This window comes from Rana temporaria, chromosome 1, assembly GCF_905171775.1.
Source record: "Rana temporaria chromosome 1, aRanTem1.1, whole genome shotgun sequence".
Lineage (NCBI taxonomy): Eukaryota > Metazoa > Chordata > Amphibia > Anura > Ranidae > Rana > Rana temporaria.
In genome coordinates this window covers 412,010,661-412,154,839 of record NC_053489.1, presented here as the reverse complement: position 1 = coordinate 412,154,839, position 144,179 = coordinate 412,010,661, and positions in this window count along the sequence as shown.

Below are 144,179 nucleotides of genomic sequence, written 5' to 3'. Positions count from 1 at the left end.
ATTTTTAAGTACTGAAGTTTGACGCAATTCCATGAGTGTGACATGTTAGGTATCTATTTACTTGGCGTAACATCATCTTTCACATTATACAAAAATATCGGGTTATCTTTAGTGTTTTTTTTTATAGTAATAAAACATTTTCTTTCCAAAAAACCCGTTTGAAAAACCGCTAGCGGCCGAATCCCGTGGCAAATCCGACGGTATAGCACACACCCTGCTGATCATCCACAAAATCTGGATACAGGGTTGGAGATCCCGCCCCACCCCAAACACTGTGGAATCTCCAAACTACAGAGCAAATGTGCATACCCTGTTTCCAGCAAACTGTCCATTTTACCTTGACAGTAGCTCCTCACACTACATATAGATCTAGATATAGATATAGAAATATATCCATTAATATCAATAAACCCTATATAATACAATATTGTAAGCTCTAACGGGCAAGGCCCTCTGATTCCTACTGTATTAAAGGGTATTGTAATTGTACTATCAACCCTCAAGTTGAAAAGTGCTGCGTAAACTGTCGGCGCTTTATAATAATCCTGTATAATAATAATAATCATAATAATAAAACAAATTAAAACAGCTGTGGTATCTCCAGCAAAACAATCTCTTAGCCCAGGTTCACACTGGGTACGATTTGCTTCGATTTGAGATGTGATTTCACTTGTGAAATCGCATCTCAAATCGGCGGCATTTGCCGGCAATTGTCGGCAATGACACTGTCCTAATCGGTGCGACGCCGCATCTGCGGCGCTGCACCGATTTCAAAAAGTAGTTCCTGTACTACTTTTTGCGATTTAGGGCCGCGATTTACATAGATATCTGTGCAGAAACCTGCACAGATGTCTCTTAAATCGCGGCCGAAATCGGGACTGCCAGCGGGAGTGAAATTGTGCGAGTTCAGCTGAACTCGCACGGCTTCACTCCTGCAGCCCAGTGTGAACCAGGGCTGAAAGGAGATACTGCAGCTGCCCCTTATGGCTCAAAGCCTGAGAACCGAGTGATCACATGACCACCAGAGCGATGACAGGCATCTGGGTGGATTCTGACAATGTTGTTAGGATCCTTCAAAAGCCTGGAGCAACTCTGTGCCATCAGCCAACAGCAGATTTTAGCTCACTGTCTGCTGAAGTTGGGTCACAGGAGAGCACAAGTGCACCCCTGTGACTCACAGGAGAAGTATGGCCAAAAAAGCTAAGTAGTAGTAGCAGTAGTAGATGACTGTGGTAGATCAATGTAGAGGGGTGATTCACTCTTCTTCCACCACAGAAAAGTTTTCACATAGTGTGCATTATTTCTTCTTTTTTTATCATCAAAGGTTTATTAAAGCCAAATATTGCATTACAAATTTCGTATTGAACATATTATTCATTAGCGTAAATAATGTAAATGAAATGAAAATACAGTATTCAATCTAGTTGGCATAAGAGCATTAACTTGTTCAAGGTCTCAACATAAGACGTTGTGGGTGTACACAGTCCTGTATCCGCGGCGGCACTGAGCAGCCACCTGGACTAGGGCGGATTCAGATTTGTATACCAATAGTTCTATGATTTAATAAAGCATTGCATGAAACAGATTATTCTTAAATTAGTGAGTGATATGAGAGGAGGAAGAGGGGTAGGAAAGAAATATAGGTCAGGTAAGGAGAGGTGGGGATTTTCACACCGACTGCAGGTTGTTACGGTTACTCAGAAGATTCGACTGAAAGGAGTTATCTCAGTAAGCCATGTTTGTCTATGTATTGTAGTGAACCAGAAGAATATCAGGCTGATCCAGCTAATATCTCACAGCGCTAAGGCTAGGTTGTATTCTGAGGAGGTCTTGAAAACAAACCACGGAGACCATGTTTCCCTATACTTTTCCGCATTGTCGGAATTCTGGGCTGAAGTGTCCTCCATGTGGCATGTGTCATCTACTTTTTTAAGCCATTCACGGATGGAGGGTGGCTTAGTGCTTTTCCAGAGGACAGGAATCAAGGATTTAGCAGCGTTCAAGAGGTGCTTGGTGAGCGAATTTTTGTAACGTTTCATCGAGAAGCTTGTAATGTGGAGTAAGCAGCAGGCCGCATCCAACCTAAGGCTGGTCTCCGTGATCTGTCTCACAACCCCTCTTACTTTGGTCCAGTATTCGGAAATGCCCGGGCAGTCCCACCAAATGTGTTTGAGGGTACCCGTTTCAATCCCACACCTCCAGCACTTGTCCGAGGTCTGTGGGAACCATCTGTGTAGTTTATCTGGTGTGGCATACCAGTGAGTCATTAATTTGTAAGACATCTCCTGTAATTTAGTGCTTATAGAGCATTTATGTGATAGGATACAGGCCTGTGTCCATTGCTTTTCAGTGATGTTTGTGTTTAGTTCATTGGACCACAGTCGTCTAAACCTGTCGTCCGACGAGGTAAGCGATGTTTGTATCCATGCATAGCTGGTGGAGGTCGCTCCAAAAAACTGTGAGCCATCTACACAAGCCTGTTCGAGGTTGGTTAGTTCCCGTGAGAAAAAACGTTTCCCCTCTCCCGAAGTCGCGTAGTCCCTAATCTGAAAAAAAGACAACCAGGATAGTGCCCGTAGTCCATTGTCGTGTTTAAGTGCTGTGAGGTTTTTGAACTTTCCGTTACGGAAACAGTCTGCTAGTAGGAGCGAGCTATTGGTCTTGGGTGAAAGCATGGAATCATTCCCCACTCCCGGGGGGAAGTCCGGGTTGTCCCTTAGTGGGGTGAGTGGGCTCAGTACGTCTGTCAGGTCAGTTTTGGAAGCTATCTTGTGGAACAGGCGTAGGGTGGTGCCAGTCAGTGGGTTTCTCTTGACGAAATCAGGTTGACACCGCCACGGGATCCAGGGTGAGAACGTCAGGGGGGTCCCAAACAGTGAGTTTTCCAGCCTAACCCAGTCCTTGGACCCGCCGTGGCAATGCCAGTCTATCACCCTTGTAAGGTGAGATGCCAGGTAGTAATTGTAGAAGTTTGGGAGCCCCATGCCGCCCCTGTCTTTCGGTCTTGTGAGTAGAGAAAACTTTATTCTAGGTTTTTTATGTTGCATTATTTCTTCTTTATGAAGAATGTTTTTCAACCAAGACAAATGAATGTCTCCACCAGCAATTGAAACTGAATTCACTCTCTCCATCGCCTCTCTCTATAAAAACAAGCAATAGAGCTAGACATACCCTCTCTACTTCACTTTTCCCAAGTGTTCCATCGGGATATGAATACATACAATATGCTTCTTATAAACACTCCTCCAACCTCATATAGTAAAAAGAAATGACAAGAAAGCAAAAAGATTTACACACAGTATAAACAACTCTTCAACTTATAATAAATATAATAAAAAAATACACTGCTGGCTGGCCAGGTGTTAGCATTGAGCTTGGAAGAAAGCAGAGACATGGGCTCGGTGCAGTGCATGGAAGTAGACAGTACCTCTCTATTCAGGCTGGTTTATATGTGCTAATGTGTACTAATACCATGTGAGAGTATTTTTCATTATAATTATTAAAAGTTGCTGGATTGATGCTGGTACATACCAAAAACTGCCACAATTGTTTACGTATTATATTTAAAAAAATGTAGCAGAGTTAACTACCACTTTAGGCAGGGGTCAAGTCCTGGGGAAAAAAGTGTGGGAACTCCCACCCAAAGATCCACTTCCCCACCAAAAAAAAAAATGATGCGCTCATATGCATAATTACTAAAGCGCCTGTTTTTTCTTAAGCAAGTTCTTTCTAAATCCCGCGATAACTCGCGGCAGACCTCCGCAATGTCTCCTGGGAACAATGACAAAAACTCCCAGGAGACATTGCGGCATCGAGGAAGTGACGGAATACCCGCACACTACCCGATGAATCCATATACAGGAAGCACCCAGTAACATAAAAGATTACTAAGGTTCGCCTGCCCCTGACAGTGAGTCAAGCTGGGCATCGCCGCTTAGTGAAGGATTGGCTCGGACGGCTCGGCTGCTCTAGTCCTGCAAAGGGAACTGCGTTCCTTCTGTAAAAAAAGTTCAGGAACTCCGTTCCCACGCGTTTCCACAGGACTTGAGCCCTGACTTTAGGCTGCAGTGGATTGTCTATAATAAATCTGGCTTTTGGCCCTCTGATAGCAATCAAAGATTCCTTGACTGATGGGGGCGTTGAATTCTGGAGAATTTAGTTCTTTCCTCTCACAAAAAGCATTAAAAAAAACTAGTGTAACTGGATGGTTACTGGGACCATAGACCCCCTAAAATTCCACTAGAAATCCACCAGAGAACTCCTCTTGTCCTGGAGTTCAGACAACTGGCCCAAATTAAAAGTCCCATTGACATATTTGGAAAACATTATAATAGCTGTAGTTACCACTGACTTACCATATGCTTACAGAACCTTTCTTATGACTGATCAGTCTGTAATCTACATCCTGCTGTGTGAATTTTTAAATAAAGACTTTACAGAAACAAAAGGTTGAAGAATTCCTTTTATGGAATTGCATGTAATTTTATCCTGAAGGGAAAAAAACAATACCCCTAGAAAAAACCCAGAAACATTAAAATGTGTTTATGATGCATAGATATAATTGATTTTGTGATTATTCAATCCAGTAATGGAAATAACTATGTAAGAATTGGTTGCTGGATACAAATAGGTTTCCCTAGTGGGTTGTACTTCCTGACAGAATGACCCGAATTGTCACAACATTTTTCACAGTAGTTTAGATCCTTGATACTGGATTTCTCTCTCATGTATTTAGTGGAAAAGCTTCCTGTCCATTAAAACCTCTAGAGAATATTGACATGAATATCTGGAGAGATGGCTGTTTTTAAATTGTGAGAACAGGACATAAAGACCAGATTAAATTTCAGCTGACTTTGGTAAATTAGAATGCAACAGAAATACTCTCTTGGTTTCCCTCTTCCCTTTCTTTCAAAATTGCTATTGGTGATTAGGAGGACAGTTAAAGCAATAAAAAGCTGACAGGTTTCCAACCACTCTTTTCAAAACTAAAAGTAAAGTGTTGGCTTACACTTTAAACCCTAACCAAACTTTCAATTCGAATTAGTTAAGTTTATTAGTTTGTTTCCTTTAGAAAGCAGCCAACATGCTGCAGGGTAGAGTCCTTGTTCTATTTGATAAAGTAGTGGTCTCTTTGCTGAGGTAAAATATTCTGCTTACTGAGTAAGGCCTACAGCTTTACAATCAGTGAATCTCAAGCTCCATGCTGACTGGAGAGCTCTGTCTCTTGCTCAGCAAGGGGTCTGCTTCCGTGCAAAGAGAAAGGATTCTACACTGCAGTATGCCCAAAGGGACCAGGCTTTTCTATTCAGGCTGTGGCTGCTTTTCAAAGAAACTTTACTGTAATGCCTCGTACACACGATCGGTTTTCCCGGCGGACTTTTGAAAACCGAGGGGAAAACCGAGAACCTGCTCGGTTGCTTTTCCCCGTGTACACGTGGCCGGTTTTCCCGACAGGAAAACTGCCATGAGAGCTTTGGTCGGGAAAACAGGCCATGTGCATGCTCCAAAGGAAAACTGCAGAGCAAAAAAACGCAGAGAATCACGGCGGGAAAAAAGAGAACAAGTTCTATTTTTTTTGCTTACAGTTTTCCTGTTGGGAAACTGCTATGGAGCATACACACGGCCGGTTTTCCTGACCAAAAGCAAACATGGCAGTTTGTGTGTACGAGGCATAAGTGATTGAACACTTCTTGTTTCCATGAACCAGGAATATATTTAAATGATCTTAATTAAAAGTAAGGTTGGGCTTCAAAATAATAAGGCCCACCTATACCAAAATAAAACTCTACAAAGTGAGGTCAATAGCTTGTCAACTAAACTAACATCTCTGGTTCTAATACACAGATCTAAAAAATCAGAATGCTATTCCTTATTTGCACCTTGATCCATTGATCTCTCTCACTGTTAAGAATTTTGTAGCAAACTTTTTTTTTTTTAATCAGATCCTTTTTTATTTTTATATGCAAACAACATTAAGACAATACAGGCAAATTATACAAACAAAATCACATTAAGTGAAACACAAAAAAAACAAGACTCTATGAAGGATAAAGATCTTTGTCAGTCTGTATGATAGAGAAAGAGACACCCGGGGCGAGGACCGAACAATATCATCCAAGACCTCCTCGGGGATAGAACCGATATCTTTTTCCCAGCCAGCCCTAGAGCGAATGGGAAAGTTCAGTAAAAACCTATCTAACAATACCCTGTATGTAGCAGAGGTAAGACCCTTTGTTGACCCTGCCTGTACTATCTTATCAAGAACAAGGATAGGGGGGAAAAATATCCTAGCAGAAGAGAATTGGGCATGTTTTAGTTGGAGGAATTGAAAGAACCAATTAGATTGTAAAGAGAACTCTCTCCTTAGATCTTCAAAGGATTTAAATATAACGTTTTCATATAACTGAGTTGTTATTTCTAATTTCCATCGTCTCTAAAAGCGTCTAAGGGCCAAAATTTGAGGAAGTCTATAATTTTCCCATATGGGGGTGTATCTAGTAGGATAAGAGACACTCAGTATTTTTTAACTGTATCCCATATTTTACATATTAACCTGCAGGTAGGCATATCGGCCAGCGAGACATTCCCTCTTGCACCATCTAGGACTTAGAGTGGTAACCGAACCTTAAATGCATAAGAAAATAATAATTGAGCAGGAAAGAAGTGTCTGCTTAGACTCCCATCCAGGAAAGTGCTGTAGTTGGAATGCAAAAAAGTATAACCTTGGATTAGGAACTGCAAGACCACCCACATTTTTGGGGTGTTGTAGAATCTCCAATTTAATGCGAGGGGTTTTGATCCGCCATATTAATCGCTTAAATATGGTATTGATCTTAATAAAGATCTGTATGGGTATCCAAATCGTGGCATTGTGTAAAAAAATAAAAAAGCTGAGGCATCCATATCATCTTAATTAGATTAATACGGTCTATTAACGATAGGGGGAGCTTATTCCAGGTTTTACTTTGATTTTGGAATCTAGAAAGTAATGGAAGTATATTATTCACAATATATGACTGTGGGGAGTGAGACATAGTTACACCCAAATATTTTATGGAAGAAACAACCTTAAGATGAGAAAGTGTAGATGGCAATAAATCTGAAAGGGGATCCAGAGGCATTAGCATGGATTTCTCCCAGTGTATGCCTAACCCGAAAAACCTGCCAAACTCCTTAATATATTTCATTACCGTCGGCAGGGATGAGCAGGTATTGGTCAAAAAAAGAAGAAGATCATCTGCATATAATGATATCTTTTCTTCCATACCTCCCTTATAACATCGGAAGAGGCCTGCATGAGACATGCCAAGGGCTCTATAGCCAGGGCAAAAAGCAGGGGGGACTGTGGACACCCCTGCCTAGTGCCCCGGAAGAGTCTAAAACTGGGAGATTGAAGGCCATTGACCCGAACCGATGCCACTGGAGCAGAGTATAACAACCGCACCCACTGGCAGAAGCCAGAGCCAAGCCCAAATGTTTCGAGAATGACCCATAGGTATGGCCATTTGAGACTATCTTAGGCCTTGATTGCGCCTAACGCCAAAAAGGCACGATTTGAGCGGCCCGGAGCCAGAACCTGCATATTTAAATATACGCATCTGATATTGAATGCAGTTGACTTATTGGGCATGAATCCTACCTGATCTGAATGGATAATATGTTTAATAACCTTATATAGTCTAGTAGAAAGTATCTTAGCAAGAATTTCAACATCTGTGGATAGTAGAGAGATTGGTCTGTAAGATTCAGGCTGTAGCAAGTTTTTATCCTTGTTAGATATGACTACAATTACAGATTGACCCATAGTGTCTGGAAGCTGGCCCAGATGAAAAGACTAATTTAATGTACTAAGGAGGGCAGGAAGCATCTCTTTATTATATGTTTTATAGATCTCTATAGGGAGACCATCAATCCCTGGGGCTTTGGAATTAGGGAAGCTAGCCACCGCACTTTCCACTTCCAGTAAGGTGAGTGGAGCATTAGGAATTTCTCTCTCTTCTTGTGGGAAAGCCAGAATATTAATACAGGCTAAATAACTAGATAGCTCTGCTGGGTTATAGTCACCCGTAGAAGTATACAAATCCTGATAATAGATATAATAGGGCTAGTCTGATTAAAAACCTCCCCCTCTAGCAAACTTCTACTAACAGAATTATGGGGAAATTCTAGAGCTAGTAGAATGCCAAGGGCATGGTGTATTAAGCTAGACATCTGCAGATTTAAGGCACAAACATGTATCTAGATATGAGTGTAACTACTCCCTGCTAAGTATGAGCAAAATTGTGAGTTTTTACTTCAAAGAAAATTTGGAGGATCAGACAAAATTTTGCGGTTTTGGCTAAATGCTTTGGAGTCAATGTAAAAAGTGAAGTTAAGTTGCTTTTGTAAGGTGTAGATAGATTTTATATGGCTGATAAATACATAAATGTTTGCTAGCACACCTTGGATTATGAATTGCAGTCCAAAACCTTTATTGCAGAAAGATCACATCATAACAGGATAAGTGCAACATTTCGGAGACACGCAGGACTCTTCCTGAGGCATGTGAAGATTTTATATGACTTCTGAAGGTGACAGAATCTGTGTTCAAATAACCTGGACTTGTGTGGAGAAATAGAATCTAGTTGTTAGCCTAATTATTTAAAAAAATAATTTAACAGAGCCAAAAAAAGGGGAAAAAAAATACAGTTATCATAAACGAAAGAACGTAACCTATTCTAACCTCCCCACTCGCAGAAAAAATACACTCTAAATAAAAAATTGTTCAGTCTAATTCTTCCTAAGCAGTCCCACACTCTACTCCACAATAAATACTTTGAGACATACCCTTATAAGATAGCAGTTAGATTTTTTATATTTATGTAAGGGCATTTTTGTTTTGTACAAACATTATCAATTTCTGAGAAGTAACTAAATGGATATCAGATGACACTTTGGTGAACCATAACATTGGACAATTAGCCAGCAGAAGACAGGGCATAATTCCAAAGATGAAGTATAAACCAAAACATGTTTTCAGTGTGTATTCAGGATCATAGGGCTCCCTGGGCACAGAATAAAAAATGAAGAATATAAAAATGGGTTAGAGCCTGGCTAACTACTGGCAGCCAGGGTGGCATTTATTCCAGCTACTTGATCCATATTTTGGTAATTTATTATACCATTAGAATAATGGCTGCATGGATCAGTCCTCTGTCCTGTTGCTGTCACTTTACAGAGAAGAAGAGGTTTTAGGCTATGAAAACACAAAGCTGAGCTCATGTATTTTTATTAGAACATAGCTACATTTCAACCTAGAAATATTGGTAGCTCTAAATGAATTATACCTTTTGGCATCACACATTTCACACTGCACATACCCATCTGTATCATGGCTTCTTGTGCAAGTATTGGCGCCTACACACATCACCTCTGGACATTTCCCTCCTGTAGTGGTTCCTTTTATGCTCCTGCTCCACTCCTTGGTTCCCAGTACATCAGCTCCTGTGACAGACGCCTTGAGCGGCACTTTTGTTGCAATCTCACCACTTCATATTTCACTTATATATATTTAATGCATTTGCCCCTGAAGAGTGGAATAAATCTACGAAACGCGTAGGGCTTATTGGATGCCTCTCATCTTCATTGGATTATTTAGACCAGTTTTATATATATAGATTTTGGCCACGATTCAGATACATTGTCGTATCTTTGAGCGGGCGTAGCGCATCTCATATGCGCTACGCAGACGTAACATTGAGAGGCAAGTACTGTATTCAGAAAGCACTTGCTCCCAAAGTTACGTTGGCGTAGCATAAATGGGCTGGCGTAAGCCCTCGTAATTCAAAGTAGCAAGGCAGTGGGCGTGTTGTATTGTAATGAAGCGTGACCCCATGTAAATGCATGGCCGATCGAATGGCGCATTCGCGCGCATGCTCAGAATCAAGTCGCAAATACTCCCTAAGATACGTCGGCTCAATGCTTTCGACGTGAACGTAACTTAAGCCCAGCCCCATTCACGTACGACTTACGCAAACGACGCAAAATACGACGCTGTTCCGACGTCCATACCTTAACATGACTTACCCCTGCTTTATGAGGGGTAAACTTACGCCGGACGTAAGCCTTGCGTAAACGGCTTGGCTAAATCCGACAGGCGCAAGTACGTTCGTGAATCAGCGTATCTAGGTCATTTGCATATTCGACGCGGAAATCTACAGAAGCGCCCCTTGTGGCCAGCGTAAATATGCACCCAAGATACGACGGCGTAAGGAGACTTACGTCGGTTGTATCTTGCAAAATTCAGGCGTATCTCAGTTCCTGAATAAGCGCATAGATACGACGGCGCACATTTGGACTTACGACGGCGTATCTGGAGATACGACGTCGTAAGTCCTTTCTGAATCCGGGCCTTTATCTTTATACTGTCTCTGAGTTGGTCGGTGTCAGCTAAGGCCCCATACACACGAGAGGATTTATCCGCGGATACGGTCCAGCGGACCGTTTCCACGGATAAATCCTCTCAAAGATTTCCGCAGATTTCGATGTGATGGAGTGTACACACCATCGCATTGAAATCCGCGCGGAAATCCTCTGGCGATGACGTGTCGCGCCGTCGCCGCGATTATGACGCGGCGACGGCGCGACGCTGTCATATAAGGAATTCCACGCATGCGTCAAATCATTACGACGCGTGCGGGGAATCCCTTTGGACGGATGGATCCGGTAAGTCTGTACAGACGAGCGGATCCATCCGTTGGAATGGATTCCAGCAGATGGATTTGTTGTGCATGTCAGCAAATATCCGATCTGCTGGAATCCATCCCAAAGGAGATTTCTCCGCGGAAACAGATCCGCTGGCGTGTACACACCATAGAATCTATCCGCAGAAACCCATTTGCTGGGATTTATCTGCGGATGGATTCTATCGTGTGTATGGGGCCTTAGATGGCTGTTATATATTATTTACCCTACAATGTATTATCTTGATGCAGCGGTCATATGTTTATTGTACAATTTATCATTTATTGTTGTTGCCAATTTTCTACATACTATGTTTGTAACATGTTGTCATTATGGACACAAACCTATGAATGAATTTTCTTACATGTTATGCAATTATTATGTAGCAAACATGGGGGCAGATCCACAGAGCGAGTACGCCGGTGTATCTACTGATACGCCGGCGTACTTTCAAATTACTCGTGTTGTATCTTTAGTTTGAATCCTCAAACCAAGATACGACGGCATCTGGGTTAGATCCGACAGGCGTACGGCTTCATACGCCTTCGGATCGTAGATGCAATACTTTGGCGTCCGCTGGGTGGAGTTTGCGTCGTTTTCCACGTCGGGTATGCAAATTAGCTATTTCCGACGATTCACAAACGTACGCGCGGCCGTCACATTCTATTACGTCGTCTCTAGTCGGCTTTTTCCAGCGTATAGTTAAAGCTGGTGTTTTGCGGCGTATAGTTAGATTTGCCATGTTAAGTATGGCTGTCGTTCCCGCGTTTAATTTGATTTTTTTTTTTTTTGCGTAAGTCGTCCGTGAATCGGAATGGACGTAATTCACGTCTATGTTAAAAAAAATGACGTCCTAGCGACGTCATTTAGCGCAATGCACGGCGGGAAACTTCGGGACGGCGCATGCGCAGTTCATTCGGCGCGGGGACACGCTTCATTTAAATGAAACACGCCCCCTAATCGCCCATTTGAATTCCACCGCCAGAGATAGACTACGCCGCCGTAACTTACGGCGCAAAATCTTTAAGGATTCGACTTAAAGCCAGGTAAGGTACGGCGGTGTAGCGTATCTCTGATACGCTGCGCGGGTGCAGATCTCTGTGGATCTGCCCCTTTGTGTTTTTCTTTTTATATTAACTGTGTTTCTGTTGCTGCACATACCTCATAAAAAATCCCACCTTAGTTCTCCTTTGTTTCTACTGAATCAAGAATGAAGATGTATTAACATGCGTTTCATATAAAGTCCCACCAAGCTACCTTCCCCCCTTTTTTCTCTCCTCAATTACTTATATTTGCAGTTTAAATATGCTTTATTGCAAATTTTAAGATTTTTAGATGCGTGTTTTAATGTGATTAGCTTAATATGTATAATAATCTACTCACTTTCATTACAAATCACTTACTTTTATTACGAATCACAATCAATTGTGTCACATCCATGGTGTCTGCAGTTTAGCCAACATCTTAAATAGTGCCTGCAATGTAAAAGCTGTGCCCAAAACACGCAAGGCGAGGGTAAGCTGATAATTTTTCCACTGATCACATGCCATGGCTTGTTCCATACTATGGGCTAGATTCACATACCTTTAGGCGGGCGTAGCGTATCTCCTATACGCTACGCCGCCGTAACTTTGAGAGGCGAGTATGGTATTCTCAAAGATTTTGCGCTCGAAGTTACGGCGGCGTAGCGTATTAGGGCCGGCGTAAGCCCGCCTAATTTAAATGTTGAAGCTGTGGGCGTGTTTTATGTATATTAAGTGTGACCCCACGTAAATGACGTTTCGATCGAACGGCGCATGCGCTGTCCATGGACGTATCCCAGTGCGCATGCTCCAAATGACGTCGGCAAATCGCCAATGCTTTCGACGTGAACGTAACTTACGGCCAGCCCCATTCACAGACGAGTTATGCAAACGAAAAAAACTTGAAAAATTCGATGCGGTTCCGACGTCCATACTTAACATTGGCTGCGCCATCTTTTTGGTGGTTTATCTTTACGCCTGAAATGGCGTGAAATGGCCTGAAATGGCCTGAAAATGGCCTGAAATGGCCTATCTTTACTGCGACAACCGGGTGTACATTCGTTAATAGGCGTATCTAGCTGATTTACATATTCTAGGCGTAAATCAGCGTACACACCCCTAGCAGCCAGCGTAAATATGCAGTTAAGATACGACGGCGTAGGAGACTTACGCCGGTCGTATCTTAGCAATATTTAAGCGTATCTCAGTTTGCAGTTTGAGAATACGCTTAAATATACGACGGCAGGGATTCGGACTTACGACGGCGTATCTACTGATACGCCCATCGTAAGTCTACCTGAATCTGGCCCTATGTCTTTATGCAGAGGAAATCATCTTAGTAAAAAGCTTTGGTTCTTGATGTCAGACCTACCTACTGATGACTGGTAATTTGATGGTCAAGTGTAATGATCAATAAGCAATTGGAAAGGTGGAGGAAGCACATATATTCACATAGTGAATGAAGCAGAAACAGGCAGATCCTTGAATTGCAAGTCCTCAGGTACAGCTTTCTCTCCCCAGGCTTTCTCAATGAGCAGAACGATAGCGACATTACTAAAAAGAGTGACCAGAGCCCAGAGTGGGTTGGATATGCAAAAAATGACCCTCCACTGTATATCAATGACTATGAGGCTACAAGAACAGGCGTATCTATGCAATTCAAATTCTGAGAAGTACGCTGCAATTTTATTTAATTTTTTAAGAATTTAAGGCTAAAAGGTACATTTTTCAGGGTGCTGCTTGAAAACAATTTATATTCCTAAATGTTCTCAAAAAGATAATACATTTTCACTTGTTTGAGTTTAGGTCCACTTTAGGAGGGTTTGGACTTACTAGCAGTAAAGCTATTGAGCTGCAAATCAGGTTGCTTTACAGGATCTCCATTGTGGGAAGAGTGTGTGATGCAGACACACATGGGAACCAAAATGTTGTAAGTCATTGATTACTAACATAAATGGTATGCATGGTACACAGTAGAACGATATTTTCCCATGTGCTGGGTCATGTGAGTGCCACATGAATCAGCAAAGGGCACAGAAGGTGAAGCATTTTTCCTATTGACCCTAGCCATCAGCACACATACAATCTCTGTTTGTGAAGCCCTGCTGGAAAAGGGAGCTATCAATCATTCACTCTGCACATGTAGGCTTCAGCGAGTGTTATGTGACACTCTTTGAGGCAGTGTGTAAGGTGCAGTCTCTGGAGGTCTTCTAGCAGTGTGTATGGTAGAGTGTCTGGCAGTCTCTATGGCGCTCTTTTTGGCCAACTCTCTAGAAGTATGTGTGTGTGCCACAGTCTTTGGCACTCTGTTTGGCAGTTTCTCTGGTAGCATGTTTGGCACAGACTTTTCCATTTTCTCTAACCCTCTCTGGTAGTATGAAAATATCTCAAGCAAATCCCCTGGCAGTCTGTATGACTGGCAATCTGGAAAGATGGTCACTCTAAGGCCAGTTGTAGATGGTGCAAATGTATTTCCTGCAGCCATGGGTTGCAGGAAACAAATTCACACATTTCCCCCCATAAACACAGATGGTGTTGACAGGGGAATTTCCCCTGTCGAGCAATTATTTTCTCCCGGCGGAGGGAGAAGACAGTTATTATCACTAGCAACTATTGCAGCCTCTTGTGATAATGGAAAGCGCATCGGCCGGCTGGTTGTACCAAAGTTGATTGATCAACTTGGTACATTCAGCCTGCCCATTAATGATTCAAATCTTATTGTTCTGTCAAAATAGCCAATTCATCAAGATCTTCAATTACGTCACTTCCAATCACTGTAAATTGGAGATTGGAGTAAGTAGAGATTTTGATGACTTGCTGTTTTGACACAACATCGGCAACCGTATACTCTCCAGTACACAGTATTATGAGCAGAAATTGTTAGTTCTGATACTAACCAACAACTTTTTACTCCTTGTTTCAACACCCCAAAGTCCATGTGTACCAGAGTGTACACACTTGACTGTGTTCTGTCAAAACGACAAGTCATTAAAATCTCCAATGTATTATGGTTACAGTAACCGGAAGTGATGTAATTGGAGATCTTAATGAATTGTCTATTTTGACACAACACTGTCCTAAGTCCTTTTTTTACTTTAGCAGTCTAATAATGGTAGCCCTTTATTAAAAAGGCAGTGGTAAATGTGGGTTTTGGGTAGGGTTGTAGTTACTGGGTTGATAGGTCTGAATAACTTGTTGGTGATTTAGTTTCAAACGTGGATCGCAAGTTTAATCGTGGGTGCTAAGTTAATGGGAAGGGCAGGCGCATTAGTGAGAAACAAAGGCTAAATGCAACTGGAAGCAATTACTAAATTTCTTCAAAAGATCAATAGTATGTTTTAGCTTCACACGTGAGAGGGTTATGTGGTTAAACAAGTGTGCGTACATCTATGTTTCTTTTTGTCTATGTACATCTGTTGTTTAGTCAGTGGATGTATACCAGGGAAGGAAGAGTTACTCAGCATTCAGGAAGTTATTCCTGTTTACAGCAGGTGCTATTTGGAAGGATAGATGAAATACCATACTTTCCAACCACACATAGCAACAAACTGGAACACATTAAGCCAATCTGATCCTATTTGAACATGTCATGTCTACTTTAGTCAAGATTGTACATGATTCAATTATTACAAAAGTCACAAAATAGAATGGGCTACAGGCATGATATTTATGTAATGATGATTTTAAGCTATGCTCATTTAAGATTATTTTGATTTCTAGCCTAAACGTTGCAGATCCAAATTCATTCTAACATAGTAGTGTTACTACAATCAGAGAACAAAGGTGATTATAACAGTTTAATCATGTCATGCCAGTAGAATGCAAAGAATATTTACTTGCCATAGTTTATAATTATAAAGATGCATATAATCTTGATATTTGTGGAACATCTTTAAAGTATAAGTTCACCTTTGGTTAAAAAATAAATAAAATAAAGGCACATATTTTTGCAGGTAACAACGTGTAAGCAAAACATAATAGAAGTGCACCTAATTCCTCTCACACACTGCCAGATTTTCCAAGAAGAAAAGTCCAATGGTTTTTTTTTCTACGAAAGTCCAGCCATGTGTAGCCTCCTTCTGAATTTTTTTTTTTTTCGGAAGTCCGACGGACCTTAGATAGATAACATGTTCTCTTTCTTTCCTTTGGACTTTCAAAAGTCTGACCGTTTGTACAAGGCATCAAAGTCCCCTGTCTTCCCAGCATCAACACTATGAAATGTAAAAGTGAAAAAAATGTTAATTTTTCATTTATTGTTTCACTCGAGCCTGCAGAGCATTGCACCCGTGATCAGTGGATTGTGGGTGCATTGTCAGGCTCCTGCAGACACTGCCCACTAGACATGTGCACACTGAAATATTTTGTTTCGGAATTTTGTTTTCGCCTGAAAAATACATTTATTTAGTTACTCCCGAAATTCGTTCTTATTTATTTTGTTTTTCGTAAAAAAAATGCATTCGTCTGAAGATCCTAATTAATTAAGGTCGAATCTGTCATTGAAGGCTTATGGTATCTGTCGAATGTTCTAAGAAGATTTGACGGAATCTTTAAAAAAAAAATAAGATTTGACGGAATCTTAAAAAAAAAGAAGAAGAAGATTCGACAGAATCTTAAAAAAAAAAAAGATTTGACGGAGCAATGTAATTTCTGAAGGAAGTCATTTAAAATTCACTTGTGGCTATAATGAATTGTCGGCTCCCGGCAATTCAGAGAGAATTCATTCATAAAAACAAAAACAAAAGTGTGGGGGTCCCCCCAAATTGAATTACCAGGCCCTTCAGGTCTGGTATGGATAATAAGGGGAACCCCGCCATTAATTTAAAAAAACGGCCTGGAGTTCCCCCAAGAATCCACACCAGACCCCTTATCCGAGCATGCAACCTGGCCGGCCGCAGAAAAGAGGGGGGACGAGAGAGCGCCCCCCCTCCTGAACCGTACCAGGCTACATGCCCTCAACATGGGGAGGATGTCCCCATGTTGATGGGGACAAGGGCCTCATCCCCACAACCCTTGCCCGGTGGTTGTGGGGGTCTGCGGGCGGGGGCTTATCAGAATCTGGAAGACCCCCAGATCCTGCCCCCCCATGTGAATTGGTAATGGGGTACATTGTACCCCTACCATTTCACTAAGGAAGTGTAAAGAATTGTAAAAAAACACACACACCATGGAAAAAAGTTATTAACAACGAAAACAAAAAAAATCCAGCGGTGGTAATCCACTCCCGCTCCCCGCTCCAATGCTGTCAGTATCCAGCGACAGGTGATCTCCTCTCTGCCGGGGTGCAGCGATGAGAAGATCATCCTGGTCTGGGATCCAGAGCGCAGCATCACCGGCCGCCTGTCTCCACAGGAGACAGCCGGCGAATGACGTGGCTGGTGCTAGTGACCCCGCCCCAGGTGGAGACACCCTCCCCATGTTGACGGCATGTGGCCTGGTACGGTTCAGGAGGGGGGCGCTCTCTCGTCCCCCCCTCTTTTCTGCGGCCGGCCAGGTTGTGTGCTCGGATAAGGGGTCTGGGGTGGATTTTTGGGGGAACTCCATGCCTTTTTTTTTTTAATTTGTGGTGGAGATCCCCTTTAAATTGACACCAGACCTCAAGGATATTTAGGGGGAACCCCATGTAATTTTTTAAAAAAAATTGACGGCGGGGTTCCCCTTAATATCCATACGAGACCTGAAGGGCCTGGTAATTGAATTTGGGGGGACCCCCAATCTATGACTGTCACCTGGGCAGGGCAAATGTGTGGCAGTAATTTAAAGGGTGTGTATGTATTGATTACTTAACAGTACAGCAAGGCAATTGGTATGCCAAAGTACACATATGAACGGTAAGGTTCTTGTACAGTTCTGTAGTTCAATTATCCAAAAATTGATCATGTGTCAGTATGCTTGAGAAGTGTTCTTTTAAACAAGTCCCCTGAAGGTCCATACACACGATCGGACTTTACGACAACAACAGTCCCACGGACGTGTTTTATCGGACAATTGTTGTCGGAATTTCCATTGACAAATGTTCGCTGTGCATGCTCTCAAATTTTCCGACAACAAATGTGTTACGTCGGATCATCCCATCGTGTGTACACAAGTCCATTGGACTAAAATCCAAAGAACAAACACGCATACTCAGAACCAATGCTAACCATAAGACAACATTAGCAGAAGTTGCCTAAAGGGTGTAGCCAAAGAGCAGAAAAAACACGTAGAACGTCTATTACGTCACTACATTCGTGTTTGTTGGCTGTGTGTATGCATACCAAGTTCAAGGCCAACGCCCCTTCGGACAAAAATCCACGGAAAAGTCAGATGGAAGTCTGATTGTGTGTACAAGGCTTTAGACTTACTCAGTAGGGCTTTCCAGATAGGGTGCTATGCTGAATTTAGTAGGACACACTGATGAACCAATCCAGGTGTAGGCTGGGCAACCAGTTCTTTCCCCAAACTGCAAGTAGCATTCCAGGGGGATTCTAGTTCATCCCTACTCTGCTCCCCAGGAACCTTTCCCTGCATTATACCTATCTCTTCCTAGCCAGTTTTTACCTGATTCCATGGGGTTGGTTTACTACACAGCTGCACCAGATTTTACACTGTCCAGTTTTTGTAAATCAACCCCTATGTGTACACTTTCTATACTGTAGGATGCTCCAAAATGACCCAGCAGGGCACCTCTAGGTTAGGATGTCTGCTCAAGACTCAGAAGAGTGTTGCATTTACCAGTCAAACACACAGCCCCAAAAGAAGCCCAGAACAGAAGTCAGTCCTCTACAAGATTCCCCCTAGCACCAGAGATAAGCAGCAAATATGTGATCACTCTGTTTGCTTCCGCCACATAACAGGGAAGCGAGTTGATGATCAGCAGATGTTGGTGTGCAACCTCCTATGTTCCACTGAAGCCACTCTAGTGGGTGCCAGTACCAGCTACATGCCAATACCCTCCTACATCCTGAAGCATGTCTCCAGTCTCCAACAACTCCTAAAACATGTCCACCAGTCTCTGATCATCTCTTCTATCACGTTTGCAGTTTCTGACCATCTCCTGTAGCGTGCCTGTAGTTTTTGGCCATCTCCTCTTGCATGTCTGTGGTGTCTGAGGCCTCGTACACACGGACGGACTGTCCGCTGAAAAAGGTCCGCCGGACCGTTTTCAGCGGACAGTCCGCTGCCGGATTTCAGTTTGATGGTTGTACACACCATCAAACAGAAATCCGCGCAGATATGATACGTGGTGACGTGGCCGTGCCGTCACCGTGACAATTACGCGGCGACGTGCGCGGCCCTAGAAGGTCAATGCTTCCACGCATGCGTCGAATCACTTCGACGCATGCGAGGGCTTTCGGCCGAGGGGACATTTATGGTGAGTCTGTACATACGACCGAACATGTCCGACGGACAGGCTTCCAGCGGACATGTTTCTTAGCATGCTAAGAAATTTTTGTCCGCTGGAAAACGATAGGCCGTACACACGACCGAACATGTCCGCTGAAACTGGTCCGTGGACCAGTTTCAGCGGACATGTTCGGTCGTGTGTACGGGGCCTGAAAGGTTTCTATTGCTTTCTACTCATATATTCGTGTGCCACTTATGGATAGTAGCAGCCAATTTAGGCCCCCTATATCAAGAAAGTTAAAAAAAAACACTGCTTTAGATATTAACTGATGAATGTTAGTGAAACAACTGGACCGAACATTTATTATAAAACATTAACCAACTTATATTTTAGGTTGTAAGCTCTAATATGCAGGTTCCTCTGATTCCACAGATATTGAATATTATTGAAAGACTTTGTGTACATGGGACGTTTTTACAATCTCTCCTGAACGATATAACTTGACAGATAGTAACCCATGTTTAAAATGTCAGTTTTGCCACGTTTACATGCCGCGTTATCTGCGTTTTGCCGCGTTTGCATTTAGAAGTGTTTTAAAACTCAGCTTCTGAACCCATTTTTTTGCGTTCCAAAAAAAGCCTCTAAACTCAACTGCCTAGAAAACTGCCAAGAAATGACTTTAAACGACCCTGTGTACATAAACTGATAAAATAACATAGAGGAGAGTTCAGGAGCAGTTGGAAAAAATGCCCAACTGCTCCTAAACGTCTGTTTAGCAGCAGCATTGTACATGAGGCCTAACTCTACTGTCTGCCCCAAGTGCTATGCAAAATGTTGACGCTATATAAATCCTGAATAATAATATTCCCATTACAGACTACAAATAAGTATACCCTATATACGATTCTGGGGGGAAATTTTTTTTTTTTTAACCGCACTAAAAGTTCATTTTTGCGGCCAAATTATCAAAATAATCATACCAGAAGAATCATGACATCATAATACTAATTTTTTTTCTAACCTTTTCCCGTCAATGTTTTTTTTTTTTAATGTAGCAAATAAATGGACTTTGCTTTTAGTGCAAGGTCTGCTTTAAAGTCAATTTAATAACTACTTTCAATAATAGCCAGTTTCAGTGCAGTTACACTTATTTTTACGACGTCCCCCTCCCAGTCTCAAACCAGCCATACATGATTCTATTTTTTTTCTGTTCAACCAGTGGGTTAAATGTTTGGATGGGGAAATCCTTCCCACTGCAGTATTGTATTCTGACAGCAGGGAAACTTCCCCGCTGTCAAAATACAATGATCAGTGTTGCTGACTATAGCTGATGGCTCTGATTGTTTGGCAAAAACCTTTAAAGGGTTGGTTGTCAATAGTTTGACCTGTGTGGAGCCAGCCTGCCCACACATGGATCAAAATTCAGCCAGTCCCTACTGGAACAGTCAAATTTGGATCCATGTATGGCTTTATACTGACCAGTCCTTGATCCAACGAGATCCTGGCTGTGGGGCTCCTTTTCGGAATTGTCTGTGCATAAACATGTGTGCTGAAAAATGGTGGGGAAAAAAAAAGACTCAAAGTTGTAAATAGTGAACAAACTGAAAAGCTTTACTGCTGATCAGTTTAAAGTTAAACTAATGGCCCTAAAATTATTACTTCCCACTTTGGTTTGTGGGGGGGGGGGGGGGGGGGGGGGTGTTACAATATAACTGCCTTTCTGTGTTTTTTTTTTTTTTTTACTTAATTTTAGAACTTTGTAACATTTGCATGGAGTGCTTCTTTAGCTAATATATTTAGGCTGGACATTTTTCATATCCCTTCCATTTGAGTAAGCAGTATTCATTATCAGGTTTCCTTCCCTTCTAAATTTTAAACTGATCTTGGATATTGTATCTTAGCAGCAGAGACACGGAAAACAGAAACTAAGAGCTGCTGATGAAATATTTCAACTATGATAAGCAATGTAACCTTTCTACAATAAAATTGTGTTGTATTTCACTTAAGAAATACACAAAATGTTCTAAAATGCATTTCTAATGATAAATAGTAATTTGAATTATTATTATCAGGCAATAAAAGAACCTGTTAATCAGTTCTTTTAATTATGTAAGCTTTACAGACGGCCCCAGGCACAATTCTGCTCCGCTTGTCTCATGGTGCTGAACAACAGAACACAGTGTCATTTCTTTGGGTTGACTCATGTTGAAAATAAAAGCCCTTTCTTTGCCATCAATGTCAAACAAGACATATAAATCACGTTACGACAATGGGACCTAGTCTGGGGTTTTGTAACAAAAAAAGAAAACAAGATAAATGACTTGTTACTTTGGGAATTAAAGACCTGATTTAGCACTTTCTACATTATTTGTAAGGAGTAATATTCGGATGGTAGAAGAGGATGTTTTGCTCAAGTTTTACTCAAAATTGAATAGAGCCTAAAATTCTCTATGATCACTTGATTTATGGCATGTGCACATGGACAGCTTTCCCACAGATTAAAAAAAATGTTCACAATGTATTAAAGGATTGGTCCACCCAAAAGTGATATTTGATTAAAGTGCTTGTTAAGCCATTTATTTAAGTCTATGCCAGCCCCTCTATTAGAGCCTGGCATAGCACACTGTGTAAGTCTTTTATAAAAATGAGCCTTATAAATACCTGTTAAGAGCTCTCTTCAGGCTGGTTATGTGACTCGCGGTCGCTGTACAGCGCCGATGGATGGCTTCTGCAGGAGTGGCCGAGATCTCCCCCTGATGTCAGCTGTGGAGATCACATGGCCGCTCAGCCCCTCCTGCAGTAGCCCTGGAAACTGGCGAGAGTCATGTAACCGGCCTGAAGATCGCACTAAACAGGTATTTATAAGCCTCCTTTTTAATAAAGACTAAATGTGCTATACCAGGCTCTGGAACTGGCAGTGAGCGTTTATTATTTTTTTATTTTAAATAATAGTGGCGGGGGCAGAGACAGAGACACAGACACAGAGAAGGCAGGAAGGAGGGGGGGAGAGGATAGCAGAGAGCAGGGCTGTGGATGACAGAGGGACGTATGCTGAACACAGTGGTCAGGGCTCAGCAGACCTGATTTTCATGGTGAGGCAGAGAGGGGGACACAGGAAGTGGCAGGTTCAGGGAGGTTTTTTTACAGTTTAGAGAGGGGCAGATTACACAGCACAAGCACTGTGCTGTTTAATCTGCTTTAAGGAAACAGGATCTGTAAAAAGAAAATTGGGTTAACAAACACTTTAACCACTTAAGGACCGCCTCCTGCACATTTACGCCAGCAGAATGGCATGGCTGGGCACATGCATGTACAGGTACGTGCTGTGCTATTGTCCAGCCGTGGGTCGCGGGCGCACGCCCGCGATGCGGTCCGAAGCCCCGGGACCCGCAGACCTGATCCCCGCTGGAGTCCCGCGATCGGTCCCGGAGCTGAAGAACGGGGAGAGCCGTGTGTAAACACGGCTTCCCCGTTCTTCACTGTGGCGGCGTCATCGATCGTGTGATCCCTTTTATAGGGATACACAATAGATGACATCACACCTACAGACACACCCCCCTACAGTTGTAAACACACATGAGGTCACACATAACCCCATCAGCGTCCCCTGTGGTTAACTCCCAAACTGCAACTGTAATTTTCACAGTAAATAATGCATTTTTTTCTGTGAAAATGACAATGGTCCCAATAATGTCTCAAAATTGTCCGAAGTGTCCGCCATAATGTCGCAGTCATGAAAAAAATCGCTGATCGCCGCCATAAGTAGTAAAAAAAAAAATGAATAAAAATGCAAAAAAACTATCCCCTATTTTGTAAACGCTATAGATTTTGCGCAAACCAACCGATAAATGCTTATTGCGATTTTTTTTACCAAAAATAGGTAGAAGAATACGTATCGGCCTAAACTGAGGAAAAAAATGTTTTTTTATATATTTTTGGGGGATATTTATTATAGCAAAAAGTAAAAAATATTGCATTTTTTTCAAAATTGTCGCTCTATTTTTGTTTATAGCGCAAAAAATAAAAACCGCAGATGTGATCAAATACCACCAAAAGAAAGCTCTATTTGTGGGGAAAAAAAGACGCCAATTTTGTTTGGGAGCCACGTCGCACGACCGCGCAATTGTCTGTTAAAGCGACGCAGTGCCGAATCGCAAAACCTGACCGGGTCCTTTAGCTGCATTTTGGTCCGGGTCTTAAGTGGTTAAAGATAGACCCTCCTGGATTGTTACAGTATGTACTGTATATTGGCTTTAATAGTAAGATCTCCTTGCCATAATTCTCAATACTCTTCCGGTCCACCTGAGAGTTTTAAGTGCTCCATATCACCTTCTGTGTTTTCTAGCACTTTGTGCTGCATTCTCCACAATTTAAAAAAATCTACAGAAGAGAGAGTAAAAAACTTCATAAAATCTGCAGAACTGGAAGGCCAGGCATGGATATCTCCCCAGTAAAACCCCCAGAAGAGATATAGAAAATTGTCATGCGGTTTAACACTCTGCCAACTACCAAATGATGCCAGTTTTTAGTGACATGATACTTTCAAGTGCCTTTAGCAGATGGCTTACACTTGTATGGAGAGACATCTCAACATAACCTCTTGACCACTGGGCACTTAAACCCCCATCCTAACCAGATCAATTTTCAGCTTTCGGTGCTCTCACAATTTGAATGACAATTACTCAGTCATACAACATTGTGCCCATCTGAAATGTTTGTCCTTTTTTCCCCACAAATAGAGCTTTCTTTTGGTGGTATTTTTATTTTTTGCGCTATAAAAGAAAAAACACTGAAAATTCTGTAAAAAAATATATATATATCTCGTCTCTGTCATATTAGCAGGTATTGCAGGGTATTGCGGAGTATTGGGGGTATTGCAGAGTATTGGGGGGTTATTGCAGAGTATTGGGGGGTTATTGCAGAGTATGGGGGGGGTTATTGCACAGTATGGGGGGGTTATTGCAGAGTATGGGGGGGTTATTGCAGAGTAAGGGGGGGGTTATTGCAGAGTATGGGGGGTTATTGCAGAGTATGGGGGGGTTATTGCAGAGTATGGGGGGGTTATTGCAGAGTATGGGTGTTATTGCAGAGTATTGCACAGGGATGGATGGATGGCTGAATCTGTGACTGCATTTGTCACAGATCCAGCCACAGCAGCTGCTGCTGCTTCCGTTCTCCCCCCTCTCCTCTCACACTGTACCGATCGGTACAGAGAGGAGAGGGAGGAACCGGCGTCATCACATTACGCCGGTTTGTTTACAAGTGATCGCTCCGTCATTTGACTGAGCGATCACGTGGTAAACGGCCGCTATCAGCTGCAATTTACCGCAATCTGTGATGCGCCGGGTCTTCTAGACCCGGCACTCACAGATGATTCTGGGAGCGCGCCCCAGGGGGCGCGCGAGTGAAGGATTCTGGGAGGACGTCCCAGGGACGTCCTCCCAGAATAACTCCTCCGTGCTGTAGACGTCTTTTGTCTATAGTGTGGTGGGAAAGAGGATAAGGACATTTCTTATTTGTGAATTTTCCACGTGTGTCTCATGGCAAGATCAAGCCCCACACTCCGTAGCCATGTCTTAGGTGCTGGATTGGCTCATTTTAACTGAAGCAATCTTGAAGGAAAACTGTAGCATGCAGAATGTGAAGCTGGACAACATTTGAGCTGTGGGTAGCCCTGCAAGCACTACCTGGCTTGTAAAAAATGTTTTTAAATTATCTGTGGAATTATGACTACATCTTGTCAGATGTTGTCACTGTTCATATATTCAGACAGGCACAGGTGCCGCAGCTGCCTGCATACAATAGCCAGCAGTGGACATTCCTCCGTTCATGATGTTAGTATGGAAGGAGTGGAAGGAGTGGAAGGAGTAATCAAGTGATTTTCTTTCTGATTTAGCCCACTGGCTGAATGAGGGAAAATCAAACAATGTATGGTTACCTTAAGCTTTTCATTACTTAAAGGGTCACTAAAGGAATTTTTTTAGCTAAATAGCTTCCTTTACCTTACTGCAGTCCTGGTTTCATGTCCTTATTGTTCGTTTTTGCTCTGATGTTGCTGTAATTCTGCTCTGTTCTGGACACTTCCTGGTTGTCTGTTTTCTGATGACCACAGTACTGGGAGATTCTAGTTTGTTTTCCAAACCATCACTTCTCTATGGCTCTATACAGCACAGAGGCAGGATAACATGCAAAAACAAAACTGAAACTGCAGGTACATTATATGATTGATTTTTATCTATTTTTAATCGTTTTTAAAAGGAATTAGTTAACCATTATGTCTCTATAAACAGTCATTTGAGCAAAACAAATGTTTTCCTTTACAACTCCTTTAACTAGCCAGCTGAGTGGATCTCTGAAGCGTTTCACACTTAAGGCACAGCACTTTCTTTTATTTGTGCACATTGCAGTATGTAAAGGTGATTCTGGTTTATCCATTCCCTTGGCTAGCATGAACTTTGTGCTCAATCCTTTTCACCACAGCATGGCTGTATGTGAGCTGCTGCTATCTATAGAGGTCATTGAACCATAATTGGGAACATGTCTACTAGAGGTTAATTGACTTGCAACCTCTAAACTCCACAAGCAGCATCAGTGACTGGCACTGTCTACATTGACAATGGATTACAGCCCTGAACCCTGTAAATAAGGTCAACTCAACACTGTTTGCCTTGTGATGAGTGGAACTAAGAGCAAATATGACACACACTAACAACAGAGCTACTTTGCTCAAAGCAGTGAACCTATGCAAACTATGAATAAAGTATAAAAACTGATGAGATAATGCAAGATATGTTTCCCACTTTAGGCAACTAAAGCATTTACCACTTGATATACTTCTTAAGTACTATACCAAACATTACAATTTGGCATTAAGTAAATTTTTACTATTCACTAATCCATTAGTTAAGTTAATTAATTGAGTTAAAGTGACCCTGTCACTACAAGATCACTTATAAAATAAGACCAATCCTCTTTAGATTGTAAGATCCATGGAGCAGGGCCCTCCTATTCCTTCTGTATTGAACTGTATGTAATCACGCTGCATATGATTTATACCTTGGACATTTTTTATCTTGTGGAATTCATGTGGGATTATATATGTAAATGTGTATCATAGATATATGTTGTAAAGGTCTCACGTTTGTATTTTTATAATACTTGGTTGTACAGTATACTTCTTTAGTGCTATAATTCCACATCCCCTTTTATACCTATAGATCTTTCCTTCTCCAAAAATAATACAAGTATTAGCTGTTCCACCTAAATAGAATCAAATTTAATAAATGCCTCCCAAAACTGTATTGTAACTGTACTGTCCCCTTTCTACATTGTAAAGGGCTGTGTAAACTGTTTGTGTTATATAAATCCTGTATAATATTAATAATACTAATAATAAAAGAACACCATCTATAGTCATCTTTCTTGCCGCCTGGGTTCTGTAGTAACACACAAGGATATAAACGCCATAAACTATAACATAAACAAGACTGAATTATAGTTACATAGTAGGTGAGGTTGGAAAAAGACACAAGTCCATGAAGTCCAACCTATGTGTGTGATTATATAAAAAAAAAAATACATGAAGGATCTTTCTGGTACACATTGTACGAAGGGTCTATCTATGGTGTCCGTTTATGAAGCAGTGAAGAGCGGTGATCCCAAGGATCACCACTGATCACAGCCCATAAACAGTTTATGAAACAGAGATAATCGGGGGGAGAAGTGTTTGAACTTGTTCTCCCGCCGATTATCTCTACACACAGGGAAGTCTCATAGACTGACACAGTAACGGCCAGTTTATGAAGCTGTGATCTGAGAGCTTCACTGGCGATCTGTGTCAGAATTCACACTCCCCGATTCACCATCTCAGAGGTGGTGAATTGGGGAGTAAAGAGGCAATCCCGGGGGTTCTGAGGAGGAAGGAGGAAGATTTTTAACTTCCTTCTACCTCGTTCTGACCCCCCAACACTGTAACCATGTCCCCCTGTAATATTTATGTGTATACATATATATACATACATATATATATATATAACGTGTACCTGTATATATATATAATGTGTGTGTATTTACATGTATATACAATGTGTGTGTGTGTATACATGTATATATTATGAAGGGGGACTCGTTTATTTTAATTACATTACCCACGCCGTCTGTCAGTATACTGAGCGGTGATAATTTATCACTGCTCAATAAACTGACATCTCGGTTTTTCAGTGAATTTCTGGTACTGTAATCTCGTAAAGTCTCACGAGATTCCAGTATCACGGCCGTTCTCCAGTGTTTAAAGTGTTGAGAGATCACTTCACTCCTCCAAGGGTGAAGTGATCTTCTCCGCTTCATAAACTGGCACACAGAGGAGAAAAATCTCCACCATGAATGCCGGAGAACGAAGCAGTGAATAGATTTCACTGCGTCATAAACGGACACCTATATCTTTTAGCTCAGGGGTCTCCAAACTCTCCAATCAAAGGGCCAGTTTACTGTCCTTCAGAGTTAAGGGGGGCCAGACTGTGGCCATTGGGAGTAGAAAATATCCTGATGTCAGTGGGAATAAACAATGCTCCATTGATGGTGTCAGTGAAAGGAATTGTGCCCCATCATAGATATCACTGGGCCCCCTTGTTGGTGTAATTAAGAGGAATTATCTGTGGGGGGAATTATGCCCTATTTTTGTTATGGTCGGATGAAACTAGTTCCCCAAGGGCCGGATAAAAGCAAGCAAAGGGCCACATCGGGCCCCCGGGCCACAGTTTGGAGATCACTGCTTTAGCTTGTAAGCTCCATGAGCAAGGCACTCCTATTCCTTCTGTATTAAACTCTATGTAATCGTGCTGCATAAACTGTTTGCACTATATAAATCCTGTATAATAATAGGAAAAATATTCTGTTGAAGAACTGTGAGGCCCCGTACACACGGCCGAGGAACTCGACGTGCCAAACACATCGAGTTCCTCGGCCAGTTCAGTCCTGGAGCCGCCGAGGACCTCGGCGGGCCGAGTTCTCCCATAGAACAACGAGGAAATAGAGAACATGTTCTCTATTTCCTCGCCGAGGTCCTCGTCGGCTTCCTCGGCCGAAAGTGTACACACGGCCGGGTTTCTCGGCAGAATTCAGCCAGAAACTCGGTCGGAAGCTGAATTCTGCCGAGGAAACTGGTCGTGTGTACGGGGCCTTAGACAGTTGGAGCTTAGTGCCTGGCCTGATTGCTATTGCTTCTTTAGTGCTATATTTTAACATCCCCTTTTATACCTATAGATCTTTCCTTCTCCAAAAATAATACATGTATTAGCTGTTCCACCTAAATAGAATCAAATTAAATAAATGACTCCCAAAAATACAAAATAAATATGTAATAATTGCAAAAAGCACTAAACATGCATAGGTGTGAATCCAGCCTTAGGATCTAGAAGTAAAGTACCCACCATGGATGTCAGGTGTTGGAGATGTATGAAGCATACAGGCATGTATTTGAAAAGTCCTTGCATCGTTCTTGAAACACTAATAAGCAACTACTCTATAATTAAAAAGGGCCAATCTTTTGGATCCTCAAAGGCTTTTAAGGTTTTTCTTGGAATCTACTAAATTACAACTCTGATTCAATTACCTCCAGGTGCCTAGTGGAACAAAACTAGAAACAGCCAGTCTCTTCTTTAGTAGAACTATTCTTGCATAAATTTGTCAAACAAATTGAGCACCTGTCAGCCAGAATGCACATCACTAGGGAATTATAGAAAATCTGTGTGTTCTCTCCTAACTTTAGCCCAGGTTCACACTGATGCAGGTTAGAAATCAGACTGCATTGCCGGTTTGAAATAGTGCTAGTTCAGCTGAACTTGCACGATTTCAAACCGGCAATGCAGTCGGACTTCGAGGGCGATTTGACAGACATCTGTGTGGGTTCATGCACAGATGTCTATTCAAATCGCCCCAGAAGTCACCAAAAGTAGTACAGGAACTACTTTTGGGAATTAGTGTGGCGCCACAAAGCCAGTGTCGCAACGATTCGGGCAGTGCCATTGCCAGTAATTTGGAATGCGATTTGACATGTAATAATATAATTGGCCGCGCCACTTTTATTGGTGTAAAATTTAAATAACTTAAATCCATTCAATCATTTTATTAATACATAAAATTCTTACTTGTAAATAATAAATATAAACAGCTCAGTCTTCAGGAATCAAGCAATACCGCATTTCAATAAAACAAGTCCCCCCCTTTAAAGGGTGACCAACCACATAATGTGCCTGCGACAAGGGTGGTGGGGTGGGGAGCTTGTTGCTGACTCTGACAACAGTGATGAGCCCCCTTCCAGAATGTTCCCAACTGGTCATGTGACCCTCTAGAACATTCCACTGTGGTCATGTGACATACACAAATATTCTCCAATATCACATGACCCCACCTGACATTCCATTTGTTTTTCTTAAAGTAACCATGACCTCTTTTTTTTTAAACTTAAACAGCTGGGCGGGGGTGGCCGGGCTCAATTACTTAAAGCGAGATTCCACCCACAATTTTTTTTTTTGTTTAAAGTCAGCAGCTACTAACAGTGTAGCTGCTGACTTTAAATAAGGACACTTACCTGTCCTAGGTGCCCGCGACGATGGGCCCCACGACGGCGATCGCTCGGTCCTGTCGCCTCCATCCTGACTAAGGGAAACAGGCAGTGAAGCCTTCATGCTTCACTGCCCCTTTCATACTGCGCATGCGCCACTCACACGGCGCTTTGTGAATGGGCGGCTGCCTCCTGGGATACACACAGTTCCCAGAAGGCAGCGCGCCCCATTCACCAGAAGACACCGGGACGAGGAAGAAGACGACCGCGGTGGAGGAAGAGGCAAAAGGGCTAGTTCCGCATAGCAACAGCTTTTTCTGGTGAGTAAAATTCTATTTTTTTTTTCTGTTTTTTTTTGGCAAAAATAAATAAATTAAGGTGGAACTCCACTTTAAGCCCTCTCAGTCCATTCTCTCTCTCTCTCTCTCTCTCTCTCTCTCTCTCTCTCTCTCTCTCTCTCTCTCTCTCTCGCAATGTTTACCATTCATCAAGACATTAACATTACACTTCTGATATAAAGCATGGTGTTACTTGCAAATTAAATGATGAATCTACAAGAACAAACACAAATTGTTATAAAGTGAAAGAACTATATATATATTGTCTACAAATAGTAAAAAAAAAAAAGCTGGGAGGGGCTGGAAAATAAGTTTAAAGGACTAATTAGGGTTAACTAGGGGTTAATCAGTGGTTAAATAGGAAATGCCCTGGGCTTCACTTGTATACACTGGTGGTGGGAAAGGCAAGGTGATATAGTCCAAAAGACCAAGCTGTGTGGATTTGAGAGCTTGCTGGGTGACACTGGGCATATGATCTTAAAGAGGAGTTCCACCCAAATTTGGAACTTCCTCTTAACCCACTCCTCTCCCCCTTACATGCCACATTTGGCATGTAATTTTTTTGGGGGGGGAGTGGGGGCTTCAGCACGAGTGGGACTTCCTGTCCCACTTCCTCCTTCCTGTAGGCGACTAAGCTTAGTCGCCTTCAGGAAGTGGCTGCTGTTGGCGATCGCCTAGGACACGTCACAGGTCCTAGGCGATCTCCTGGCCAATTACACGGCGCGGCGCCGGGCCGCGCCGCTCGCGCATGCGCAGTGGGTGCCCGGCCGTGAAGCCGAAAGCTGTCACGGCCGGGTGCCCACACTGAAGATGAAGACGCCGGCCGGGGAGGGGGGGAGAGGAGCGGAGCCCCGGCCGGCGCGTCGCTGGAGCGCTGGAGCAGGTAAGTGCCTGTTTATTAAAAGCCAGCAGCTACACTTTTTGTTGCTGCTGACTTTTAATAAACACACAAATGGCTGGAACTCCCCTTTAAGGTCAAGTCCTTTAAAAAAAAAAGTCCTATAATGCACATCCATCGATTATCACATACGTGCATCACCCACTGACCTACTGAAAGAAAAAACACCTGCCAACAGCCAACACATGTCTGGTCCTGCCACTTCACTCCTGCCATTTCACTATGTTTACACTTTTAAAAAAATGTGAATCTGTAGGGGTACTATAGAATAATGAATCAGATCATCACAGAGTGGGGCTGTGGATATGAGGAAATATTAAAGTGCCACGTCCCGATATCGTGTAAAAAGATTATACAAACAGTATAAATAACACCGCGCTACTTAAAAACATATATATGGCCGCCAACACAACAGAAATAGATCAATTCTGTAAAAACATACAACAAAACCGCAAAGTGTAGCGCTAAATATACGTGCAAAAGGGAATGTAGAAATAAACCCTGTGAGGAATATTCAAAGTGATGATATAATAAAATAAAATCGTGAGTCCATAAAAAAAGAGCTAGAACTTATGAGTGCAGTCTCTAATGTAAAAAAGTCCCAACAGTTGGTGAATCAATCAGCAGTGAAGTGATTTGTCATCATGCACATAAAGTGACAATCCGAAGTGTGTCCACCACCAGGAATGATTGGAGGCTTACCGGATTAAGTGGACCCAAATAGGTTTACACATGTGGGGAACCTGCTGATCCTACTGCTGATAGTTTTTATGCCTGATTATACTACTGAAATGTGAGTGTAATTTCTATATACCTTTACTGTCTAAGTAAACCTTTTAAACAGAATTACACTATGTGCATCTTTGCTTTTTTTATATTCCTTTTCCTTGAGCTGAGATTTTGAACCTCCTATTGGGTCTAAATCAATACACATCATAAGCTGATATTGGGAATATCCTTCTCCTGGTACGTCCACTTTATGGCATCGGATCTCTTTCTCCTGCATACCATTTAAAGACACCTCTGGAAGTTGGATACCATCAATTTTGAGCTTTTATGATCCATTAGGTGTAAACCTATTTGGGTCCACTTAATCCGGTAAGCCTCCAATCATTCCTGGTGGTGGACACACTTCGGATTGTCACTTTATGTGCATGATGACAAATCACTTCACTGCTGATTGATTCACCAACTGTTGGGACTTTTTTACATTAGAGACTGCACTCATAAGTTCTAGCTCTTTTTTTATGGACTCACGATTTTATTTTATTATATCATCACTTTGAATATTCCTCACAGGGTTTATTTCTACATTCCCTTTTGCACGTATATTTAGCGCTACACTTTGCTGTTTTGTTCAACGTCCCGATATGATTGCAAAAAGAAATATATACACATATGTATGAAGAGATATACACATGTGCATAGGGTAGATAATGGACTTTAGAGGCGTAATATAGTTAAAAATATGGATATTTAATATAGAAATAAATTACAAAATTGATAAGAAACAAAGATTAAAAAAGTGCCACGAATACGGCCTGAAATTACAAACACATTGGTGTGACAGACCACCTACTAACTAGAAATACATATACAAAGGATCGACAAAAAGTGGGAGACTCGCAGCCACTGAGTTGTAGAGTTTGAAGACCAGTTGAATTCTCGGGAGGTGGGGTGTCACACAGTGTTTAGCCTGACATGTTGCGCGTTAAGAAAACGCTTCTTCAGGAGCTTACAGTAAATTATTCCAGTTGGGAAAAGCAAAGAAAAACAGTGTGGGCAGAGGTCGTTAGGATGGTCAAAATAGGTATTTCAGCGTATGGAGGGGTGAAGGGATAGGATCCTTTTCAAATGCTCCAGACGGAACCAATAATGTTTATTATGTATAAACCATACCAAAGCTAAGTTCCTTGACAAAGACAGTGCTTAGTGGTTAGTCGTTCTGGCATTCAAAGAGGCAAGTTCAAAACAGCCGCAGTTCACTGGTAGGAACCAATTGACTGATAAGCCCATAAGCCCAAGAGGCACAAACAGGCAATCCCAATGATACTCCAAAATACGCCTCTCCAATCGATAGATCATTAACCTGCTAGAGTTCAGCGCGACCTCTGCCCGTGGTGATAGTCTCCAAATATTTGAGCACTGTACTGTCTCCCACTTTTTGTCGATCCTTTGTATATGTATTTCTAGTTAGTAGGTGGTCTGTCACACCAATGTGTTTGTAATTTCAGGCCGTATTCATGGCACTTTTTTAATCTTTGTTTCTTATCAATTTATATGACAATTTTGTCATTTATTTCTATATTAAATATCCATATTTTTAACTATATTACGCCTCTAAAGTCCATTATCCACCCTATGCACATGTGTGTATCTCTTCATACATATGTGTATATATTTATTTTTGTAGGGGTACTATGTCTCCAATTCTCATTCACATAGGGTGGCCAATATCTGGGTGTCCCCTTATTACTTCAGGGAGATTCCAGATTCTGAAAAGGCCTCCAGAAACACCGGGCCAGGTTTGTGGGGAAGAGACCTTTATCCTCATCAACATGGGTCCCCTGCGGCATTCTAGTCTCCATGATAAAAGCATGTGGACTGGTATGAAATGGTTCAGAGAGGGGGAGGTTACACACCTTCTTCTTTTTTTTGGGGTCCCCCTTATCATTTTTACCAGACCTACAGGACCTGATTTAAAATTAGTTGAGGACCCATTCTGTTTTTGGTGGGGTCCCCCATGAAATTTATACAAGACCCTCATCTAGGATAAGGGTCTGGTATAAATGAAAGGAATCCCCACTTGCAAACAGAACGAAGCGGCCGCAGCTGTCAATTTGGCGACAATTTGAAAACACTTTTTCCTTTGTGAAGTTCTGTTTTGCTGTAGTAGGTTGTATACATCATGCAGATGTTCCACTTCATCCCCCACTATTTAAAGCAATTTTTAATGTTTTCACGTTAAAGTGGTTGGAAAAAATAAAAACAACCTGCTAGACAAAGGCATAATGAGCTAGTATGCATTGCATACTAGCTCATTATGAAACACTTACCCTAGAACAAAGCTGTTGCAGCGGTCCCCTTACACCGCTGTGATGGGCGACATGTCTCCGGAATGTTTGCGGGCCAGATTGGCGATTCTGGTGATTGGCCAGAGTGGCAATGACGTCACTCCCACGCACATGGGAGTTGCCGGTCATGGCACAGCAGCTGAAGAAACGGCACTAACGAGCCGTTTCTTCAGTGCATATGTGCCGATGACGTCAGTACATGCGGATATAGTGAATATCCCCAAACTATGCAAGTTTAGGAGAAATGCACAGTACCTACAGGTAAGCCTTATTATAGGCTTACCTGTAATCAAAAGTGGTTATAAAGGGTTTACAACCACTTTAAGTATTATCCCTGAGTAGCCCTAAGTACAGTATAGATCCTTATTGTACTTAGGGCTACTCAGGGATGCTTATGCATATGCTAACTTTATCCATCTTGGCTATTTATTTATTTACACTATCCAGTCTCTACCTATAAGTTTGGGTCATTGTTTGTCTTGAGACATTGCCGCAAATAATGAACTGTTCTGTTTTATTTTAATTTCACATTATTTTTTGTACAAACATTGTTGTTTTATTTCATTATTGTTTTCTTGTCAGATCCACTTCTTTGGGTGATCTTTTTAATACAAACTGATATTTAGGGTGTTTTTTTTATTGTTTTTGCCAACTGCTCGGTTATTTCTTGTATATAGTATCTACAACGGTCCCCCGGTCACCCTTGCTTTTTCTTTTATTTTTTCATTTTTTTTCTCTCTTTTTCTCTATTCTTCCTTGTCTCTTACTATGTTTTTTGGTCCCCGCAGCTGTTTTTGCTTACTCGCCTGTTGGTGCAGTTTTTATACAGTGTGGGCATTTTTTGTCTGGCGTTTAGTTGTTTACATTTTATACAGTGGGTGCCGCCATTTTGGCGCCTCCTGCGCATGCGCTGCCGTTTTGGCACCTTGTGCGCATGTGCGGGATCTCGCGCTTGACGCAATTGCGTCACTTCAGGCCGTGCTGACAGGCTTCCGGCGGCGGTGCCTTTTTAAGATGGCGAACGCCATGGCTCTGTTGCTGCACATGTCTGTGCGACCTCGGAACCCTATACTCCTCCTGGCTCCCTCTTGGTCCGGACTTTTATGCCTTGCTGGAAATTAAAGGATCACTAAAGGAAAAAAAATGTTTTGCTGAAATGACTGTTTACAGGGTATAGAGACATAATAGTTAACTGATTCCTTTTAAAAACGATTAAAAATAGATAAAAATCAATCAAATAATGTGCCTCTAGATGCAAAAACGAAAGTGAAACTAGTTTAGTCTTTGCAAGTTATTTCATGCCTCTGTGCTGGACAGTGCCATAGAGAGTCATGGCTAGGAAAACTAAACTAAACTCTCCCATGACTTTTTTCATACGGAGCCAGACAACCAGGAATTGTCCATAACAGAGTAGTATTACAGCAACATCAGAGCAAAAACGAGCAATGAGGACATGAAACCAGGACTGCAGTAAGATAAAGGAAGCTATTTAGCTAAAAAAAAAAATTCCTTTAGTGACCTTTAAGGTAACGAACACTTCTGAAATATTACCTCCAGGATCTTTTTTGACCCTTCTTTGTTTCCTGGCTTTTGTGCAGCCCCTACTTTTTCCTACGCTGATATACCACTCGGTGGCCCATATGGCTCCATCCTCCTCCCCCTCTGTTTTTCATTCTAGGGGTTAGGTTGGGTCATTATACATGTTTCCTATTTTTATGCAATTGTTTACATGTGGCCGTTTTCTCTATATTACCCCCTAGCCTACAAGCTATCCAGACTTTTTGTCTACCATTTCCAGGACTCGATACTGGGACCTCATTTGGAGTATACTTTTTTCGCCAGACAATAACCATTTTCTACCTATATATTTTGTGCATTAGCCCAAAGTTTTTACACTCATATAATCTGGTGAGCCATTCCCTTTTCTTCTTGACTCTATCCTCAATTGTTGCCTGTTTTCCTGGCACTTTACTCTGTCCTAATCCCTACTTTTGAGCCCCCCTCCTCCTCTTTTTTTACATCACCAGTTGCAACAGCCTTATGTCATTAGGGAAATCTCTTTCTTTTTATTTTTCAGATGTTTTAAACAACCTGTTACTAGCCTACCCGACTGGCCAGTTAACAACATTGTATATGCCATATAACTATTTTGTTTCACACATTCCTGCGGAGATTGATCTTATTTGTAAGTCTATAAAATGTTTGTTTATTTGCTTTATTATCATTACTCTCTAAAATACATTTCCTTTCTTATTCTCATTTCTCTGGGTGATTTATTTCCCTTTATTGGGAGGTGTTCCTTGGTCTGCTATATACCACCAATAACTCTTTAGCAGTTTCTAATTTTATATATCTGTTTTTTTTGTTTTTCTGATATGTTTAAATTATGTACTAATTGATATTTCTTTGATGTTTTCTTCTTCGTGTCATATTTTGTGTATTATTAGACCGTTATGCTCCTGATGAAGTGTTTTTGAACGCGAAACATGTTGAGTAAAAGCGAGTAAAAGCAACTTACATCACTCCGCATATCCAATCCAGTTCTAAGGATTTAAAAGTTTTTATATAATTTCTGGTGCTGTATGGTTTTGTTTAATTAGCATATATGCACCAGTATAAACTTTTATGCAATATTACCTATGTATGTACTTTGATAAATATGCCGATACTGTATTATTGTGTTCACGAAGTTCTGTATATCATTTCTTTCTTCGTATACTTTCTATTTTTATGAATAAATATACCCAAAGGGCCAGATCCACGAAGCGCGGCGCTTCTATCCGTCCGGAGTAGTGTATCTCTGATACACTACGCCACCGTAACTTACAGCTTTTTTTTTGTATCCTGAAAGAATTTACGCCGTAAGTTACGGCGGCGTAGTGTAACTTTTGCGGCGTAAGGGCGCGCAATTCAAATGTATGTGATGGGGGCGTGTTTTATGGTAATACATCTTGACCCGACTTAAATGACGTTTTTTTTAACTGCGCATGCGCCGTCCGTGGGGGTATCCCAGTGCGCATGCTCGAAATTAACCCGCAACAAGCCGTGACGTTATGACGTGAACGTCATGCTACGCAAAGCCCTATTCGCGAACGATTTATGCGAAAGACTTACGCAAACGATGTAACATTTTCACAATTCGACGTGTGAACGACGGCCATACTTAACATAGGATACGCCTCATATAGCAGGGGTAACTATACGCCGAAAAAATCCTTACAGAAACGATGTAAAAAATGCGCCGGCCGGACGTACGTTCGTGGATCGCCGTATCTAGCTAATTTGCATACTCGACGCGGAATTCGACGAAAACGCCACCTAACGGCCAGCGTAAATATGCACCTACGATCCGACGGCGTACTAAGACGTACGCCAGTCGTATCGAGCCCAGATTCAGTCGTATCTTGTTTTGTGGATACATACAAAGATACGACGGGGCATTTTAAAAATTACACGGCGTATCCATAGATACGCCGGCGTAATTCGTTTGTGGATCTAACCCATAGTTTTTTATTATATCTACCTGTACCGCCTAAAGTCCATTTCATTAGCAATTAGAACTTTCATTTTTACCTACAGAGGGTTACCAACTTAAAAACATACCAATGTGAATGTCAATTGCTTCCTTTCACTTTTGAAAGAGGACAAAGGTATTAAAGTCAAGTGCACACATTGGTCCCTGTGTGGCTAGACATAACAAGTACTTTGGTAAACCCTAGCTGCTGCTGTTTAGAGCTGCCAACAATAATGGAACAAGATCCGATGGTACCAAACACAAAATGCTAATTTACCATCCCTACCCCCACCCCAAGATGAGACAGATGGAGGTTGCACATCATCAATATGCACAGTGGCTGGTCCAGTGCAGAGTAAAGAGATGACAGATGCTGCCCACCAGCCCTAAGTTTTCCACCTTTTAGTTGAAGGACAAGTGAATAAGATGGAGAAAGTGTTACGACATTAATAAGCCAGTGTAATTTAGTCATAATCAGCATTATAAAACAGCATACTGTATAAATATTTTTGTAAATATTTCATTATATCTTTTCATGTGACAAGATATTGAAAGGAAAGTAGTGAGTGTACAGTTTGTATAACAGTGTAAATTTGCTGTCCCCTCAAAATAACTCAACACACAGCCATTGTCTAAACCGCTGGCAACAAAGGTGAGTACACCCCTAAGTGAAAATGTCCAAATTGGGCCCAAAGTGTCAATATTTTTTGTGGCCACCATTATTTTCTGGAACTGCCTTAACCCTCTTGGGCATGGAGTTCACCAGAGCTTCACAGGTTGCCACTGGAGTCCTCTTCCACTCCTCCATGACGACATCACAGAGCTGGTGGATGTTAGAGAATTTGCGCTCCTCCACCTTCTGTTTGAGGATGCCCCACAGGGTTAAAGTCTGGAGACATGCTTGGCCAGTCCATCACCTTTACCCTCAGCTTCTTTAGCAAGACATTTTGCACAATTTCATGCTCCAAGCTTTGTGGGAACAGTTTTGGGATGGTCCATTCCTGTTCCAACATGACTGCGCACTAGTGCACAAATAAGGTCCATAAAGACATGGATGAACGAGTTTGGGGTGTAGAGCTTGACTGGCTTGCACAGAGTCCTGACCTCAACCCAATAGAACACCAAAAAGGTTTTCTTCAGCATTAAAAAATAAAATAAAATCTTCTGGTATACAAAACAAACCTTCAGCTCACCAGTGTAATTTTGTCCCTCAACAGGGTTTAGCATCTCCACCTGCTCCAGGGGTTCAGAAAGGTCACAAGAGCTCAGCAGCATCGCAGCAGAGTCCTTTCACAACTGTGTGCTGTTCCACACAACAACTCATGGACACTTGCTGACTGCTTCCCACCTTTTCAGCCCTCTCTTTCATGTAGGTTAACCCTTCCAGGTCCAAACTATCTGTAATCAGGGTTGAAGGCTCCTTCCCACCCAAGATCTCACTGAGCCTCCAAATTCTGGGTCCCATTAAGGACCTAACAATCCTCAGAAAGCTGCATGTCAGTTTTCCCTCTTTTTGATGGATCACCCCAAAACCCCTTACCCTGCATGGGTGAGAGTGCTATTTATACCTTATCGCCTCCCTTAAAGGGACCACAACCCAAACAGTGATGGTGATATATACAAAAAACATAAATATGTGCAATGCCAAAAACAAATTACAGTGCATAAAAAAACTTCAAGTTTATAAAGTGCAATCATTTGTCACACTCACAGACCATATATATAAAGTGCAATATAATCAAGAAATGTATAATGAAACTGTTTCAGTATCAAAAGACAAAATAAAATGCATAGCAGTCTTTATGTATCAAAGTCCCAGAGAACTCTGGTAAACCATGAATCCTCCATCGATCAAAGCAGCTATCAAGTCCTTCTGTGTATAGATCCAATCACCAAACACCATGACCTTACAAAATGAACACTCACCAGAAGCAAGTGCTACAATGAACGTAGAAAGCGCAGCATATAATTCAGGTAAAGGTCATCTGAGGTCATGTATGTACCAATCTACAGCTGTCTCCTCTCAACAGCACCAGTCCTAGCTGTGGTAAATAAAGATGAACCAGAAACCAATAAATCAGCAGTCCCAAACCTTTTTGGCACCAGGGATGGCTTTTGGCGTAGCCTATTTTTACAGGTACTGGGGAAGGGGAGGCTGTTCAGAGTCTCACAACCCCCCTTTATATCAGTCCCCCTTTACATCACAGTTCCCCCTTTAAAACAGTTCCACAGTCCCAAGGGCACAGAACTGTGACGGAGCACTGTAAAACAAAGGGGACTGCACTGTAATGGTTACAGTGCAGTCTCATTTATATCACAGTGCACCTAGCAATCACAGCTTCCCCCCATCAAAGTGCCCCTTGCAGCCATGGTCCCCCAACCCACACATCACCGTCCTCCTTGCAGTCATAGTCCAACCATCACAGTGCACAGCTTCCCCCCATCAAAGTGCCCCTTGCAGCCATGGTCCCTCAACCCACACATCACCGTCCTCCTTGCAGTCATAGTCCAACCATCACAGTGCCCCTTGCAGCCATGGTCCCCCAACCCACACATCACCGTCCTCCTTGCAGTCATAGTTCAACCATCACAGTGCACAGCTTCCCCCCATCAAAGTGCCCCTTGCAGCCATGGTCCCCCAACCCACACATCACCGTCCTCCTTGCAGTCATATTCCAACCATCACAGTGCCCCTTGCAGTCATGGCCACCCCATCACAACCCCCCTTGCAGTCATGGGCCACCATCACAGTGCCCCTTGTAGTCATGATTCCCCCTCACATCACAGTCCTCCTTGCAGTCATGGTCCCCTCCATCACAGTGCCCCTTGCAGTCATGGCCACCCCATCACATTCCTCCTTGCAATCATGGTCCCTCCCATCACAGTTCTCCTTGCAGTCATGCCCCCCCAAGCCCCATCACAGTGCCCCTTGCAGTCATGGCCACCCTCATTACAGTCCTTCTTGCAGTCATGGTCCACTCCCATCATAGTCCTCCTTGAAGTCATGGCCACGGCCTGGGGGTTGGGGACCCCTCTGATAAATTGCAGCAGAAGTGTAGTATTTATTAAAAATATGGTCACATATGGTCACGGCTGATAAGTACATCTAAATACAAGCGCAACTCACATTAGGAGCAGCTGCCAACTCGGGTTGTGCAATGGCATGAAGTCAGCACAGAATCTAGCCCTGAAAAAGATAAAAAACAAAAATGAAATGTCCCCATCCACACATTTAAGGTGGATGGGGGGAATCCACCCTGCTGAGCTATTATATTCTGACAGCAGGGAGACTTCCCCACCATCAGAATACATCCAAAAAAATTATGAAGAATAATAAGATGACGTTGAAGTAAAAAAAAAAATTGGTTTAACAATTAATACCTTTTTTCATGTTTTACTTCCTCTATCTCGTCTAGGTGAGGATGATGTGTTCACTGAATTTTCTGCTCATATCTCACAAATGCGCTGGCACAACACAGATCTATAGTGCCTGGCACAGCAGCAGGTCACTGCCAGTCTATGGGACCTTGGAAAAAAAAAGTTGTGTGTGTGCAAATGCGCAGGGGAATTTGTTTTGCACAAACTATGATGGGTTAACCACCACAATGAGTGATACCGTAATAGGGGGAAATTAATTATTCAACTATTGCACCATATCTGGTGTAGGTCAGCCAATACTCACAATGTTTATAAAGAAAAGAGGGGGAAAGACTCTAAAGCACAAGAAAGATGCTCAAACACAAGGCCTGCGGGCCGAAAATGGCCCTCCAGGCCATTTCATGTGTCACTCGTACCTCTCCTGCAGCTGCAGGAGAGCTCTAGTCCTCCTCCAGACCCCTACTTTCTGCTTTCAAGCAATGCATCCAGCTTCTTCCCAGCAGCAGCATAAGAAAAGGGGGTGCGCTGTGATGTAAGGGGACTCAACTTCTGATGGTGGGGTGGCTCTTTACATCTAATGTAAGGGGAGGGGATGCGCTGGACATCTAATCTTACAAATACAACCAGCCTTTTTGAGGACAATCGTAATGCTGATGCGGCCCACAATAACATTGAGTTTGACACCCCTGCTCTAAAGAAAGCAGGTACTTAATGCGACGGTAATGTTATAAAAATATTCTTTATTATGGATTTTAAAAAAAGACCTGGCTGAAACCCACGGTGTATTTGCACATGTGTGGTATGTTGGACCAAGATGGCAGCACTGGAGAAGAGTGAGAAAAGGAACTTTGGGCCAGATTCACAAATGAGATACGACGGCGTTTCTCCTGATACGCCGTCGTATCTCTGTTTCTATCTATGCGACTGATTCATAGAATCAGTTACTCATAGATAGCCAGAAGATCCGACAGGTGTAATTGTTTTACACTGTCGCATCTTAAGATGCAATACCGCGGCCGCCGCTGGGGGGAGTTTGCGTCGTAAACCAGTGTCGGGTATGCAAATTAGCAGTTACGGCGATCCACGGCGGTTTTTCGCGTTCGCTATGTCGCCGCTACGCTAGTTTCCCGTCGCTAAGTTACACTTTTTTTTTGGTGCCTTAACTTTAGTCAGCAAGTGTATTGCTGTCTAACGTATGGCCGTCGTTCCCGCGTCAAAATTTAAAAATCAACGTCGTTTGCGTAAGCCTTCCGGGAATACGGAAGTACGCTACGCGTGTCGCCGTTCATAAAAATGACGTCACGGCGCGCAAAGCACGGCGGGAGTTAGGAAACGGAGCATGTGCAGTAGGTCCGGCACGGGAGCGCGCCTAATTTAAATGGCACACGCCCATTTGAATTGGCCCGCCTTGCGCCGGAGGCTTGGTGAATCAGGCACTTGCGATGAAAAATTGCGGCGGTGTAACGTATCTAGGATACGTTACGCCGCCGCGATTCTACGTGAATCTGGCCCTTTGGGCTGGAAGGAGGACAACACTGGACTTTCTGGACTAGTTAGTATTTTTTTATCTACATAGAAACAATTACCATGAAATAGAATTATAATGTAAGTTGAGGTTCCTCTTTAAAGTTATTGTAAGCACAGTGTGGAATTTTTTACACTCTCTTTGTCTATATGTGGCTTTTTACATACAGTTAACACCACTTAGTTACTTTACAACAAAATAATACTCCTTTGTTCTGCTTTACCAATGTCAGCTGAATTGCTGTTGTGAATCACACATCATGTGTCAGGCCAACAACTGTCTGTTCGGGAAACATACACATAAAAACAAGGTGGATTAACTGGCTTTCCAACACAAATAACGTTTAGATGTTCAGAAATACAAAATCATGAAATGGCCAGTGTTACTTGTTTCTACTACTAAGTTTTAGGTTATACATATTTAGAATTTAATTTCTTCAATTTCTATATGATTCAGGTATTATGACATATTTGCTGTCACTGTATCTGTATCATTTCACAAGCATTGCACTGAAGCCTTGCTGAAACATGCACTGCTGAGTCTGAGGCCCCGTACATACGACCAGTTTCCTCAGCAGAATTCAGCTTCCGACCGAGTTTCTGGCTGAATTCTGCCGAGGAAACTGGTCGTGTGTACACTTTCGGCCGAGGAAGCCGACGAGGAGCTCGACGAGGAAATAGAGAACATGTTCTCTATTTCCTCGTTGTTCTATGGGAGCTCTCGGCCCGCCGAGCTCCTCGGCGGCTTCAGGGCTGAACTGGCCGAGGAACTCGATGTGTTTGGCACGTCGAGTTCCTCGGCCGTGTGTACGAGGCCTCACTGTATCTGAAATAATTGTCAGCAAGTTTTTTGAGTGCTTGTATTTGCATCTTTGTATACTTGTCTGTTTCTGTTTTATATACCAAAAGTTCTAAATGAATAGTAAGTAGTGAAGATCTTACTTAACCTATCTTTAATGGATGTTTCCGCCTGAAGCTTTACACTATGCTAGCACAAGACTCAAAGACAGTCATTAAGCTCACTGACAAAGACCATATTCAAGCTAAAGATGCTGCTGCTATTTCTGTTACATGCCAATAGTATCAAATAAAAGCTTTCAATTCTCAGACAGTGCTCTGCTTAACTAAAGGTAGGCATAAAGGGCCAGATTCACAAAAGAGATACGACGGCGTATCTCCTGATACCCCGTCGTATCTCTGAGATCCGCCCGTCGTAACTATGCGCCTGATTCATAGAATCGGGTTACGCATAGATCTCACAAAGATCCGACAGGTGTAATTGACTTACACCGTCGGATCTTAGGCTGCAATTCTAGGCCGGCCGCTAGGTGGCGACTCCATTGCGGTCAGCGTAGAATATGCAAATGACTAGTTACGCCGATTCACCAACGTACGCTTTGCCTGTCGCTCTAAATTTATGTCGTTTCCGTCGAGATACGCGGCGTAAAACTAAGGCTGCCCTCTAGGTGGTCTAGCCAATGTTGAGTATGGCCGTCGTTCCCGCGTCGAAATTTTAAATTTCACGTCGTTTGCGTAAGTCGTCCGTGAATGTCGCTGGACGCCATTTACGTTAACGTCGAAACCAATGACGTCCTTGCGACGTCATTTAGTGCAATGCACGTCGGGTAATTTTAGGGACGGAGCATGCGCAGTACGTTCGGCGCGGGAACACACCTAATTTAAATGGTCCCCGCCCCATTTGAATTAGGCGGGCTTGCGCCGGGCGGATTTATGCTACGCCGCCGCAAGTTTACAGGCAAGTGCTTTGTGAATAAAGCACTTACGCTGTAAACTTGCGGCGGTGTAACGTAAATGGGATACGTTACACCGCCGCAGCGTAGCCGGATTCTATGTGAATCTGGCCCACAAGGCTCAAATTTTGACAATTTAACAGGAATTGGAGCCATGAGTGGCTCTGTACATACGATCGGTTCGTCTGATGAAAACGGACCGATGGACCGTTTTCATCGGACGAACCGATCGTGTGTGGGCCCCATCGTTTTTTATCCATCGGTGAAAAAAAATAGAACATGTTTTCAATTTTTCTTATGGTTAAAAAACCGATAGAGAAAAAGGATCGTCTGTGAGGAAATCCATCGGTCAAAATCCATGCATGCTCAGAATCAAGTGGACGCATGCTCGGAAGCATTGAACTTCATTTTTCTCAGCACGTCGTAGTGTTTTATGTCACCGAGTTGGACACGATCGGATTTTTAACTGATGGTGTGTAGGCAAGACTGATGAAAGTCAGCTTCATCGGATATCCGATGAAAAAATCCATCGGATTCGATTCCATCAGATATTCGATCATGTGTACATGGCTTGAGTTGGGTAAAAAATTAACAGCCACACTTAAGCCTCGTACACACGGTTCGATTGTTGGAATGGGGTTTGTCTGTTGACAGACTGTTGTCCTAAATTCTTACCGTAATTACCCTCCTTTTGACATTTGTTGTCTAATTTTCAGCCAAGAAATGTTGGATGACAGGCCAGTAAATTTTCGACGGACAACGGCTCCACGTCTGATTTTCATTTGGTCAGTACACAAATCCGTCACACAAAAGTCGAAAGTACAAACACGCATGCTTGGAATCAATGCTCACTAAACACAAAATTAGCAGAAGGCGTCCAAAGGGTGGTGCTCAAGAGCTGAAATTCCTCGTAGTACGTCACTACGTTCGTGTTTGTGGGAACGACATTCGTGTACCGTTACAAGAACCTGGCACACACCCTTTTGACAAAAATGAGATGCTCGTTTGACCAACAATCGTACCACGTCTACGAGGCTTTAGAGTGTTTGACTAGCTTAACACCAAGTGGGTACTAACTGTGACCAGACAACAAATAAGGAGTGCCGCTCAAGGCTTCAGCCGGGTCCTCTCCTATAGTACACCACTGAGAGTGCTGGCAAAGAAAGAGTTCATTCCAACTCCAATGATACACCCCTCAACACAGAGAGGTAAAATGGTTATTGCACCTACAGTACATCAAAGCTCATTCTGCTGTGTATTGGCTATAGAGGCGGATATTGTAAAAGGTAAACTAGTACCCACTTGGTACAACAAAAAAGTCCTATGCGCCGCACATCACTACAAGACCCTGCGGATATGTCAAATGACAGCCTCAGCCCGGATTTACAGCCAAGTAACACCCACAACACATTTCACTCCACCCCGGAGCTTAATCATGGGGATCACCATATCCACAGGGTCTTGCAGTGATGTGTTGCACATAGGATCTTTTTTGTCTGTACCACGTGAGTACTAGTTTGAATTTTGCAATATCTGCCTCGACAGCCAATACACAGCAGAATGGCCTTTAATGTGGGTGCATTAACCATTTAACCTCTCTGTATGGAGGGTTTAGAGTAAGCTCAGTGTTGGCAGTATTTCCCCCCTACCCTGCAGCTCCCAGATTACCTCTTAAGCCCTGTACACACGATCAGTTTGTCAGATGAAAACAGACCAATGGACTCTTTTCATCAGTCAAACCGATCGTGTGTGGGCCCCATCGGTTTGTTTTTCATCGGTTAAAAAAATAGAACATGTTTTAAATTTTTCCTATGGATAAAAAACCGATAGAAAAAAAAATGATTGTCTGTGTGGAAGTCCACACATGCTCGGAAGCATTGAACTTCATATTTCTCAGCACATCGTAGTGTTTTACGTCACTGCGTTTGGACATGGTCAGATTTTTGACCGATGGTGGGTAGGCAAGACTGATGAAAGTCAATTTAATCGGATATCCAATGAAAAAATCCATCGGATTAGATTCCATCAGATATCCGATCGTGTGTACAGGGCTTTAGTGTTTACAGTCGTTCATCATCTGCAGCAGCTGGGGAAATGGCTAATCAAGCACTCCTCTGCTGGCAGAATACACTGATTAGTGGATCCTTAGATCGAAATCTGTTAAGCGGGAACCGCCATAGATGGATTGAAATTTGGCCACTGCCACTGCTAAACTGACCGAATTTCATTCTATCTATGGGCAGCTTATCAGCCTGATTGCTTCAATCTATCAATAGGCAGCTTATGAGCCTGATTGCTTCCGAACAATTAGATCCTTCAGGACCCTGTGGCAAGAAACCATGAAAGGGTACTGGAGCCTTTCCCACTGAACCCGGGGCCCTTTACTCCCATCACAGGGCCCTTTATTATGGTCCCACAGTGGGCCCCCTTCCTGTTATCTTGCAGCCCTTCACGGTGGCAGAATGCCAGGGCTTGGTCGAAATTGTGACCTATGCAATCCTGGTAGTTCCACCACTGTCCTTCAGTTTTTGGCAAATTTAGAACTGGAATGTGACCCCACTCTCAATAGAAATAAAGTGTTATTGTGTGTAGCTGTGGTCAGGGATAATCCATGTAAAAATATTCAGTAAAAACTGGGATAAAAAATTCAGCAATAACACAACATGCCATAAACTTTGAGAAAGTTCAAATAAAATAGAGAACAAAGTGAATCCTTCTATCTAAGAAGCTGCATACAGTAAGTGGTAAGAGCAGCTCTAAAAGTGAGGTGCAGCCAGAACTATTAAAGACATTGCATTAAACACTCAAAGAAATTACGCGCCGTATCTCTTGATACGCCGCGTAATTTAAAATGTTGCGCATCGTATCTTTGTTTTGGTATCCACAAAACAAGATACGAAGGCATCTGTGTTAGATCCGACAGGCGTACGTCTTTGTACGCCGTCAGATCTTAGATGCAATTTTTCGGCATCCGCTTGGTGGTGTTCCTGTCGTAATCCGTGTTGAGTATGCACATTAGCTATTTCCGACGATCCACGAACGTACGACCGGCCGTCGCATTTTTTTACGTTGTTTACGTTAGGCTTTTTCTGGCGTAAAGTTAAAGCTGCTATATGGTGGCGTACTCAATGTTAAGTATGGCCGTCATCCCGGGTCTAATTTTGAAAAGTTTAGACCAGAACACTCAATGTTCTCAGTCATTGGCTGCAGTGCACACGAATATCGAACAGTTTCTATTGAACCAGCCGATGCCGTCCAACATTCGGCCTGTGTGTACTAGTCATTGAACACGTATTCTGACAATAACTTCTGATGAAGAGACTATAGCCATTAGACCAACATTATAGAAACACAAATAGCATTTCCGAAGAAGGTCAGCAATGGTTACTCTCAAATTTTTATCATGACAGGTTTACTTTAGGCTGGCCATAGGCATCATAAAAAGATTGGCAATGATAGAACCACCAAACGTCTTGACCGAAAAAAACACATAACACAATACCATTGTTATATATCTGTGTTTAACATTAGGCATACCTCCCTGTACTTAAAATTGTATCCCAGCTAACAGTTTCTTTTTTTTCAGTGTCTTACGAGATTTGCAGGTGCCTATACACATTATTACACAGTTTATATGCAAAAAGTCTCCTTCAGAAGAAATAAGAACTAATGAAGGAGCTATACTAAAGTAATGGTACGGCCTTGGCACAATCACAACACCTAACAGTGTTCCCTCGTAAGAACTAGATTGCTGAGATCTGGTAGGTATGCAAGGCTATTCAGCAATAACTTGACTACAGCATATTCTACCAGTAAGAAGATATAATCCCCCCTGGAGAAAGGAATTTTAGAAAATGCTATATTTTAGTACTAGAGTAGTGTCAATTATAGACAGTATCATGAAACGAGTTCACTTTAATTATGCAAAGCATGACAATAGCCTCTCCCACCACCACTAACCAATAAGAAAGCCCACACATCAGCTCCCCAGCATATTGGAAAACCTTTAAAACAGTGGTAGACCAAATCTGCTTAAGTGCATTTTTTAAATAATGGTAGAACCATCAAATAAACGTATCCTCCTCTGGCATCATCCCTTGTTTCATATAGTACCCGTCTTTCACCACAAACCCAGTCGAGCGGGAATGGCAGAAATAGATGGAATTTTAAATATACCAAACACAATTTAAATAAAAATACTCTTTATTACATGGTAGAACCATCAAATAAACGTATCCTCCTCTGGCACCATCCCTTGTTTCATATAGTACCCGTCTTTCACCACAAACACCGTCAAGCGGGAATGGCAGAAATAGATGGGATTTTAAATGTACCAAACACAATTTAAATAAAAATACTCTTTATTACATCATTAAAATATTGTTAAAATATCAGAATACAACACAAATTTTTAATCACCATATCTATATATAGTGTAATGGACAAATAATTGCGGTTTCCAAAGAGCGTGTTGAATCAATGTGTTTTTGCTTCCTCAGAATCTACACCCTTATGCAAACATATGATATGGCTCAAATCCAAATCCATCATGCAAGCATATGATATGGCTACAATCCACTTCACTCTTTATAGGGATCCAGGAGTAATACACAACATTACAAAGCTTTATACAAGATCACTATAGCTGCTTAGAACAAATGCTAGCCAAATGTAAGAATACACATTTGTGCATATAGACCAGCTGGGCAGCAAGAAAATACTTGTGATTGTGAAACGTAGGGAAAATCAAAACATCTCAAATTATAAAAGCTGTCAGGGTCTAATAGAAGATCAGGTCGAGTCCAAAAGGGATAAGGAAATCAAGCATGAAGAGTTCAACATTACATATAGCAGCTAGGTAAGTAAATAACTAGGTAATAGCAACTAGGTAAGTAAATAACTAGGTAATAGCAACTAGGTAAGTAAATAATTGTAATTAACATATTCTTTCAATATGTGATAGGGAGCGAATTTAATACCAATAAAAGATGACATAGCAAGTTGTACCCAATGTCCTAAACATTTAACCTGACAGGCTTCATGTAGTGGAAAAGTATGGTCAAGATAGTTCGGCGTTCTAGGGTCAACCACAAAAGAAACTTCTGCCAAGATCCTAAAACACATGAAGTCTCATGTTTTTTTTTAATCCACATTCACAAAAATTATAGTAGAATGGTTTGCTAGCTCAGATATGCATACAATACATTCAAGTCTTTATTAACTACTGATCCAGTCCTGAAGCTTTTGGGGTGTGGAGATGATGTAATACTATGCTGATATTTAGGGTTTGACATCAATTTGAATCTGATGTTTGGGTATAGAACCAAACTTTTACTTAACACGCAGTAACATGAGATTAGCAAAAGCAGCCCCAAGGGTTGTGCCAGTGGAATCGAACTTCCCCTGCCGTCGTACGTCTTGAACGTCACCACGTTTGAGAACGACGAAATTTGGTCTTGACAGTGTGTACGCAAAGAAAGCTTGTCAAGATTCTCAAAAAGCCTAACAAGGAACTCGTCGATGAAAACGATGTTTCATTTACGACGAGTTCCTCGGTCGTGTGTATGAGGCCTGACACATGAAACCCTATATGAAAAATGCTAAACTACAGCACATATTATTATTGGATGCTTGAAAGGTCCACTTGCCCTTATTTAATTCATTACTCTTGTGAATTGTACATAGTATTCATAACTGTTAAACAGAATGAATCAAATTTACCGCATCAACAGAGATCAAAGTAAGTTGCCTAAATCCGCAATCCTTTGTGCCTATTATTCTCTACAATGTGACTCTATTATGTAAAACTTAATAAAGGACACTTGGCTCCTTTATTGGAAGCACACTTACTTCCTTTATTGCTTATTGTACTTATCGTTTCTGTCTAAAACATTGTGTTTCACATACTTGTGGTTTAGTTGATGGCGTAAGTCTGGTAATGGACTTCATCACGTATTATGAGTTAATCTAACTGCAAATACAGTGACTGCTTTGAATCAACTGCAATGTGATACATGCTGTTATGTTCATGTACCTTTCATAGCGCGTACACAGTACAGAATATGCTAGCATAGGCTTCCTGAAGCTAACAAAGAAATGACCTGTTTGCTGAGGTTACAATGTTCTGTAAATACCACTATATTTATTTCCACTTGATTTAATTGAACTAGCAGATATGTTATGCTATGTAGTTTGTAACACTGCTTGTTGAATATAGTTTTTGTCAAGTTTAAAGCCCAACTCTAACCAAACTTTTAGTTTTAGTGACACAGACTGCAACAAAAGGCGTTAAGGAAAATTGGGGAGGGTTTGAACATTTATTATTATTAGGTTATTATCCTATGAAGAGATGTCAACCCATGGAGTAGCTTATAGTTGAATCAAGTAAGTCCAAAACCTAGGATTATAGTACAAAAAAATTATAAAAAAATTATTCTAAGTTAGTCAGCCAGTTGGGATTTCTTTATGTATAGTGTTATTCAACTGTGCAGTCATTTTTAAAGTATATGTAAACCCTTAACTTGTGTATATATATACAGTATATATATATATATATATATATATATATATATATATACACGGTATATATATATATATATATATATATACGGTATATATATATATATATATATATATATATATATATATATATATATATATATGCATTTTGGTGCATTTTGGTGCTTCTTTACCATGTATTTTGGCTCATTTTGTTAACCTGCATTTTTGTGTGTGTTCCAGAATGCAAATAGTGTGTCATGTTTGCAGTGCCATTCCCCAAAAAGTGGCTAGCAGATGTGCATTTTGCCAAAATGCGCATAAAAAACACACCAAAAGCACCAAAATACATGTTAATAAAGTGCCAAAACATGCATCACAAACCACACCAAAATGTGTCTTAAAATAACCAGCTCCAAAGTGCACATTAATAAAACTGCCAAAATGCATGTTAAAAAAATGCCAAACATATTTGCCAGATTTAGTGTGTATCTTTCCCCCTTCCTATTTCCCCTCTCCCCTTGGTCCCCCATTAACTTTGTCTTAGTAAAAGGGAGTTGTGGGGCTGGGGGCTGGCTTGGATAGCCGACTCCTATTCTCAGCTGGCTCCTGCTGATCGACCTGAATACAGGTACTTTTAAAGTTCCTGCTTTTACAGTTTTCACATGCTTATCCTGAAAACAATTCTGGATATGTGTGTTATTATCAATACAAATTGTTTATTTGTTATGCCCTCATTAAGAGGTCTCTTTAATTTTCATATTATGAGTATTAGATGGAATTGTTGCCTTTTGACGCACCTCGCTTTGTATTTGTTTTTATCCACCTACGTGTTGTAATGTACTTGGAACCATTTTTGTTGTACTTAATCTGTAATTCTCATTAAAACCTTTGATACAATGTTCATGCAACAAACAAACAAACAAAAAAAAGGGGCCAAAAAAGGCATAGAAAATTCCCAAATCTGCAATAAAAAATGGCCAAAATACATATTTAAAGAATGTGTGTTAAATTGCACGTTACAAATGGTGACAGTGCCTATTATTTTCATGTAATTTCATGTAATTACATGTTCTTTTTAACTTTGGTTTCACTTTTTAAACTAGGCTACACTGTATTCTCACAATATCTCACAAGATTACAGGCAGCCCTCTCTCTTCCACACAAATCTCAGCCGTTCTCAGGGGAAAAACATCTCTGTTCTCCTTCTAAGTGCAAATGTTTTCAGCTTCATAAATAGGGTGTCAGAGTAGATGATTTTTCTCTGACAACAGTTGAGAACTGAAATGAGATACATTTTCTCTGTGTAATAACCATACACCTAAGGATCTTGGAGAGGTGGGGGTGGAGAAGCAGCAGTACACTGATCTTGCTAATGAATGGTCGTGCAGGGTGGGGAGCATGACAGCACAAGCCTGATGATTGGAGGACAAACAGGTGGTTGTCCCAGCCCAGCTGGAAAATGTACCGTGCTGAGATAGATGTGCCCTCATGCCTTGTGTGGTCAGTTTGAAATAGCAAAGCAAGGAGACTGGCAAGAACACCAGGGGTTTCACACAAAGGAAGCAATGCAAAGAGAACTGGACTCTTTTTAACACAAGTGCATGGTACAGCAATCGCATGTGTAGCGGCCTGCTACTTTTTACCCGGCGCTGCTTTAAATTTAGAGGGTAGTCTGAGGCCTCGTACACACGACCGGTTTCCTCGGCAGAATCCATCAAGAAACTTGGTGGGAGAGCTTTTTTGCCGAGGAAACCGGTCGTAAGTACGTTTTTTCATCGAGGAACTCGACGAGCAAAAAAGAGAGCAAGTTCTCTTTTTCCTCGACGGGAGTCTGAATTTGCTCGTCGGGCTGGTTTTCGACGAGAAACTCGAGTGTGCGTATGCTAAGAAACCCGCGCATGCTCAGAATAAAGTATGAGACGGGAGCGCACCTTCTGTAAAAGTAGCGTTTGAAATGGAGATAGCACATTCGTCACGCTGCCAACATTATTGCATCGTTTAAATGCAGCGCATTTAAATCATCTTTAGAATGGGACAAAAATTAACAATAATTCGCTTCTTTTGCTGCTGATATTTACACAGAGTTCTGACTACGTTTTTGAAACCTTTTTCATGCTGATCTCATGAATATTTTGTATTATTTTCTATCGGCCATTTTTTTTTCTTTATTTCCAATACAGATGTTCATTTTAAATTATTATTTAATTATTTTAAAATTTCTAGTCATCTCCATGTTTTTTGGTGTCAAGTTACCACCATTGTAACATTATTGTTTGCTCTTATCTGATCTGTCCCTTTATAATTAGACCTTTTGTATAATTTTTTAAGTTAACCTGCCTACTCACAAGCTACATTTTTGGTTGGAGGAAAAACACATAGACAAGTATGAACTGTAAACCAAAAAAGACCATTTATTTTGGTAAAGAACATAAATAAAATAAATACAAGGCAGCACTGAATAACCTGCTGCCATTTGTGCACTACAGGAAGGAGCCCAATCTGGTCTTGGACTCCCAGAGGTCAGAAACAGCAGCAGGTCAGATAGATGTCCCAAGGTTGTGGTACTACAGCAGACTGCCTTCTGTCAGACCACCTTGAAGCAAGGCCATCACTTCTTGCTCTTCCTGACAGCCTTCCTTGCTGCCTTCACTGCAGCCTGCTCTGCAGCCTTCTCTGCAGCCTTCTCTGCAGCCTTCCTTCTCTGCTTGGCTGAAGGCTGTGCCTCCGGAGGTGTACTTGTGCCAGGAGGAGGAGAATAAGGTGGAGGAGGAGGAGGAGGAGGAGGTGGAGGAGAAGAAGGAGGAGGAGAAGAAGGAGAAGAAGAAGGAGGAGGAGAAGGAGAAGAAGGAGGAGGAGGAGAAGGTGGAGGAGGAGAAGAAGAAGGAGGAGAAGGTGGAGGAGGAGGAGGAAAAGGAGGTTGTGAAGAAGCTGTTGTGGGAGGATGGCCATGGCAACAAAAAACTGTGTCTTCAGTTAGTAGCCCCCTTATTGGCCAAACTCACGAGAAGGGGCTCAAATAAGAGGCGCTGGTCCTCGCTCATTTGGGCCATTTTTGGCCATCACAAAGGTTCCATAGCTCTCTTCAGGGGTGGTAGGCTGCTGGAGGGTGGCCTGTGCCTTTCGAATCAGGGCCAGTGCTGCCACGCTCACCCTCATATCCCTCCTGGCCCTTCTTGTAGGAAGGTGGATGGGAGGCACCAGGCACCTTGTGCTGCTACTTGGCCCTGCCACCTCCTCTGTGCCACTTGGCCCTGCCACCTCCTCTGTGCCACTTGGCCCTGCCACCTCTTCTGTGACACTCACTCCTGCCACCTCCTCTGTGCCACTCACCCTGGCCTCCTCCTGCCTGGCACTTTCCAGACCCTCCTCATGGCTGATGTCCTCCTGTGTATAAAAAAGGGACAGTTTAACTTTTGTGTTCCAAATTCACACACAATTTTCAGCTCATGACTGTTGCAAAATGATTTTCAAGAAATTGAAAAGCCAATCATTCTGACCCCAGCAGTTTGCATTCTTTTCTCACCAACTTTTGTGGCCACTACTGACTAATGCTATGGAAACCACAATTAGCTAAAACATTCTTCTTTTTTAACATATTAACATCTATTTTGCAGCATTTAAACCCCACAAATTTGCACATTTAAACTACTATACCTGGCTCCAGACAGAAAAATCCGTCTGTTCCTCCAGGATGGAAGGCTCCTCTTGCTCCTGAGAGGGCTCACCTTGAGAAGGAGGATCAGGTTGTTGGCTGCAGGGAAGGCTAGAGGCTTGACTGGAGGGAAGGCTGCAGGGAAGGCTGGAGGGAAGGCTGGAGCTTCTTCTTGTGGTGTCAATTCTGCGTTGTCTTGGGGGAAGGCTGGAAATTGAGTCCCTTACTTCAAGGTGGTCATCCAGAAAGGACAGTCTGCTGTAGTACCACAACTTCGGTACATATACCTGCCCTGCTGCTGCTCCAGACCTCATAGAATCCAGTACCATGTTGCGTTCTTTCCTGTATGAGCCTCTCAAGGTCCCAATTCTAGACTCCAGCTGTTCAGCTGTAACATGGGGCCCCACCTGTCTGTGCACAAATGGGAGCAGGCTATTGAGTGCTGCTGTTCTTATCTCTTTATTTTGTGTATTGGGTCTTTTTTGGCCCAAAGAACAGGCAGCTCCCTTCATTTATCTATGAATTCTGCCAGGAATGGCTTTTCATTGAAGCGATTCATCTTTTCTGCCAGACAAAATCAAAGCCAAAAAAAATAATGTCAATCACAGTCTAGAAACTCGAGTAATCTTTATCCCCATATATAGCCCTTAAATGTCTTTGCAGTATAGGCCACTGATGTCCCAAGTTCAAAGCATACCTTCGTCCACACGCTCGTCGTTCAAACGTCTTCCTCCGCACCCCAAACGTATGTAAGACACATGTGTGTTAAAGCTTTATATACACTACGCATGCGTGACACTCCGCAAACGTCGCCTGCCCATGACGTTCTTACTCAATGTTTCCCCGCCCCTTCTCTTTCGGCACGCAAACGACATGGAGGAATTGGCTGACCAGGTGTGTGTTTCTCGGCCTAGATCCTAGATCGGTGTCACAGGAGCAGGTGTCTCCAATTCGGCCTAGTTCATCAAGAAAATACGACGTGGCGGAGTCTGATGAGCAGGTGTTTGTCCTTATAAGTTCATCTAACTAAAACACACCAAGCCCGGAGCCTGATGACGAACCGTTAGAAATGCAGAGCAGCAGATATAAGGCATCTAATATGTCCTACGCGGAAATGGCAGAAATGGTGGACATCTTGCAGAAGTCAGATTACAACGCCAAGCATGGGCCCTATACCCACCCTAATGTAAGGAAGGACAAAATTATGGAGAAGGTACAAACAAGTCTGGATCGGAATTTTGGGGTGAAACGTTCTAAGGAACAGCTCAGAAAGAGGTGGTCAGACCTCAAACTGAGGGAGCCCAAACAATTAAGGAGCATCCAGAGAATGCTTGGAAAAAGTAAGTACTTCTCCTGTGTCCCTATATCATTAATGTTTTTCCTAACGTGCATGTTGCTCCATGTTGTTGCTCTTGCATATAGGACCTTCCAAAATAACGGTCGTTTCAGACACATCCGTTCGTCCACTACCTACAATGTTTTTAGAAGAGACAGGGTAAACAATTTTAATCTAGACTTGATTATATTCCTAACATATCTTTAAATAGATGTCTAGCTGATGTGTTTGTACCTACAATTCATATCCAAATTAGATCAGTCTTATTAAGGAGAGGCCACTCCACAGTCTTTAACACATCTGCACTAGTGTGGGCCACCAGAACAACCTTTTTAGGGTGACCCACACAGGTGCTCCAGTGCATTTTTAGGGGTGTCTACATGTGTGAAACGTGTCCCAAAAGGTGAGTATCCAAGACTAGAGTTTGCCCAAAAACATGTCTTCTGCTTGTAAATGGCCAAACTTGTACCCCACTTCCAAGCAAAGTTTAATATTCAGTTTTTTTACCTCAAATATGTGTGTGTGAAAAATATACTTTTTGTTTCATTCTCATAGGGGACAGAAGACTGGGAGGATACCACTCCTCTGAGCCATAAAAAACAAGACCTCGCAAAGAGCCCTCTCCTCGTCGCCCTCCTCGCAAGGAGGAAACAGCCACCCGCCCTCCTCGCAAGGAGGAAACAGCCACCCGCCCTCCTCGCAAGGAGGCAACAGCCACCCACCCTCCTCGCAAGGAGGCAACAGCCACCTGCCCTCCTCGCAGGGAGCCAACAGACACCCGCCCACCCAGACCTCAGGATGTGGAGGAAGGAGAAGGGTTAGAAATTCCAGGTCAGTATCTGTCACCACAGCTTCAGGTAATACCAGATGTAGGCCTGCAGATGTGTACTTACCCTTTTTTTATTATTATTTTAGGGGATGATTATGTGCCAGAAGGAAGGCCTCGATCCTCCCATGCCAAGACCCAAAATCTCATCCTACAAATAAAGGCCTGCAGGAGGGAGATGTCAGAAATCAGGCAAAGAATGGCCTTTATAGATCAAAGCTTGAAGGACATAATGGAGGACTTGGGGGGTAAATAAAAACAAAAATATTTTGGTTCCCAGTTTTAAACTGAAACTTGATTTTAGTTACTTTCAAGCCAAAATTTGAGGATGCACACAGTGGGTCAACATGTGCTATCTGCCATCTCTGGATATCTATGTCAGTGTTTTGTGGGTTCAACCCCTTCCTCGCTACTCAAGTAGGTGAAAGGAAGAAGGGGTTGCACCCACAAAACACGTCCATTGATCACCCATGATGGCAGATAGCAGATGTTGACCCTAGAAAAACTGTGTGCTTCCTCAAAATTTGGCTTGTCCAGGGGTGCCAACACCCCATCGCACACCACACTGCAGACAGGCAGGCAGGCTCCTACAATCTTTGCTGCATGAATCAACTTGCAGCCCATAGGACCGGCTCCTTCCTTCCCTTCGTGGGCCCCTCTCTTCAGGTAAGCCCCTATCTTTCAGGGCCATCTTTCCACCCCCAGGAATCGCTAGTGACCGTCCTTTTCAGGACAGCCACTCCAGCGATCAAAATTGCGGCTGTTTACCTTCTCTTAGAGCCGCATGCACCCCAATCAGTCACCCACAATCACCCCGGCCACCCGCCGCGCATAGCAGCGTTTTTTTCTGGCGATCTGCGGCTCTTTCCCGCATCCGCGCCAGTCCAGGCCTTATTCGCGGCCGCCGCAATTAGGAAAGACCGCGGCTTCAGCCGCGGCCTAGCGGCACGCCGCAAAAAGGAGCACTGACAGCCTGGAAATTTTCCTTGAATTGTCAGGGATCATCCCCCTATCCCTCCCTCCCCTGGATTAACAACCAGGTTATACCCACCAAGCCAAACAGCCCCCAAACCTGAGGCCTGTGGCCCGGTCGGCGGCCATCTTGGTACTCCTCAGCTACAGTGACACCCTTCTCCTCCCCCTCCCCCATTCCAAACAGTACTTGATCCAGGGTTTCGTCCGATCGCCTTTCAGGGATCAGGAAGGAATTTTTTTCCCTGCGGCAGCACATTGGCTTAGCACTGCCAGGGTTTTTTTGCCTTCCTCTGGACCAAGGCCAAGCGTGAGGATTCAGCGAATCTTCCCTCTATTGCAATTAATCCCCCCCCCCGGTGACTGGCAACAATGGTTAAACTGCGATACTCTGCAGAAACGATTTGGGGTCTGAGACAATTCGCAACAGTATTACCAGCCGTCACCAAAAAGGCCTTAAAAATAGACCAACTTTTGAGATTCGATCGACGATCGACCATCAAAAATTTCAACCATTTAACCCAGCTCAAGCACATATCATGTGCTTTGATCAACACAAGATCGGCAGTAAAACACCGATCAGAAATCCACGATTTCTTACTACAAAACGATCTAGACTGCCTCTTTATCACAGAAAGCTGGCTTTCAGACGACTGCAACACCATTCTTGGAGAATTGGTGCCAGAAAATTATCGCATCATAACGGAAAACAGAATAGGGCAAAGAGGAGGAGGCCTGGCGGTGATCCATAAGTTTCATATTGCAATCACTAAGCCGGTCCTTCAAAATCCTCTTCCATTTATGGAAACCCTTACTCTTCAACTTCAAACTAACCCCCAGGAGACTGTTCACATTCTCCTCTGCTATAGGCCACCTGGGCCAAAATCGCAGCTTCTACCATCATTAACGGAGTTCATATCCACTTATACCCTTAACAGCAAACATCTTTTACTGCTCGGGGACTTCAATCTGTGGGCCAACTCCTCACAGGATCCCATTGCGGATGCCTGCATCGATCACCTGGAAGGATTAGGACTACAGCAACTTATATGCGGGCCAACACATGCTTCAGGTCACACACTCGACCTAATTTTCAGACAAAATCTGAAAATAAACATTTTGGGAAATGAACCTTTGCCATGGACAGACCACCATGCAATTAGTTTCATAATTTCCAAAATTCCACCAGTTATAAAAGCACCCAAGCCGGTGACAATACACTGGGCTAGATCTCAGAAGAAGCTCCTTTCGGAACTCTTCAAATCTACCTTGGGAAACCGAATCGAAACTATTCATCCCAAGTTAGCAGCCTCAGATACACTGGATGCCATAAATGCAGCTCTGCTACAGTCAGCCGACTTAGTAGCACCGAAACGCAAAGTCCGCATCCGGAAAAAAAAGTCCGGCTGGTTCAACAACCAGCTGTCCCTACTGAAGCAAGAGCGCAGAAGGGCGGAAGCCGCCTGGAAAAGAAGCCCTTCAGAAGATCACCTCATCATCTACAAGGCAATAACAACACGATATCATAAAGAAATCTTCAAAGCCAAGAAACATCATTTTTCTATGGCGATTAACAGCGCCATGAACCGCCCCCGAGAACTCTTCAAGATGGTCACCCAGACTGAATCCGGGATGTCTTGAAGTCCCCAATTCAGACACCCAAGAGTTCTGTAATGAACTCGGATTTCTTCATCGACAAAATCGAAAGAATCCGGGTAAGTATTCTGCAAAATAATACCCCCCTCAGCCCCCTCTTCAATCAACTACAAAACACCAACAGAAACCTTCTACAATCAACTAAGTTCACTCTGGAACCCATCTCCATCGATACCACCAAAAATATCATTGGTGCGTTGCGGAACAGCACAGCACCCAATGACATCATTCCCACCAAGCTGCTGAAGGAATGTGCCGACATTCTGGCGCCTCCCATCACACAGCTTATAAATCAGTCATTTAAGGAAGGCATAGTGCCATCCCTGCTGAAAGAGGGAACAATCCAGCCCATCTTGAAAAAACCTAACTTGGATCCCAAGGACCTAACTCGCTGCCGCCCCATAACAGGCCTAAATATTCTCTCCAAGATAATGGAGAAAATAGTGGTACAACAGCTGCAACAGCATCTGGATACCCACAATCTACTCGATCCATTTCAATCAGGTTTCCGTCCCGGACACGGGACAGAAACGGCCTTACTCAAAATATGGGACGATGCCCTTGAGGCCGCAGACGAGGGAGAATCCTGTCTCCTGGTTCTGCTGGACCTAAGCGCAGCCTTTGACACAGTAGACCACAAACTGTTACTGATGCGACTGGCCGAGGTAGCCAGAATCGCAGAAGGTGATTTACCATGGTTTTCCTCCTTTCTTGAAAACCGATCACAAACAGTGAAACTGGGATCTTTCACGTCGGAAAAACGCACGGTGCCATGTGGAGTCCCCCAAGGATCCCCCCTGTCACCGGTGCTGTTCAACATCTATCTTCGCCCTCTCTTTGATATTATCAGTAGCCAAGAACTACTTTATCACTCTTATGCAGACGATACGCAATTGTATTTTCGCATCTGAAACAAAAAGGATCATCATCTCAGTTTAGAGAAATGTCTCTCTTTGATAGAAAACTGGATGACTAAGAGTTATCTTAAACTCAACAGTTCCAAAACAGAACTTCTTATTTTTCACGCCAGCCGAAAGAGTCAACTGGCAACAACCTGGACACCGCCGCCCATTCTGGGCCAAAGCATCACCCCTAGCTCCAAAGTCAAAAGTCTAGGAGTCATTTTTGACACCTTCATGACAATGGACGCACAAATAGGGTCAGTAGTCAGCGGATCGCACCATTTGTTGCGCCTACTAAGCAGACTTATTCCATTTATCCCCAAAGAAGACGTAGCAGTCGTGGTGGGAACAATCGTGAATTCCAGACTGGACTATGCCAACGCCCTCGGGCTCCCAAAGTACCAAATCGCTCGTCTGCAGGTCGTACAGAATACGGCCGCCAGACTGGTGACTGGGAAAAGGACATGGTAATCAATCTCACCTTCGCTGAGAACCCTTCACTGGTTGCCAGTAAAAGACAGAATTGTATTTAAAGCACTCTGCCTGACACATAAGTGCATCCATAGGAAGGCGCCGCAATATCTTTGCGACAAGATAGAACCTCACAATTCTAATCGCGTTCTGCGATCCACTGACCAAAATCTGGTCAAGGTTCCAAAAACCAAATACAAGTCCAAAGGAGAAAGAAGGTTTGCTTTTCAAGGTCCGAGACTATGGAACGCTTTACCAACCAGCGTTCGGTTGGAGGAAAACCACCTGACTTTCAGAAGACGGATTAAAACTCTGCTCTTTTGATGTCATGAGACATGAAACATCATGCGCCCAGAGGCGATTCAGTTCGCATGTGCCGCGCTATATAAGTTTTTCATTCATTCATTCATTCATGGGCAGATAGACAATGTTGTTCTAAGAAAATAAAAGGCTACGTTATGGCCTAGAGGTTACCATTGTTACCTTTTGTGCTATATAAGAATCTGTTTTTAGATTTGTTTAATAAAAAAAATGCCAGTTTATGGCAACAAAAAAAAAAAATGCCAATTTATGGCAAAAAAAAAAAAAAAAAAAAAGTTTATGGCAACTTAAAAAAAAAAAAAAAATGCCAGTTTATGGCAACTAAAAAAAAAAAAAAAAATTGTGTGTGAATATGCATCAAGTAAAATTTGGGTAAAACCAACAAGAAAGTGTGTCTTGTTTTTCTTAAATAACCTAGAACTTTAGATGTGTTTAGTTTTGGTGTTACCTGGGAAATGGTTTTTAGTTGATAATGAAAATACACTTGACACTACATGTAGTACACTATGAAAAATTAGGAGACACCTAAAATAAACACAAGGGAGACATAAAAAAAATTTATAAACAGATTTTTACTTGGTTTGGTACCAAAATTCTTACAAATTGGCTTGCGAGGGAATGGCCCCCCAATCCATGAAGTAGTCCACATATTGATCACTTTGGGGGGGCAAGCCAGTATGGGCAGGTTTGAGGCCCGGCAATGATAGTTTTGCATTCGTCAGTCCAGCCTCGGGCCCAACCGCGGTAATATAGGTCGGAGATTGTGGTCCCGGAGCCAGGAACACATGAACACGCACCCCTGCCAGTCCAGGAGGGCCACTCACGGGGGGTGGTGGGACCACAGACCAGAAATCGACGACCCCGGTCCAATGGCGTCTGTCCCTTAAATACTCCTCCCCAGCATGCACAGCGGGAAGATAAACCCCCACTGATTGGCTGCCGAAGGGGAACACCCAAAACACCTTAACCTGACTGCTGCCACCCTTGGCCTTGGGTGGTAACGACACCCCAGACAACATAAGTGGTCACTCACAGTACAGCCATGGCTGGAACAGAGGCCCAAAATTTGGAAAAAATAATACGGTCTGAGTCAACTAACTCTCAGGCCTCGTACACACGACCGAGTAACTCGTCGGCCTAAACATATCGTTTTCCTCGTCGAGTTCCTTGTTAGGCTTGTCGAGGAACTCGACAGGCTTTGTTTGCGTACACACGTTAAAGACCAAATCTCCTCGTTCTCAAACGCGGTGACATTCACCACGTACGACGGCACTATAAAGGGGAAGTTCGATTCCATTGGCGCCACTCTTGGGGCTCCTTTTGCTAATCTCGTGTTGCCGCGTGTTAGTAAAAGTTTGATGAGTGACGATTCGCGCTTTTCAGTCTTCGTGCTTTCAGATCGATTTCTGCCGTTCAGTTTGTGCTTGTGGGTTCGTATCTTGTTTATCAGGACTTGCGTTCAGGTCGTATTTGTTTTACATTGCGTTTCTGTCCGCTCGTTTTTGATTTTCAGGTCGTTCTTCATAGGACTTGCTGTTCTTCAGTGCGGTCTGTTTAGTGCGTTCTGATTAGACCAATGAGTTCATGGACCAAGAATTGGTTGCTCCGTAGGAACCAATTCTCTCACATGCCTCTGCTGCGGGAGATCCAGGAAAATAATCCTGATGATTACAGGAATTTTCTGAGGATGTCTGACCCCAGATTTCAGCACCTGTTGGCTTTGGTGTCGCCATATATCACCAGGCAGGACACCATTATGCGGGAAGCCATCAGCGCTGAGCAGAGGCTAGTTGCCACCTTACGTTATCTAGCAACTGGGAGAAGCCTTCAGGACTTAAAGTTCACGACGGGCATCTCCCCCCAGGCTCTGGGCCTCATCATTCCTGATACCTGCTCCCAGCCCAGCCTTACTGTCCATGAAAGCAGCCCAGCCTTACTGTCCATTAGGGATGAGCCGAACATACCCGGGTTCGATTCGCATCAGAACGTTCGAACAGACCGCGGGTTCGCGCGAACATTTAGAACCCCATTGAAGTCTATGGGACTCGAACGTTCGAATTCAAAAACGATCATTTTAAAGACCAATATTCAATTTAATGTTGGTAAACGTCTTTCAGAACCCGGGTCTTGCCCCAGGGAACATGTATCAATCGAAAAAAATATTTTAAAAACGGACGTTTTTGCGGAGCAGCGATTTTAATGATGTTTAAAGTGAAAAAAAAAATGAAAAATTCCTTCAAATATCACACCTGCTGTGTGTCTCTAGTAGTTTAGAAATGTCCCTGCACAACATTAAATTATTATAAGAACAAAGTAATTTAATACTGGTTGCGCACGTGCTGTGTGGGAACAATATCTCGATTATTTTAGGGGTGGTGGGGGGGTGGCATTATCTTTTTGGGAAAGCAAAATTGTAGAAAAAAGGGCACCCCTCAAACATACTGTAATTGTAGCGCAACAAAGAGCCACGTGCAAAGTATTGCATCAAAAATTGTTATTAGGCGCCCTTGTTACACAGGGGCATAAAAATGTGTCCGTAGGCGCAACATAACACTGCAACCCCTCCCAATATCTGTAATTGGAGCGCAACAAGGAGCCACGTGCAAAGTATTGCATCAAAAATTGTTATTAGGTGCCCCTGTTACACAGGGGCATAAAAATGTGTCCATAGGCGCAACATAACACTGCAACCCCTCCCAATATCTGTAATTGGAGCGCAACAAGGAGCCACGTGCAAAGTATTGCATCAAAAATTGTTATTAGGCGCCCCTGTTACACAGGGGCACAAAAATTGTGCCTTAGGCCACGTGCAAAGTATTGCATCAAAAATTGTTATTAGACGCCCCTGTTACACAGGGGCACAAAAATTGTGCCTTAGGCCTTAGGCCACATGCAAAGTATTGCATCAAAAATTGTTATTAGACACCCCTGTTACACAGGGGCAGAAAAATTAGGCCTTAGGCCTTAGGCCACGTGCAAAGTATTGCATCCAAAATTGTTATTAGGCGCAACATAACACTGCAACCCCTCCCAATATCTGTAATTGGAGCGCAACAAAGAGCCACGTGCAAAGTATTGCATCAAAAATTGTTATTAGACACCCCTGTTACACAGGGGCAGAAAAATTAGGCCTTAGGCCACGTGCAAAGTATTGCATCCAAAATTGTTATTAGGCGCAACATAACACTGCAACCCCTCCCAATATCTGTAATTGGAGCGCAACAAGGAGCCACGTGCAAAGTATTGCATCAAAAATTGTTATTAGACGCCCCTGTTACACAGGGGCACAAAAATTAGGCCTTAGGCCACGTGCAAAGTATTGCATCAAAAATTGTTATTAGGCGCCCCTGTTACACAGGGGCACAAAAATTAGGCCTTAGGCCACGTGCAAAGTATTGCATCAAAAATTGTTATTAGACGCCCCTGTTACACAGGGGCACAAAAATTAGGCCTTAGGCCACGTGCAAAGTATTGCATCAAAAATTGTTATTAGATGCCCCTGTTACACAGGGGCACAAAAATTAGGCCTTAGGCCACGTGCAAAGTATTGCATCAAAAATTGTTATTAGACGCCCCTGTTACACAGGGGCACAAAAATTAGGCCTTAGGCACTGGTGGCGGAGCACAGAAAAACAACATTTCTTACTAGCTAACAGCATGAAAAGTGAGGAGGAGAAGGATATTCCATCAGCAGCACAACAGGACAGTCACTCAGCATCAGCAGTCTCAAAGGGATCTGATATTTCAACACAAAATTCTTATTCAGTAACATCAGCATCAGGTGCTTGGTAGCCGGTGTTGATCCAAGCCTGATTCATTTTGATGAAGGTCAGTCGATCAACAGAGTCGGTGGAGAGGCGTACCCTGTGATCGGTCACAAAGCCTCCAGCAGCACTGAATGTACGTTCTGAAAGAACACTGGATGCAGGGCAAGCCAGTAGCTCAATTGCGTACTGTGCAAGCTCTGGCCAGTGATCCATCCTCAAGACCCAGTAAGCCAGAGGATTTTCCGTGGGGAAGGTGTCCAAGTCGGATCTTGCCGCTAGGTATTCCCGGACCATGTAAACCAGACGCTGGCGATGGTTGCTGGAACCAGTCAGACCTTGGGGCTGCGGACTAAAAAATTGTCTGAACGCATCGGTCAGACGGCCACCTTCTCCACCGCTCCTTCTCTGACTCACCGAAGCCTCAGCAAGACGTTGTCCAGGGCCAGGTTTTGGTAATCCCCCCGGTTCTGGGAACGCATTGCACAGACCCTTCTGCAAGGCCTCCCGCAGTAGTTTCATCTTCTGCTCCCTCTGCGATGGCAACATAAGATCCGTTACCTTACTCTTGTAACGTGGATCAAGGAGAGTTGCCAGCCAGTAATGATCCCTCTCCTTGATAGCACGTACACGAGGATCCTTACGCAGGCTTTGCAGAATCAGGGAGGCCATGCAGCGTAGGTTTGCAGAGGCATTCGGGGCACAGTCCTCTGGGTCACTGAGGACGACAGGATCCTCAGCCACCTCATCCCAGCCACGTAAAAGTCCATGTGTTCCTTGGGACTGTAAATGATCCCTTGAAGACTGCTGCTGTTGATGCTGAGTGCTAGGCTCCACCTCCATGCTGCTGATACAATCCTCCTCCTCCTCCTCTTCCTCATCCTCCTCCTCCTCTTCCTGTGTTCCAGGTGGGCAAGCAGGAACAGTGTCTGGATAAAGGGGGCCTTGAGAGGTAAGGAAGTCCTCCTCTTCCTCCCTCTGTTCTGCCTCAAGGGCCCTGTCCATTATTCCACGTAGGGTGTGCTCCAACATGTGAATAAGCGGGACAGTCTCACTGATGCATGCACTGTCACTGCTCACCATCCTCGTGGCCTCCTCAAATGGTGACAGGACAGTGCATGCATCCCTGATCAAGGCCCACTGGCGTGGTGAAAAAAACCCAAGCTCCCCTGAGCCAGTTCTGCTGCCATATTGGCACAGGTACTCATTGATGGCCCTCTGCTGCGTGTGCAGCCGCTGCAGCATGGCCAACGTAGAGTTCCATCTGGTGGGCATGTCACAGATTAGGCGGTTCTTGGGCAGGTTGTATTCCCTCTGGAGGTCTGTCAGCCGAGCAGTGGCATTATATGACCTCCGGAAATGCACACAGACTTTCCTGGCCTGCCTCAGGACATCCTGTAAGCCAGGGTACCTGCCCAAGAACCGCTGCACCACCAAATTGAGAACATACGCAAAACAGGGCACATGGGTGAGTTTTCCACGTCGCAGGGCAGAGAGGAGGTTGGTGCCATTATCGCTGACCACCATTCCAGGCTTCAGCTGGCGTGGCGTCAACCACCTCTGAGCCTGCCCCTGCAGAGCTGAAAGAACCTCTTCCCCAGTGTGGCTCCTGTCTCCCAAGCACACCAGCTCTAGGACCGCATGGCATCTCTTGGCCTGCATTCCTGCGTAGCCCGTCGTACGCCTACGGAGCACGGCTGGTTCTGAGCCAACATCACCACAGGAAGAGGCCACAGAGGAAGAAGAAGAGGAGGGGGTGGAGGAGAGAGGTGTGTCACAAGCAGTTGTAGTGTTTTGGAGGCGTGGTGGTGGAACAACCTCCAAAACTACTGTGCCTTGACCTGCGTCCTTCCCAGCTGCCAGCAGAGTCACCCAATGGGCCGTAAAAGACAGGTAACGTCCCTGTCCATGCCTGCTGGACCATGAGTCAGCGGTAAGATGCACCTTACCACTGACCGCCCTGTCCAGCGAGGTATGGACATTGCCTTCCACATGCCGGTAGAGAGCCGGAATCGCCTTCCGTGAAAAAAAGTGGCGTTTGGGTACTTGCCACTGAGGTACTGCACATTCCACAAACTCACGGAAGGGGGCAGAATCTACCAACTGAAAAGGTAGCAGTTGAAGTGCTAGCAATTTTGCTAAGCTAGCATTCAACCGCTGGGCATGTGGATGGCTGGGAGCGTACTTCTTTCGGCGCTGCAGCAGCTGGGGCAGGGAAATTTGTCTGGTAATATCAGTAGATTGGCCGGATGTACTACCACTACTACGTTGTGACACACCTATTTCTACACCTTCGGTGCAGGCTGCAGAGAGGACTAGGGGTCTAGTGGGGTTTGAGGTCACAGAAGGGCAAGGGGAGGACCGCTTTGGTCTTTGGTGTGGGTCTTTCTGGTATGCCTGCCAACGAGCTGCATGGCAGGTCGACATATGTCTGGACAAGCATGTGGTGCCCAAGCGGGTGATGTTTTGGCCACGCGAGATACGCTTGAGACATATGTTGCAAACAGCAAAGGTAGCATCTGATGGACAGGTTTCAAAAAAGGCCCACACCAAAGAACTTTTGCTGTACCGTTGAGACACAGCAGCGCCACGTAATGCAGTTGGTGTACTGCCCTTAAGCTGACCCCTGGAGGGCTTCCTGCCTCTTTGAAGATGTGCCTGTGCCTCGTCCTCTTCCTCCTCCTCCTCTCTCCTACCAGGCACCCAGGTAGAGTCAATGACCTCATCATCCCCTCCCTCCTCATCATCACTGGCGACAACCTGGCAGTATGCTCCAGCTGGGGGAACATCACTCCCAGATTGTTGTCCCTCTCGGCCACCCCCTCTCCCTGGGCTCACATCAATGCCTTCCTCTATCAGTGTTCCGTCATCGGAGTCTTCAAAACGCTGTGCATCTTCAGCTAGCATGTACCCAACACTGTGTTGAAACAGTTCGGGGGACTCCTCAGGAGGACACGGTGGGACTAGGGAAGGATTGTGTGATCCCATTGTGCAGAGGGTAGAGGACGCCTTGGCAGCTGCTTTGCCAGACAAACTATAATCAGTCTGTGTGAGAGAGGATGAGGAGGATGAGGACGGCTTGGTCATCCACTCAACTAATTTCTCAGCATGTTGAGGCTCAACACGGCCAGCTCCCGAAAAGAAGGACGAGCGGCCACGGCCACGTGCTGAAGAGGATGCACCACATCCATCACCAGCGTTACCTCTAGATGCAGAGCCTGCTTGCCCTCGTGACTCTCTGCCTCTCTTTGTCCTTCCAGCCATAGTTATGCGTTCAGGTGTTATGTAACAAAATAGTCGCTGTCACACCGACTGCGTTCAGATGGTATTAAACAGCAACCCCACAGTAAGAGCGACTTGGCTCAAGTGTAAAGTAACAAAATAGTCGCTGTCACACCAACTGCGTTCAGATGGTATTAAACAGCAACCACACAGTAAGAGCGACTTGGCTCAAGTGTAAAGTAACAAAGTAGTCGCTGTCACACCGACTGCGTTCAGATGGTATTAAACAGCAATCACACAGTAAGAGCGACTTGGTTCAAGTGTAAAGTAACAAAATAGTCGCTGTCACACCAACTGCGTTCAGATGGTATTAAACAGCAACCACACAGTAAGAGCGACTTGGCTCAAGTGTAAAGTAACAAAATAGTCGCTGTCACACCGACTGCGTTCAGATGGTATTAAACAGCAACCACACAGTAAGAGCGACTTGGCTCAAGTGTGAAGTAACAAAATAGTCGCTGTCACACCAACTGCGTTCAGATGGTATTAAACAGCAACCACACAGTAAGAGCGACTTGGCTCAAGTGTAAAGTAACAAAATAGTCGCTGTCACACCGACTGCGTTCAGATGGTATTAAACAGCAACCACACAGTAAGAGCGACTTGGCTCAAGTGTAAAGTAACAAAATAGTCGCTGTCACACCAACTGCGTTCAGATGGTATTAAACAGCAACCACACAGTAAGAGCGACTTGGCTCAAGTGTAAAGTAACAAAGTAGTCGCTGTCACACCGACTGCGTTCAGATGGTATTAAACAGCAATCACACAGTAAGAGCGACTTGGTTCAAGTGTAAAGTAACAAAATAGTCGCTGTCACACCAACTGCTTTCAGATGGTATTAAACAGCAATCACACAGTAAGAGCGACTTGGTTCAAGTGTAAAGTAACAAAATAGTCGCTGTCACACCAACTGCGTTCAGATGGTATTAAACAGCAACCACACAGTAAGAGCGACTTGGCTCAAGTGTAAAGTAACAAAATAGTCGCTGTCACACCGACTGCGTTCAGATGGTATTAAACAGCAACCACACAGTAAGAGCGACTTGGCTCAAGTGTGAAGTAACAAAATAGTCGCTGTCACACCAACTGCGTTCAGATGGTATTAAACAGCAACCACACAGTAAGAGCGACTTGGCTCAAGTGTAAAGTAACAAAATAGTCGCTGTCACACCGACTGCGTTCAGATGGTATTAAACAGCAACCACACAGTAAGAGCGACTTGGCTCAAGTGTAAAGTAACAAAATAGTCGCTGTCACACCAACTGCGTTCAGATGGTATTAAACAGCAACCACACAGTAAGAGCGACTTGGCTCAAGTGTAAAGTAACAAAGTAGTCGCTGTCACACCGACTGCGTTCAGATGGTATTAAACAGCAATCACACAGTAAGAGCGACTTGGTTCAAGTGTAAAGTAACAAAATAGTCGCTGTCACACCAACTGCTTTCAGATGGTATTAAACAGCAACCACACAGTAAGAGCGACTTGGCTCAAGTGTAAAGTAACAAAATAGCCGCAGTGACACCAACTGCCTTTAGTTGCTATTAAACAGCACGCACGCAGTAATAGCGACTGCGGTCAAATGCGATTTAACAGCACGCACGCAGTGACACCAACTGCCTTTAGTTGCTATTAAACAGCACGCACGCAGTAATAGCGACTGCGGTCAAATGCGATTTAACAGCACGCAGTGACACCAACTGCCTTTAGTTGCTATTAAACAGCACGCACGCAGTAATAGCGACTGCGGTCAAATGCGATTTAACAGCACGCACGCAGTGACACCAACTGCCTTTAGTTGCTATTAAACAGAACGCACGCAGTAATAGCGACTGCGGTCAAATGCGATTTAACAGCACGCACGCAGTGACACCAACTGCCTTTAGTTGCTATTAAACAGCACGCACGCAGTAATAGCGACTGCGGTCAAATGCGATTTAACAGCACGCACGCAGTGACACCAACTGCCTTTAGTTGCTATTAAACAGCACGCACGCAGTAATAGCGACTGCGGTCAAATGCGATTTAACAGCACGCACGCAGTGACACCAACTGCCTTTAGTTGCTATTAAACAGCACGCACGCAGTAATAGCGACTGCGTTTCTGTGCAATTCAATAGCCCAGTTGCATTAACAGCGACTGCGCTTCTGTGCAAATAAATTGCACACGTGCAGTAACAGGTAATGCGTCTGTGTGTGCAATTAACTAGCACACGTTAAATAACACAGAATAATTATATTTAAAGTAAATCCCTAATGCAGGCAATACAACACGTTAGAGCGCTGCATGTAGAACAATCTCCTGCCTGATAGATAAACTAGCTGAGCTGTACAGTTTATAAATATATTGACAACGCCTAAGGATGTGAATATATTCTCTACAAACTGTACTTTTAACTATACTGACTACACTTCCTACTCTATCTATCTATCTATCTATCTATCTATCTATCTATCTATCTGGTTAAGACACTGTGTCTCTATCTCTCTATCTCTCTCTGTCTGACTGACTGATCTTCTCTAGAACCGCCAACACACTACACTAGGCAGCCGTGCAGGCTGCCTTTTATAGTGGGGGGCGTGTACTAATCCCCCTGAGCCATAATTGGCCAAAGCCACCCTGGCTTTGGCCAATTATGGCTCTTCGTTTTTTGAGCGCTGTGATTGGCCAAGCATGCGGGACATACAGCATGCTTGGCCAATCATCAGCGCTCAACGCCCCAGTGAATTATGGGACGTTTTGCGTCACTCGAATTTGGCGCGAACGACCCGTTTTGTTCGAGTTTCGACGAACGATCGAACGACCGATGTTCGAGTCGAACATACGTTCGAATCGAACGCGGAGCTCATCCCTAGTCTGGGATTGTGATCTACTAAGTAGGCCCGGTAGTCAGACTGGGTCTACGTTTGCAGAGTGGTCCTGTGCTGCCCGTCCCGGAGGGAGGAAGCCACTTAATGAAGAACCTATCTTGGAGAGCACCGAGCACGAAGCTGGTATCTCAGGAGAGGCCTTGAACTTCATCGAAGGACGCACCATTACTGAAAGGCTGAATGATGGTCGCCTGTCAGTTCTAAGTTTACAAGAAGTTAATCGGGAGAGATCCGGGTGCTGAATCCTGTGTTGAGAGGATTTTGGACCGAACATACCTCCATCTGTGGGAGGGTCTGTGGCAGAGACTTTACCAATTTCCGTGTGCCATCCCGGCTGCTAGGCTAGTGAGAGAGGCCTATCCGGGTGCGCAATACCTACTCTGGCTAGAGTGGCGACGAAAGCTGCGTTGCTGGAAGCAGGAGTGTTTCCGGACAGAAGTTGTACACCTGAACCTATTACCTGTTACCCTTCCAACTCTTCAACTACTTATTTTATTCTTTTACCAAGTTCAGCAAATAAATCAAAGAAAAATAAGTCTAAAGTGTGAACTTTTTCTCAACTCTCATCTGAAACCCTAGACGGCGAGGAAATAGAGGTAACATGCCACCCAAAACAAACCAGCAGCTCCTTCGGGGGTAGTTCTACACAGAGAATATGAAATGTTGGGGTAACGTATTCTAAAAGGTAATCCCTTTGTAGCACTACCCCGGAGGAGCTGCTGGTTTGTTTTGGGTGGCACAATTACTTTGTGGCTCTTTAGAATTCCTAGGGGTTAATGGTGCATATAGCAGTAGTAAAGGAATGTCTGCAACAAGTGTCTTTTGCTGTGCTCTTTTTTACCCAGCCGGGTAAAAACAATAAAACTTGTGGTGAGGAAAGTAGAGTTGAAGAAAGAAAGAGGATAGCAAATTCAGGCGTAGCAATAGGGAAACAGTCCTGCTCCCACGTATAACACTCCTCTGCGCCACTCCTGCTTACGTGGGAATAGCGTTCATGGAAAGGCCTCTCTCACCGACCTGGCAGCCAGAGCATCTCTCGAACCTTTGAGGAAAAGTCTATGCCACAGACCCTCCTGTAATGAACTTGGATTTCAGGAAAAGTCTCTGCCACAGATCCTCCTGGAATTAACTTCAGGGAGACACATCTGCCACAGGCCCTCTCTGATTGCAAATGCAGAGCCAATCCTCCTCGAAAGAATTATGCCTGGATCTCCTTCTTAAGGTCGCCCAGGTACCGACTGACAGGTGATCAATCCTTCAATGTCCGGCTACCTTGATCCCCGGTGGATTGTCAAGACCCTATTGGATTGCCAGCCTCTCAATAGCTCTCCTCAGATGGACTCCTGACCGAACAGCTATACCACTTGGGATCTTAAAAAGTAGGAACCCAGTCGATCACTGGGTACCCGCCGCTGCTCAAATGTTCCGGACCAACATGGTCCCGGAACCAGGAACACCACGTAGGCCATAACTCCGGGGCACCGTGATGTGGTCACCCTAAAGGTGGGTGCCACACTGGACGAAGAAGACCCAGAACAAATGGCGTCTGCCCCATAAATACCCTCACCCAGCATGCACAGCGAGGCTCAACCCTCCTGATTGGCTGCTGAGGAAGAGCACCCAAACTCCACTGCTGCCATCTACTGCACTGGGGTGGGATTAGCACCCCAGCACAACAGAATGAGCCCACAGAACAGGCAAGCTGAGACAGAGACCCAATTTTAACATTTAACCAGATCAGAGTTTAACTGCACTCTAAATTTAAATAGCACTTTGAAGTAACCAGGAGCAACTCCTAGATATGAGAAATGGAGCACAAAGCTGCAGGAACAATGAAAACAACATTTCTATAAATTACTTAAAGTTGTTATTAGCGTTATGCAATAATATATATTATTTATTATCCCACTTCAGCGCCATCCAGGGCCATATTTATCCTAAAGTATATATAAAAAAACAAAAACAAAAATGTAATCAGTTGCCAGTCCTTAGATGTGGTGGCTGCATTGGTTTCCTTTTTCCTGGCAAGCTCTTTAGGTATTTCTCTGTGCTTGCAGAAAGTATACTTAACCTCAGAAGAAAAATTGAATGCAGTTACCACATCAAGGGACTAGTAAAAATGGTTGTCTCCAGGAACGGAAATGAACCACATGCCGCCCGCCATATAGCAGAATGACCGCGGCAAAGAGGTTGTGTTATCCTTATCAGACATCATATGATGGGGGTGTGCAGCACGGCGATTGGAGGTGCTGTGTGTCAGTCTGATGCACCACAACTCTGATCGTGGTATGAAGCCTCTGACAGAGGCTTCTTACCTTGTGATCAGCTGTGACCATTTACCAGAAAGTGCTGGTAAACGGCTCTCCTCGGTTCATGCTGACAGGGAGAGCCGATCGAAGGTTTTAAGTTACAGAGGAGGTATTTTGCTAGAATTATTGCTCTTGCTCTAACAATTGCGTCGATACCTCACATGTGTGGTTTGAACCATTACGTATGCGTTCGCTTCTGCGCATGAGCACGGCGGGACAGGGCACGTTAAAAAAAAAATATCTTATTTATTTTACTTTTTTTATTTTTTCATTGTTCCTTTAAAAAAAAATCCCCTTTAAGACTATTGAGTGGAAGTGACGTTTGATGTCGCTTCAGTCATCCAATGGTATGAAGTCGAGTGGGGGCCATCAATCCCTCACTCGACTCCATGCCTCAGAGGGGAAAGGATCCAATTGTCTCCCCTGCTACAAACGGCAACCGGTAAGTGGCAGAGACAACCGTGGCGGGAAGGGGGTGGTCACCTCTACCGCCGTTGTTAAAGTGACCTCACTGCAAATCCACCACAGAGACCACTTTTATCTGAAAGCGGACCGCCCGCCATCTTTAAAAATACCAGGGTTATGGCAGCTATCTGCTGCCATAACAACTGTATTCAACGTCAAAGTACTGACGTATAACGATAGCGGGTGGTCCGGGAGTGGTTAAAGCAGAGCTCCACCCAAAAGGGGATGCCCCACTTGCTCCACTTGTTTAGGGGAGAGCAGGTACCTAGTTGTAACAGTTTGGCCCCCTTCCTTCCTCTGCAGTCTACTGGGACACATCACAGGTCCCAGAAGACTACGGGACCATTCACAAGATGCAGCATGACTCGGGACTCGCAAATACACAGTATGAAACAAGCTATGAAGGCACAAGGCTTTATTTTACTACAGATGCCTACGCCTGCACCCAAAGCCGATTGAAGAATCGGTTTGAGTGAGGACATTGCTGGATCACTGGACAGGTAAGTGTCCTTAAATTAAAAGTCAGCAGGTACAGTATTTGCAGCTGCTGACTTTTCATTTTTTTCTGAAGTAGCCTGTAGGGTCCTCACTTCCACATCACGCAGACACTCAGAAGACATAATTATGAAAACGCCAGCATTATGAAAAGACTAGATTTACATAAATGAACCTTGAGCTTCCAAAGATGATAAACAGGAAACAGCTGGGGTAGGAAGTGGGCCATCAGCGTGACAAGAAGGCTGTTTATTGTTTCACCAAGTGACCTGCAATCACTATATCATCCATTTACACAGCATTGTTCAGTCTAGTTGCTTGTGAAAAAGTCTGCAGTGAACTTGTTTATAAGTAAAGCTTGGTACACACTATTTGTCTTTTTCTGTTCAACCCAGCAGGTTGAACATAAAAAAATTGTTAGCTCCGGTCAGAGCCACTGTACTAACTATGTTAAGTAAGTACTGCAATCTCCCCTACTGTTGTGTTCTGATAGGGGGAGGCCCCTCTCCCAAAACACTCCAATCAGCACTCTCCATCATTGGCTGAGAGCGCTGATCGGGAGTCGGTCGGGTGCCGGTTTTCCGGGGCCAAAAAGTCAAGCTGTTTTTTGTTTTTTTAACCCGACATTCGGCCCGTGTGTACTCAGCTTAACAGGGAATGAATTCAGAAAATGTCAAACAAGATAAAGAATTTAACTGGCAAGAGTTTAACCACTTCAATACCCAACACTTTTACCCCTTCCTGCCCAGGCCAATTTTCAGATTTCGACGCTCTCACGCTTTCCATGGCAATTACACTTTTTTTAACGATATAAATTAAAACTAATATATATTTTTTTTTAAAACACACGTTTCTGTTATAAAATTTTGCAAATAAATAATCTTTCTCGAGACGAAGACACGTGATCCCGTGTCGTAACGCGTAGGGATTGGACGGACGTACACCTGGAGTGACGTAAGCTGGCGCTGTGGACGCCGCTTGTTTTTTAAACTGCTGCACGATTTTATTGTGTTTTGATGTAAGCACAGGTTTTTCTGCAATAAATATCCCTGAGTCTTACTGTACTTCACTATTGGAGTCCCTCCTTTTGTTCTCTCCCTTTTTCCATCCGGGTCTGAGCATTATCTGGATCAGCTGAGGAGACGGTTTACCTGTTTTTAAGGAGGATTGGCTGAGACTATATATAGAGGACTGCCAGTGAGGTTTATACTAGATGCCCTTTACTATCGGCCTGGAGGTAAGAGTCCTGTGAGCCCAGTGAGGGATAGGTCTATTCATCTGTCAACTATCCTTATCTGACTGAGTGGAAATTCATTAATACCAGCAGTTCCATTTGGCAGCACCTATTTATTTATTTATTTATTCATTTATTATGGGACTATTTTGCACATTATCACTTTATTATTTTCAATTGGCATTGGTGATTTATTGATATATTCATCTACCTTTATGGGACTTCATTGCACTTTATTGTCGGATTCACTCATTCATTGAGCTTGCGAGCTCTCTTATTATTTTTCACTCATTTTTTTTTTCACTCATCACTTTGAGTTTTGTTTCTTGTTTACACTTACCATGTTTGTGTGATACGTTGCGCAGAATCCCATTTTTTATTAATCTTTCTTCATAAATGCAGGTCAAAATGTATTTTGCTATTTATCTTTGGTACATAACCCAAATGAGTGCATATGTTGTACTCTGTGTGAAAGTTAGAGAGTCTATAAACTATAGTATAGATATTTGAAAATTCATCAGTCCTGATGTACGGTAATATATAAACATAATTTTGCCACGCTAATAATAATGCTATACAAAATACACCAAATAAGTACAATAATAAAAATAAAAATAATGATGTAAGTCCATGTTAAGTGCATTTGATGAGAACGACAGTCTCAATCCTATATTACACACACTGCTGTGTGATAGAAGGTGTCTGATTCTGAACAATTCCATAATCACTATGTGAACCGTCATATTAAATATACATGGCAACAATTATGATGCAAGATTCCACCATAAAATCTAATTAAAAATGCCAACATAGTGTGAATCCGTAAGAAACTTTTAATGAAAGTAAAGTTGAGAGCGGATGAAAGAGTCAGGGGTTTGCGGATAGGCCCAGTGGAGGAGAAGCTGTCTCTGTATGCGGATGATACTCTCCTCTACTTGGCGGACGCCTCATCCTCATTGCGGGTGGCCTTGGACCTGATCGACTGCTTTGGTTGATATTCGGGCATACGCGTCAACTGGGACAAATCGGTCCTTTTCCGGCTTCATTCCTCTTTTTTGCAACCCTCGACCCACACGCTGCTTTGCTGGGTGAATGAGTTTAAATATTTGGGTATTAGGGTTGGCATTGGGGTGGGTGAGTATTTTAGTAAGAATGTTCAGCCACTTATGTCCCAACTGGCTACTAAATGCACGGCGTGGCGATCCCCCTAACACCGGTGGGTAGGGTTAATCTGTTGAAAATGGTCTACCTTCCAAAGTTCCTATACTTTTTTCGTAATACCCCCTCGCACATACCTAGGTCGTTCTTTAAACGGTTGGAGAGTCTGCTGTTATCTTTTGTGTGGGCTGGGCGACCTCCCCGAGTGGCGAAGCAAATCCTCTACCTCCCTTTATCTGGAGGGGCTAGCACTTCCGAATTTTGTGATCTACTACTGGGCGGCGGTGCTGGTCACGGTTCGGTGGTGGTTCTCCCAGCCCAGGCAGAACCCGGCAGTCACGCTGGAGGCGGCTATTCTGGGCTCATATGCGACCCTGAGTAATTTGCCATTCCGGGGTCTCAGAGCGAATCCCTCTATGACGACCCTCATGCGGACCACAGTTAAGGTCTGGCAGGAGGCTCGGCTTATCTATAGGAAGCCTGCCCATGTATCCTTGCATATGCCCCTGTGGAGCAATCCCATGCTGCCCCATCTGAACAGCATCCCCGACCCCTCACGTTGGGCTAAGAAGGGTTTTCTTAAGTTGAATCAGATAGTTCAGGAGGGCAGGCTCATGCCCTTTCGGGAGTTGCGACGTGTACATGCCTTGCCGATCTCTTTTCAATTTAGGTACTGGCAGCTTGCGCATGCATTCAGAGCCCAATTCCCTGACCCTCTGACCCTGGAGTCGGACTCTATTGAACGTCTCCTGGCCTCCAGTGTAATGACGCGCCCCCTATCGTCCTTATACCTGCGTCTAACGATGATGAATGACACCAAGTTTACTAGGACCTGGAAGTCGTGGAAGACTGACATTCCCTCCCTGGATGAGGAGGGCTGGGAGGATTGTATCTCTTCGTACATCCCCTCTTTGATCGCTGCGAAGGACAGATTCATACAATTCAAATTCCTCTGCAGGGCCTATTACACCCAGGGATGGACTGGCCATTGGGACTACAGGGAGTTTCCCGGTGGGCCGATGGCTCAGTGGGCCGGCTTCAGTGACAGCGGACCACCACCGCCCCCATCCGCTCCTCTGTCTCTCCCTTCCCGCAGCACTCACCTCCTCTCCCTTCCCGCAGCACTCACCTGGGGGGAACAAAGAAGCAGGGGGAGGACCAGAGGAGCAGGGACGATGACAGGCGAGCACGGGGGAGGGGACAGACAGCTGACTCAATAGCTATGGTCTGGGAGTTTCTCACTTCTGCCTAATCTTGTCCCATGGTGGGGGCACCGAACTGATTCTTTTCCCCCGGGTGAAATATTGTCTAGCTTCCCCACTGGTACTGCCTATAAGAGTACCAGTACCAGCCGTTCTACTCTAATAAAGTAGAACGGCAAGTGAAGGGCGAGAGGGGGCTTGGGTGGCCGGGTGGGAGTTGTCCGGCAGCCATGGGAGAGACCTGTCAAAGTGGGCCAGTCTGGATGAAGTCCAGGGCCAAATTTTTGTCCCAGTCCAGCCCTGATTACACCCCACAGCGGTTGGCTCGTATTTATCCGTTGAGGGACCCTAACTGGCAGAGGTGTAAAATAGAACTGGGAACATTTTGGCATATGGTCTGGGCGTGTCCTAGGCATATGGTCTGGGCGTGTCCTAGGCGTGTCCTAGGCTCCAGACTGACTGATGTGAGTGGGACGGGTATCCCGGTTGACCCGACAATCCTGTTACTTAGCCACCTAAAGGACATCACGGGAGATAGATACTGTAAACTGCGACTGACTTTTGCACTTTTTTATGCCAGACGTGAGATATTGTTGAGATGGAAATCAGAGGACCCTCCCACCTGTGCCTCTTGGCAACGCACTATGAATTCGGTCCTGCCCCTATATCAGCTGACCTATGAAAATAGACAATGCCCGGACAAGTTTGACAAGATCTGGTCCAGTTGACGGGAACTCGGGTTGCTCTCGACCCTCCCCCTCTCCTGATTGAGGAGGGGTGCCCACGGCGGCCCCATGGAATGAGATAGCCATTGTTCGAGGTCCCCCCCCCCTCCCTACTACACTCCTGTACACTTTATGTTTCAAGGTTTGTGTGGGTTGGTTGGGTGGGGTTTGCTGGGACTCACTAGTTTGTCATCCTTTCTGATATAGACTGTGCCTGGGGTCATACCCTTGGTCGGGTAGCTATTCATGCTCCTGATACTGGATTTGTACATCAATGTATTTACTGTAGTGCAACTGTAATGTAATGCTAATTTGTCTAATAAACTTTTCCCTGTTAAAAAAGTGTAAAACTATTTACATGTGAGTAAAAAAAACAGCGCTGTACATATGAGGCATTCCCAAATGATGTATTAAGTGCTTTCCAGATAGTACAAACAATTAAAACAGGCGTGGCAACGCATTAAAACACTTTTTTGTTTTTTAAGTATTTATGGATTTATTATTGTGTTGCACAAAATATGTGTGTATGCCATTAGGGTAGACTGGGTAATGCTACCTGTAAGACCTTGTATGGTATATTTGTTAAATTCTCCCCACACACATATCTATATTGTGTCCTTGCTGAGAGCAGTATTAGGGCTCATTAACACTTGCATCGACTTCAACATTCATTAAAGCGCCTACTGCTTCGACATGCTTTTTTGATGTGTTTTTGATGCTTCGGTGGTGCTTCGATAATGGCTTGGTGGTGCTTTGATGATGTTTTGGTGGTGCTCATCTCAGCTTTGGTAGTTTTTTCTCAGAGACCACTCCTTAGTGAAGGCCTTCATACAGGCTGTCACTCAAATAATTGTTCCTCCAGTGTCTCTGTGGGATCTCAGCTTGGTTCCAGTGGTTCTTCAGAAACCATTCTTTAGCCTAATAGGAATATTCCTTAATCTTTCCTTACTTACAAGGCTGCTTTTCTCATCGCCATCACTTTGAGACAAATCTCTGAGTTGGCAGGCTTAAAGCTGAATTATAGGTATGGCAATTTTTATGTGGGATTCCCCTTGGAAGTTGAAGATCCCTGTATTATGCACAGCTACTACAGTGATAAGGCTCCATTCACACCTAGGCAGACAAATTTGCGGCGTTTTGTCACCGCAAATCGCGGTACAAATAGCGGCGTTTTGTACAGCGATTTGCGGCGACAAAACGCCGGTATTGTCCGCCTAGATGTGCCCCAGATTGACCCCCTCTATGGAGATGGTTCCCATCTCCTAGCCGAACGCCGAAAGCCGCCTGAAAAAAAGGTCCGGGACCTTTTTTCAGGCGGCAGGCGTCCGGCGTTCAGCGTGGAGATGTGAACCGTCTCCATAGAGGGACCTGTGTTTTCATCCCTCTGGCGGCAGCGGCGTAGCACTACAGGTGTAAAAACGCCTAGGTGTGAATGGGGGCTTAGTGCTAGCTTCTGGGTCCCATGCAGAGTGGACGATTGAGCAAGGTGGAGATCATGACATCACTTCCCCACCTCTCCATCCTGTCTAATCAGAGAATGCTTTGCATTCATTGAGAAAATGCAAAGTGTTGAGTAGGCAACCTCCTGTGTTTACAATGAAGCAGGGGAGCCACTGTGAGGCCTTGTACACACGTCCAAAAATCTCGTCAGGAAAAACCCGTCATTTTCCCTGCCGAGATTCTTGGCAAGAAACTCTTCCCGCCGGAGTGTACTGACTTTCATTTCAAAAGAACCGCGGTTCTCTTGAAAGGAAAGAACACAGTGACGTCGTCGCGTATGACGAGCATGCGCTCGTCACATTCGATGCCGTCGCCGCCATCTTGCTTCACCCTACCTATGCCGTGGAAGCTACCGTGCATGCGTCAAAGTCATTTCGAGCATGCGCAGGGTTTCCACGGAGACAGGTAAGTATACACATTCTCAGGTTTCTTGTCAGGAAACAGGCCGTCAAGAGTCTCTCTTTTTTTCTCGTCGAGATTCTGGCCAGATTTCCAGACGAGAAACCTGAATGCCTCGTACACACGAACGGGAATCTCGGCAAGAATCAGTTTTCTTGCTGTTTTTTGCCGAGAAACCTGGTCGTGTGTACGAGACCTGAGAGCTAAAGGAGGCGTCATACGCTTCATTAAACTTTTTTTTTCCCGGAGATCTTCTTTAACAATATGACTCCTTTCACACTGAGGGCGTATTGCAGGCACTATAGCGTTAAAAATAGCGCCTGCAATCCGCCCTAAAAGTGCTGCTCTATTGTCTCCAGTGTGAAAGCCCGAGGGCTTTTTTACACTAGAGCGTTAAAAAAAGTCCTGCTAGCTGCATCTTTGAAGCGGTGAAGGAGCAGTGTGTATACGCTGCGCATATGCTTCAGCAGCACATTGTGGGCGTTTTTAACCCTTTCTCGGCTGTCCCCGCTAGCGGCCAAAATGTGCAAACAATCTGTCTATAGCATTGGTGGTAAAAATAGCGGCATTTTACCGCCGAAGCTATGGGCGGCTCAGTGTGAAAGTGGTCTAATGTATAGATTGTGCCTTCAATAATGTTGTTGTAGATGTTTCCTTGAGATAGCTAAATTATATCTAAAGCCAAAAAAGTTTTTTTCAATTAGAGTAATAGCGTAAAGGAGGGTTAAAACCTGTCAGTTGGTTTTTGTTTTTTTGTCATCTGTATCTCCTTAGGGAGATTCCTCCTCACTTCCTGCAGACTCAGCAGGAAGTGAGAGGATATCTTTCCATTGTTAACAATATACCCTCTTTGACAGTTGTCACAAGAGAAGTGTCTCCATTAAAAGTTTTCCTCTCTGTCCCTGCTCCCTCACATTCCTTCCCGGAGACATTGATAATCAGTACAATTAGAGAGCCAGGACAGAAAAAACTGACATTATTTATAACTCCTCACCACTCTCAGCACTTTATCCAACATTAAAAAAAAAAATAATTTCTTTAGTTGTAATAAAATTAGAGTTACTGTATATCTAAAATAACAGTCTTTGCTGTATAGGGTTGGGTCCAGCTGTGGTTTCATGGCTCATCACTTATTATTTATGTGCCATGCTTGTTTTATTCTCTATATAGAACCCTAAAGGGAATGGAAAATAAACCTTGTATTCTGTGCACTTTGCTGGGAAATGTCTTCAGTCCTGATTCTCAGCAGTTTGTGGTAGTTCAACATTCTTCAGACAGCCTTTAATCAACATTGTCCTAACACGCCTATAACTGCCAGACTGCCGTTACCTGCACTGTCACCGGGCTGCTGCAACTTTCTTCCATAAGCAAACCTCAGCAAGCCACCTGCTTAAATTAGCCGAAGACAAGGGAGTGTATGCCAGCCCACTGAATAAATTTAATATCAATTATCAGACTGAATCCACCTATATATGTCTAAACCTGTCTAAGGATAGGATATAGTAGCAGCTCCAGCTGACACCAGCATTGTGATAGTAGAAGGAGGTGTATTATAGACCTACCCATTTATCTCTACAATTTTGTTGTTTCAGTTCTATCTGACTCCATATGCGTCAAGTTTTTAGGTAGGGCCGTTCGAATTATTGTTTATATATATAAAAAAAAGATATATATATATATATATATATATATATATATAAAATACAAAATTATGCAAAGTAATACAAATTCAAGAGGGACATAAATATAATCTAAAAATTGCTATTAAAATTATATTTAAAAAAGAGGCTAAAATCCTGATGGACCGTTTTCATCAGACCAAACCGATCATGTGTAGGCCCCATCGGTTATTTATCCATCGGTTAAAAAATTTGAAACTTGTTTTAAAATTAACGCATGCTCAGACTAAATTAGGGGAGGGGAGCGCTCGTTCTGGTAAAACTAACGTTCGTTATGGAGATAGCACATTCATCACGCTGTAACAGACAGAAAAGCGTGAATCGGCTCTAACCAAACGGTAACACGGAATCAGCAAAAGCAGTGCCATTGGATTTGAACTTCCCCTGTATAGTGCCGTTGTATGTGGTTTACATGACCGCGTTTTGACACGATCGTTTTTTTAACCGATGGTGTATAGGCACGACGGACCATCAGTCAGCTTCATCGGTTAACTGATGGAAAAATCCATCAGACCGTTCTCATCGGATTGACCGATCGTGTGTACAGGGCATTATGCCCTGTCCGGCAAAATTCCCATCGGAATTCCGATGGAATTCCATTGGAGGAAAAGAGAACATGTTCCCTATGTAAACTCCTGATGGAATTACTCCGATGGGGCATACACAGTCTGACTTTTTCCATTGAAAATTCCGATCATGTGTACGGGGCATTAGACCCCATACACACTATACAACTGTTTTTGTCTGATTTCCTTTAGATTTACCAAAACAATGTAGTGCAAGGGCCTGCCTGATTGCGAAAACTCTTAGGCCTTGTACTCACGACCGGATCTGTCCGCTGTAAACTGTCTGACGGACAGTTTCCGGCGAACAAGGCTGATTTGTCTTTTGGTCCGCTGACTTGTACACACCAGCGGACCAAATTCCCGTCGTACCGGAACGCGTGCACGTAAACCACGTACGACGTCACTATAAAGGGGAAGACCAAAGTCAATGGCGCCGCCCTCTATTCCTCTTTTGCTAGTTACGGGTTTGCTCGTGTTAGTGAAGGTTTGGTTAGAGCTGATTCGCGCTTTTCGGTCTCCATGCTTTTCCAGGTTGTATTCACGGGTTCAGTGCGTGTGCTTGCGGGATCGTAGTTGTCATTCGGCTATAGGCTTGCAGGTTGTTTCTGCTTTTGCAGTTGCGTCCTGTACGCTCGTATCTGTTTGTCACGCGTTCTTCGCAGGTAGTGCTGGATTTGCGAGTGCTTTCTGTTGGAGTGTGTTCTTGACTGACCAGCCGGCCGGTTTGAAGCCATGACGGAGCAGCAGCGTCAATTTTCGCGAGTTGGTGCTGTTTATGGGATGGCTGCTGGATATGTTCATCATTCCAGTACTTTGGCCAGAAACAGGGGGCGGAGGCGTTTCTGGACCAAGAATTGGTTGCGCCAGTTCTCACATATGCCTCTGCTTAGGGAACTCCAGGAGAATAATCCTAATGACTATAGGAACTTTCTCCGCATGACGGACCCTGTATTCAACCGTCTGCTGGATCTTCTGTCCCCCTATATCACGAAGCAGGACACTGTGATGCGCCAAGCCATCACGGCCGAGCAGAGGCTTATTGCCACGTTGCGGTACCTGGCGACTGGGAGGAGCCTGCAGGACCTCAAGTTCTCGACAGGCATCTCTCCGCAGGCGCTTGGGGTCATCATACCGGACACGTGTGCTGCCATCATCAAAGTTCTGCAGGAGGAGTATATTAAGGTAAGTTTCCTCATTTTAACCTCACAATCTGTCTTTAATAATGTGGGCAATAGGGATGAGCTCCGCGTTCGATTCGAACGTATGTTCGACTCGAACATCGGTCGTTCGATCGTTCGTCGAAACTCGAACAAAACGGGTCGTTCGCGCCAAATTCGAGTGACGCAAAACGTCCCATAATTCACTGGGGCGTTGAGCGCTGATGATTGGCCAAGCATGCTGTATGTCCCGCATGCTTGGCCAATCACAGCGCTCAAAAAACGAAGAGCCATAATTGGCCAAAGCCAGGGTGGCTTTGGCCAATTATGGCTCAGGGGGATTAGTACACGCCCCCCACTATAAAAGGCAGCCTGCACGGCTGCCTAGTGTAGTGTGTTGGCGGTTCTAGAGAAGATCAGTCAGTCAGACAGAGAGAGATAGAGAGATAGAGACACAGTGTCTTAACTAGATAGATAGATAGATAGATAGAAAGATAGATAGAGTAGGAAGTGTAGTCAGTATAGTTAAAAGTACAGTTTGTAGAGAATATATTCACATCCTTAGGCGTTGTCAATATATTTATAAACTGTACAGCTCAGCTAGTTTATCTATCAGGCAGGAGATTGTTCTACATGCAGCGCTCTAACGTGTTGTATTGCCTGCATTAGGGATTTACTTTAAATATAATTATTCTGTGTTATTTAACGTGTGCTAGTTAATTGCACACACAGACGCATTACCTGTTACTGCACGTGTGCAATTTATTTGCACAGAAGCGCAGTCGCTGTTAATGCAACTGGGCTATTGAATTGCACAGAAACGCAGTCGCTATTACTGCGTGCGTGCTGTTTAACCACTTAAGCCCCGGACCAATATGCAGCCTAAAGACCCAAGGTGTTTTTACAGTTCGGGACTGCGTCGCTTTAACAGACAATTGCGCGGTCGTGCGACGTGGCTCCCAAACAAAATTGGCGTCCTTTTTTTCCCACAAATAGAGCTTTCTTTTGGTGGTATTTGATCACATCTGCGGTTTTTAGTTTTTGCGCTATAAACAAAAATAGAGCGACAATTTTGAAAAAAATGCAATATTTTTTACTTTTTGCTGTAATAAATATCCCCCAAAAAATATATAAAAACATTTTTTTTCCTCAGTTTAGGCCGATACGTATTCTTCTACCTATTTTTAGTAAAAAAAATCGCAATAAGCGTTTATCGATTGGTTTGCGCAAAATTTATAGTGTTTACAAAATAGGGGATAGTTTTATTGCATTTTTATTAATTTTTTTTTTTTTTACTACTAATGGCGGCGATCAGCAATTTTTTTCGTGACTGCGACATTATGGCGGACACTTCGGACAATTTTGACACATTTTTGGGACCATTGTCATTTTCACAACAAAAAATACATTTAAATTGCATTCTTTATTGTGAAAATGACAGTTGCAGTTTGGGAGTTAACCACAGGTGGCGCTGTAGGAGTTAGGGTGCACCTAGTATGTGTTTACAACTGTTTGGGGGTGTGGCTGTAGGAATGACGTCATCGATCGTGTCTTCCCTATAAAGGGAATGACGCGATCGATGCGCCGCCATAGTGAAGGACGGGGAAGCCGTGTTTACACACGGCTCTCCCCGTTCTTCAGCTCCGGGGAGCGATCGCGACGGAGCGGCTATAAACAAATAGCCGCGCCGTGGTCCCGGATCGCTCCCCGAGCGGACCCGACCTCCGCATGTAGCGGGGGGGGTCCCGATCGGACCCCCCACCCGCTAATAGGCGAGGACGTACGTGTACGCCCATGTGCCTGTACGTGCCATATTGTGGACGTATATGTACATGCGGGGGTCGGGAACTGGTTAATAGCAACTAAAGGCAGTTGGTGTCACTGCGTGCGTGCTGTTGAATCGCATTTGACCGCAGTCGCTATTACTGCGTGCGTGCTGTTTAATAGCAACTAAAGGCAGTTGGTGTCACTGCGTGCGTGCTGTTAAATCGCATTTGACCGCAGTCGCTATTACTGCGTGCGTGCTGTTTAATAGCAACTAAAGGCAGTTGGTGTCACTGCGTGCGTGCTGTTAAATCGCATTTGACCGCAGTCGCTATTACTGCGTGCGTGCTGTTTAATAGCAACTAAAGGCAGTTGGTGTCACTGCGTGCATGCTGTTAAATCGCATTTGACCGCAGTCGCTATTACTGCGTGCGTGCTGTTTAATAGCAACTAAAGGCAGTTGGTGTCACTGCGTGCGTGCTGTTAAATCGCATTTGACCGCAGTCGCTATTACTGCGTGCGTTCTGTTTAATAGCAACTAAAGGCAGTTGGTGTCACTGCGTGCGTGCTGTTAAATCGCATTTGACCGCAGTCGCTATTACTGCGTGCGTGCTGTTTAATAGCAACTAAAGGCAGTTGGTGTCACTGCGTGCGTGCTGTTAAATCGCATTTGACCGCAGTCGCTATTACTGCGTGCGTGCTGTTTAATAGCAACTAAAGGCAGTTGGTGTCACTGCGTGCGTGCTGTTAAATCGCATTTGACCGCAGTCGGTATTACTGTGTGCGTGCTGTTTAATAGCAACTAAAGGCAGTTGGTGTCACTGCGTGCGTGCTGTTAAATCGCATTTGACCGCAGTCGCTATTACTGCGTGCGTGCTGTTTAATAGCAACTAAAGGCAGTTGGTGTCACTGCGTGCGTGCTGTTAAATCGCATTTGACCTCAGTCGCTATTACTGCGTGCGTTCTGTTTAATAGCAACTAAAGGCAGTTGGTGTCACTGCGTGCGTGCTGTTAAATCGCATTTGACCGCAGTCGCTATTACTGCGTGCGTGCTGTTTAATAGCAACTAAAGGCAGTTGGTGTCACTGCGTGCGTGCTGTTAAATCGCATTTGACCGCAGTCGCTATTACTGCGTGCGTGCTGTTTAATAGCAACTAAAGGCAGTTGGTGTCATCTGCGGTTTTTAGTTTTTGCGCTATAAACAAAAATAGAGCGACAATTTTGAAAAAAATGCAATATTTTTTACTTTTTGCTGTAATAAATATCCCCCAAAAAATATATAAAAACATTTTTTTTCCTCAGTTTAGGCCGATACGTATTCTTCTACCTATTTTTAGTAAAAAAAATCGCAATAAGCGTTTATCGATTGGTTTGCGCAAAATTTATAGTGTTTACAAAATAGGGGATAGTTTTATTGCATTTTTATTAATTTTTTTTTTTTTTACTACTAATGGCGGCGATCAGCAATTTTTTTCGTGACTGCGACATTATGGCGGACACTTCGGACAATTTTGACACATTTTTGGGACCATTGTCATTTTCACAACAAAAAATACATTTAAATTGCATTCTTTATTGTGAAAATGACAGTTGCAGTTTGGGAGTTAACCACAGGTGGCGCTGTAGGAGTTAGGGTGCACCTAGTATGTGTTTACAACTGTTTGGGGGTGTGGCTGTAGGAATGACGTCATCGATCGTGTCTTCCCTATAAAGGGAATGACGCGATCGATGCGCCGCCATAGTGAAGGACGGGGAAGCCGTGTTTACACACGGCTCTCCCCGTTCTTCAGCTCCGGGGAGCGATCGCGACGGAGCGGCTATAAACAAATAGCCGCGCCGTGGTCCCGGATCGCTCCCCGAGCGGACCCGACCTCCGCATGTAGCGGGGGGGTCCCGATCGGACCCCCCACCCGCTAATAGGCGAGGACGTACGTGTACGCCCATGTGCCTGTACGTGCCATATTGTGGACGTATATGTACATGCGGGGGTCGGGAACTGGTTAATAGCAACTAAAGGCAGTTGGTGTCACTGCGTGCGTGCTGTTGAATCGCATTTGACCGCAGTCGCTATTACTGCGTGCGTGCTGTTTAATAGCAACTAAAGGCAGTTGGTGTCACTGCGTGCGTGCTGTTAAATCGCATTTGACCGCAGTCGCTATTACTGCGTGCGTGCTGTTTAATAGCAACTAAAGGCAGTTGGTGTCACTGCGTGCGTGCTGTTAAATCGCATTTGACCGCAGTCGCTATTACTGCGTGCGTGCTGTTTAATAGCAACTAAAGGCAGTTGGTGTCACTGCGTGCATGCTGTTAAATCGCATTTGACCGCAGTCGCTATTACTGCGTGCGTGCTGTTTAATAGCAACTAAAGGCAGTTGGTGTCACTGCGTGCGTGCTGTTAAATCGCATTTGACCGCAGTCGCTATTACTGCGTGCGTTCTGTTTAATAGCAACTAAAGGCAGTTGGTGTCACTGCGTGCGTGCTGTTAAATCGCATTTGACCGCAGTCGCTATTACTGCGTGCGTGCTGTTTAATAGCAACTAAAGGCAGTTGGTGTCACTGCGTGCGTGCTGTTAAATCGCATTTGACCGCAGTCGCTATTACTGCGTGCGTGCTGTTTAATAGCAACTAAAGGCAGTTGGTGTCACTGCGTGCGTGCTGTTAAATCGCATTTGACCGCAGTCGCTATTACTGTGTGCGTGCTGTTTAATAGCAACTAAAGGCAGTTGGTGTCACTGCGTGCGTGCTGTTAAATCGCATTTGACCGCAGTCGCTATTACTGCGTGCGTGCTGTTTAATAGCAACTAAAGGCAGTTGGTGTCACTGCGTGCGTGCTGTTAAATCGCATTTGACCGCAGTCGCTATTACTGCGTGCGTTCTGTTTAATAGCAACTAAAGGCAGTTGGTGTCACTGCGTGCGTGCTGTTAAATCGCATTTGACCGCAGTCGCTATTACTGCGTGCGTGCTGTTTAATAGCAACTAAAGGCAGTTGGTGTCACTGCGTGCGTGCTGTTAAATCGCATTTGACCGCAGTCGCTATTACTGCGTGCGTGCTGTTTAATAGCAACTAAAGGCAGTTGGTGTCACTGCGTGCGTGCTGTTAAATCGCATTTGACCGCAGTCGCTATTACTGCGTGCGTTCTGTTTAATAGCAACTAAAGGCAGTTGGTGTCACTGCGTGCGTGCTGTTAAATCGCATTTGACCGCAGTCGCTATTACTGCGTGCGTTCTGTTTAATAGCAACTAAAGGCAGTTGGTGTCACTGCGTGCGTGCTGTTAAATCGCATTTGACCGCAGTCGCTATTACTGCGTGCGTTCTGTTTAATAGCAACTAAAGGCAGTTGGTGTCACTGCGTGCGTGCTGTTAAATCGCATTTGACCACAGTCGCTATTACTGCGTGCGTGCTGTTTAATAGCAACTAAAGGCAGTTGGTGTCACTGCGTGCGTGCTGTTAAATCGCATTTGACCGCAGTCGCTATTACTGCGTGCGTTCTGTTTAATAGCAACTAAAGGCAGTTGGTGTCACTGCGTGCGTGCTGTTAAATCGCATTTGACCGCAGTCGCTATTACTGCGTGCGTTCTGTTTAATAGCAACTAAAGGCAGTTGGTGTCACTGCGTGCGTGCTGTTAAATCGCATTTGACCGCAGTCGCTATTACTGCGTGCGTGCTGTTTAATAGCAACTAAAGGCAGTTGGTGTCACTGCGTGCGTGCTGTTAAATCGCATTTGACCGCAGTCGCTATTACTGCGTGCGTGCTGTTTAATAGCAACTAAAGGCAGTTGGTGTCACTGCGTGCGTGCTGTTAAATCGCATTTGACCGCAGTCGCTATTACTGCGTGCGTTCTGTTTAATAGCAACTAAAGGCAGTTGGTGTCACTGCGTGCGTGCTGTTAAATCGCATTTGACCGCAGTCGCTATTACTGCGTGCGTGCTGTTTAATAGCAACTAAAGGCAGTTGGTGTCACTGCGTGCGTGCTGTTAAATCGCATTTGACTGCAGTCGCTATTACTGCGTGCGTGCTGTTTAATAGCAACTAAAGGCAGTTGGTGTCACTGCGGCTATTTTGTTACTTTACACTTGAGCCAAGTCGCTCTTACTGTGTGGTTGCTGTTTAATACCATCTGAAAGCAGTTGGTGTGACAGCGACTATTTTGTTACTTTACACTTGAACCAAGTCGCTCTTACTGTGTGATTGCTGTTTAATACCATCTGAACGCAGTCGGTGTGACAGCGACTATTTTGTTACTTTACACTTGAGCCAAGTCGCTCTTACTGTGTGATTGCTGTTTAATACCATCTGAACGCAGTCGGTGTGACAGCGACTACTTTGTTACTTTACACTTGAGCCAAGTCGCTCTTACTGTGTGGTTGCTGTTTAATACCATCCGAACGCAGTCGGTGTGACAGCGACTATTTTGTTACATAACACCTGAACGCATAACTATGGCTGGAAGGACAAAGAGAGGCAGAGAGTCACGAGGGCAAGCAGGCTCTGCATCTAGAGGTAACGCTGGTGATGGATGTGGTGCATCCTCTTCAGCACGTGCCCGTGGCCGCTCGTCCTTCTTTTCGGGAGCTGGCCGTGTTGAGCCTCAACATGCTGAGAAATTAGTTGAGTGGATGACCAAGCCGTCCTCATCCTCCTCATCCTCTCTCACACAGACTGATTATAGTTTGTCTGGCAAAGCAGCTGCCAAGGCGTCCTCTACCCTCTGCACAATGGGATCACACAATCCTTCCCTAGTCCCACCGTGTCCTCCTGAGGAGTCCCCCGAACTGTTTCAACACAGTGTTGGGTACATGCTAGCTGAAGATGCACAGCGTTTTGAAGACTCCGATGACGGAACACTGATAGAGGAAGGCATTGATGTGAGCCCAGGGAGAGGGGGTGGCCGAGAGGGACAACAATCTGGGAGTGATGTTCCCCCAGCTGGAGCATACTGCCAGGTTGTCGCCAGTGATGATGAGGAGGGAGGGGATGATGAGGTCATTGACTCTACCTGGGTGCCTGGTAGGAGAGAGGAGGAGGAGGAAGAGGACGAGGCACAGGCACATCTTCAAAGAGGCAGGAAGCCCTCCAGGGGTCAGCTTAAGGGCAGTACACCAACTGCATTACGTGGCGCTGCTGTGTCTCAACGGTACAGCAAAAGTTCTTTGGTGTGGGCCTTTTTTGAAACCTGTCCATCAGATGCTACCTTTGCTGTTTGCAACATATGTCTCAAGCGTATCTCGCGTGGCCAAAACATCACCCGCTTGGGCACCACATGCTTGTCCAGACATATGTCGACCTGCCATGCAGCTCGTTGGCAGGCATACCAGAAAGACCCACACCAAAGACCAAAGCGGTCCTCCCCTTGCCCTTCTGTGACCTCAAACCCCACTAGACCCCTAGTCCTCTCTGCAGCCTGCACCGAAGGTGTAGAAATAGGTGTGTCACAACGTAGTAGTGGTAGTACATCCGGCCAATCTACTGATATTACCAGACAAATTTCCCTGCCCCAGCTGCTGCAGCGCCGAAAGAAGTACGCTCCCAGCCATCCACATGCCCAGCGGTTGAATGCTAGCTTAGCAAAATTGCTAGCACTTCAACTGCTACCTTTTCAGTTGGTAGATTCTGCCCCCTTCCGTGAGTTTGTGGAATGTGCAGTACCTCAGTGGCAAGTACCCAAACGCCACTTTTTTTCACGGAAGGCGATTCCGGCTCTCTACCGGCATGTGGAAGGCAATGTCCATACCTCGCTGGACAGGGCGGTCAGTGGTAAGGTGCATCTTACCGCTGACTCATGGTCCAGCAGGCATGGACAGGGACGTTACCTGTCTTTTACGGCCCATTGGGTGACTCTGCTGGCAGCTGGGAAGGACGCAGGTCAAGGCACAGTAGTTTTGGAGGTTGTTCCACCACCACGCCTCCAAAACACTACAACTGCTTGTGACACACCTCTCTCCTCCACCCCCTCCTCTTCTTCTTCCTCTGTGGCCTCTTCCTGTGGTGATGTTGGCTCAGAACCAGCCGTGCTCCGTAGGCGTACGACGGGCTACGCAGGTATGCAGGCCATGAGATGCCATGCGGTCCTAGAGCTGGTGTGCTTGGGAGACAGGAGCCACACTGGGGAAGAGGTTCTTTCAGCTCTGCAGGGGCAGGCTCAGAGGTGGTTGACGCCACGCCAGCTGAAGCCTGGAATGGTGGTCAGCGATAATGGCACCAACCTCCTCTCTGCCCTGCGACGTGGAAAACTCACCCATGTGCCCTGTTTTGCGCATGTTCTCAATTTGGTGGTGCAGCGGTTCTTGGGCAGGTACCCTGGCTTACAGGATGTCCTGAGGCAGGCCAGGAAAGTCTGTGTGCATTTCCGGAGGTCATATAATGCCACTGCTCGGCTGACAGACCTCCAGAGGGAATACAACCTGCCCAAGAACCGCCTAATCTGTGACATGCCCACCAGATGGAACTCTACGTTGGCCATGCTGCAGCGGCTGCACACGCAGCAGAGGGCCATCAATGAGTACCTGTGCCAATATGGCAGCAGAACTGGCTCAGGGGAGCTTGGGTTTTTTTCACCACGCCAGTGGGCCTTGATCAGGGATGCATGCACTGTCCTGTCACCATTTGAGGAGGCCACGAGGATGGTGAGCAGTGACAGTGCATGCATCAGTGAGACTGTCCCGCTTATTCACATGTTGGAGCACACCCTACGTGGAATAATGGACAGGGCCCTTGAGGCAGAACAGAGGGAGGAAGAGGAGGACTTCCTTACCTCTCAAGGCCCCCTTTATCCAGACACTGTTCCTGCTTGCCCACCTGGAACACAGGAAGAGGAGGAGGAGGATGATGAAGAGGAGGAGGAGGAGGATTGTATCAGCAGCATGGAGGTGGAGCCTAGCACTCAGCATCAACAGCAGCAGTCTTCAAGGGATCATTTACAGTCCCAAGGAACACGTGGACTTTTACGTGGCTGGGATGAGGTGGCTGAGGATCCTGTCGTCCTCAGTGACCCAGAGGACTGTGCCCCGAATGCCTCTGCAAACCTACGCTGCATGGCCTCCCTGATTCTGCAAAGCCTGCGTAAGGATCCTCGTGTACGTGCTATCAAGGAGAGGGATCATTACTGGCTGGCAACTCTCCTTGATCCACGTTACAAGAGTAAGGTAACGGATCTTATGTTGCCATCGCAGAGGGAGCAGAAGATGAAACTACTGCGGGAGGCCTTGCAGAAGGGTCTGTGCAATGCGTTCCCAGAACCGGGGGATTACCAAAACCTGGCCCTGGACAACGTCTTGCTGAGGCTTCGGTGAGTCAGAGAAGGAGCGGTGGAGAAGGTGGCCGTCTGACCGATGCGTTCAGACAATTTTTTAGTCCGCAGCCCCAAGGTCTGACCGGTTCCAGCAACCATCGCCAGCGTCTGGTTTACATGGTCCGGGAATACCTAGCGGCAAGATCCGACTTGGACACCTTCCCCACGGAAAATCCTCTGGCTTACTGGGTCTTGAGGATGGATCACTGGCCAGAGCTTACACAGTACGCAATTGAGCTACTGGCTTGCCCTGCATCCAGTGTTCTTTCAGAACGTACATTCAGTGCTGCTGGAGGCTTTGTGACCGATCACAGGGTACGCCTCTTCACCGACTCTGTTGATCGACTGACCTTCATCAAAATGAATCAGGCTTGGATCAACACCGGCTACCAAGCACCTGATGCTGATGTTACTGAATAAGAATTTTGTGTTGAAATATCAGATCCCTTTGAGACTGCTGATGCTGAGTGACTGTCCTGTTGTGCTGCTGATGGAATATCCTTCTCCTCCTCACTTTTCATGCTGTTAGCTAGTAAGAAATTTTGTATTTCTGTGCTCTGCCACCAGTGCCTAAGGCCTAATTTTTGTGCCCCTGTGTAACAGGGGCGTCTAATAACAATTTTTGATGCAATACTTTGCACGTGGCCTAAGGCCTAATTTTTGTGCCCCTGTGTAACAGGGGCGTCTAATAACAATTTTTGATGCAATACTTTGCACGTGGCCTAAGGCCTAATTTTTGTGCCCCTGTGTAACAGGGGCGTCTAATAACAATTTTTGATGCAATACTTTGCACGTGGCCTAAGGCCTAATTTTTGTGCCCCTGTGTAACAGGGGCGTCTAATAACAATTTTTGATGCAATACTTTGCACGTGGCTCCTTGTTGCGCTCCAATTACAGATATTGGGAGGGGTTGCAGTGTTATGTTGCGCCTATGGACACATTTTTATGCCCCTGTGTAACAGGGGCACCTAATAACAATTTTTGATGCAATACTTTGCACGTGGCTCCTTGTTGCGCTCCAATTACAGATATTGGGAGGGGTTGCAGTGTTATGTTGCGCCTACGGACACATTTTTATGCCCCTGTGTAACAAGGGCGCCTAATAACAATTTTTGATGCAATACTTTGCACGTGGCTCCTTGTTGCGCTCCAATTACAGATATTGGGAGGGGTTGCAGTGTTATGTTGCACCTACGGACACATTTTTATGCCCCTGTGTAACAAGGGAGCCTAATAACAATTTTTGATGCAATACTTTGCACGTGGCTCTTTGTTGCGCTACAATTACAGTATGTTTGAGGGGTGCCCTTTTTTCTACAATTTTGCTTTCCCAAAAAGATAATGCCACCCCCCCACCACCCCTAAAATAATCGAGATATTGTTCCCACACAGCACGTGCGCAACCAGTATTAAATTACTTTGTTCTTATAATAATTTAATGTTGTGCAGGGACATTTCTAAACATGTGCCACTACTAGAGACACACAGCAGGTGTGATATTTGAAGGAATTTTTCATTTTTTTTTTTTCACTTTAAACATCATTAAAATCGCTGCTCCGCAAAAACGTCCGTTTTTAAAATATTTTTTTCGATTGATACATGTTCCCTGGGGTAAGACCCGGGTTCTGAAAGACGTTTACCAACATTAAATTGAATATTGGTCTTTAAAATGATCGTTTTTGAATTCGAACGTTCGAGTCCCATAGACTTCAATGGGGTTCTAAATGTTCGCGCGAACCCGCGGTCTGTTCGAACGTTCTGATGCGAACCGAACCCGGGTATGTTCGGCTCATCCCTAGTGGGCAACTAACTATTTATTTTATTTCTGCTGTGTGTTTAACTAACGTTCCCTTTTCTCCCTATGCATGTTGATATAAGCTGTCCATGTTTTATTCTTGGCCTGCCTGCATATTTGTCCCTTACCCAATATTAACCTGTCCAGCATCCTATCCTAGGGACAAACCCACCTTGCCAATTTTTAAAACAGGACTTTTTGGTTTTTCTGTTCCAACCCCCCCCCCCCTCCCCTTAAAACTTTTTTAGTCCCCATCAGAGGGCTGTGGAGTCTCTTAATTAAGTGTCCCTATATATTTCATTACCCAAATTCTCCCTGCACATTTTCGAAATGCAATTTTAATACTGTGAAGTAGCACAAGGATGCTTGTAGGATTATGTTTTCAATGTCATGTCAATAATATTTTTAAAATTTGCTTCGATGACCATCATTCTTTGCCGCATATTGTCCATTTCCGTGCTGCACTCCAAGAGGACATTTGTTACATTCTGTTCCATGACAACCATCCTTTCACGCATATTGTGCATTTCAGTGCTGCACTCCATTACCTGCTGAATAATTATAGCAGCACTTGCACGCGAAAAATTTGCAACACCATCTTCATCCCCTAAAAAATAATTAAAATGGGCAATCAAAACAAAAATATTTTATGAGGCCTATCTACATATGTTTTGCCAAATCAAGCTGGGGTGACACTGACCTGATGGTCTGCTCCTTTCCACCTCCACAACTTCGCCATCTTCGATCACTCCTCCTTCTTCCACCACTTCCCCATCATCTTCCACGACTCCTCCTTCTTCCACCACTTCCCTATCATCTTCCACCACTCCTCCTTCTTCAACCACTTCCCCATCATCATCAACTCCTCCTTCATCCATCAATCCACCTTCTTCCAATTCGCCAAATTCTTCTTCCGCAACTTGCCCTTCATCTGCTATAAATTCTAAATCCAAAATTACTTCTTCCTCCTCTCTTCCTTCCTCCTTTCTTCCTTCCTCCTCTCCTTCCACATCCTCTTCTCCTTCCACATCCTCTTCTCCTTCCACATCCTCTTCTCCTTCCACATCCTCCTCTCCTTCCACATCCTCCTCTCCTTCCACATCCTCTTCTCCTTCCACATCCTCCTCTCCTTCCACATCCTCCTCCTCCTCCACATGGCGAGATGGAAGATTTTGGCCTTGTCTGGCCCTCTCTGCCTCCTCCAAATGCTGGCGTCTTCTTTCCCCTAAATAACACAAAACAAAAGGTATACTCATCAGCACACAGATATTGGAGAGCAGAAATCGCATACATTGCTTAGAAGAGGCTTTCATTTATTTAGTTTTTTCTTTCACCAAATCTACATTTTTGACAGACTTCTATGCCAAGCTCTGATCCTGCCCCTTTTTAGCAAAGTGACACACATGGATGTCCCCCCTAAACTTTATTTCTGGGAGACCCTACCAAAAACTTGACATTTTTTTTGGAGACACAGGTGCTCTGCATTGCAGATGGGAAAACATCTGCTTTATTATCAGTGTTTTTAGAATGAATCCTGTTTGCCTTTCACATTCTCTTAATTTGATTTTTCTAAACTAGCTTTTACACAATGTTTGCAAACCAAGTTTTTGGCCAGTGAGCCATGTCCAGGTGTGTTGTTCCTGGAATAACCTTGCATTTCTGCTAAACGATGTGATGTTACGCGGTTTACTAAGAACACTATTTTCAAAAGGTAGGTATTTACGTAAAAAACAATAAATTTCAACATGTCTTCAAAAGTACAAGCAGGCCAAGGAGGCAGATGTCGAAATATACATGTCAACACATTCTTGCAGACAATCCCCCCCCCCCCCAACCCCAAAAAAATTTACTTACTTTTACGCAGAATTTTAAGGATCTTCTTCATCTGATGTGGCTCCCTCAATTTTAAGTCGGACCAGCGTTTTTCGGAGCTGTTCTTTGGACCTGGTGACCCCAAACATCCTCTGCATTCTCCTCGCCACCTTGTCCATAATGTGTGCCTTTCGGCGGTTAGGGGTCTTGTATGGCCCTAATTCACCATCATAGTCCTTCCTCCGCATGATGGAAACTAACTCCACCATTTCTTTGAACCGCATATTAGTGGCTTTGTATCTTCTTTGCCTGGATCGGGACGTCCCTGCCTCTGTCCCTTCACTTGCGGCCTGAGAGCATTGTGCCCGCTCGTGTGACATCGCCATCTTTCCTTCCCACAGAGATTATGGGAGGGGAAAAGAGGAAATGTTCCACCATGGGCGGAGACGAGGGCAGCGTTTCATACATACGTGGAGTGTAGAGAATGCAAACAACGTGTTTACGTAGGTTACGCGGAGACTATTCGAGCGATTCCAGAACATACACAGTTAACGCCATATTTCCGAAACACATTGATTAGGGGCATGGCAAAGCTGACGAGGGCGGCGTTTCATACATACGCGGAGTGTATAAAAGAGTCGGAAGAAGAGGGCCTGGCTGACAGAGAGGCAGATCTGCCACCCTTCGATGAGGAGGTATAGTAGTTTGCTATATATTTCTGGCGTAAATAATTATTGGTGGATTAATGAGTTGATATTGTAAAAGAAAAGCCAAGCTGGGAAAACCAAAAAAAAAGGTCGCCAGACAAATAGGTGTCAGGGATGACAACTGCAGGGGTCAGAAGGAGAGTCTATTCAAGTTATAATGAACCAAAAATAATAAAAGAAAAACATGAAAATGTGTGTGTTTTGATTTGGCAAAATAGTAAAACATGTCCCTTTTTTTGACACAGGAAGAAGAGATCAGCCAGGAGGTGGCAGATCCTCACGTCTCTGTCAGCCAGGAGGAGGCCGGGGTCAGTGGCAGCCAGGAGGAGGCCAGGCCCAGTGGCCTGCAGCAAGTCCCCCCACCCAGGACAACCACCACCAGCCAGTCTTCTCCCCCCCAGGTGAGGCCATCAGGCTGAAGGAGGCAGTTGAGGCCTGTGGAGGAGGCAAGCCTCCGCATGATCCAGGAGGCAAGCTCCATCATGAGGGCCCCCCTCAACCCCACAGAGGCCTACAGTGCCTCCTTGGCACACGATTTAAATGAAGGGGGGGAGGAGCAGAGAAGACTGGCAAAGGCCCTGATGAACCAGGTCCTTTGGTGGATGCAGAAGGACCTGCTGACCCCAGACACTGGGCTATGTGACCCGGCCCGGCTTGCTGAACACCATCCTCCTGCTGCCACATCGACCCCACCTGCAAGAGCCCGTGTAAGATCCGCTGGAAGGCAGCCTGGAGGGAAGGCTGGAAAGAGGAGGAAACGGTGATTCCCTGCCTTCCATTTCCTTCCACACAAAGGACATATTGTTTGGACTACCACAGTTTGGGTTCCTTTGGTTCTGTGCTGCTGCTTCATCAGATTTTTTTGTTTGCCTCCTGAGGTTTGGTAGTTTATCCTTCACCATGTTGGAAATGCAAGTTTGCATATAGTTTGCTATCTGTTCTAGTGCTGTCGTTCTGTTTATTTTTTGGGATGACATTTGCCAAAATAAATGGCTTTTTGCTTTCATTTGAAAACCTGTCTATTGTTTGTTATACTGTGGGGATTATTAGGCAGCAAACATTACCAAAAAATACAATGGGTCATTTACAAAGGACACAAACTCCTTGGGGGGGGGGGGGACATTTGGTGTGCCAACATGGTTAAATATTCCAAAATTAAAAAAAAAATAATAATAAATGCACTAAAAAATAAATACAACATGTAATAACAAAATGAACAAAATGGTGACATAACTAGAAACACACCAAAAAAAAATAGGATGAACATTCCTTTACAAATATAAAAGTGAAAAAAATGGAGGACCACCAACAAAAACACACGTCTGGCCTAGAAAACATTTTTAAATAATTACATCACAAGCAAGAAATGTCACATTTCAGTATGGGACAACTCAGTTGAAATTGCATCAGCAAGAGAACGGGGTTATTCTAGCAAGAGAACAATGAATAAAACGACGCAATAAACTGTTGTTTATTGCGTCGTTTTAAGACATTGTTCTCTTGCTAGAATAAAAGCTTTCAAATGACGAATGTGCCATATCCCAAACAAACGCGAGTTTTACCTGAACAAGCGCTCCCGTCTCCTCATTTTGACTGAGCATGCGCAGGATTTTTGTACGCTGCTTTTGTGTACAGACGACCAAAAATGTCTGAGCGGACACGATTCCAGCGGACTGTTTTAAAGCAAGACCAGGAAACAGTTGTTCGTTGGGAAACGGTCTGTCAGACAAATGTTTGCTGGAATCCTGTCCGTTACTGCCTACACACGACCGAACATGTCCGCGGACCAGTTTCAGCAGACATGTTTGGTCGTGAGTACGGGGCCTTAAGGTTTGACCTCATATTATATGGTTTTTGGTAAATCTAAAGAACAAAATCTAAAGAAAATTGTATAGTGTGTATCCAACTTTAAAACAGCAGAAAACAATTAATTCAGAAAGCCATTTGGAATAATTACATTTTAACAAATACAATTTGCATTACCATTATTTAGGTTTCTATAACTTGCAGGGTCGCCATTAGGGGGGTACAGGCAGTACACCTGTAAGGGGCCCGGATGGCAACCCCTTTTTTTTTATTAATATATATTTATTTTATTTTTTATTAAAGGGCCCAGAGGTATATATATATATATATATATATATATATATATATATATATATATATATATATGTGTGTGTGTGTGTATTTTTTTTTATATTATTATTATTAAAGGGCCCAGAGGTCCCCAGGGCCCCGGATGGCAACCCCCTTTTTTATATATCAATAAATAAATAAAAATTATATATATTATTTTCTTTCTTTTTTTTGATTTTTTCTTTTGATTTTTTTTTTATATATATATATATATATATATATATATATATATATATATATATATATATATATTATTATTAAAGGGCTCAGAGGTCCCCAGGGCCCCATGTGGCAACCCCCCTTTTTTTTATTTTTTTTATATATGTTTATTTTTTTTATATATTTTTTTTATTTATTTTTTATTAAAGGGCCCAGAGGTTTCTTTTTTTTTCTTTTTGTTAAAGGGCCCAGAGGTCCCGGATGGCAACCCCCCTTTTTTTTATTTCTTTTTTCATTTTTTTTTTTATTTCTTTTTTCTTTTTATTAAAGGGCCCAGACTTTCCCAGGGCCCCGGATGGCTACCCCCCTTTTTTAAAATATATTTTTCTTTATTTCTTCTTTTTTCGTAAAGGCCCTCCCGCTTCTCAATTTGCGGCAGCCCCCTGCTTCTCAATTTCAGACGGCAGGTTCTCTGCTCCAGGGGGCCCATGCCTGAAGCTGTGTAAGGGGCCCCATAATCCCTGATAACTTGTAACTTATTATAACAAGATCATTGATGCCCTCCCATTATCACCAGAAAGGTAAAAATATACTCTTTTAATGGTTAAACTGCAGTCTGCTCACATCATTTAATAAAAACATCTTTGCCATTCTCTTGCCAAAACACCTATGCGATCCGATTCCAGTGTGGGGAAAAAAAAGTCCCTGCACTATTTTCCTACGAATCCACCTGTATGGCTAAACTTACATCGCACAGACATCGCATGCGATCGGCAAGTATGAACCCGGCTTATTGTCAAAGCTTAATTGAACAAACTGAAGTAAGTAAACTGATTGGCTACCATGCACAGCTGCACCAGATCACCAGATTCTAAGTACTTCCGTTTTAGTAAATCTCCCAATGTGTATATATGTACTGTATATATAAACAGTGTATAACAGTATAAATATATATATATATATATATATATATATATATACATACAGTATCTCACAAAAGTGAGTACACCCCTCACATTTTTTGTACATAGTTTATTATATCTTTTCATGTGACAACACTGAAGAAATTACAATTTGCTACAATGTAAAGTAGTGAGTGTACAGCTTGTATAACAGTGTAAAATTTGCTGCCCCCTCAAAATAACTCAACACACAGCCATTAATGTCTAAATTGCTGGCAACAAAACACCCCTGAGTGAAAATGTCAAAATTGGGCCCAAAGTGTCAATATTTTGTGAAGCCACCATTAATTTCCAGCATTCTTGGGACTGGAGTCCTCTTCCACTTCTCCATGACGACATTCCGAAACTGGTGGATGTTAGAGACCTTGTGCTCCTCCACCTTCCATTTGAGGATGCCCCACAGATGCTCAATAGGGTTTAGGTCTGGAGACCTGCTTGGCCAGTCCATCACTTTTACCCTCAGCTTCTTTAGCAAGGCAGTGATTGTCTTGGAGGTGTGTTTTGGGGTCGTTATCATGTTGGAATACTGCCCTTCGGCCCAGTCTCTGAAGGGAGGGGATTATGCTCTGTTTCAGTATGTCATAGTCCATGTTGGCATTCATGGTTCCCTCAATAAACTTGTAGCTCCCCAGTGCCAGAAGCACTCATGCAGCCCCAGACCATGACACTCCCACCACCATGCTTGACTGTAGGGAAGACACACTTGTCTTTGTACTCCTCACCTGGTTGCCGCCACACACACTTGACACCATCTGAACCAAATAACTTAATCTTGGTCTCATCATACCACAGGACATGGTTCCAGTAATCCATGTCCTTGGTCTACTTGTCTTCAGCAAACTGTTTGCAGGCTTTCTTGTGCATCATCTTTAGAAGAGGCTTCCTTCTGGGACGACAGCCATGCAGACCAATTTGATGCAGTGTGCGGCGTATGGTCTGAGCACTGACAGGCTGACCCCCCACCTCTTCAACCTCTGCAGCAATGCTGACAGCACTCATACGTCTATTTCCCAAAGACAACCTCCAGATATGACACTGAGCACGTGCACTCAACTTCTTTGGTCGAACATGGCGAGGCCTGTTCTGAGTGGAACCTGTCCTGTAAAACCACTGCATGGTTGGCCAGTTTCAAGGTCTTGGCAATCTTCTTATAGCCTAAGCCATCTTTATGTAGAGCAATAATCTTTTTTTTCAGATCCTCAGAGTTCTTTGCCATGGGGTGCCAAGTTGAATTTCCAGTGACTGGTATAAGAGAGTGAGAGCAATAACACCAAATTTAACACACCTGCTCCCCATTAACACCAGAGACCTTGTAATACTAATGAGTCACATGACACCGGGGAGGGAAAATTGTTTATTGGGCCCAGTTTTGACATTTTCAATTAGTGGTGTACTCTCTTTTGTTTATAGCGGTTTAGACAATAGTGGCTGTGTGTTGGGTTATTTTGAGGGGACAGCAAGTTTACACTGTTATACAAGCTGTACACCCACTACTTTACATTGTAGCAAAGTGTCATTTCTTCAGTGTTGTCACATGAAAAGGTATAATAAAATATTTACAAAAATTAAAGGGGTGCACTCACTTTTGTGAGGTACTGTACATATATATGATAATAAAGTAGGGGTATTGCGCAAAATCTACACGCTATCAAAAAAGTGACAGTGGTGAGTGTAGCTCAATCAAAAACAAGACCCTATTTATTTGTTTATTGTATGTAGCCCATAGGGGGTTGCAATATGACATTGTCCACTAGGTGAATCATTCTCATTGATATGCAGTGGGTCTGTAAGGTCTCTGTGTAATACCATCCGTCTGCTGCCCAATCTCCGCTAGTATTGGATGGACCAGATAACCAAAACAATTGCCGCAGTATATTGTATGCGGCGGACTTCAACAAAATGACCGCGATACTACTTCCGGTTTATAGGTATATAAGCACAAGCGCTACCACCAATCAGGTTCCCCAGATGAAGACACGTGATCGTGTCGTAACACGTAGGGATTGGACGGACGTACACCTGGAGTGACGTAAGCAGGTGCCGAGGACGCCGCTGGTTGTTTATATTACTGTATGTTTTTATTCATTTGATGTAAGCGCAAGTTTTTCCTACAATAAATTCCCCCTGAGTTTTACATACTTCACAATTGGAGCCTCCTTGCTCTCTCTCTGTCTCCCCTATTCTGGACCGGAGTGCTATTAGGGACCGATCAAGGAGAAGTACCATTAAATCGAGACAGGTGGGAAGACTCTCTGGCTGCAAGAAGGTGGATGACACTAAGGATATCTTTGATGCTTTATTTGCTTGGCAATGAGGTGAGAGTTCTGGGAGCCCTTTTATGTATATGACCATTCATCTGTCTGTCATTTACATATACCTGGCGTAGTGGATATACAGGTTTACCTTCATCCCCTCTGGCAGCCTGACACTGCATTTTTGGGACACTTATCATTTATTGATTCGTTTCACTATTTATCACTCATTTATTTCAGATTTATATACATCTATATTTATTGAGTTTTGCACGATTGATTATTTTCTTGTTTTTGATTGAGCTACACTCACCACTGTCACTTTTTTGATAGCGTGTAGATTTTGCGCAATACCCCTACTTTATTATCATTCTATCTGTGTATTGTAAACACTCATAGGTTTTGCTGCATTGTCACTTTTTGTTTGGTTATATACTATTATTAGATCATTTTAGCGCAAAGGAAACTTTTTACTACTACTGTACATTATATATATATATATATATATATATATATATATATATATATATATATAATGTATGTGTGTGTAGCGCCCCTTACTTTCAGTTTGGGCACTACGCTAAAGTTAGTGGGGAATGGGAGAGGTTTTTTTGCTCCCATTCACAATTTGCTAAATTTGGGCTGCTGTCATTCCTGAACTGTCCTGTAGGTCAGTCTGCACTCCAGGGGTGTCGTTTCCACCCCTGGGTGACAGGTGGCGCTAGAGGGGTTCTGGCAGAGCCACTTTTCCCCAGCAGCCAATTAGAGGAGTTTTCCCTCGCGGGGCATGCTGGGGGAGAGTATATCTGTGGCAGACGCCATTTTGTGTGGTTCTTCGCGGGTTCCAGGTGCGGCACCCACCTTTAGGGTGTGCGCATCCAACGGACCCCGGCGATGGCCTTCCAGGCCGGGGTCGCAACGCTGCGCGGAGCTCCAAGTTGCTGAAAGGGGCCCCAGTGAATTACTGGGTCCCCAGTTCTATTGAAGAGATCCCAGGCTGGGTGCTGCTCGAAGGGGGGTCGCCTTGAGGAGAACCCGGAGGCAGGTTGTCCAACAGGGGATCTGGTGACCGGGACATTGACAGGTACACTTCAACTGTCACCCGGTGACCCTGACTTAATCTACTGGGAGGATTCTCTCCATCTATTCAGTTCATTTAATTACTAAGCCTGTGGCAGAGGCACCAGAGCCGGGTCTGTGGCAGAGGCCTGTTCCTCCCAGCAACCTAAAGTGACACTTCGGCTGCCAGGCTTGTGGCAGAAGTCTGTCCAGGGGGCACTTCACCCACTCTGGCTAGAGTGGCGACGAACTGTATCTACTATTACTGTGCTACTGAGAGCAGGATTGCTCTTGTTCATATCCAGGCCTGATACCGCAAAGTTCTTTATCACTTCATCAACCTTTCTCTTCTACCTCATGTTGATGTTGGCTATGTTGGGCTGAAAATAAAGCATTTGAAAACCTTCTTTCATTGACTGGACATTCGCTCACTGCTCTATGCTACTCTGCTTATTAACTACACCCCTAGACAACATTGAGAGGTAACTTAATATGCCGATCCCAACAACAACTAGCGGCTCCTGAGGGGGTATCGCTACATGTGTGTATATATATATATATATATATATGTATACGTATATATATATATATTTATTTATACTGTATACACTGTTATACACTGTTTATATATACAGTACATAGATACACATTGGGGGATGTATATGTGTATATATATATATATATATATATATATATATATATATTGCTTTTTAATGTTTTGTAAATTTTGCCTGCCAAATGATTTGCGTTCATTCATTGCTGCTATTCATACCTCTGCATATTACAAAGCTACGCAGATAACACCATTATTTCCTGATTTAGATTTACAGCTTCCTCTGTCAACGGCTGGCTCACTGGACGATAAATCACTGTCATCACAATGTTAATTCATAGTTCATGAATGAAGCTGGAGATATTGGAAACTTCAACAGGGTTTACTGATACCACCTTCCTGGCGGGAGTGACAGAGGTGTCAGTCCGAAGACTGGCTGTACAGAATTACAAATCCCTAGGCAGATATAACAGTTCATATACTTAAACTTGTAACAGTTACTTTTGCCCACTTGTTTAGTGACATCACTTCATTTTATTTTGTCGTCTGTTTTCCACTTAGCTATTCAATTAAAGTTATTCTAAACTCAAAGTTTTTTCATTTTTTTGAGCGTCCCCAAACCTCCACTTTTCGGGTCCCCTGCAGGCCTCCTGGCTCTTCCTCTTGTCTGTGTGCCACCATATAGCTGCTTCCTATGGTGGCAGACCTGCGGACTCAATCCGGAGACGTGCTGCCTGTGTACATGGACACAGACAGTGTGACTCAGCCCTGCCAATGGCTCCTGCTGCCTCAGCAGAGAATGTGAGACCGGGAAGTAAGAGGAGAGAGCCTCTGCAGACAATCACAGTGCTGGATCCAGTTATGAATCATGCAAGTATAAGGGGGCGATACTTTTACCTAAACATGTTTTACATTAATGCATAGAGTAAAAAAGAAAATTGTTTTAGAACCACTTTAAAACAGCATGTTTAGAAACAGGATATTAAGCTGTGCCAGCTGGTTAATGGCACTTACTATCTGTTCTCTATATGCAACCTAATAATATCCAACCGTTTATCTTTTGCTGATAAAATGGAATATAATATAACACCTGTTCCCTGTAAAATGTAAATGCTTGTGTAAAAGTTACTGTCACCAAAATAAATTTGCCTTCAGGTAGTTAAAAGATGTGTCTCCAATGTTAGAGGTATTTTAAGTACTGTAGCTATGTGCACATTATAAAACAGCAAATTGGAATGTCGAGGCTTGTGTGCTCAGTGAAAAATACAGAAAATCTACATGGAAAGGTTGCAGCAGAAAAACATAGTCAGAATATCAAAAGTGGAATTCTGATTGGCTGTTGATACCATAGGTATTTGTGTTTGTTAAATAAAGTTCAAGGGACTTTCTTTTTAACGCATTTGTCAATTCATGTGATGTGTCACTGGACCCTGAACTAGAAGCTTTACTGCAGGCACTAAGGGGTCTATCTATAAAAAAAACCCTTTGTGCCCTGTTTCTTTTAAGACCGAATGTTACAGAATGTTAGGCCCCTCTCACACGGGCAGACCGTATGTCCGCTTTTTCATCCATCCGTGTACGGATAAAAAAGGGACATACATTGGTCCCTATGAGATCGCGGGTATCAGCGGATGAACATCTGCTGACACCCGATCTCGGCCGCTTCCGCAATGCTCCGATTCCAAGGAAAACCCTATTTTTTCCTTTGTCTGCGGATCAGGTGAACACGGACATATGTTCTGTGTTCATCCGATCCCCCCATAGGGAAGAGCGGAGAAAAGACAAGGTGGTCCCTGCAGAGTGTGCATGGACCGCCCTGTCATCCGCTGGCTCAGTGGGGATCAACAGAACAATCCCCGCTGAGCAAGCGGAGGTTCACGGGGCAGATCATTACTGATCCGCCCCGTGTGAAAGGGCCCTTACATTCACCCTGCAAAAGGCAACAATGGAAAACTGAAATTTCACACATATTACAAACACTATGGGTATTGTTTTTGACTTTGGTGTGAATGCCAAGACAATTGCATTTTTTATACATAGACTCCTACCAGTATACAAACTAGGCTTATAGAGCAACCCAGCAGGGCTTAACGAAAAAAAATAACAAAATAAATGAAATGCAATAATAGAACAGAGATCTCTCCTGTGTTCTGACAGTGGGACAGCAGCCCCCCACACCAGAACACTCAGCGCTCTGTTCAGCAGCCAATCAGCAGACCTTTTTCGGTCATGTCCCATCAACAGAAGCTGGCCGAATGGCTTCTGTCCAACTGGCTGCAGTGCACACAGGCTGAATGTTCGCCCGACATTCGGCCCGTTGTGCTTATCCTGCGTTCACGACGCTGGACCTTCGAGGGGTCAGAATGCATTAAGGTGAAAAAACATGTACCTTTACAACCCCTTTAAAGTACTGATATTACTGCAAAAGTTTAATGCTCTGTTAAATTGCTCATATGCATACAGGCTGTCCATAAAGGAGACTTTAGACTGCTTTCTATGAACTGCTGTGCATAATGACTGCTATCAAATTTCCCACCTAATAGTCAGATATCATTCAAGTAGAATGGATATTTCCATTGTCCTTCACACTATGTAGGAGACCTGTTAAACCAGAAACCTTGTGTGCTTGTAATTTCCTGTGCACTAAACTCTCTGAAATCCCATGTAATGTTATTAGTTTTCTCACCTAACTGGCCATGTTTGTTTATTTTTTTCCCTATGGACATTTAAAATATATTTTTAAAGGCATTCTGACACAACATGCAACACCCTTATGCAGGCATGCAGGCATTCTGGCCAGGAATATGAAGAGGCAAATAGCCTCAGGTTAACATGCATGCAGGGCAGGACTTAGGGTGGTGGGGGCCCCTGGGCTTGAGTGTTGAAGGGGCCCCCTGGAGCCGAGAATTGGGGGGGATTGAAGTTGTTGAGCGGGGGGGGGGGGGCGAATTGAAGTTGTTGAGCGGGGGGGAGCGCATTAAAGTTGTTGAGCGGGGGGGGATTTTGCAGTTGTTGAGGGGGGGAGTGCCTCTCACCTGTGCCAACAACCGGGGCCACAGACTGTCATTAGCCCGGCTGTCGGCTTTCTTCCCTTCAGCAGCCACAGTCCTCCACACACCACTCCGGTTCCTCCTGCTTCCGTGCTGCCTCCTCTTGCAGTGCGGGAAAATTAACCCTTTTGCGGGAATGCGGGAAGAAGCTGTCTGTGCGGGAAAGTCCCACAGAATCCGTGCGTGTTGGGAGGTATGCGCAGGGCCGCCATCAGGAATTTTGGGGCCCCTTGCACAGCTTAAGGCATGGGCCCCCTGAAGCAGAGAACCTAGGGGGGGTGGGGGTGCTGTCGCCTGAAATTGAGAAGGGTGGGGGCTGCCGCAAATTGAGAAGCCTTTACAAAAAAAAGAAGAAATAAAGAAGAAAACAAATATATATATATATATATATATATATATATATATATATATAAAAAAGGGGGGTAGCCATCCGGGGCCCTGGGGACCTCTGGGCCTTTTAATAAAAAGAAAAAATAAACCTCTGGGCCCTTTAATAATAAAAAAAAAACATTTATAAAAAATACATAAAAAAAGGGAGGTTGCCATCCGGGCCCCTGGGAACCTCTGGGCATTTTAATAAAAAATAAAAAAATAAACATTTATAAAAAAAATAAAAAAAGGGGGGTTGCCACATGGGGCCCTGGGGACCTCTGAGCCCTTTAATAATAATAATAAAAAAAAAATATATATATATATATATACAGTGGGGATCGAAAGTTTGGGCACCCCAGGTAAAAATTTGTATTAATGTGCATAACGAAGCCAAGGAAAGATGGAAAAATCTCCAAAAGGCATCAAATTACAGATTAGACATTCTTATAATATGTCAAAAAAAGTTAGATTTTGTTTCCATCATTTACACTTTCAAAATTACAGAAAACAAAAAAATGGCGTCCTGCAAAAGTTTGGGCACCCTGCAGAGTGAATATCTTGTACTGCCCCCTTTGGCAAGTATCACAGCTCGTAAACGCTTTTTGTAGCCAGCCAAGAGTCTTTCAATTCTTGTTTGAGGGATCTTTGCCCATTCTTCCTTACAAAAGTCTTTCAGTTCTTTGAGATTTCTGGGCTGTCTGTCACGCATTGCTCTTTTTAGGTCTATCCATAGATTTTCAATTATGTTGAGGTCAGGAGATTGTGAAGGCCATGGCAAAACCTTCAGTTTACGCCTCTTGATGTAATCCCCCATGGATTTTCAGGTGTGTTTAGGATCATTATCCATTTGTAGAAGCCATCCTCTCTTTAACTTCAGCTTTTTCACAGATGGCATCAAGTTACCATCCAAAATTTGCTGAAATTTTATTGAATCCATTTTTCCTTCTACTCGTGAAATTTTCCCTGTGCCACTGGCTGCAATACAACCCCAAAGCATGATTGATCCACCCCCATGCTTCACAGTTGGACAGAGGTTCTTTTCATTAAATTCTGTGCTCTTTCTTCTCCAAACGTCCCTTTGCTCATTCCGGACAAAAAATACTATTTTAACCTCATCGGTCCACAGAACTTGTTTCCAAAATGCATCAGGCCTGTCTATATGTTCATTTGCAAAGTTCAAACGCTGATTTTTGTGGTGAGGACGTAGGAGAGGTTTTCTTCTGATGACTCTTCCATTAAGACCATATTTGTACAAGTATCTCTTTATAGTGGAATAGTGTACCACAACTCCAGTGTCTGCCAGATCTTTCTGGAGGGATCGTGCAGTCAAACGTGGGTTTTGAATTGCTTTTCTCACAATCCTGCGAGCTGTTCTGTCTGATATTTTTCTTGGTCTTCCAGATCTTGCTTTAACTTCCACTGTTCCTGATGACTGCCATTTATTAACTACATTCCGAACAGAGGGTATTGACATCTGAAAACGCTTTGCTATCTTCTTATAGCCTTCTCCAGCTTTGTGAGCGTCAACTTTTTTCTGTTTCAATTTTCTAGACAACTGCTTAGAAGAACCCATGGTGCTGATTGTTGGGGCAAGGTCAGATGAGTCTGGCCATTTAAAACCTTTGAGATTGACATCACCTGGTCTTCCCAGACGATGATTGAGAACAATCCATGACACTGGCAGATCTCAGTTTTGCAAAGGGGGTGCAGTGCATGCTATAAATTCTGCAGGGTGCCCAAACTTTTGCAGACGCCATTTTTTTGTTTTCTGTAATTTTGAAAGTGTAAATGATGGAAATAAAATATAACTTTTTTTGACATATTATAAGAATGTCTAATCTGTAATTTGATGCCTTTTGGAGATTTATCCATCTTTCCTTGGCCTCGTTATGCACATTAATACAAATTTCTACCTGGGGTGCCCAAACTTTCGATCCCCACTGTATATAAAAAAATAAAAAAGGTGGGTTGCCATCCGGGGGCCGTGGAGACCCCTGAGCCCTTTAATAATAATAATAATAATAATAATATATATATATATATATTATTATTATTATTAAAGGGCCCAGGGGTCTCCAGGGCCCCGGACGGCAACCCCCCTTTTTTTTATTTATTTTTTGTAAAAAAATGTTTTTTTTATATATATTTTTTATTTTTATATATATATATTATTATATATATAAAAATAAAAAATATATAAAAAAAACATTTTTTTACAAAAAATAAATAAATTAAATAAAAATAAATAAAAAAAATAAATAAAAAAGGGGGGGTTGCCGTCCAGGGCCCTGGGGGGCTCCGGGCCCCTGGGGACCTCTGGACCCCTAAAAAAAAAAAAAAAAAAAAAAAAAAATTTTTTTTTTTTTTTTTTTTAGGGGGCCCCCTATTGGGTGGGGCCCCTGGGCTTGAGCCCAGTCAAGCCCAATGGTAAGTCCGGCCCTGCATGCATGTATGTTAAGGGGGACAAGAAACCCATTCCCACAACCTGTCCTCCAAAAGGGATGTGAGAGTCTCAGATGGCCACTTTTCAGAATCTGAAGGCCCCCTTCAGAACAAGGGGACCTGTAGATATCTGGCCCTCCTCTTACATGAATAAGTACAGGGTACAAAGTAACCACTTGCCATGTAATCACAGTACATAAAAACACCCACCATTGAAAAATACATTTTTTGATAAACAAATAAATGTTGTTCAGCAATGTAGAACCCTGTCAATGACGATAAGCTAATCCCAACAATGTAGACTTGATTTGTCCAATAATCTTCACCTGCTTCTAGTGGTAGTCAGGCATGTACTGGCCATCGGTTCTACCTTGAGTCTCCCGGTGGGTCGATAGCTCAATGGGCTGGTTTCAGCGGCCGCCTAATTTGCATAGTTTCTCAACTGGGATTTCGGGGGTAGATCGAGATTCAGCCAGCATGCAGAGTAGTAGAAAGAGTCAGTAATAAGTTCCCTCTCATGTTGCGCTGCTCCCAGCGGCCCCTCCTCTCTTCTCATCCATCCCAATTTGCTTGTGAAATCACCTGGGATGGACGAGAAGAGAGGGGGGCCACCGGAGAGCAGCGAGACATGAGAGAGAACTTATTACAGACGCTTCCTGTGCTACTCTACATTTGAAGAAAACGACTCGTAAATACTGTGACCTGGCCTCTGGTCCTATGACTCTAAAATTTTGTAAGCAACGACTTGATCTCCCGGTGTCGGAACTTTTTAGGTTTGGTCAGATACAACACTTCCTCCATAAACTGTGGAAGGGAAAACCCATTCCGCCACGTTTCACGGCTTATGAACAGTGGTGTGGGGGGAAGGTTGAACAGAGGGGTGGAATCTCTGTCATATATCAATCTCTTGCCCACCAAGATAATAAAACGTCCTATATGTCAGCGTGGGAAAATGATTTCCAAATTCAGTGGGATTTAGATTCTTGGTCGTCCGCCTTTTTGACAGCGTTCAGGGGTATCCGAAATGTTTCCCTGATTGAGGCTAATCTAAAAGTGTTAACAAGATGGTATTTAACTCCAGCTAAATTATCTCACATGTTCCCTTCTGCTAGCCCCCTTTGTTTCAGAGGATGTGACATGATTGGTTCTATGGCCCACATTTGGTGGGAATGCCCCAGAATTCGGCAGTATTGGAAGAGGGTTTTTAATTTAATTTTTCAGGTTACTGAGTTACAGGTCCCTAGAACCCCTGAGGTTGCCCTCCTTAACGCTTACATTCCCAAAATCCATAAGTCTAAACTAACCTTGATTCACTTTATCCTGCTAGGAGCTAAAGCAACGATAGCAAAGGCTTGGAAAAAACCTAAAGTATCCTTCATGGCAGTGAGGCGCAAAATTTCTTGGATTATGTCCCAAGAAAAATTGTCTAGTGTTTTATTTGACTCCGCAAAGCAATTTCACTCCATTTGGGACCCATGGGCTCTTTTTGTAGGCATTTCTCTATATCCAGGGGTCTCCGCCTGAGATCTCGCAGTTCAGGTATGTGTAGGTTTGTGGTCTCGTAGATCAGCTCCTTTTCAATCTATTCTTTCTTTTCCTCATTTTTCCTTTTCTCGCTCTATCTTTTTCGTGTACCTCTTTTCCCTTTCTTTTTATTTTATTTTTGATGCTTTCTAATTGGAAAAGGTATTACTTGTCCTTTTAAGGTCGCAATTTAACCTCTGGCTTACATTTGTCCGGAGATGTTTTATGATGTCTTAACCTCTATACGAATCCTTTGGTTGAATAGTTTTAATTCTAAGTTGAGCTTTTAATGGGATGATGTTTTAAGTGATCTTCGGGTTCAACCTCGGTACAGTTTTTGATCCCGATTGGGGTACCGTTGTTGTTTCCTGGAGTTCTAGACCTATGTATAACATATCCTTGCCCATGTTTGATATCGAGATGACTATACCTTTTTATTTTTTGGTTTAAATTGTGATATGTCTTCATGTTCCACTGGTCAGCCTTTATCAGCTGGCATCGAAGCTACTTTATATTTTTTTTTTTGTCGTTGTCCCATTGTGGATATTCTTGTATGTTTGTTTATGTCTTGAAAATAAATAAAAACTTTGAAAGTAAAAAAAATACTGTGACCTGATGTGCCCCGTGTGACCGATGTGCCCCATGTGCCCTGATGTGCCATGTGCCCTATGCCCTGATGTGCCATATGCCCTGATATGCCATGTGCCCTGATGTGCCCCGATGTGTCATGTGCCCTGATGTGCTGTGCCCTGACGTGCCCTGTACCCCAATGTGCTGTGCCTCGATGTGCTGTGCCTCAATGTGCTGTGCCCTGATGTCCTGTGCCCTAAAGTCCTGTGCCCTAAAGTCCTGTGCCCTGATGTCCTGTGCCCTGATGTGCTGTGCCATGATGTACTGTGCCCTGATGTACTGTGCCCTGATGTGCTATGCCCTGATGTGCTGTGTCCTGTGCCCTGATGTGCTCTGTGCCCTGATGTCCTGTGCCCAGATTTGCTGTGTTCTGATGTTCTGTACCCTGATGTGATGTGCCCTGATGGGCCAGCTCATAGAGAGGGGAGATAAAAAAACAAAGGAAAATGCTCATAGTGTAGTATGGCCGAGAAAAAACAGATTGTGGTCTGATAGAGAAACCACACTCACGAATCCTCTACACATAGGCAGCCTGTAGATACAGCTTAGTGTGGCGATCTCCTCATGCGGATATATTTCCGTCGATCGCGTCACTTAGACTTCTCCCCCACTAGTATCGTCACTGGTCACGTGACTTAGTCATGGGTACCCAAGGTGATTTGCTGTGCCCTGTACCCTGATGTGCCCTTATAGACTGTGCTCTGACATGCTGTGCCCTGCACCCTGATGTGCCCTGATTTACTGTACCCTAATGTGCTGTGTCCTGTACCCTGATGTGCTGTGCCCTGATGTGCTGTACCCTGATGTGGCCCAGATGTGCTGTGCCCTGGGCTGGTCTGGGTGAAGTCCAGGGCCAAATTTTTGTCCCAGCCCAGCCCTGGTGGTAGTAGTGATATCACTGCTAAATGACAGACAGCCGTTGGTTCAGGCAATTTGGTTAAACTCATGGACAACCTGAAGCTCACCCCTAAAAATAAAGGAAAACAACAAATAAAGCCACTACATCTAAACACAGTAACCTGCAGTATATGAATTTTTGCTTTTTAAATTTAGCTGTTGCTTCAAATCAACCCCTCTACACCTGACCTGACCTAACTCTGAAGAAAAATGTTAACCTAACAATAGTGTTGCTCTACTCCCATAAGATCCGCAGGAATGTTGCCCAGGTCTTCCCAAACTTCAGCCCCACAGCCAAGCACAAGATATTTTTCACAGCCAGGTGCACACAACACTTTTGCTGATTTCTTTACTTACCATTCAGGGGGATGTTGTTTTTGTTGTATTTATTTTCGGAGAACTTGGATAGGATTAAGAGTAGTGGTGGGATACTCCAAAATCGAGAACTGTGTACACTGAGGACTTTTTCTTTCCTTTTTTGCTAAATTAGTAGTAGAACTATATATGTACAGAGCTCTTTAGGATAACCAGCTGGTGTCCTCTTTAAATAGATCCACAGCTGACTATAACTAGGCACCAGAGGGGTAGCTAGAACACAAAGGTCCCCAAGATCCAGTAATGTCTAAACTTCCAGGACCCAAAGACAGATTGATGCCGCCTTCCAATCTTCCAGGCGATGCCCTCCAGTGATACTAAACAGATCTATGTCAGACAGCTCCCCTTCAGTTAGCTTCTTTAAAGCCTCTGAGTTCCTTCCTCTAAGGTTGCCCATCTAAGGCCTCCTTAAGTAGCTTGTGCCTGAGAGGGCAGTGTTTCCCTCTCAGGCTGGACTCCTCCACTGTGGGACAAGACCCAGACCTCAGTGTGCTCACAGAACAGATACAGTCATCCAGCCGCCTTCAGTGCCTGTCTCTTTGGGATAGGTCAGGGCCGCATCCATATTCATGCTACCATCTGCATAGCTTCACACCTACTATCCAGAAACTTCTCCTGGCTCCAGGATACAGAGGAATCCATAGGCAGAACTAGCAGCAGCTAAGCACACAGAGCAGACCTAACTAGCAGATCACAGCTTCACTGATTACAGTGAACAGAATGTGCTTTTGCCTATCACACAATTACAGCCACACTACCTACTGTGTGGCAACTAAATCAAAATCACAACTTAAGCTGGAAGGAAGGTTGGGACTTTAAATGCTCTAAAGGTCCTCTTCAACACCTATTTTGGGGATATACCACCTCAGTTCCCCATACTGTTGACTTGTCCGGCCAGCTTGCAGCCCATCTCGCTACCAATTTGACCCACAGGTGATTTGTAAGTCTTAGGACATGTTTTTATTATGTCCCACACTAGTCTATATTGTCTTTACCTTCTTCCCCCTATACACACCCCCCCCCCCCCAGTTCATTTTAGACCCTGTACCAACAGTTTATATATTTTATTAATTTCAGATACACATTAGCATCAGCTCCTGAAGAGTGCAGAGTTGCACGAAATGCGTCAAGCTATTCCGATGCTATTATCATGTACTACATGGGATCACCTTACTATTTTTAAATGTATTATGCTGTAACAATCATGACATGTATATGGTTATCAGGGCTCAAAATTTCAAGTCCTGAGCTACTAGCCAGGCCTCAAGAGTTACTCGCCACCAGTTGCCCCACCTAATTCATACACTGCCCTGCGCCTAATTGCACCTGTAAACACGCCCTCGTAGATTATCTCATAGAATGACACTGTTAAATGTTTTATGCAGAATCAGGTTACACAATTAAATATTACCAACAACAAATTTAACAAAATGGAACAGGGCACTGGGGGCAGACCAGAGGGTCTCTCTCTCTCTCTCTCTCTCCAGTGCTGAGATCCACACAACTGCACAGTCATTGACACCATAGCACAGCGCACACTGACAGCGCACAGCACACATTGAGACCAGTCTGTTCACAGTGCTCAGGCTGAACTGGTGGACACTTACATAGAACACAAGGAGAAGAAAACTGCACAAACTGGAAGGCTGCCGCTCTCATGTCAGGGCAACTTTCAGTGAGCGCTGCACCGGAGTGGTAATTTTTGCAATCCTCCACCTCACTCATTACTTCCTGCTCTCTGCTCTCCAGCTACATTGGTCGGGGCCCAGGGGAGGGGGCAGGCTCAGAGAGGTCATACTGTTAGGTCCCATGGCTTAATGATAATTGTAAGGAGAGCACCTGTGTACTGCTCTGCATGTGTGCGGCTCACCAGACTACTTTTCCCGAGCATGCACCTTTCCTCTTCGGCCGCCAATCTCATCGGGACTCTAAGTGTAGGCACAGATTGGAGGGAGATTGGTCATGCAGCCCTGTCATCACTCGCCCCCAGCTTAAATCCACTCGCCAAATGCTAGTAGGCGAGTGGAAATTTTGAGGGCTGTGGTTATCATGTGATGTATGGATTAATCTGCCTGACTTTTTTTTTATACTATTACCAAGTACTGTAATGATTTTATGCTTTAATGTATTATATGTATATATATGAAATAAATATTATTATTATGTATTACTGCCCTGTGTGCTGGATATAGAGATTCAACTAGTACAGTTGTAATATGCATCCTACTGGTCAGACACCCATTGTCCGTTATCACTCTTTTAGGTGCATGTTTCATTTAAAATCCCAATCTTCCTTCCAGCTTAATTGCTATACAGGGATGGAGACACTGGACCTACAAGTCCTATGCCTCATATAAAGTCCCAAATTCACCTATCCCCCCCCCCTTCATGTCAAAATCACAACTTGACAGCTATCTAATTAACTTGGCACCTACCTAAGAGAATGCTACATCAGCACCTGTTTTTATTTTCTTTTTACGCTGTCTTTGTCCCTACTATGGAAATTCACACTCTTAATTTGCTCTGGTGAGAGATATCACCAGTACAAAAAGTTCATGAAAATACCTAATTTTGAGTTGTCATGAGAAAAGGGTTAGAGGAGATATCTGGCAATAGAGACACTTGTTCTGGTGACAACTGTCCAGAAAATTCCCCTCACTTTAGAAATGTTTCCTGTCACTACAGGATAGGATAAAGATGGCAAAGTTTAAACTATTTTTTACAGTATCCAAAAATGATTTAAAATGTTTTGGCTATATACTGTAAGTACTTTAACCTATTCGTCTACCCTACTCTCCAGTCTTAACCCTTCATTCACTTTTACTACTTCTCTCCATCATTACTCTAACTCCCCCTTTCACCAAATGTATTTTTGTAGGTGTGGAAATACCATTCTCTGTGGAGCCCCAACACTATTCATGTAAATTTACTAACAGCATAGACACTATTCACTTAGAAAAATAAATATTCACTTAGCACTTAGATTAGTAAAAAACAAAGTTGAAGCTTTGTTCATTTTGAAGACCCAATCATGTGCAAGAGAAATTAAAATATACTGTATATGTACAGTATTTATGCTTACACGTGATTGAAGATTGTAGTGAACACAGCTGAAAGTGAATATACAGCTGAAAGTGAATATACACTTTAAAAGGAAATGTTTACTAGTAAACAGGCTCTGTTCCTTTGGTAAATCAACCCCAATAAATTTTTTGTCTAAGTACCACACTGTCTAAAGCTTCCTTTACCAGCACATGCCAGAGATTCTTTCAAGTGTTGTGAAATTTCCATTTGAAATATACAAGTGGCTAGTTTGCTGTTTGAAATGCAAACAGAGCCATGTGTTTACAAACTGTTAATTGAATCTCTCATATAAAGGCTTTAATTAGTATTATGTTGATTGGATCATACTTGGTAATAATTCATTACTTTGTAAACAATTTAAGCAGGTGATACATTTGCAGGGGTATTGCCTATACATGCTGCCGTTTGGATATTTTCAACATTTAATATATATTCTTGTCATAGAATTTACCTATCTGGAACCTCTATCAAAGTATAGACTTATTACTATTCAATAATTGGGGGGTTTCATTTCCCTTTTCCTAGTTTATTGGTTACAGAACTGCAGCAGGAACATGCGTAGCAGCCAAGTAAGAAGTTCCTGGTGTCTCTTTGCCAGCATACTACAGTATTATGCTAGCCATACACTATACGAAAAATCGGCCAAATTTCGGTCATTTGGCCAGTTCGTTCATTTTTTCCCCAACAAGTTTGGAAATTGTCTGTTGAACGAACGATAAATTTAAAGGTTAATGTGTTTCCTGTCTGAACTGTTTGCACTAGGTATATGTAAAAACAAAAAAAACTGATTCATTTATGTCCACTGAGCAATTTATCGGTCATTACATGATGGCACTATCGTTTGCTCTCATGGCCGAATGTTCGTTTTTCGAAAATGGGTTTGGCTGATTTTTCGTATAGTGTATGGTCAGCATTAGTTTGACCTGCCTGTAGCAGTGGAGGGCTGGTGCACATGCCTGCTGTTGGAAAGTGTAAACTTTTGCAACAATATGATGTCGATGACCGACGAAACGCGTCTGGGTTGTTGTAGTAGCTGTCAGTTAAGTGACGTCATCACGCGATACACAGAAGTGTGTTTGTTTGGTGGTTTGGCTGGACTACGGAGGCACGGAAACATCGCCCTGATATGCTCCCGCTGCACCAACGTGATGTGATGTATTGCCTTTGAAATGTTTACGTATTGTAAGTGCAATTTTAAAGGGGGAGGTTTTAAATAAAAAGTTTAGACGGTATTACACTATTGTGGCTTTTTTACCTCTATATCTGAGCACCAGTTGCTGGATGCGCTTATGTGCCCTTTTGAATCTGAAGAAGTGGAGAGGCATTGTGGGTTCATACAACGCTGTGTATACAGTACCATTTGGTAAGAGCAATTACAACAGGGGTGGATTTAGCCCCGAACTATCTTCATGAGTGGTGGTTCTGGTGGAAGAGGATGAGCATTTCAAGCTGTTGAGATCTCTTTGCTTTTTTTTGATCACAGACTTTTGTCTCCACTGTTTCTTACCTGTTAATGATCTTCACCATCCTAATTTTTTCAGATATAGTGTTTACTTATTAGAAAATATATATATATAGATATATGCTCTTAGGTAGCGCCGCCTTGATATGTAATGTGTTGTTTAATGCATTGTATATTGTATCGCTATAACTATTGGTTCGCAGTTTCCAGAAGGGTGGCCAGTAGCTTAATGCACTTATAAAAAGCCCCGATTGCCATGAGTGACAATGTCCCTTAAGAGCACAAGCAGGGGTGCACACTAGAACCCTAAACAATCAGTAAATTAATAGGAGGATTTTTTTTTAATAATCAAAACATTTTAGTCCTGGTTCCTTAAATTTTTCAATTGAGGGGTGTTGGGTGAGATAGGGATAGGTTTAGTGTGAAGGAGAGATGAAGATCTATAAAAGTTCACCTATCATCACATGCCAAGAGACTGCTCCGTATACTATTCTTCTATGTTAAAAAAGCAATTTTACTGTCCTGGAAGGGCGCACAGACCTCTCTGAAATCCCTCTGGTTAAAACTTATTAATGACGCTATCCCACTGTATAAACTCCGGAAACAGAACAAAACCTTCCACAAAACTTGGGGTAGATGGTTGGCTAGTCCGCTAACCCTCTCCCAGCACTGATTGTACTGCTCTTGCTTGACCATTGATGGGCCGTGCCTCACGGATCTCTAATGTCTGGACCGCCGCTTTTGCTATATCCAGGTATTATACCTGAGCCTTTTACCACTGTGCCTACTTTATATTTTGCACTGATGTCAGTTTATTTTTCTATGTTTGAGTGTATTGCCTAACGTTTATGACCAGGTTGTCTGGTGGGTTTTTTTTGTATGTTTTTCTGTTTGTTGATTTGTCTTAAACCTAATAAAAATATCTTTAAAAAAAAAAAAGATCTATAAAAGTTGGAATATACAGTGGATATAAAAAGTCTATACACCCCTGTTAAAGTGTCAGGTTTCTGCAATGTAAAAAAATGAGACAAAGATAAATCATTTCTGAACTTTTTCCACCTTTAGGCTCCATTCACATCTATGCGACAGCGGCGTACGCGGCGTATTTTGCCGCAAGTGTGAAACTTTTTTTTTTTTGACAAAGCATTCCAGTTGCTGTCAATGGGCGAACGCCATGTCGCCTGAAAAAAAGGGTCCGGGACTTTTTTTCAGGCGACAGGCGTTCGGCGTCTATGAGATGTGAACCATCTCCATAGACAGCAATGGGAATTCTCCCCTCTAGCGGCAGAAGCGTCCGGCGTCGGGCGTTTTGTCGCATAGATGTGAATGGAGCCTTAATGTGACCTATAAACTGTACAACTCAGTTGAACAACAAACTGAAATCTTTTAGGTGGAGGCAAGTAAAAATAAAAAAATAAAATACAGTCATAACCCAGTTTTAAGTATGCAATGGAGTTTATTTACTAAAGCTGAAAAGCGCAAAATCAGGCTCACTTCTGCAAGGAAACCAATGCGCTTCCAACCCCAGCTTGTTCAATTAAGCCTGGTAATAAAACCTGTAAGCTCATTGGTTTCTATGCAGAAGTGAGCCCGAATTTGCTCTTTACATCTTTAGTACATAAACCCCATTGTGTAATTAAAAGTGGGGTATGCCTGTAATATGGTTGCATAAGTGTACACACCCTTAAACTAATACTTTGTTGAAGCACCTTTCGATTTTATTACAGCAATATTTGCACACTCTGCTTTGCAAAAACATTCCAAATCTGTCAGATTGTGGGGGCATCTCCTGTGCACAGCCCCCTTCAGGCCACCCCATAGATTTTCAATCGGATTCACGTCTGGTCTGGCTGGGCCATTCAAAAACTTTAATCTTCTTCTGGTGAAGCCATTCCTTCATGGATTTGGATGTATGCTTTGGGTCGTTGTCATGCTGAAACATGAAGTTCCTCTTCATATTCAGCTTCCTAGCAGAAGCCTGGAGGTTTTGTGCCAATATTGACTGGTATTTGGAACTGTGAATAAATCCCTCTACCTTGACTAAGGCCCCTGTTCCAGCTGCAGAAAAACATGAAGAATACGGGAGATAGTTGTCACATGTACCACACAGCCAGATATTCCTGCAGCTCCTATAATGCTGCTGTGGGCCTCTTGGCAGCCTCCCTGACCAGTTTTCTTCTCGTCTATTTATACATTTTTGAGGGACGTTCATGTCTTGGTAATCTCTCTGTTGTGCCATATTTTCTCCACTTGGTGATGACTGTCTTCACTGTGTTCCATGGTATAACTAATGCCTTCAAAATTCTTTTGCACCCTTCTCCTGACTGATACCTTTTAACAATGAGATCCCTCTGATGCTTTGGACACTCTCTGCGGACCATAGCTTTTGCTGTAGGATGCGACTAAGAAAATGTCACGAAAGACCTACTAGAACAGCTGAACTTTATTTGGGGTTAATCAGAGGCAATTTAAATTATGGTAGGTTTGTACTGACTCCTATTTAACATGAGTTTTAATGTGATTGCCTAATTCTGAACACAGCCCCAGTTATAAGATGGTGTGCACACTTATGCAACCACATTATTTGATCTTGGGGTGCAGGGGATAATACCAGTGCTGGACCCATGACAGGCACTCAACTAGAGTGCTAACTATGCCCATAATTTCCGTCCACCACTTTTCTAATCATATAAGCTTTACTAAAGCTTGCATCAATAAAAAGTGATCTATAAATGGAGGAGGTAGACATTCATCTGCTCCTCCTCCATTCATAGAATGCTTTTCATTCATGAAAGCTATAATACAGCTTCCATGGATGGAGGAGGGGGCAGAAAGGGCAGGCGTAGTTGGCACCCTTGATAAGTGTCAACAATGGTATAGTACTCATAATATTAGGAGAGCAGCTAACACCAGCACAAGGGACACTTTGCCTTAAATGTAAGCACTGTCTCCTTTTTTTATGTTTTACCTAAACTTAGGGCCAGATCCACAAAAGGGATACGATGGCGTATCTACTGATACGCCGTCGTATCCCTGTTTCTATCCACAGAATCAGTTTCCAAAAGATAGGCAGAAGATCCGACATGTGTAAGGGACTTACACTGCCGGATCTTAGGATGCAGTACCGCATCCGCCGCTGGGGGCATTTCGTGTCGAAATGCCGCTTCGGGTATGCAAATTAGCACTTACGGAGATCCACAAAGCTCTTCAGCTTTGTTTTTTCTCCGTAAGTTTTAGTTTGCAATCGTAAAATTAGGGCTGCTTTTACAAAGTGTAAACTGTTTATTATCTTACCCGCGACGCTGTTATTTTTTTTTTTAAAAAAGATTTTTTCCCACCGTATCTTTTTTTTTCCGGCGCGATTCACAAAACTCGGCGTAACGTAAAACCGCGCTATGCACGTCGGGAAAATGACGTCGGGAGCATGCGCAGTACGTCCGGCGCGGGAGCGCGCCTAATTTAAATTGGTCTCGCCCCATGAAAATAGGAACGCCTTGCGCCGGACGGATTTAAGTTACACAGCCGAAAATTTCTAGGTAAGTGCTTTGTGGATCGGGCACTTAGGCAGAAATTTTACGGCAGTGTAACTTAAATGGGAATTTTTACGTTACGGCGGCTCTTTGTGGATCTGGCCCTTAGGCTTTAATGAATGTTGTTTGAAAGTATTTAACATTTTCGATTGCTTTAAACTTTGGATTTTGGAATGAATGGACTCCAGAAAACCACATTCATAGTTAAAAAATCTTTAATTTGAGAAAAATTATAACAGTTGGCACCAACTCAAGGGACGCTTTGCATGAAATGTAAGTAATGACACTTGTACTGAATTATTTCTTTCAAATTTTTCTAAACTTTAGGCCATCAAATATACTAATCGGAATTTTCATACAAATACAGTAAAACCTTAGATTGAGAGTACCTTGGTTTGATAGAGTTTTGCAAGACGAGCAATTTTTTTTTATACATTTTGTAGCGTCACATCACGAGAAGAGTATAAAAGAGAAGAGAGGTGCCTCTAAGTTTAGCAATATAGTTACATTTAATGAAGGTACAACATTTAGCTACTCACACGGTTGATGAGTAAAACAGGCACATCTAAGTATGCAGGCATCCGTGGTAAAGCTGTCCACATAGACTATTCTCCGCAGCGCCATCAACGCCATCAACGTCATCCCTTCCACACTGCACTCCACGAACGCTTCAAGCCTCGCTTTCAGACCGCTGGGTAATCTTACCGGTCACGATTGCAGATTGGTGAGAGCCGGCTGTGCAGAAGACGGTCTATGTGGACAGCTTTACCCCGGATACCTGCAAACTTAGATGTGCCTCTTTTAATTATCAACCATGGGAGTTGCTAAATGTTGTACCTTCATAAAATGTAACCATATTGCTACACTTGGAGATGCCTCTCTTCTCTTTTATACTCTGTAGCTTCTGCTGGATTTTGCTTCTAATCCTCTTGTGAAGGCTGCCATCTGTGGATGGACATTATATGGTTACACAACCTGGTCACATTGCTATAATCTTTTATATGGACTATAGACTGAAGGACTTATGAATAAATGGTTATGGAACGAATCCTCTGAGTTTCCATTAATTCTTATGGGGAAATTTGATTTGATATACAAGTGCTTGGATTATAAGCATGTTTCCGGAACAACTATGCTCACTAGGGATGAGCCGAACACCCCCCCTGTTCGGTTCGCACCAGAACCTGCGAACAGACCAAAAGTTTGTGTGAACTTTAGAACCCCTTTAAAGTCTATGGGACTTGAACGTTTGAAATCTAAAATGCTAATTTAAAGGCTAATATGAAAGTTATTGTCCTAAAAAGTGTTTGGGGACCCTGTGTCCTGCCCCAGGGGACATGAATCAATGCAAAAAAAAGTTTTAAAAACTGCATTTTGTTCGGGAGCAGTGATTTTAAATGACTTCTTATCCTTCAGAAATGACACCTTGTGCAGGGGCAGTTCTAAGCATGGGAAACAAGTGCTGCTTCACAGGCATACTATACACCCCCCAGGTACGAAATTTAAAGAAATATTTCACTTTTATTGTTTTACTTTATTAAAATTATTAAAATCACTGCTCCCGAAAAAAATTTATGACAATAACTTGCATATAAGCCTTTAAAATTAGCACTTTAGATTTCTCCCATACATTTTTCCAGGGTGTTCTGCGGCTTTTCAAATTTGTTGCAAACACCCCAAATTGTTTGCTGTTCAGTGAACAGGCAATGTTCGAGTCGAACATGAGTTGGACACGAACTCGAAGCTAATGCTCACAATCCAATGTTTTACTGTATTGGTATACTGTAAACATTCATTTAAATATCCACTAGTTTATCACCAGCTTGAATTCAAAGCATTTGCTAGACAGATACACCATTGTTTGTTGAATTTATCACTTAAAGCATAAAGAATCACATTATGACATTAGCTCTAACTATTTAATTGTGGATTGAACTGCAGGCGCTCCCTGTAGAAACTGGTTAACCTGATTACAAACAAAAAAAAAAGATTAGGACTCACTAAACTGTAGGTGAAGGCCAATATTTCCTACTTTGAGGCAATCGTACACATAACAGATTCCTGTACTGGGCAATACATAGTAGGCAAGACCAATGGCACATGATAACACTTGAGAACCCATGCTGAGAAAGTTTTCTTTCTCCTTTTGTCTTCTCCTGTATTCCTTTCTTCCTTTTCTTGCTCTCTGCTGGATTTTAATCGCACTGAGTTACAAAGGAGGAGATTTAAAACAACGCGGGGTAGCCTCTCAAATGATTGCTTGCATTTGTAAGCAAACACCCCAGGTGTTTGGTAAACATGGGCTTTTTAGCAATTCAAATTGCAAATCCTTAGCTAAATAAAGTTTTGTTTTGGGAGGAAGGCGGAAATGATGGAGAGCCAGTTTTCATGTTGGAGCTTGTTCCTGTTAGAAAAATAGCACCGTGACTTGTGACTTGTTTTTGTATACCATCTGTGACCCGCTTTATGATGGCAAAGAAAAAAACATACTGTATGAGCCGAAAGTGGGAATCTCACTGAGCTGAAAAAAATGTAATTAGTTTAGGTTAGGGTTAACAAATGTGTATCTGCTTGGTTTAACACAGTCTGTCTTTATGACATGCTACAACGGTTCCTGTTCCCTCCCGTAATACATTTTTGTTTCTTTTTTTTATTACAAATAACAAAATAGAAACAGTTGTTTCGAAAAATTATTATATTTATTCTAAGTGTTGTATTTCAGAGTAGTCCATCAAATACCTGATGGGCAAGTCCAGACATGTCCACACCTGGGAGCACTTTGATTTTTTACATATTGGAAAAAAATACTACAGTGTATATGTGGGAGTTGGAGATAGAGAAGATAATATGGTATATAAATACGTAATTGGGGCAGACATAAAATGTCTTTTAGTCTGACAATAAATATCTGAATTTAAATAAGACCACTTCTGCAGACAAATGTTTTTCAATCATAGCTGAAGCTGAATGTCGATGAACACAAAGCATTAAGGCAAATACATTGTATGTTTCTATTGAGTTATTACTATTATATAGAGGATTTATATAGCACCAACAGTTTGCGCTGCACTTACAATATAAAGGGAAACAGTGCAGTTAAAATGCAGTTCAATACAGGAGGATTTAGAGGGCCTTGCTCGTAGAGCTTATAGTCTAAAGCAGTGGTCCCCAACCTTTTTGCACCGGGGACCGGCTGCGTGTAAGAAAATTGTGCCAAGGCCCGGTTTGGGGGAAGTTGAGGATGGAACGCAGGGGGGGGGGGGGGATTTTTCACGGGCAATTTGTCAGCGCATTATTTCTATTATTACATTGTAGTAATAAATGAAAAAGTTCAACCCACCATAATGCAGAATCAGTGGGAGCTCTGAGCGTGTCACCTACCATTTCGCCTGCCACCAGATGCGGAAGGTCACTTGCCACGCTGCCTGCCACCAGATGTGGTAAGGTCCCAACAGATGAAGTTAGTCCCCCCCACAGATGAAGGCAGTCGTCCCCCCACAGATGAAGGTAGCCCACCCCCATAGATGAAGGTAGCCCCTCTCCACAGATGAAGGTAGCCCCCTCCACAGATTTAGGCAGTGCCCCCACTAGGCCCTGTACACTTCATGCACACAGGTGTCCCAGTCAGTCCCCACTCACACTCACCCTGTCACTGTTAGTGTTGTCGTACTTGGGGCTCCCCCAGGCCTCTCCTCTGGAGCTCAGTCATGTTGGTGTGTGTTCAGTGATGAGGACTGAGGATTAGCAGCAGGTAATTATATGGAGGATCAGAGGGTAGGGTGTAGCTCCCTGCTCTTCCGGAAGAAGTGTGGACTTGTCTCCTCTCAGCTCTATCCACCCCCAGCACCGTTACCAAGAGACACAGGTGGCTTCCCTGTTACTGTGAGGGCACGTTCATTCACTCTGTACGGTGGTATGCAGTGTCCGTGTGAGAGACGGTGGGATGGGCCACGGTGCATAATTAACAACACCCAGCGCTCAGCAATAAACAACACTGAACGGCTGTGTACAGGAGGTAAGGGAGAGCACGTAAGCGCACTGAGCAATGGAATGTGCGCTTCACTCTCACCTTCTCTGACATTGTTCATCCACTCCGAGGAACTTCACATTGTACAGGCGGCCGCCGGGCTCTCTCATGTCGCCCGCACCCGCGGCCCGGCTGCAGAAGGGCCACGGCCCGGTAGTGGGCCACGGCCCAGGGGTTAATGACCCCTGGTCTAAAGGGAAGGAGGTAGTGGTACAAAAAGTAATAGTTGTGAGGGACAAGCTGATGGAGATGGTCAAAGTACAGGTTTAAGGTGAAGCCAGGGTAGGCTTCTCTAAATAGATGACTTTACAAAGATCAATGAAAACCAGACAGGTTCAGGTAGCGACTTCCAGAGGATGGGAGAGGCTCTGGAAAAGTTTTGAAGGTAAGTATGGGAGAAGACGACAAGGGAGCTAGAGCAGGAGGTCTTGTGAGGAGTGGTAAGGATGGTTTGGGTGATCTTTCAAGATGAGGTTGGTTATGAAACTGATGGTAGAGTTGTTCATGGATTTGTATGTGCCAGTTATTATTTAGAATGTTTCAAACTGGGCTTTGTGGAAACCAGTGAAGGGATTGGCAGGGAGTGGGTTAGTTTGTAAAGTGGATGAGTCTAGCAGCAACATTCATGATAGACTGAAGTGGGGATAGCCTGTGTAGAGGTAGAAAAGGGAGCTGCAGTACTCAAGGCGAGAGATAACAAGGGAGTGAATTAGCTGTTTTGTGGTGTTGTTTGTTAGGAAGGTGAAAATTTCCAAAATGTTAAGGCTAAAATGAACAGTGATTGGATGTGTATAATTGTATGCTGCCATTTGGATTTTCGCCTTACGACTTAAAAAAAAAAAAAAAAAAAGTAAAGGTTTCTCCTGCCATTAAATACAATACATGTAATAAAAAGGGCCTTTGAGTTTGAAGCCTCGTACACACGACCGAGGAACTCGACGGGCGAAACACATCGTTTTCCTCGTCGAGTTCCTTGTTAGGCTGTCGAGGAACTCGACAAGGCAAGTTTCTCCATTCCCGTCGAGGAAAAAGAAGACATGCTCTCTTTTTGGCTTGACGGGATCCTCGACAGTTTCCTCATCGAAAAATGTACACACGACCGGTTTCCTCGGCAAAAAAAAAAATTCCAGCAAGTTTCTTGCTGGTTTTCGCCGAGAAACTCGGTTGTGTGTACGAGGCCTGTGACCCAGATCCTTTGGGCTCTTATCTGCTACTGTGATGCTCTTTTCACACTGCATCCTTCTATGAAAAGTGATTTGCAGTGGATTGGTTTTCAGAAGGCAACCAAGCAGCAACTTCAAAGCTTCCATGATCCTTCCACCTTCTGAATGGCTGTTTTTTTTTTCTTTGTTGACACAAAGCATCTCAACCGCGGCATGTGTACAGCCCTCTTTAGTTGCAGGCTACATTTTAGGACTAATTTACACTATATGAGGTGACAGACATTTTAGAGCATTGTTTAAACATCTGTCACTGCAGGGACACATATGCAAATGTTGTTTCCTATGCGTCCCATTCACACTGCAATGCAGCTTAGTGCTGTGAGGCAGTGTGCTGCGGTAAAATGCAGACATGCTGCATTTTATCACAGTGCACCATGCTGAATCACACTGCAATGTTAGGGAGCACACTGACCTATATTGCATTGAATGAAGGGTATATTTTGTACACTTACCATAAAGTTTATTCAAGACAAATAAATAGGGAGCCACACGATGCGGTACTAAGAACACCACACTGCCCACTACCGCAGCCAGCAAAATACAACCGGAGTGGTAAATTGCTCCGGCTGCTCTGCGTTGCAGTGTGAATTCGCCCTTAGGTGGGCAGTCAGGGACAATAAAACAGTGGCTCAGACATCTGTTTTACCACCCCCTGACTACACATGTCAAGGAGGCCTGACTCTTTTGGCATTAGGCATTAACATATCATTGATCAATGGCATGGCACTTCACATAATCTAGAAGCTTTTCCAAATATCTTAAGAGTATATATATATTAAAAAATAACTACATTCTACTTTGTTTTGGATTGAATGGAGAGGGATTAAAACATAGACAACTGTCTCCTTTTTATTGCTGTATGTCCCCCCTGTAAGGAAGATTCACTCTCTATGTTCGTCCTGGCGCCCAATATCATCAAAAGTCAAAGTGAAAAAAAGTCCATGTTTTGAGTGGTCAACAATACAAGAATAGAGTGAAAATATTCAAAGAGGGACAACAAGGGATTTCCACTCGCTTTCTGTTTTGGATATGGGACAGGAAGTAAAAAAAAACAATTCCGTTTTCCAAAATACTGCCAAAAGCTCATGGCATTCACACTGTTGTCAAGTATTTATGACAAGCCGAAGACGTCATATTATTAAAGTCTACCTTGTAACCATAACCTGCCTGCTTCTTCTTTAGCTAGTCAGCTATTTGGTTGATTTTCATTTTCTCGAAGAGCTACTGTGGCTAAAGGAATCTTCAGTGATCATTACACTTCCAGGAGTTTTGAACTTGTGTTCCCCCTCTTTTTTCTTCTATGGTCCAATCTGTGGTCTCCTGTGTCACTACATGACACAGTTGTGATGTGGAGGTCAGAAAATCAAACCGTAGCGCTCAGCAGGAAACTAGGTATATAACACAATGTAAATGAAGGGAAAAGTCTGGATGGCCACAATGCAAAAAGATGTTGCTTTTATTGTAAAAACAGGATCACAAAACACATGCCACAGCAAACAGGATAAAGGATACAACTGACGCTTTTTGCACTGTAACTTAGTGCTTAATCATAGCTATGATTAAGCACTAAGTTACAGTGCAGTGCAAAACGCGTCAGAATGTATGGCCCCGTACATACGTCCGAGGAACTCGACATGCCAAACACATCGAGTTCCTCGTCGAGTTCAGTGTTGAAGCCGCCGAGGATCTCGGCGGGCCAACTTTCCTCATTAAGCAACGAGGAAATAGAGAACATGTTCTCTATTTGGCCCGACGAGTTCCTCGTCGGCTTCCTCGCTGAAAAGTGTACACACGACCGAGTTTCTCGGCAGAATCCAGCTCCGATCGAGTTTCTGGCTGAATTCTGCTGAGAAACTCGGTCGTGTGTACGGGGCCTATCCTGTTTGCTGTGGCATGTGTTTTGTGATCCTGATTTTACAATAAAAGCCACATCTTTTTGGAGTGTGTCCGTCCAGACTTTTCCTTTCATTTGCATTGTGATATGCATTGCCAGCACCTGTGGCTTCAGATCCAGTGAGGGCTTATTGTCTTCTACCTTGAGCGGTGACTCCCTTTCTCTAGGTATATAACACACCTGGGAGTGTATCTGAAGCTAAGAATTTTTCAGCCACCATAGCGCTTCATGAGGGTGAAGATGAGTGTTGGTATTTATTATGTAAAAAACAACTACACTAATCTAAATGATAACTGCTGCTCTAAAATATGTAGTGTTACCCTAAACTAACAATAAATAAAAGCTGCAGTCAAAACAAAATAAAGATACCACAACTTGCACGTTCACCATGCTTGATATGCATAAACTATAAATATATATATCATCAGGCATGCCTCTGATGAAGTCATTATGACCTAATCCATCCGGCAAGTTTGAAGATGTTGGCACGCAGACTACTGGATTCTTGGCAAGAATTCCAATGTGTTTGGTTCAGTACAGCTATAGAAATTCTTGAATTCATAGTGTTTACAGCATGTTTTATATGTGAGTGCATTCATTTTTAATGTATTGGCTTTGATAATAACTTGGTCTACACCAAGCCTTTATTTTGTGCCTTCATTACATACCTTACTGATAATACAGTGGGAGATCATATATATAAAGTGGCTCTTATAGATCTGAAGCCTTGAATTGGTCTGGATTGGAATAGATTTTGGTTTTGAGGAATTATCATTGAGAGATAAGACACAAGCACTGATTGAACTATACAGTAGTGGGTGGTCAGACAACGGGAAGGAGTTTTAGCCCATAAGATGGAGGCAATCTACACGAGTTATGTTGTTGTTATTATACACCAGGTGAATCGCATTTATTATTGTGAAGAGGAGCAAATCGTTTAGGAACTTTCACGAAAATCTTTTATGTTCTAATCAGTTCTTTTTACATTTTGCAATATTTGGATGATGTATAATATATAGTTTATGCATGTCATAGCGTGTTGAACACATATATACATACTGTGGTATATTTTTATAGGTATTTTTTTTTACAATTTCCTTTTAAACCAGTCTTTATTTCCTAGAATCTATTCTACTGACAAATAATGGCTTAAAAAAAAGAAATTCTGCAAGATTTCAAATGTAGACACCAAGGGCCAGATTCACGTACCTGCGCCGCGGCGTAACGTATCCCGTTTATGCTACACCGCCGCAAGTTTTCAGCGTAAGTGCCTGATTCACAAAGCACTTGCCTGTAAACTTACGGCGGTGTAACGTAAAGGCGTCCGGCGCAAGCCCGCCTAATTTAAATGGGGCGTGTACCATTTAAATTAGGCGCGCTCCTGCGACGGACGTACTGCGCATGCTCCGTTTTGAAATTTCCACCGTGCTTTGCGCGAAGTGACGTCATTTTTTTGAACGGCGACGTGCGTAACATACTTTCGTATTCCCGGACGTCTTACACAAAAAAAAAAAAATTGAAATTCGACGCAGGAACGACGGCCATACTTTAACATGGCTCGTCTAAAGTTATGCCATGTAAAAACAGGCTTAACTTTGCGACGGGAAAAAATTACTAGCGACGACGTAACGAACGCGAAAACCGTTGTGGATCGCCGTAAAAGCTCATTTGCATACCCGACGCTGGAAAACGAAGCGAACTCCACCCAGCGGCGGCCGAAGTATTGCATCCTAAGATCCGAAGGCGTACGAAGCCGTAAGCCTGTCGGATCTTAGCCAAAAGCCGTTGTATCTTGTTTGTGAATCACAAATTAAGATTCGACGCGACAAATTTGAAAATACGCCGGAGTATCAGTAGATACTCCGGCGTATCTCGTCTGTGAATCTGGCCCCAAGGTACCTGAACATACACTATATTACCAAAAGTGTTGGTACACTTGCGATTTTTTAAAGGACCTGATAAAATACAATTAAGGATGTGATTGCTTACTACGGGCAACACATATCGTTTTTCCTTTTTCCAGTCTTTATCATTTTGGCGCAATTTATTTTATTTAAAAAAACTTTTACTTAGTATCTGCTGCTGAACCCCCCCCAAGAACAAAAAAGTATCCACGGCCCTGGTCTCAACTAACCTACAGAGGCGATTACTGATCTACCATTATATTAACAAGTGATCTGCATATCCACAGCCAGTTCACATTGGAATAATCTAAAAAAAAAAAAACATGACATGATGTAATAACAACATTTTCTGTCATTATGGTTTGAATATGAGAACAGTCTTTGTTTGCCAAATAAACATTTTAATTTTTTTATGTAGAAAGCTCAAAGCATCCACTCTAAAGCCTTGTACACACGATCCGATTTTCCACGGACAAAGTGTAGGACCTTTGCCCGAAGGCCGTTGGCTGTGAACTTGTATTGTGAACTACGTGGTTTTTCAGCTCTTTAGCGCCACCCTTTGGGCAACTTCTGCTAATGTTGTGTTATGCTAAGCATTGCTTCTGAGCATGCGTGTTTGTACTTTGGAGTTTTGTGTACACACGATCGAATAATCCGACAACACACATTTGTTGTCTGAAAATTTTAAAGCGTGCTATCCAACATTTGTTGGTCGGAAAATCCGACAACAATTGTCCGATGGAGCATACACACGGTCAGCCTGTCATCACACAATACCCGTCGGAAAATCCAATCATGTGTACGGGCCTTAAGAGATACCATCACGGCACCTCAAAGTCCAACAGTATGAGAAAATGTATGAGTAAGTGCCAAACATGCACTAAGAATATGACATCACCCAAGTCCTGTTGGAAAGTGAAATGGCTCAATATATAAGGCACCTTTCACACGGCTGTTCTGCCGCAGTTAAAAGCATGTCAGTGTTCTGTGAAATTCAAGTAAACACTTCTTTTTTGTTGTCTGCAAAGAGATAATTATCTGCCAGACACAACGACTACAGAAGTGTACAGTAGTTATAGAAATCAGAGATCACTATCCAATGTGATCACAGACATGCTCAACATATTTGCTTTGAGATCTAGATGGACCAGCCCAGAATGGCTAATGGCATGTTCATTTCATAGCAATTTATCCAAACAGGGCAATTTATCTTTTGACCGTATTTATGATCCTTTTTTACTGAAGATCATATTTCATCTATCTATATCAAAATGTGTCTATGGCCTGTGTGACATAGTCCATTAACAAAAGAAGGCAGTAGCAATCCAATTCACTTAGATTCATGTTTTGATCAGAAAATTCATTAAAAAGGAACATTCACAAGAATTCAAATTTTTTACCTATCTGATCTGAGTTCCTATATTGCAGTAATAGAACAATTACAAATAGCCAAGAAATAAAGGAACAATTCATTTATAAGATTGTTAAAAGTGTATGTAAACCCTAACGATATACTTATTTTATTTTCCTTATTTTAAACCTGTTAAATTCTACATTAAAATATTTTATTATATGAGTGAACCTGTTAATGCTGTCAGTAATGTAGTGCTGTACTATGTTAAGTACACTGTATTATCTCAAGCAGTGTAATCAGCCCTAACCCGTTTACAAATATGAATTACAGAACATCATCCCCTCCATGTTATAGAGAAGAGGGGAGAGAGAGGTGTTCTGTAGTCCTAACTGATGCCCTGCCCTAGGGTGGCAACACTGCTCTTCTATACTAGCCAGATCACTAGGTGAAAATAAAGGGGAAAAAAAACGGAAAAAGAATACCAATACATCTACATTTAAGGACTGGTAAGATGCCATATATTACATTTCTAGATATGGTTTTAGGTATACTTTAAATGCTTACATGCCCTTGGAAACTATCTGTCTGATGCTTGTGATTTTAAAAAAAACATTTGCTATCATAACTCTGTGTGCCCCGTAGCTGCCAAAACTTAACTTATTGATTTTTGAGGAAGCATTGGCATACAATTGTTCAGACACAGAAAATGTCAACAGTGAAATTGAATGCCCTGTATACATTAATTGACACTTAAAGTGGAGCTCCACCATAGAAAATAAAAAAACACCAAAATCATGCAAAAAAAATTGAAAAATAAAATGTTTACTTACCAGAAATAGCAGTTGCTATGTGGATCTTCCTAATCTGCCTCTTCCTAGTCCATGGCAGGTCTTCTTCCTCGTCCTCCTCGCGTTGTCTTCTGGGGAATGGTGCGCGCTGCCTTCTGGGAACTGTGGGCCAAATCCTCAGCCAGGCGGCGTAACTTAACTTTCAGCAGTTAAGTTACACTGACTTAAAGTTTTTACCTAAGTGCCTGATCCACAAAGCACTTACGTAAAAATTTCAAGCCGTGTAAGTTAAGTGCCGCCGTCGTAAGGCGTTCCTCCTCTCCAGGGGGCGTTTACAATTTAAATGAGGCACGCTCCTGCGCCGGCCGTACTGCGCATGCGTGTGACGTCATTTTCCCGACGTGCATCGCGCGAACGTAATTGACGCCGGGCGGCTTTGTGGATTGCGACGGGACACTAAAGTTGCGACGGGTGAAAACAAAGACGCGCCGGGAAAACAAATAATTCAAAAAAAAAATGACAGCGTCGCTCAGCATGCATTCCTGAGAGGGAGAACTCCATGCCAATTTTCAAAGAAAAAACCGGCATGGGTTCCCCCCCCAGGAGCATACCAGGCCCTTAGGTCTGTTATGGGTTGTAAGGAGACCCCCCTACGCCGAAAAATTGACGTAGGGGGTCCCCCTACAATCCATACCAGACCCGTATCCAAAGCACGCTACCCGGCCGGTCAGGAATGGGAGTGGGGACGAGCGAGCGTCCCCCCCCCCTCCTGAGCCGTGCCAGGCCGCATGCCCTCAACATGGGGGGGTTGGGTGCTCTGGGGCAGGGGGGCGCTCTGCGGGCCCCCCCACCCCAGAGCACCCTGTCCCCATGTTGATGAGGACAGGACCTCTTCCCGACAACCCTTGCCATTGGTTGTCGGGGTCTGCGGGCGGGGGCTTATCGGAATCTGGGAGTCCCCTTTAATAAGGGGGCCCCCAGATACCGGCCCCCCACCCTAAGTGAATGGATATGGGGTACATCGTACCCCTATCCATTCACCTGTAGGCAAAAAGTAAAATGTAGTAAACACACAACACAAGGCTTTTTAAAATAATTTATTATTCTGCTCCGGATGCCCCCCCTGTCTTCGTTATTAGCTCAATTACCAGGGGGGGCTTCTTCTTCCACTCTCCGGGGGTCTTCTTCCACTCTCCGGGGGTCTTCTCCGCTCTCCGGGGGGGGTTTCTTCTTCCGCTCTCCGGGGGGGGGGCTTCTCCGGACTCCGGGGGGCTTCTTCCATCTTCTCCCCTCTTCCGCTGTTGACTCGGCGAACCCCGGTTCTTCTGCAGATGTCCGGTGCCTTCTTCTTCAGCGCTGGCTGCCTGCTATCTTTGTGTGTTAGCTCAATTTCTAACAGGCAGCCGGCGCGGTCTTCTGTGACGTCAGGGTCTCCTCTTCTGTTCTTCTCCCCTCTTCCGATGTTGCCTCGTCGCCTCTTGTCGCTGCAATGATGGAAGCGCGCCTTGCATCCCATTTATATAGGCATCACCGTCCCATCATGCTCCGGCAGGTACCCACGTGGTGGGTGCCTACCCACGTGCACCCTCCTTACAACCCATAACAGACCTACGGGCCTGGTATGCTCCTGGGGGGGAACCCATGCCGGTTTGGATTTTCCAAATTGCCGTGGAGTTCTCCCTCGGGAATGCATACCAAATGCCGTCGCTTGAATGGGCCTTTACAAGGTGTGACTAACTTTACACTTTGTAAAAGCAGCCCTAGTTTTACACCAGGCAAACTAACACTTACGGCGAAAAAACTAAGCACAAAAGCTTTGAGGATCGCCCTAAGTGCTAATTTGCATACTAGAAGAGGCATTTCGACTCAAAATGCCCCCAGTGGCGGATGCGGTACTGCATCCTAAGATCCGGCAGTGTAAGTCCCTTACAGATGTCGGATCTTCTGCCTAACTTAGGAAAACTGCTTCTGAGGATCAGTTCCAAAGTTAGAACCAGAGATACGACGGCTTACGCCGGAGTATCTCTTTTGTGGATATGGCCCTGTGTGTATCCCAGAAAGCAGCCTCCCATTCACATAGGGCCGCGAGACTCACGCATGTGCAGTAGGAAACGGGCAGTGAAGCCGCAAGGCTCCACTGCCTGTTTCCCTTAGTGAGGAGGGATCGGCCTCAGGGGGGCCGACATCACGGGCGCCTAGGACAGGTAAGTTACCTTATTAAAAGTCAGCAGCTACAGTGTTTGTAGCTGCTGATTTAAAAAAAAAATCACAGGTGGAACCCCGCTTTAAGTTTTCAGTGCAGTGCTAAGTTTACCCTTAACCATAATACTAAATAGTAGTTTTACCCTTACTAATACTACTTTCTGCCTACAGGCACATGACTTACAGAGGATGACAGACAGGAAGACATCTAGCCATCTACCGAAACAGAATAGGATAGGTGCCTCTGATTTAGCCAACATATGTTTGTAGGCAGATGGCCTACTGTATTGTATGCATGTTTATAGTTAGCGCTTTGCTGCCCAGGTCAGGGGGAAGGGGTTAATGTCTCTTGCCGCTTTCCTTGAGTGTGTGCGCAGGCTTTTTCTGGGGTCCCCCCTCTCTCCCGTATGTTATAAAAGGAAAGAGGTCCTGATCCTAAGGGGGCTCAGAACTTAAGAAAGAACAGGACACTGCTGGGACCTGTGGTCCGCTTTGGAGCGCCGATTCCTTGGAACACCCATGAAACATGGACTTCTCTATTCGTGTTGTGCCAAGCATGGACTTTTCTCAAAGATATTTTACCTGTGCAGGTTTCCTGAGGCAGCCACAATTAGGTGTAGTTAGGAGAAAGACATTTATACCTGTTATACATGTTCTGCTGAATTTTCATTAAAGTTTTTAAACTGCTTTATGCCTGGTCTGCAGTTATTCAAGAGGTGCATTTTGGGTCATGGTGTATCCCTAAATAACCTGGGTCTGTAATAGCACTATGGGGTACATGTAACTCCACTACAAAAGGTTAACCTACAAGGCTAAGAAATGGAGGTAGTTGCCATGGGTAACCGAAGAGAACAGCAACAGCAAGCAGTCGTTTGGCGCGGTACCTGGTTAGGTGACAGGTTCCCTAGTGGTCTGTCTCCTCTGGTCACCTTGAGTAGACTAGCGTTACAGAGATATAAGGCCTGATTACTAGGTACAGGAAGGAGACAGTTCACTGGGACACATATAAGACCTGCGCTATGTGTCCAGCGTGGTTTTGTTCCGTTTCTAGGAATAAGGTGGCAGAGGTACACTGGACTGGTGGAGTGGGCAATGGCTCTGCATATCCCTCTGAATGCAAGACATACACCAGATACAAGTGTGTAGTTTTTTGGGATGAAACATCTTACAGGGGAACTCTGTACATCAGTGCTGCACAGAAGTGGTTCATCTCTGACTGCCTTAATGTTTGATTCTTCACATGACAGCAGCCTCTGCCTTGTCCCGAACATTGGTGAGCATGCCTTCGGGTGACATGTTACCCCACGTGCACAGGTGCACAACTTGACAGCACCTTATCCCTTTTACCCTATACTGATCAACTAGAGGCAGCAAGGACATCCTGGAAAATATTTTTATGTGATAAAAGAAGGTTAAAAATCAAGGGGTAGATTCAGATAGAAGATACGACGGCGTATACCCAGATACGCCATCGTATCTCTGAGTCCGGCCGGTCGTATCTATGCGCCTGATTTATAGAATCAGTTACGCATACATTTCCCTAAGATCCGACCGGCGTAAGTGTTTTACACTGTCGTATCTTAGGCTGCATATTTATGCTGGCCGCTAGGTGGCGCTTCCATGGATTTACGTGAGAAATATGCAAATGAGCTAGATAAGCTGATTCAGAAACGTATGTCCGGCCGGCGCATTTTTTTATGTTGTTTACTTTAGGCTTTTTTCGGCGTATAGTTACCTCTGCTATATGAGGCGTATCCTATGTTAAGTATGGGCGTCGTTCCCGCGTCGAGTTTTGAAAATTTTACGTTGTTTACGTAAGTCGTTCGCGAATAGGCCTGGACGTAATTTAGGTTCACGTCGAAAGCAATGACGATTTGCGGCGGAATTTCGAGCATGCGCACTGGGATTTTTTCCCGTTCATAAAAAACGTCAAATACGCGGGGCCACAGTTAATATACATAAAACACGCCCACATCATCCACATTTGAATTAGGCGGGCTTACGCTGACACAGATACGCTACGCCGCCGTAACTAAGGGCGCAAGTTGTTTCTGAATACAGAACTTGCGCCCTAAATTACAGCGGGGTAACGTATCTGAGATACGTTACGCCGGGCGGACAGATAGACGATTCTATCTGAATCTACCCCCATGAATTTACCATATTGCTAAACTAATCCCAATCCTACTAACTACCCTTAATCTAACCATGACTGACTACCCATATCCCTAAATTCTGTAACTCTAAGGCCGCGTACACACGATCGGTTAAACCGATGAGAACGCTCTGATGGACCGTTTTCATCGGTCCAAACCAATCGTGTGTGGGCGCCATCGGTTATTTATCCATCGGTTAAAAAAAAGCCAACTTGTTTTAAATTTAACCGATGGATTCCTAACCGATAGAAGGTACGACCATCAGTTAAAAATCCATGCATGCTCAGAATCAAGTTGACGCATGCTTGGAAGCATTGAACTTCATTTTTTTCAGCACGTCGTTGTGTTTTACATCACCGAGTTCTGACACGATCGTTTTTTTAACCGATGGTATGTAGGCATGACTGCCCATCAGTCAGCTTCATCGGTTAACCGATGAAAACGGTCCATCGGACTGTTCTCATCGGATGGACCAATCGTGTGTACAGGGCTTAACCCTAATGCCCTACAAATCTCTAATCCTAACAAAAATAACTCCTATATATCTGCGCATGAACATTAAAAAAATAAGAACGATATCAATCTGGACAAGCTGATCTGACCTCCTTACATATTTTTATTCCCCAAACCAACCAAAAATTCCAACTCTCATCTCAAGTTTGAAGGTATCTTTTACCTTTGACCAAATATATACAGTATCATTTTAAACAGTAATACCGTATATCAACTCGAATAATCTTGATGATTAACTTCTATTCACCAGACAATTAGTGCCAAAAACACAGAATTTATTCATCAAACAGCTCTCCATCAAACTTGCTGTTGGCAGATTTGCTGCTTTAGTTTCATCATTTCCAAATGCTAAAGAAGAGATGAAGGGGAATCAACTAGTGTGCGTATTATTTAATGAACAGTGAAAGTAGAAAACTGTAGAATCCATAGCTACCAACCATAATCCATCCTCTAATTTTCCGACCGTAGTGCAATTATCCTAAATGGTTTCTGTTGGTACTGAAATTTGTGATGTGTTTATTGAGTCCCATAAATGGAAAACAGGATGAAGCTTTCCTATCCATCAGTCCTCTAGCAGCATTGAGGCAAGACGCCTGAGATAATTGATTCTCTTTATTCTTATCACATGATGGTCATGAAACAGACTATTCCTTTGTATTGCTACCTACATGATGTTAGCCACAGTTCCCCACGAAGATGAAGCTTTAGATAAAGAATTCAACAGCTTATCATGAGTTACAGAGCTTATAGGAGAAACATACACAAGGCCATGCAAATGTAAAGGGATAAAAGGGATAGTTCAACGTATAATACAATTTGCAGTGCACTCAAGGGGCCCCAGTAGTTTACAAATCATGGCGCAATGTAGAGAAATTGAGCTTCCTATTGATAACGTATCTGCAGGCCAACCACAGCTTCTGCAAAGTCTAGCCAAAAAAAATAGCATTCTCATTGATCATTGCTGTCCTGCATATAAGGCAGGACAGGTAGGTATGCTAAGCACATCCCCATGATAACAAGAACAAGCATGGGACTGCTGTGTTACTTGTCCACAAACCCACAAATATACAATCAATCAATGGGAATGTTATTTTTTGGCCAGGCTTTGAGAAAGCCGCAATTAGCCTGCAGGTATGCAATTTAAAGGTATTTCTCTAAAATGCACTATGATTTTTAACCTACTGGGGACCATTGACTGCACTAACCCTTTAAGAATATTTTTATATATATAGTTGCAGTATGATTATATACTGTAGGACTTTCAGTATGATTATATACTGTAGGACTTTCAATCAGTTTCAATCAGTTGTATCAAAAATGACACTTTCCCTATTATACTCTATTTAAGATCTTATGGATTCAAAAATACAGTGTATTATTATGGACCTTGATTAATTATTTCACAAGAATGATCACTTAAAGCGACTTTTTCGCTATGGTAAAAAAGTGCATGAGAAACAGCCTGTAATTAAAGTAGTGCAGAGTTCTTGGCGCTGCTTCCTGGTGTGTGAGATACTGGGCCTGATTTACCAAGCCTTTACTCCATGACTCATGGAGTAAAAGCAGGAGTAGCAGCCGTTTGGCCATTTACTAAAGAAATACGCTGCTAGTGCAGTGTATTTCCCTAGTTACTAATGTGCTCCGTGCGCCCAGGAGAGGGTGCATTGTGCACCAGTACAGACCTGGCGCACGGCACATTAAACTGTAAATTGCGGGGGTTTGGGCGGGAGTTTATTAGGGGGGGAGGTGGGGGGATGCAGGGGAAGTGAAGTGACATGTGTTTTAAAGTGTTTGGCGGGCCGAATTGAAAGGGAAAGTGTTTTTTGAAAACAGATCCCCGTACGCTTGCACAGTGCGCCTGAACCTCGGGAGGTTCATTTGCATACTGGGCATGCGCAGAGAGAAAAGTCAGGGATTCCCGTGCGCCTTGTCAGTACGCCGTGAAAATCTTGGTAAATACCAAGCGGCGTACCCGTGATTGCGCTGCGTGACGCGGCGCACGGGAATCTCCGAGCTGTTTTCAGCCCTGAAGGGGAACTCGGCGCCAAATTTCAAACTTGAAATCGGCACGGGTCCCCCTTCAGGGCTACATTAGGCTCTTAGGCTTGGTCCGGAACGTGAGGGGTTAAACCCGCGCCGATTCGGCGCGGGGGTCCCCCCCAGATCCAAACCAAGCCCTCATCCCAAGCATGCAGTCTGGCCCGGACAGGAATGGGGGAGGGGACGAGCGAGCGCCCCCCCCCCCTCCTGAGCCGTACCAGACCGCATGCCCTCAACATGGGGGAGTGTGTGCTGTGGGGGAGGGGGGCACTGCCCCCCCACCCCACAGCACTCTTGCCCCCATGTCGATAGGGACAAGAGCCTCTTCCTGACAACCCTTGCCATTGGTTGTCGGGGTATGCGGGCGGGGCTAATCGGAATCTGCGAGCTCCCTTTAATAAGGGGGCCCCCAGATGCCGGCCCCCCACCCTATGTGAATGAGTATGGGGTACATCGTACCTCTACCCATTCACATGGGGGAAATGTAAAGTAAAATAAAACACCACACAGAATAAAATATTTTATTAATCTGCTCCGGAGCCCCCCCTTTCTTCTTTAGCTCTCTTAGAAGGGGGGGTTTCTTCTCTCCCGATCTTCCGCCGGGACCCTGGGCTTCGGTGATTTCTGCCGGGGGAGGGCGCCATCCCTCGGTCCTCTCCGGAGCCTTCCGCCGGATGCCCCCACCCCATTTAAGCTCTTTTTCATTAGGGAGGGGCATCCGGACTTCGGGGTCTTCTGCCGGGGGATGGCGCCTATCCCCCGGTCTTTCCGGTGCCTTCCGCCAGGGTTCCGGTCTTCCTGGTCTTCTGCCGGGGGTGCGCCAACTCCCTGGTCTTTTCTCTTCTGTCTTCTCTGCTCCCTCTTCTGCCTGGCTCCCCCGCGGAGCCAGGGCTTTCTTCCGTCTTCTTTCTTCTCTCTTCCTTCTTCTGCCTGTCTCCTCCGGGAGCCCAGGGCTTGTCTCCGCTGTCTTCTTGCTTCTCTTCCATTGGATGTTGACACGACGAGGTCCGGCGCTGGAATGCCGTCTGAGCAGTGGGCATGGACTTATATAGGGCAATGCCACCATGTGACCTCAACCCATGTGACATCACATTCCCATCATGCCCAGGGAATGTGATGTCACATGGGTTGAGGTCACATGGTGGCATTACCCTATATAAGTCCATGCCCGCCGCTGACACTGCATGTCAGCGCGGAACCACGTCGTGTCAACATCGAATGGAAGAGAAGGAAGAAGACAGCGGAGACAAGCCCTGTGCTCCCGGAGGAGACAGGCAGAAGAAGGAAGAGAGAAGAAAGAAGACGGAAGAAAGCCCTGGCTCCGCGGGGGAGCCAGGCAGAAGAGGGAGCAGAGAAGACAGAAGAGAAAAGACCGGGGAGTTGGCGCACCCCCGGCAGAAGACCAGGAAGACCGGAACCCTGGCGGAAGGCACCGGAAAGACCGGGGCATAGGCGCCATCCCCCGGCAGAAGACCCCGAAGTCCGGATGCCCCTCCCTAATGAAAAAGAGCTTAAATGGGGTGGGGGCATCCGGCGGAAGGCTCCGGAGAGGACCGAGGGATGGCGCCCTCCCCCGGCAGAAATCACCGAAGCCCAGGGTCCCGGCGGAAGATCGGGAGAGAAGAAACCCCCCCTTCTAAGAGAGCTAAAGAAGAAAGGGGGGCTCCGGAGCAGATTATTAAAATATTTTATTCTGTGTGGTGTGTTTTTGTTACTTTACATTTCCCCCATGTGAATGGGTAGAGGTACGATGTACCCCATACTCATTCACATAGGGTGGGGGGCCGGAATCTGGGGACCCCTTTATTAAAGGGGTCTCTCAGATTCTGATAAGCTCTCCGCCCGCATACCCCGACAACCAACGGCCAGGGTTGTCGGGAAGAGGCTCTTGTCCCTATCGACATGGGGGCAAGAGTGCTTTGGGGTGGGGGGGCAGTGCCCCCCTCCCCCACAGCACACACTCCCCCATGTTGAGGGCATGTGGTCTGGTATGGCTCAGGAGGGAGGGGGCGCTCGCTCGTCCCCACCCCCATTCCTGTCTGACCAGACTGCGTGCCTGGGATAAGTGCTTGGTTTGGATCTTGGGGGGGACCCCACGCTATTTTTTTTTGCACGGGTTTAACCCCTTATGTTCCAGACCAAGCCTAAGAGCCTGGTATGCACCTGGAGGGAACCCACCTTATTTTTTTGGGGGGGGTCTGGAGTTCCCCTTCATGAACAGCGATCTGTCATTTACACATGTCAGTCCCCCCCCCCCCCCTACAGTTAGAACACACCCAGGGAACATATTTAACCCCTCCCTTGCACCTAGTGTTAACCCCTTCCCTGCCAGTGGCATTTTTTGAGTAAGCAATGCATTTTTTACAGCACTGATCGCTAGAAAAATGCCAATGGTTCCAAAAAAGTGTTCGATGTGTCCGCCATAATGTCGCAGTACCGATAAAAATCGCTGATCGCCCCAATAACTAGTTAAAACAACCAAAAAAAAAAATTTGTAGACGCTATAACTTTTGCAAAAACCAAACACTAAACGCTATTTGCGATTTTTTGGAACCAAAAAGATGTAGAATACGTATCGGCCTAAACTGAGGGGTTTTTTAGTTTTTTCAATATATATTTTTGGGGATATTTATTATAGCAAAAAGTAAAACTAATTTTTACATATGTGGGCGGGACTTACGCAAGTCCCGCCCACATATATAAACATCGTTCAAACCACACATGTGAGGTATTGACGCGTGCGTTAGAGCGAGAGCAATACTTTTACCACTAGACCTTCTTTGTAACTATAAACTGGTAACCTGGAAAAAAAAGAAAAAGGTCGCCTATGGGGATATTCACGGAATTCATTTTGGCCCCATTGCAGGAGTGTTTCCAATAGTAAAGCGTGACATGTAAGGTATCTATTTACTCGGTGTAACATCATCTTTCACATTATCCCCAAAAATTGGGCTCACTTTTGTGTTTTGTTAATTTTTAACCACTTGAGCCCGGACCATATTTCTGGTCAATGACCGGGCAAGTTTTTGTGATTCGGCACGGCGTCGCTTTAACTGACAATTGCGCAGTCGTGCGACGTGGCTCCCAAACAAAATTGGCAACTTTTTTTTCACACAAATAGATTATTAAATGTGCGTGTTTACTTCTGTCTTTAACACCTCCCCTTCAGGCTGGAAAGCATCAGATCAGGGGAAACCAAAAAAAAAAAGCTCTCATTCCATTGCAGCTTGGTTCCTACATGTGTGATGAACTGAGCATGCTCAAACACTTAGAAAAAAAATATCCTTTCTTTTTAAAAGGTGAAAAACACTCATTGGATGCTCATAGAGCGTGGTTTGGATTAATTGCAGGTGTGCCCAATTACAAGCTCACCCAAACTAGAGACTGCAATTTGGTCATGTGATTTCAATTGCTTCATTACTAGCACTGTTATAAAAAGCTTGGATCGATCAGTCCTCAGCTGCTCTCAGAAGGGGCAGGCTGGCAGAAATGCTGTTGCTAAACACAAATGTGGTTTGTTGCATGGGTTTTGTTTTATTTTGCCAATGGTTTTGGTTTATTTTTAAATGATGTTCACTTTGATGTATTTGTCTATGTGGCCTTATTTTATGAAAAATGTGTAAAGCTATGGTTATTTAGAATTTTGAAATGTATTTTTGTTTGTTTGTCTTTTTTTGCTTTCCTTGTTTTGTTGACCAATAAAAATTACTTTAAAATTGTTAAGTTTGTCTTTTGTTACTTTTTCATGCTACATATGTTGACAGCTGCAGCTGAACTAGGTTTGGGCCTAACAAATTATGTGTGATTTTTGTCTAAGCTTCTTTCCTGGTGTGTAATCATGAAATGTTTGCCATGTTTATTCTCCCTGACTTTAAAGACAAAAACTGGTAAGTATTTTATTTATTCTGCAGTGGTCCTCAGCCCTCAAGTACCCCCGACAGGACATGTTTTGGGGATTTCTCTTATCAAGAATTGCTGTCCAGACTGTCTTTTAAAGCACATGTGCAAGATGAAGGAAAACCTGCAAACATGGCCTGTGGGGGGGGTTTGCTATTGGTGGACAGGCTTGACGTGCTGATTTACAGCACTGTGCTTAAATCTAGCGCAAGGCAATCCTATTCAAATTGTGGGTGTTTGAGGGAAGCCAAGTGAGTGTTAGAACCCCTGCTTTGTGTTTTTTTATTTTTGTGTTGAGCTTTGTGTCCCTTTTCTTAAAATTGGCTTCACTTCCTGTCACACAGCTGAACAGGAAGTGAGGTTAAAACCCTACCAGTGTCATTTCTTGGGGACACAGGTCAATCTAACTAGTGTCCCCATTAAGCAAATTGCACTCCAGCACTGCTGTGTACACCCCAAATCATGGGTCTTCAAACTACGGCCCTCCAGTTGTTCAGGAACTACAATTCCCATCATGCCTAGTCATGTCTGTGAATGTCAGTGCATTACAAGGCCTCATGGGATGTGTAGTTCTAAAACAGCTGGAGGGCCGTAGTTTGAGGATCCCTGCCCCAAATGATTATTTAGTTTGGGGTTTAGTAAAGGCAAAGCCACTCTGCAGTACAAGCATAGTTGCTGAAAATCAGAGAGGAAGCACTGATGGTTTTAACATCCAATCCTGTAGAAGCAAAGTTGTTTTGTTTTCTTCCTTGCTTTGCACTTGTAGTGCAAAGTGG